A 144,179-nucleotide genomic window follows, 5' to 3' on the forward strand; every position below is an offset into this window, starting at 1 on the left:
AGCAGAGAAGCCCAAACTAATACCTGCTGGAATAATTTGGCCCCTTGGTGACCTTTGATTTAGCCCCCCCATGCCATATATGAGAAGAAGAAAAAAGGGTTAAAAAATGCAATTTGGAAAAACCTTTGAAAAAAATAAGGACCAGCTTTATTTTATTAAAAATGTTACTTTTTACAAATCCCAGCTTGTCAGGAAGCTGGGATCAGAGCCCAGGGTCAGCCATGGTACGGCACCCCTGGAGCAGAGAGGGCCTTGCTCAAGGGCCCAACAGTGGCATCCTCAAACCCTCAACCTTATGATCAGTAACCCAGAGCCTTAACCACTGAATCACCACTTCTCCTGATATTAGAGGTCACTGAATAGCTGCATCAGGCATTGAACTCCATTATACAATAAATTGGATTGTTCCTGATTTTACAACAATTTCACTGAGCGAGAACCGTGTTAGTTGTAAACTAAATTAGTTTAAAATATTTTTTTATGTTTTTACTCTCAAATATTACATAATTAATAAAAGGAACCATGGCAACTTTAATTTGAACATAATGTTAGGTATAATGCAGCATTCGTTCATAGGAAAAAGTTTAGGCATCTCTGTAATAAAACCTGTGATTCTTTTCTATAAGCCTCTTTGGATAATCAGCCTCCTGCTCAATACTGCAAATATACTTTTTAATAAAATGTAATCTTAATTAATGTTCATTATTAATATAATCATAAATATAATATAATTAATAATTATATAATATAAAATATTTTTGATATTACAAAATTAAACCTATTGCTGTAAACTTTAAACACAATTATTTTACATTTATATAAATAAAAATGACAGTAACTATAGCAGTATTTGTAACAATTTTCCCAAAATCATCATCAATATAATCAGTATCATGCATATGAATAAATAAATCAATAAATGCACAAAGGAACTCTGGAATATAATTTGAGAACTGATATATTAAAATATTTTGCATAAATACAAATACACATACACATAAAATGCTTACAAACATATTTCATCACTTAAAGTAAACAATATCATCTAATGTATATATTCTACATATTTCTGATATGCAGATTTTACGGTTGTCTAATATCAATGCAATGACCTGGGTTGTCCTTATTTTTACTGCATCATCGTTTGTCCTTATTTTTAGTGCATCAGTTCAAGATGGACCTCTTCGAAGCTCAGGTTGCTGTGCTTCAAACCTGCCTGGAGCTGCAACCACTTCTCAAGTTACAGCGCAACACCGGTGATGCCACCAGGACCTCGTAGCTCAGAAAAAAAACTTCAAGGACTTAATGTCCAGCAACGAATACAGCAATTGTATAAAGGTATGTGAGCATCTCTACCTGTGTGTTTTAGGTTGCCAACTATTTTTCACAAACAGAATGAGAACAATTTCTTGACGTAGGTTAACACTGCATTTGTGATTCTTTCAGAACTGTAAATAAATTAAGTAATTCAATTTGTTTAACTTTTTGTGTCCATCATCTTAAACATTTTTGTGAGTTAAGCAGATTCTTATAGACAATACTTTTCATTTATGGTATTCTGTGAGTGGAAAAAAGGGGGTATTCTATTTCAGAGTTATTTGTGCTAAATTGCATTGAGTTGTTAAAAGCACAAAATCCAGTCCTGGATGATCATAGTCCAAAATATGTTGCTATTTTCCACAAATAAAACATCTACCTGACCTGGTATTAACTTGTGAGTTTATTGAAGTGTTTTTAAAAATAACCAACATGCACTGCACCCTGTCCCTTGAGAATTTAAGCTAATGACCATTTAAAAAGCAAACCAAAGTGCTTTAATTGAGTGCACAGTCAAGGAATTGTTTGCACGTTCTTTGAAATCCCAAACCGTTTCTTTGCCTAATGCTCCAGAACCTTTGAGCTGGTAAGATGAGACATTGATTGAGGATTGAAGAGTGTCTGTTTGGCACTGCCACTAAATAATTTAGTTTTACCACTCACTTGCCTTTGTACCTGGATCTTTGTATTACTGCATTATTAGTTAAAAAAATGTGACATAAGAAACATTAACACTAATTTTAGGAAGTTTAGGGAGTTACTGAGTATTATTTTGCTGTGCATTATTGCGTTTTTGTCTGGGGAGTTCGTATAGTAAATAGTCACTGAATCCTTTTTGCAATTGTGCTCACAAGTCCTTACTCAGGATATACTGTCCGAGTGTGTCTCTGTCATGTGGTTGGGGGATTTTAACATGTATCATTTAATCTGTCTAATCCAGAGCAAGGGATTTAATTGCACTTGTGTGACTGTGATCCTCTCACAGACGTTCTAATTAGCCTCCACCATCCTGCTACATCCCCATGCTGATACTGGGCCACTTTCCATCCCTTGGAGAGGGAGCTAGCTGTCAGAATATGGGAGAAAGATATTTATAGCAAAATGGGGCCTCACTTTACCCTTTTTGGAGAGAGAATTATTAAGGATCTGTGCTACACTGTCCCAGTTTCACAGTGTTAGCTCTGCAGGCAAAACTAGACAGACTTGCCAGAGATGCATAGTCAACGTGACGGAGAAAAGGATTTCGGCACTGTGTGCCCCTCACCGTTTTATGTGATTATACTCTGCACGGTTGACTTTGATGATGGAGGACATTGTGAAGGTTCTACTCCTAGTCTGCTAATGCTTGCATAGAGGATGTGTTAAGTGCATTCAGGAGTCTGAGAGAAGTGCACTGGATATTTTTTTATGGCTATAACCATCGATTGTTGAGCTCAGGGAAAATGAAGAGATTCTTGCAAAATAGGAAAGGGAGGTCCTCCTTACGCCAAAACCAGAAGTCTGGCTCACGGTATCCACCTAAAGATTTCTGTAAGTTTATATTAGTGTTCTAAATTGCTAGTTATCATACTGGTTAATGAGATTGTGCATAGTTACCAATATATGAGGCGTGTTGATTTACATGTGTAAACACATGTAATTACAATACATTAGATTTACATGTAAGCCTGTATTATTCTGTTAGGACATAGAGCATACATAAAGTACTTCAGAGCAGAATTAGAGATCCCTTAGTATGAACCTAACTAATAAAGTGTTAGATTTGGTTTTATTTGTATATATACTTATACTTACTTTTTTTTTTTTTTTTTACAAATATCATTTTTTCTAGCACAAATATCTCTCTTACATCCATTTTAAAGTATGCACTATAGGGTAGAGGGTTTTGTACATTTCATAGTATGTAGCTGGGCAAAAAGATCTGTGTAATAGTATTTCTTCTAAGCGCAGGCGAATTTATATACCTCAGCTGTGTATGCTCAATGAGGTCAATGACAGTAGAAGGTTTGAGGAGTCAGCTGAGACTGACTAAGCCTTTATACTCTTATAACTCAATTTCACTGCTGTACCTAAAAACATGGGTATTGTCATTTACAGAGAAATTTGGCTTGCTTGCATGGCTGCATGTCAAATTGTCAATTATCCTGAAGATTGCCTAGTGATTTGAGAACAGGTTTGGGATTAAATAACTCTTTGGCATAGCTTCAGTCATGGAGTGAAACAGTCTTGAACACAGGTGATAATGTGTTAAAAAAAATTAAGCTGCTCTGCTTTCTCCTCTACAGTTCTTACCATGCCAACATCTAACCAGGGCTGGCCAGAGGAGTTTGGCTTCCAGCTTGGGGGGACTGGGCCCAGCTATATCCTTACAGTGGAGGAGGGTAGCAGTGCTCACCTTTCTGGCCTGCAGCCTGGAGACCAGGTGTTGGAGATTGAAGGGCAGGATGTGTCCAGTCTGGGAGCTCAGGCTGTCATTGCTCTGGCACAAGCACAAAAGAACATTCCACCCAGCATTGGTGTGGTTTCCAGAATACAGCAGGTATGAGAAATAACTACATTTTGGAGAACCATGCTGGAAGCTGTGCTTTCCTAGTTAAGTTCCTTTTAAATTCCATCTCCACCTTTTGCTTACCATGATTGAGTTTCCAGCCATGATCTCAAAATCTTTACTAGTCTTTACTTGGGAATGTCTATAACATTTAGTTAATATCATAGTCTGCACTGGTAAACCTCCACTTCCCCACTACATAATGATGCTGTCCTACATTTCTATTATTTATTGCACAATGAGCCTGTACTGTATTGGGAATGTGTTACTTGTTCTTTGTGACATATTTTTTATTTATCCTACAGTATTCATTCATGTGGCTAGATTGACTTGACCTTTGTCAATGTTCCATTTTATCTTTTTACCTACCTTTTTGAAATTGTTCATTTAAGTAATCAGCAGATTACCTATTTAAAATTTTGCTCTGCAGATGGACATTACCCCAGGCCCTGATGGGCGTTTTGGCTTTACGATTGTGGGAGACTGCCCCCTGCTGGTGGAGGACTGCTCTCCCTGCTCCCCTGCTGGACGCAGCGGTCTGAGGGCTGGTGATTATGTCATGGAAGTGAATGGCATCCCTGTGAAGCATCATGAGATGGCTGCTGCCTTAATAAAGGCATCACAGGGTCGTACACTGCGCCTTGGGGTGCTCTGCATGGGCAGCCGACAGAAGCGTAGCAGCAGCATAGATGAGTGGCAGAAAGGCAATGATGACATGCGTCTGGACCGAAAACATAAAGCCTTAGAGTTCAATAAAAGGGTGAGGTCACATAAAGGATTGTCCTGTTGCTTCAGCAGTGCACAGAAATATACATATGTACACTTTTTATTTTCTATGATTCAAAATACTTATGATGATTATGTTTTTGTGGAATTATGCCTCAGATTGATGAGGTTTTGGAGAATGAGCCTGAGGTGAAAGAGAAGCTGTTTGCTGTGCTGAAACAGTTTGCTGCTGAGAGGAAGGTGGACTGGCTGGCAACTGTTCTTCCTGACATCCTGACCACTGAGGAGCAGCAACAACTCATTTCGAATGTCAGGTAAGCATTAGACCTCTAGACAGTTTTTGCTGTGTTCTAGTTTTTAACCTCTATTTCAGTGCTTCTCTGACCTGAAACACTTTCAGCATGTCTGCACTGTCAGGTGGCCACTAGAGGGACTCACTGTTTACTCTTCAGCTTGAAGTTCAGGCTAATGTTCATTTAAACAGGATTTAACAGTTAACTTTCTGATTGTGCCTTGCAGAATCTGGTAACAAATCGCAGGAGAATCTACAGTGTGCACAAAGTCTTAGGGGTAGATTAGTAAGGACTATTCAGTTGGGCTACATAAAGCCTTTGATCGTTTAGATTTCACCTGCAAATGTTGTACTCAAGAATATCCACTGTCTATACTTTGCTGTTACTGTAGGTGACACTGTAGAGAAATTCTTCAATGAGCAATCAAGTGTTGAATATTTCAAGGCATGATATGGCATGTGCATCATCATAGCTGATCCAATGCTGACACAGCTCTGTGTCCCAACACAATCTGTCTGCTTGGCAAGCACAGAAATATAAACTGGTTCTTCACAACAAATTTAGATTTTAGCTCGGAATGCCAGGCTGAATCAGAGAACAAACTGTAAAGCAAAGCCTTTTGATTAAATTGCTCATATGGGAACAGATCGCTACAAAACATCTGTTACTCTATTTGTAATATATGTTGTTTATTTGGTTTAATTATGCACTGTGTTGGAGGTGAGTGAAATTCTAATAAGATTATTTTTCTGTGCAATAACCGTTTAAGACTGGAGTAACAGTTAATAAAATAGTTTCAAGAAAAGTTCTGTTAACGTATTTGGCAAGTGTGTAACAGTCTTTGGAGAGAAGGGCAGTTAATGTGTATATCAGCACCTTAACAGTTCAGGGCCTACTTACATCTGTCTTGATGCCAAAAACATTACATTTGATGATTACTGTGTTTTAAAAGCTGTTGCCGTCAACATCAGCATGAATCTGGAACAATTTAAACAAGTGCTTACAACCCTGATATACATACGTACTATGGCAGGACTATTGTACTATTCACTGCGCTTCACTTTTTCTACATTTTGTTATGTTCCAGCCTTATTCCAAAATTTATTAAATTCATTATTTTCCTCAGAATTCTACAAACAATACCCAATAATGACAAAGTGAAAGAAGTTTTTTAAATGTTTCGAAATTTATAAAAAAAAAAAACCTGAAAAAAATCACATGTACATAAGTATTCACAGTCTTTGCCATGACACTGAAACTTAAATTTCATGGCTTGTTTTGTGCTCTGACTTGCACGGCTGGGACCTTATAAAGGTAGGTGTGTGCCTTTTACCACAGGTGGACTCCAATTAAATTTTGTGGAAACATCTCAAGGATGATCAGTGGAAACAGGATGCATCTGAGCTCAATTTTGAGTGTCATGGCAAAGACTGTGAATACTTATGTACATATTATTTTTTTATGTTTTTTCTTTATAAATTTGCAAAGATTTCACACACACTGCTATCACTTTGCCATTATAGGGTATTGTTTGTAGAATTTCAAGGAAAATAATGAATTGAATTCATTTTGGAATAAGGCTGTAACATAACAAAATGTGGAAAAAGTGAAGTGTGTGAGAGACCTCTAATGAGAGGTGTGACGAAAGAGATTATAAGAGGTGCTGGATGTGACTATGTAGATTCAGCTGATTGATGCATCATATAACATATTTTTTATGTTTCTGCACTGTTTTTACCTTAGCAAGAAAATTACTGTTGCTATTCCTTCTAAACTGTTATTTGTTCTCCATCAAAGCCCCAACAGCAGGTTGTGACTATAGAAGAAATGTTTCTATAGCATATAACCTTAAACAGAAGCCAGAGAAATATGCATACAACTATCAAGGACGCTTTGGTGTAATCGCAAACAGACTATGTACATTAAGATTTTTATTCCAATTTCTAACCTACGAAGCAATATCTGGGTTAACACTATGAGTATAGCACAGTTTGTGATGGCCTACTAAGATGCTACCCAGCATTCATTGCTATTATTCATTTTAGATGGTGACTGTTTGCCTCGGTTGCCATGGTGGCCAGCCATAGAGACATGGTGTTTCCGTAGAGGCAGCATATTAAAATATGTTAATCTGTAAGCCCGCAGACATTCAATTCTATCTTTTCTTATTATTTAGAATTATGCCTTTTAGCAGAGTATTATGAAGTGGGTGTATTCTTTTGATAGATTCTTGATGATTTCTGATAATACAAAGACTATTTAAGTAGCAATAGTGCCTTGTTTTTGTTTTCATTTGATTCCCAGTTAATAACAGCTTTGAAATGGAAGATATGTTGTTTGGTATGAGCATCTTTTATTTATAACAAAGTGTTCAGATTATTAAAGTTGAATTTGAATGTTGCTGCTATACCGATAACCTAAAAATATCCAATGCGTAAGCAAGTATTTAACCCTTTTCATACTAAGTATTAATAAATTCAGTACTTATAAAGCATATAAATCGATTAACACTTTGCATTGCTTTGAATGTAGTATTGTACTTTTTTAAATTATATAAAGCAGTCTAAAGCTTCCAGAAGGTTCATGTTAGTCTTAGAAGTCTTATTATGTGCTGTCGGAGTTTTGTACTAAATCAGTTGGACTATCAGGCTTGAGATACCTATAAATTAATAATGTACATATGTGCTTTTGCAAGCTGTTTTTACAGTTTAAATAACAAATTTAATTTAAGCAAGTGCTGTCTTTTGTATGGGATGGGATGTAGTAGGCAAACCTGCTCCTAATGGCCTAGTGATAAAATTTGCAAAGATGTTCTGCATACTGAATTTAAAAAGCAAATATAAGATAAACATATCATAGTTACTGAATCACAACATTATGCCAACTAAATATATTGTTTCAACTTTTATGTTTTCCTGAAATGCCACATTAACGCCTACTAATATTAATTAATATACTACTAGTTATAAATTAATACCTAAGAATGCACAGTACTGCATATGCACTGATTGTACTGGTCTTGTTACATTCTTAATTGTCTCCCCTATTAGCTGACTATGCTTATCTCACTAGACCCCGCTTATGTAAACTATTCTCAGCTCTGCATACGTAATGTGCACCTGGAGGCAACTGGGGATTGTCATAGCAGCCTTCAGAATATTAAAATTTTTCCCTGAAGTCTTTTGAGCACAGTTTATGGTACTTTTTACCCTAAAATGCATCATTTGTAATGTATTTTAAATGCAAATGTTATGTCTTAGTTTCAAGCTGTTTGGTGACAGATGCATTTCTCTTATTGACAGTGGATACATTTCTGCACTTCAAAGTCACCAATCAAGTATATGGTTGGCCTAAAATATTAGTTTTTTTTAAAGTTTGCTATTTATTGGTAAAATAAATTCCTTTATATTATATTACACTTCTTCCCCCTATTAGGTAAAATGTTCCTTATAACCTTTAGCAAAGGTAAAGTAGACTATATTGTATAAGTAGACTATATTCTGGGCAAAAGTCATTTACATAAAGTTTCTTTTAGAATACAGTATTGTAATTAAATTGTACTGTATTAAAAATGAATATTAGAATAACACCATGTGGCCGTAATGGAAAGAAAGTTCAGTTATAATTTCACTCCAGCATGTAATAAATGATTCTTAGAGAAGTAGCTTGAACACTCATTGTACACAATAAAAATGTTCCATGACATAATATTGCTTGCCTTTGAATGTCTCATCATCTACAGTACATAATATGATCAAAAGTCTCAGAGAATCTGGTGAAATATTTGTGCACATGGGACAAGAGCAAAAATCAGTTTTGGATCTCTGTAATCATTAAAAACATATATGAATTGTAATAGAAATCATCTCCAGAAATCCATAATCATAGTTTAGTTTAAGGTTACCATGCACAGAAGAACTCATATGTGAACATCGTCTAGGAATGCCAGTGTTTATTGGGCCAAAACTCATTTAAAATGGACTGAGGCAAATTGGGAAAATGTTCTATGGTCAGACAAATTAAATTTTTTTGTATTAATTTTGGAAACCATGGCTTCCATTATTTCCAGACTAAAGAGGAGAGGGACTATCTGGCTTATTTTTATTACTCAATTCAAAACCTGTGTACAGCTATCAAATAACAAATTACCTATATTTTTCTTAAAATAGTATATTTCCTCAGTTTAAAGATTTGCTATGTTCTCTTCTGAATAAAATATGGGTTTATAAGATTTTTACATTATTGCATTCTGTTTTTCTCTTTTGTAATTGTTTTTGGAAAAGTTTAGATTTTACCACTGTCTTATCGCTCCTATTGAAGTGTATATTCAGACAGCACTCTAAGAGGTTTGATCTAAAATGGACCATAATTTTCTTTTTATTATTATTTTAGTTTTATTGATTTCTTATTCAAATTTAAACAGAGCCGATCAGCATATTTTTTTACAGACTTACTCACTTGAGTGCACATGGTTATTAAAGCAAACATGGAAATAACCTTAAACTTAGAAATATTTCTACTTAAATTGTTATCTATAGTATAATTTGTTATGTCAGTTAGAAAAACTAATTGCAAAAAAGAAGCATTTTGGTACTGGTTTCATACTATTGGACATAACTGTATAATACTGTATATCTGTATTCAGTACAAATAGAGTGCATCATCAATATTATACTAATATTATTATACTATTTAATAATAGCATACTAATATAAGTGAGTGTATGTGTGGAGAGAGTAACAGGAAAACAGAACAAGAGAGGGAGCTGGGGAGAGGGAGAGAAAGAGAGAGATACTCCCACACCTTTCAATTTGCTATAGGCTGCCTGCTGTAGTGGGAGCTTGTCAGTAGGAAACCAGACTTCTCATTTAAGAGGCTCAGACATCATCTGCAGCATAGAAGTACAGTACAGACAATCTGTACTGCTGAATGGATTTTAAACAGGAACATTTCTTTTTTTGATCAAAAGGAAAGGAATCTGTTGTACGCTTTTGCTTAAGCTTAACTGGCATCTTTGGCTGGAGCACACAGCTATCTGAACTGGTCTGAAAAGCTGAACTTAATGGCTCTTAACAGCTGATTTTCACCTTCCCATTTTTTCTGCCTTGCTGTTGCTATGTTTGCTAGGATCTTCATCCCCAAGAAGCACAGGCAGCGGTTTGATGAAGCTGTCTCCCAGAGTCTTCTCAATCGTGTGTGCCGCAGTAAGAGTGTGAGCGAGCCTGGCCAGAACCGACTGCGCCGCAGTCGCAGCCAGGAGCACCATGAGCGGCAACATGCCTCCAAAAGGGCCAGCTCTGTTCCCAGAGACACCGGAGAGAACCATGAACGTGGCCACAAGAAGAGCACAGCTGGCATCCCCAGCATCCCTTCAACTGGAGCAAATCAGAGGTATATATAAATACATAACATACTATAAACTGTTTTCCAAATCTTTACATTTTATTGCTGAATTTCTTTGTACTGCAGTTTATCAATGTATAATAACACACACAGACTTCCTTTGTACATACACAGAAAATATATATAATTAATGAAAAATGGTTCTGTATATAACATATACACGATGCATTAGACCAGGTACTACGTGCGACACAGAGCTGAACAGGCTGTGCTGTGCTTTTGCAGTGCTCCTTCTAAAGGAAAGTGTGTTCTAACTGAGTATAAGGATGGTCAAAATAAAAGACAAGCCAGTATGAGGATGTCTTTTCATTAAAAAATAACAACATTGTTGACACTTCACAGTCAGTGGAATGTTGGACTTGCGTCATGTGTAGGAGTGTTTGTGTGGGTGGGTGGTAACAGCATCATTGGCATATGCTTATTTCAGGATTTCACATCCATTGCTTGATGAAGTAGATTGAAGCTTAAAGTGATAATGTGAATATATTCAATTAATATGAGTATGAATCTCTGTTTACACACGACACAGTCGCACACGCACCCACCTACGCGCACGCACAAATTCCATATTCCATGTTGTTTACACCTCTGATGCACCATTCTATTGTACTACAGCTCTATATACATATTAATATCATAAAACAGCAAATGCTCCATTACAGAATGAAAAAAAAGATACACATACACTAAAAAAAGCATACACTATGCATCATATAACATGACCACAAATGTCCCTTAGGTGTCCTCTGTGGTAATGTAGAACATTTTATATTGAGAGAGGTTATAAGAGAGGTTATGTAAATAACTCGCCTACAAGTTGTTGACTTTTATTTATTTTAGTGTCATTGCGGATTCTTCTCCCATTTATTACACAGTAATCCCCCTCTTTACCGCGGTTCAAATCTCGTGCCCCCGGTCTCTCGCAGATAGCACGATAGACCAAAAAAACTTATAGGGAATAGTTTTTATGGTGTTTTATGTTGAAATAATGAAATTTATTAATAAAAATATAATTATTAATTATAAAATGAAGTAAAATGTTAGTACAGTACAGAAAGTAAAGAATGTGTGATCTGTATCTCTCAGCCACGTTTTTGACATCATAGGAGACTTCAACCGATAAACAAGCAGAGAAACTACACGAATGACTATGCTAATACAGAACTGTATACTGTACTCACTATAAATGTGATACAGTGTACTGTATTTAGAGAAATTTACACAAAATGTATCTCTCTATATTCTTGCAAATGTTTTCTGTGTGTGTTTAAAGTGTGTGGGAGGATGATTTACGGCTTAAACAATTAAAAAAAAAGCATTTTTGGGGGTGGCGTACGTTTTTGGAACGTAACCATCGCGATAAACAGGGGATTACTATATCTTGCGATTCTCTAATTAAACTAATAGGATGTTACATAGATTAAAACCAGGCAACACCATTAAACCTTTCCTTAGGAGTTAATTTCATGTTGACTAAAATCACCTTTATAGTCAATTCATAAGGAGTCAAATGTTTTTCAAAAGCCATTAAATGGTGTTATTTTGACACAAAACACAAAAGAATAAAAAACCCCTAATATTGTTACCACAATGTTATAAATTTTAATAGTTCTATAGATTAGATCCCCTGCTGTTATCATGGTTACATTTGTTATGGATAATCTGCTGTTATTTTGTGTTAGTTTTTTTAATTATGTAATAGTGTGCTCTTAAGCAGGTGTCAGTAATGGCCTCTATTGCCTATTTTAATAAACAGACCTTTATTTAGCTGGATGAGTTGGCCTTGTATAAATGGTATGGCATTTTACTGCCTATTCGCCTCCATCTTTGCCCAACATCTTCAGTATTTTTTCAAGGGGTTGCCACAGCAACCAACAGCATGCTCTTCAGTGTTCAAATGTCAAATGTTCTTAGTGAGATGCAGACAAATCAGAGCACTCTTCTGTACTGAAACATCAAATGATCTCGGTGTATGTTCTCTATGCAGGTTTAGTGCAGTGCTGTCTACACTTCTGTTTATTTTATTGCTTACTGTGTTGGCAGAAGCCAAAAATAGAATCTGGATTAGATATGTTTGATTCTGTAGGTGTGAGAATTAAATATCCATTGCTCATCTTAAAAAATTTTTTTTTTATAGATTTTAGTGTAAAATCAGCATGTATTTTAGCAATAATAAAAAATCATATTGAATGATGGTATTTATGAGGTGTATATTTTTCACAGATGTATATCATGTAGTATATCAAATGTAATATAATAGGCACCTGACCTTTTTAGACTTTTTTGTTTAAATTAGCCTGAAATTTGCATACAAGTTTGCCTAAATACAAAGAAAATTTCCAATATGATTGTTTTTTTTTTGTTTTTTTTATCAATTTATTATATCAACAGATATTATATTTACATAACAAGTGCAGTATCTGAGAGTGTATAAGTTTACTACTGATGTTTTTTTCCCTGTAGGACTATCCGTGTGTACAGAGGAAAGAAGAGCTTCGGGTTCACACTCAGAGGCCATGCTCCTGTGTGGATTGACTCTGTTATTCCAGGTAGACTATGTACTACAATTGACCTATTTCTTAGAGGAGAGCTATTATCAAAAAATATCAAAAATATCAAAAGTCATGAGAACGATATAAGTAGACTTTTCGTTAATAGAATTGTTAAGTGGTGTACTCATGAAGTCAGTTAATGTTTTGTGGCAATGTTGTGATTTGAGTCGGGTAGGTCTACACTGTGTATGAAAGTGTGGATGTGTGAGGGGCTGTAGAGTGGGAGGTGAATGTGTGAGTGTCTGCATGACGATAATCGCCCACTTCAGGCCTGGTTAGAACCTAGTTAGCACTGACTCAGCTGAGCCACGTGGGGCTGCTTATGGAAATATTGTAGGCGTCTAGTATCGTGATAGCAAACTCTCCTAGACTCAATACTGAGTTTATGCCTAAGTAGATATTTCACTTTGTCCCCTCCAATTGTATTTTAATTGAAAGGGAAATCTTTTTTTTGTTGTTTTTGCTATATAGTGAAAGCTTATTTCATTTGAGAAAAGATAAATGTATGACAATATAAAATAATTTCATCGTTCATTAAAAATAAAATAAACAACTTAAAACATGGCACCCTTTGTTAAAATGATCAGAAAATATGGGGCTGAGAAATTTCCTGTTGTGTACTTTGTTGTACAATTAATAGCGTTGATGACTACTATTGGTTTGAGCCCAGGATTTTGCCCATAAAGACTGCAGTTGTTGCTAAAAAGGATAAACCACTATAAGAACAGAGAGCTGTCTATGGGTGAAGAGCAAGCAACTTTTAAGATGGTAAAGGGGGATCAATCAGAGCCATTGGACAATATCTGGACATAGCAAATACAACAATATGGAATATCCTGAAAAAGAAAAAAAACTGCACTCACAATTAGACATTGAACAGGTCGCTTCAGTGTCAGCTAATGACCGAAATGTTGAAGAGCTGTAAAGAAAAACCCAAAACCTACAATCAGTAACGTCACCAAAAACCTCCAAAGTCATGGATGAGGTTATGACAATCCATCATTAGAAGAAGTATGTAGAGGCCATATCAAAAGATGTAAACCACTCATTGGCAGTAAAAATTAGAAAGCTGGGTAGAAATTCAGAAGAAAATACCCAGATGAAACAGGAGATGTGATAGAAATTCCAAAGTGTAGAGAAAGAATGAATCTGTTTATAATCCAAAACATACAAGCTCTTTGGTCAAACCCATGGAGGTATTGCCATGGCTTGGGCTTGCAGGTCTGCTTTTTGTACAAGCTAAATAATTATCCTTTTTTTGGCATAACGTAATGCTAGCAGCAGAAGAAACTCGAAGTCTACAATTTAATTCAATTCAGATTTATTTGTATAGCACTTTTAACAATGGACATGAAGAAGAAATATTTGTGATGAAGTATGGAAAACATTTTGTCTACAAGTTTACAGAGAAACACATCCAGTCTAATTTGAAGGAACTTGGAAGAAAGCATTGACCCAAACACACTGCCAACACACTGCCAACACAACAAATGTCTTTGAAAGTTTTTAGACTGACCAAGGCAATTTATTACCAGACCATATTATTGAAATGAAGACTTAAATTCTAAACGTTTGTCTAATAATCATCTTTTCATCTCAAACACAAATATCTTTAGTGTTTATATCAAAAACAATAGAATCGGATTTTCTCTTCCAATGCTGTCAGAGGGGACTGCAGCAGATGCGCTGAAACAGGAGTGTTAAATAATTGATGTAACTGAATAATTTGTATTATTCAGAGCATGCTGCTCTATTGCAAGAAACACATTTATTCTTTTATAAAATAAAAAAAAGTCAATGGCACTTAAAGCAAAAATACAGGGGGTTATTTGGATAAATATACTTTTAACATTACACAACAACAATATCAGGAATCTATGCATTATTAATGAATTGTATCTTTATCCACTCCAGATAGCCCTGCTGAGGAGTGTGGACTTAAACCAGGAGATCGCATTTTGTTTCTTAATGGGCTGGATATGAGGTAATTTCCAGATGACTTTTTAGAAGACAAAAAGTGAGATAATATAAAAAATATATATTCAGCTGTAGTATTTAACTGTATATGTATATGATTAGTATCTTGTCCTGTGAGCAAATCTTCTAAGGATAGGTGTAAACACAGTTTGGAACCATATTATTGGATCTCTGAGCTGAAAATAATTACTTTTGTTTGATGTGAGATGTAAAATATATATATATATATATATATATATATATATATATATATATATATATATATATATATATATATATATAGGTTTGTACTCTTTGGTTTAAGATAAGCATTCAATAAATCAAAGAATACTGAGCTTTTGTAATAGGAATGTACACATGCTGCTAAATAAGCTAATACTGTTAAACTAATAGTAATAATAATAACTTGAATTTACATTTTCTGAAGAAAATTTGCATGCTTCTTAATACTGGACCTGCTTCAGTTTTACTGCAAAGTGCACAAAGTGATTTTCCTCATTGAGAGAATGTCTCTATGTTGCCTTGCCTACGTTACCATAGGTTTTTTTTTTTACTTTTTTATTTTATTTTGCTGGTTAATGAGCCTGTGAAATCATGTGATGTTAATATATTATATAATATATTACCCAAAATGCAACTCTCCCAACTATGCTGAGTGTTTTAGTATCACGTCTGTTACCATAGTTTGTGTTTCTATTTATCTGATTGGATAATCATCAAGCCTTATCCTTATTTTTTTGTTTTCTTTTTGCTTTTTATGTTGTTAATGTTTTATGATTGAGAAATGTAGATAATCAGGTGATCATCAGTGATTATTAATAATTATTAATATTATTAATTATAATTTATACTTATACTAGAATAATACCTCCCAGAATACCTGCTTTCAAATAATAATAGATTTATAAAGCAAATAAAGCCAAGCATTCATGTTTTGAATTTTGTCTTGTAGGAATTGCTCACATGAAAAGGTGGTATCAATGCTGCAGGGCAGCGGTGCCAATCCCACCCTGGTGGTGGAAGAGGGGCCGGTACTATACTCCCCATCAGACTCTGAAACTGAGGAGACTCCCTCAGTTCCCTGCTCTCAGTCACCTGCACTCAGCTCTCTGCAGTGGGTAGCAGAGATACTGCCTCCTAGCATCCGCGTGCATGGCCGCACTTTCAGCCAGCAGCTTGAGCACCTTCTCACCACTCAAGAGAGATATACTATCTGCAAGGCTCTCGAGACCTTCTTTCAGCACAGGTTACAGTCTCTTGCATCTTGATATGTGCTGTCATACACCAAATGGAATATGGCATGGATTTTGACAGCTTTTCCTATTAATAAACTTTTCTACTTGTATTAATATGTTTATATATGTAGGAAACTTCACAGACTGTAAACTAAAGTCTATATAACCAGTTTTATATGGGTTGGTATATTCTGCGTTATGGAGAAAGTTTTTGCATCTTAGTTAATTTGTAGACTCAGATATGAGGAAATATGATTTCCAAGCTTGCATCCGGTCTTCTGACAAATATATTTATGCATTATATTATAATTCCACAACACATTTTAACAACTTTTAAAGTCTATTATAGACAACTAATTAACACTCACTGAGAGTAACATGCTTTTCAGCACATATGTCAAAGCCTGGAACATTCCTTCAGTCTCAGAGTGGTGAAATAAATGTGCAAAGCATTTAAAAATAGCTCCAGCTCATGGCACAAATAGACGCATACAGAACATTCTGCGTGGGTTCTCTTGGATTTTCTATAGGACTTGCTGTTACACATGGACAGCATAGAGGGAGTGCTGCTTTACTGTCACTTAAATGCCTCGCATGTCTCTCTGAAATTCAGGAATGTGGACACACTCATCGTAGATGTTTTTCCTGTGCTGGACACTCCTGCCAAGCAGCTGATTTGGCACTTTATCTATCAACTATTGACATGTGAGGAGCAGGAGCGCTGTAAAAGCAAGATCTCTCGTTTCCTGGGCTTCAAAGGAACAGGTGTGCACTGAAGACCTTTGTGTGTCTGTGTAGACTTGGCTGAGGAATAGGCATGCATATTATTCCTTACATGAAGAGTAGACCTTATATTTTGGGAATGTTTTATTTCTTGCTTAGTGATACTGTATATTTAATTTCCATGTGTGTGTATGTGTGTTGGCAGAGCCTGAATTGGGCACAGAAAATCACAGACGGAGCAGCTCCATGAGGGTCACTGGAACATCCCATCGGAACAGTGTCAGAGAAAGAAGCTCAGATGATTGCATCATTGGCACTCACCTAGGAATGGGTATGTTTTACATACATCAGTTTGGAGGCTTTAGTAAATGTAGATCGTAAATGTAGATCTGGCTCATTTTAGCAATGGTGTCTCCATCTCCATTTTTACATCATGCTGTAGAATCATTCCTTCTCTTATGGAGCCTTAAACAACTAGCCACTAACGTTTATGGTTCAATAAGACTGCTGCTATGTGTTGATTTTGCAAGCAGCTTTTTTGCCTATTTAAAACACCTCACCACTATGGTGAATCACAAACAACTGCTGTTTGTGCCTGTGTTTTCTTTGGGAGGCTGTCAGCTTGCTTTGGGGTACTGTGTGCTGGAAAGTGATCTTTCTCCTCAGGGACTTTCACTGAGCCTGCAACACCAGGAGAAAGACAATGTGGCGATGGGACCTCCTTTCCAGAGTCCCCAGATTTGAACCATGTGGGTACCTTTCAGCACTTGCCAAGTACCTCTTGCATTTTCAATTGCTTTTACTCATGCCATTGTCATCTAACCACATAAAAACCTGTAGATATCAGGAGTGTACACAGAGCTGGAGAGTGCGTACACGGTGAAGAACAACAAGCTTCTGCAGAGTAACTCAACATCGGGGAATGAGGGCATGAGCCATGGTGACAGCCATGCACTCACTCTCTCCTTCACAAATACTAAAAAAGGTACACTCATAATACCACCCACTGTCTCTGAAATTAAATGATTAAGTGCTGCTTCATGAGATGAAGTATGGTACAAACATAACTAATAAAATTTTCCTGGAAGAAAGGTAACTATAATTAAGTCCATAATATATATATATATATATATATATATATATATATATATATATATATATATATATATATATATATATATATGAATGAATGATTGATTGATTGGCTGCTAGATACATATGGAAATAATCTATAATTCATCATTTAAAAATAACTTGTTCCATACAGGGAACCGAAAGTCAGGCCTGTCTCTGACATGGAAGGAGCCCTGCACCAGTCCTCAGTATGACCTCTACCAGCAGACTGTCCCTTCTCCTGGAAGCATGGACTCTAACCCCTATGTCAGCCTTGACAGCCCTCCTACCTCCCCTCAGCACTCAGATGAGGCTCCGAGCCCTCAGCTTCGTAGAAGAAAGCTTTTCACCTTCTCCAGACCCCCACGCAGCCGAGACACGGACAAATTCCTGGATGCCCTGAGTGAACAGCTTGGCCACAGAGTCAACATTGTGGATAACTTTATGGGAGGAGAGAATGACTATGAAGAGGTTTGTGTGCTTAACGAAAGTAAATAGTTCATATATACAGACATATGACTAGTGTGTTCATCTTTTGACAGATGAGTTTCCAGGAAGAACAGGATAATGTATTGTCTCGCCAAGCAAGCAGCGCAAGCAGTGAGGATCACAGCAGTGAGGATTCGAGCTCGTTAACCTATTCATCTGAATCGGAGCAGATCCCACCCCCTCCTCGTAGCCCACCACCTCCACCCCCACCCATTCAGTTTACTGACACACCCTCTCCCGTCTGCCTCACCCCACAACACTTGCCTCAACCACCTCCTGCCTTCCAAAACCACCCCATCATACCTCCTCCACCACCCCCACCCCGGTTCATCCTCGCCAACCGTCCATCTCTTAACCAAGTGCTGCCTACATGCAAGGAGACAAGGTTCCATCACACACAGCCCAGAAAGGTCTTTTCTCAGCCCTCTGCTCATGCCAGCCAACATCACCAACCAAAAGCCCACCCTATCCTGCATTCCTCCCCCCACACATTACCACAACCTCCTCAACCGTCCCAAAAGCCTCCTCACACATCCACTCAGCCTCTTCAAACCTCCCCACAGCCTCCTCACACATCTTCTCAGTCAACCCACAAATCCTCACATCCCCCATTGAGGCACCGCACCCAGTCCATGTTCCAGAGCCAGCAAAGCTCAGCCATGCAGCCCAAAGCAAAGAGAGATTCACCACAGTCTAGCCAGAAGATATATGAAAGTACCATCTCAAAGATAACACCACCACCCCCACCTCCTCTTCCCCCACCATGTGAGCCCCCACCTCTGCCAAAACCAAGCCCTCAGTCTTCAGATACCAACCACATGAGTGTGAAGAGGCTTCGCTGGGAGCAGGTGGAGAATTCTGAGGGCACTATCTGGGGACAGGTTAGTTAGATATACAAAAAGCACCATGCAATTTAAGCATGATGGTCTTATAATTAACCTTTCTTCTTGTTTTCCAGCTTGGAGAAGACCCTGACTATGGTAAATTGAGTGATATGGTAAAATACCTCAATCTGGAGCTGCACTTTGGCACACAGACAGGTTCTAGTAAGTTTAAAAAGTGTCACATGTATTTAAGTCAAAGTACCATTGTTAAGAAACATCACCCATGCATTTTTATGATTTCATCTTGTGATATAACATTTGCCTCGATACTTAATTTACATATATTATATTTATTGTTTATGTTTGTGCTTTTTCAGCTCATCACCATTTCTTATGGATCACTTATAGTCTTGTCCATTCACAGTGTCCTCCCTTCCTTCACTGGCATCTCGGCATCTTTCTTTTTTCTTACAATGTCCCATTTATTGTTTCCACTGCTGGCTCCAGGAGAACTGATCCTTACAATGTAATTAAATATGTCAGTTTCTCTTCCAGAACCCACCTTTCTACCTGAGAGCTTTAAAAAGAAAGATGTGGTTGAGATTCTCTCTCATAAAAAGGCCTACAATGCTTGTGAGTATAAGTTGAATTGCATTACAGAGATTTATTTAGAATGCAGACTGACCTTTTAAAAAAAAAAGAAAAAACAATAAAAAGTTTTATAACAATATAATAATATAAAATACGTGTGAGTGTATTGATAGAAATGTTAAGTAAAGTATGTCAAAGAATACCTAGTGTCAGTGTGCTGTCATGGGCTTCTATGTTTATTAGGTTTACATTGTCAACTATAAAACACTGAACTGTCAAAATTATTAGAGGACGACAACAGAAATTCTAGCTAGATGCCATCAGGTGCCACTTTATTAGGAACATCTGTATATACGCTCATTCAAGCCGTCATCTAATCAACTAATACTATGAGAGCAGTGCAGTGTTTGAAATCATGCAGATACAAGTCAAGCACTTCAGTTGATGGTCATGTTTAACATCAGAATAAGGTAATCTGTGATTTTTCCATTTGACTGTTTGATTTACAAAAACAAAAAAAAATCCAATGTGTAAAAGTTCTGTGAGTCAAAATACATTTTTGATGAGAGTGGTCAGAAGAGAATGTCCAGACTGGTTTGAACTGAAACATAGACTACACTAACCCAAATAGCCACTCTCTGAAACTGTGGCATGCAGAAGAGTATCACAGATACTCAGAACACACTGAACTCGCAGATGTAAGGGCTACAATAGGAAAAGACCAGAATGAAATATCTGAAAATAGGAAAAATCCTTGCCTGGTCTAATAAATTCCAGATAATCTTTTGCTACCACATGGAAATGGTAGCATCATAACATGCTATCATCAAAATGATCGCATACGACCAGAGTTGTCAGAGTAGCAGTTGTTTTTCTTGGGTACAAATTGAGCTCCTTTAATTCCAATTTGACATTGTTTGAATGCTATAGCTTATATGCTGACTATATACATCTTTTTATACTCACATTTTACCCTTCTTCTAACAGCTTTGTCAAACATTATAACACACCATCTCACACAGCACAAGTTGTCTCTGACTTCATGAACACAATAGTAAGTTTAGAGTAGTTCAGTAGTCTTCCCCAGTAACCACATTTAAATTCAGTAGAACATATTTGGGATGTGGTAGGCAGGAGATTCACAGCGTGAATGTGCTGCATGCAAACTGCAGCAATTATGTGACGTAACAGAATCTAACATAAAAATATCCAGCACCTTGTGGAAACCATGCAGGTTTCAAACTGCTCTAAGAGATTCCTAATAAGTATTAGTATGGTGTTCTTAATAAAGTGTGTGGTGAGTGTAAGAGGTGAAGTGTGCTTACTCTGCCCTCGGTTGCTCTCCTCAGCTATCCTCATAGCCCATCTGAAGTTGTCTCCAGCAGAGTTACGACAGGTCCTCATGACGATGAGCACTGAACGTCTGGAGCCTTCTCACATTAAGCAGCTATTGCTATATGCCCCAGATGATGATGAGGTTAAACAGTTCCAGCAGTATGACCAGGATCCTGCCAGGCTTAGTGAACCTGACAAGTTTGTCCTTCAGGTGGACATTTCTTTTACTGCAATTTTTTCTTTCTGGAAAACAATTACAGCAAGTTCCATTAAAATATATAAGGTATTGTTTAGGTATGCTTATGGCTTTGTGTGGGTCTTGCAGATGTTATTAGTGCCTGAGTATAAAACCAGATTGCGGAGTCTCCTGTTTAAAACCACCCTGCAGGAGAAAACGGAAGAAATGCGAATTGGTTATGAATGTATCTATAAAGCCTCCCTAGAGCTAAAAAACAGCAAGAAACTGGCAAAGATCTTGGAGGTAAAATGCTTTTGTAGATAAAAAAAAAACATTCATACACAAATCAGGTAATAAAACATACATTTCTTTCTTCTAATTATTTTGATGTTTCGTTTTAGTTTGTCTTAGCAATGGGAAACTATCTTAATAATGGCCAACCCAAGACAAATAAACCCACAGGCTTTAAAATCAACTTCCTTACCGAGGTAGAGTAAATATTAATTCATAAATTGTTTCAAAGATGTTTTATTATTTTTTTTGTTGTTGTTATTTAATTATAAATTTGTGAGAGTCCTGAAACATTCTTTCCACAGCTCAGCACAACAAAAACCGTTGATGGAAAGTCAACCTTCCTCCATATTCTAGCCAAATCACTATGCCAACACTTTCCTGAACTCCTAAACTTTGCGAGAGAGCTTTTAACAGTGCCACTAGCTGCCAAAGGTAAAATCAGCTAATTGACCATATATTAGTGTATTTATAGCATATATTAACATATAACATGATAAGTCATGTTTGCCTGAATATTTTTTCTCTGTGCACCCAGTGAATCAGAGAACCATTACAGCAGACCTCAGTGATCTCCACTCTACCATCCAGGACATCAGAACTGCCTGTCTAAAAATCCCAGCCACAGCAGAAGATCGATTTGCAGCAGTCATGAGCGTATCCTTTGCTAATGCACAACAAAAATATGGACATCAGGCAATTAAATATCATTGACATTGGAGTTTAAAATCTCTAGTACTGGTCCTTGGCTTAATGCACTACTAGTGTTTTGAAAATGTTGCTGCTTGAGAAAGATTTTCAGTGAAATACTAAATGTTCTAAACTTGATAAATCTATTGGGTCAGTGGGTGCTGATAAATTTACTTATCTATAGAAACTTATTTAAAATGGTTAAAGACAATATGCTGATATTTAACAAAAGAAACCAGTTTAATTGTTGATTGGTGATTTTTTTCTGTAAGGTGACATTTAATTAACATTTGTGAAAGGAGTCTCAGGTGTCAGCACTTTGTAACATTCATTAATAAATTCAACATTGTTAATAAATTACAGTGCTGTAATAGAAATATAACATTGGTAATTGTACTTATGCTTCAAAATAGGCTGATTGATCGATGATTTCCAATGTTTTATTCCTTACCCATTAACTCCTTCATCATGCTCATTTATCAAGATTAGTCTTAATAGTAACATATCTCATTTAACATTTAATATTAAGGGAAAATGTACCTGCAGGGATGCAGATGAGAAAGAATAAGTGTACACTGGTTTCTTAACTTTGGCATTAGAGCTTTTTAGAAAACTCGCATCCTGCTGTGCAGTCCCTGGACTCCCACCAGCAGAAAGCAATGGATGAGTTTGCCAAGGTCACCACTTACTTTGGAGAAGACAGCAAGTCCACGACCACAGAAGCATTTTTTGGCATCTTTGCAGAATTCATCTCTAAGTTTGAAGTGAGCAATTCATGGGAATGATGAAAGTGTTCTGCATCGTAAAATAATATGCAGTCATGAAATAAGTAATAAAAGTAATGCCTTTTCAGTCTAAAAGAAGTAAAGTGATTTTGATGTTATGTTCTCTGTTGCAGAGAGCACTGAATGAGACGCGGGCCACAGAAAACCCCAGGAGCCCTCGCATTGCTTCACCCTTAGCCTGGTGAGAATACGCTTTAGAATTGCTGCTCTCATAAACGAAGGCAATCCATGTGCCAAAAACTCGACAAAACAACAGGAGAAGCCAAATTTAATCTAAGATAAAGTTTATGACCTACATCTTAAGAATGTAACTTCATCATAAAGAATATATATTTTATACAACATTAAAGATTATCAAGGATATGGATATAATTTCCTTATTTTTAAAAGATTTTCCAGTTAAAAGAGAATATACTGTAACAAGAATATGAGCACTTTACAAGTCTTTCCCCTGCACAGTTGATGATACTACATTCAGCTATACCTTTATCATTCTTTCACGGATGTATACTGACCAAAAACTAGCAGACAGATTATAACGATGGCTGGGTGTTAATAATGTTAGTCAGCAGCATATCAACATTGTAAACAGATGATTAATTTTTGCTCAGCATTGATGTTGTCGCTGTCCTTCGCTGAAAAGAAATCCAGCCACACTAATAATGGCCACCGATTTTGTCTGATCTGTTTGAACAGTGGCAAAGCTGTGCATGACAATGTGTACAGTGTAACAGTACTGTACGCTGTCATCTATGAACTCTGTTGTTGTGACAAATAATATCTGAATGGAAATGTTTTTAGTCTCTAAAATGGCCCTGTGTTTTCATCTTGTTTGTTTTATGTTTACATGTAAATTATTATGCAGATTGGCTTTGCAGATTCTTTCTTGAAATAATGTTCGAAATGTTCTTTCTGCCTGATGTTTTGTGTTCCCAACAATCTATTAGTAGCCTCCTTATTAAATCCAAATGCATGGAAAACTAAGTGCTGGTCTTTATGGAAACTTCCATGTTTCTGTTTTGTGTGTCTTTTTTTCAAACCAGTGACAGTATTTTAAAAGGTTAATCTACAGTTTGCATGTAGCATTGTTGGGGTTTTTTGTTGGAAAATAATTTTTATGATTCTTAATGTAGGCCTAACCCTCGGTTTTATTTCAACCCGTATTTCACGTTAGGACTTAGGTGTGTTGGTGTGTAGGTTGTTTGTGAATAGGACAGTATTTCTCCTGTGCAGTTCTCTTTCAGCTAAACTTTCTCCTGGCCACATTGGGCTGCATTTTATTCTGCTGTCAGATTTCTATCTTGTGAATAAACACAACTGAAAAGCACTGATGGATGTCTGATTCATTCATGTACTGACCTGCTTTTCATCACACTGTACAAAAGCACATATGTTCAGCAGGGCTGCCAGAAAGATAATATAAATATATGGACTAATATATAAACAAAAATAGATAGCAATTATTTATACACACACAATTACAATACACACGGTTTAGTGTGTTATAGATTAACTTTGAATTGATTTAAAGCTATTTTAATTTTATTTAATTAGAATTCAACCCTAAGTAACCCTAATTTTAATTGAATTTTTGATTATTAATATTTGTATTTGTGCCAGTGTGATGCTCTGTCGCAGAACTGCCCTCTGCTGTTCTGCCATGGGTATTAGCACGATGGCAGTAGTTAGGGATTGGCGATATCGATAATTTTATTTTCAATACCGATAAATCCATGAAATATGTATAAAATGATTGAATAAAAATCTAATGTTACATTTTTTTCCAGTTGATTTATTTATACTTGTATACCGTGTAATATTCTGCTTCACACAAAATACTGTCATACCTTCATATCTAAAACAATCTGTATGGTATAAAATATAGCTCTCTGAAACAATTCTGGTAAAGAATCAAGCGAGAAGATGGGGGTCGTGTCTGTCTTACCTCCTCCGCTGTTCTCAGTCATGCTCTATAGAGTGTTTTGGATGTTTTGTCATATTTGTGGTATTGTCACAGTGGCGTATTGTTTTTTTTGGCATGTCACATGAAGCTTCATCATTGTTAACTCGAGTGAAATAACTCTAGAATATGCTTTTTTTTCTTTTTGCAGTCATGATCTCAGCCATGCACTCAAATCCCCTTTTAAACCTACACTGAGTGCTTGGAATGGGTGAGCAAACGCTGTCATGATAAGCGGAGGTACAGCGGAAGATATAGTTCCCTTTGACATTTCTCTTTAGTGTTTAGATCGTTTATTATTTAAGTATTATTAATATTTATATAATGTATGGCGTATAAATATTGTTAAAATATTCTAAACTCACTTGTTTAAAAACAACAACATAGGATTGATACTTCTATTTGAGAATCGATCCTTTTGATACAATGCCAGTATCAATGGATCATTTTATTGACTTGGTTCTTTAAATCAAAAAATTCTTTTTTTTTGTTTGTTTTTGTTTTTGTCATTTAGTTCATTATGTTCCTTTGATCAGAAATAAAATAAATAAAATGTAAATTTTTTAATAAGCAGATATTCCAACACGTCTACATACAGGAACTTTGACTATAGTTCCAATAATTAAAATATAATGCAGCTATTGATAAATTATGATAAACAAATTAAGTTGCTCATCTTCTCATATCTTCTGGTCCGATTTGCTCGTTCTTTTGTCACGTGACTCCTATAATTATTTTAACAATAATATAAAGATTCAGGGGGAAAAAAAAAACGATCTATTGCTTTGTGTAGCGTCTATGGGAGTCACGTGACAAAATAACTAAATATTTGGACCAAAGGACTCATGAACTTCTCAGTTCTGTTTCCTGTTGCGATGCTCATGCACGTCCAGTAGAAAATGAACGAATTAATATTTGAGACTAAGCGTTCTTCTGTCACAATAAAGACTAGTTCATGAACGAACAATCACTACATCACTCGTCTCTGGAAGCAATTTTTACACTTCAATTCATACAGAAATTCTCTCTTTTATGAAACAAACAAACAATAAAAAACAATAATAATAATGTGGTGCATTTTACTGCAGTTCAGTTAAATATCTAACCCGGTTTACTGTGTTCACTTATTCACTAATTGGTTAGCTAGAGATATTTGAGCTAAATGCTAGTTATTTGGGAGTTTAGTTGGTCACTTTATTTTAAGGGAAATGTACTATTACTTTTTTTTGTTTCTCAGAGAGGCATTATTTACATGGTTTGTGTAGCAAAAAATAAGGCAGAGCTGATAAGCGAAAGGGATAAATTGCTAAAATGTTTTCAGCAGCTTGAACTTTACCTGTTTTGTCTTAATAATAATTTGGTTTAATTAGGTAACGCTATTTAATGTTATATACAGGTAGTCGTCGACCTACGACCTATACAATTTACGACCATTCGACTTACGACCGTAATCACTAGCCGCGGCGCACAACAGTGCGTACCAGTTTCCTGCATCGTTTCACAGTACTTTACATATAGCCTACTCTACTTACGACCAAATGGTGTTACGACCGGTCTGTCGGTCCCAATCGTGGTCGTAATCGTGGCTCTCGCATGTCAACATGCGGACAGGTGATGGCTGTCTCTCATATTCCTTTTTTATTGCAGTTTTATTGACAGCAACAACTCAGAATATTTTTTTACACAGATGTGATGTGAATCCCAGGACACGTGTATTTCCTGATCAGGTCAGTGTGAATGGGATTGCACAATCCAAGCTGAGGCAGAGCTCTCTGCACTGCATTGTACCTTGCCGGGAATTACAGCCGAATTCAGCCGTTTTGACAATAAAAACAGAATGATAGAAAAAATGGCATTTATAACACACAACAGAGAGATAATGCTCTCCTGGAATTTCACTAATTCACAATTTTTCTTTTAATGGTATATGATAGGTGAGGCACTGCCTCATCACTGCCTCCCCTCTCTCCTGACTGCATGCCTCTGATATGTATATTGTTAAAACTTTATTCATGTACTGTTCTGAGCAAAAGAATATTTCATAAATGTCTAAAATGTATCCTACCAGCTGCAACTTTGTCATGAATAATTTTCATGTTCTGTAATCTTTCAGGCCCTGTTTTTTTACTGCTTAGCAACTGGCTTGAATTTCCTGTCATACAAACAGTGACACTAAAATCCCAGTTTATGTGAACTATGCCCTTTACATACACAGGTTCTGTTATCTCACCACTTTTTTATTATTTTTATTTATTTATTTCAAGGCACCTTCACATCAAGCACTTATTATTTTTCTTTCTTTTCTTTTTTTTTTTTCAAACTACCACCCCTTGTGAATTTTAAAACCTAAGCCAACCAAATTTGGCAAAAGTACACACCCTAAACTGAAATAGAAGTACTGATACTGACTCTGTTTAAGTCAAGAAGTATAGGCTTTGACATGTTCTTAACTAAAAAGTGGTCATTACTGCTACCTGTTTTCGTGCCACACTGGTAACTGGACCTCACATCATAATATATTAATGCAAAGGAATTTTAAATGTTATCTAATGAATGTATCCATCATATAGAACACAAGCAGAGAAAAGATGATGATGATCAGGGGATCAGGAATGTCTCTGTTTTTTAGTCATGTTTACATTTCAGTCTCCCTCTGTCTCATCTACGTTAACCTCATACTTCCTGTTGCCTTCTGCTCAGTGTTTAGCTTCGTAAATCAGCCTACGTCTGTGGTGCGTGATATAAATGATACACCAGTGGGAGGTTGAAAAAGCCACGCAATGACAAGAAATAGGTTGATGGGCTGAAAATGGCATGCAGTCAGAAGAAAAAACATTGATCATGTCACCAAATAGAAAAGTAAAGTCTGGTTTGAAAATGTAAGAAGTAGAAAGTACAGATTTTTGTGTAATAAGTGAAAGTAAAAAGTTTTTCGAAAAATAATTAGTGAAGTACAGTTCTGATACCAGAAAAAATCTACTTAAGTACATGAACAAAGTTCTCATTCTACTGCTCATTTCAATTATGCTAATGCATGCGTTTAAAGGTTTGTATTATTTAAGAGTCTTGCGTTACCGGAGAGGTGAACTGTGTTTTGATGTGGATTATCGTAGCAGACACCAGCACACGACCGAATGTCAGGCATGTTCTTTATTTATTTTTCTGTTGAACTGCCCCAATCCCCACAACACATGGCTGGTAATGGGCAGACAATTCTTATATCATGACAAACTGTAATGAAAACACTAACAAGTCTTTCCTTTCTTCCAAATAACCCCACCCTTAACTGAGCAGCTCAGTTTTCCTACTGCAGACAGAGCTTAAAATTCAGATTGGGAAATAAAAGCTGGAGTAAATAAACCAGCAGTTGCAATATTTAAATATTTATTTAAATATTGCAATATTTAGTTTACTGTCCTGAAATTATTTTAGTGCTACAGGTTTAAACACCACCAGTTCCCTCTTAAATAGGTTACAAAAATGGCACTCACTATAAACAACTATGTGAACCCTTCTCAGTCAGTCAGTTTCAGAGTAAATATTACTGATTATTAAATTATTCGAAAATTATGTACAATGATAATTAAATGGAGAGGAGGAAAACATCGTGGCAAGATGCAAAGGAACAGGCTCTTGAGCGGGAAGAGGAAACCATTATTCACCGCTGCCCGAGCCAAAGGTTACATTCTCCCACTACCGTCCTTTAGAGCTACACAAAACCAGTCAACATCCTCATTGAGGTCAATTTTATGTATTGAAAGTGTTCAGGTTTGTTAAATTCTGAATTCTGAAATCATGTTTGTGTTATTAGGAACTGTGTGGCCAACCAGTCATTAACTTTAAGAGAAAGTAAAGAAAAAGACACTTGCAACAAAGAATATCTACAAAGGAAGACGTCACTGAAGCACATAATTAAAAAACATAAAAGAAGTTGGTATTGTGCTTTATTAATTCATTTTAAAGCAGTAATAGCAAGCATTTTCCCCCCAGATTTCTTATTTCAAAAGTTTGTTCTTTGCACACCATTTGCATATATACACACCTGTTTATTTTTAAACATTAGAATGGGTAAGGCAGCAAGGTAAAGGCAAGGCCCATTAACACACAAAATTAAGATCATCCTTAGTGTATGTCAATTTAAGAGTGGGACAGTTTTGGGTCACTTGTTATCATTCAAGATATTATGAGCTTTTTAACACAGTAAAACATTCATATATCACACAGTGTTCTTGTCCAACAAGTCACAGACTGTCAGAATTCTTTTTTTATTTGTTGTACTTCTGCCATTTACCAAATATTTAAACCAACACATTACCTGCTAAATGTTTCAATCATTATTTCATACACAGGTAACTAATTCTTACACACATTATTTGCTGCTTCTGTCATGAGGAACTAATCACATTAATGCCCCAGGTTTAGGAAAACATTAACGTTTGAAAACAGAATACTAACCCGGTGGCATGTGTAAATTTTTATACTGTAGGTAATAGATTACATTTATAATAAATTGCAGAAAATTTAGCTAAATGTGAGCGGCATAATAAGACTTTCAAATGAAAAACAGTACAACTGAGTTTGACCTAAGCCTTTTGGAATGTGTTGATGAAAACAGATATAGAACAGTTTCATACATAAAATCAGGATTCGAGTATATTAGCTGACTGGAAACCTGCAGTCACAAGGTACTCTCTAAAGCCACAGTATACGGTTTCTGATGATATTCCAAGCTTAATATGGTTTGTTCTCTCACGCTTTTTTAATCTAAGGCCACTTAAGAAACTCCATCTAGTACCTTCACCTATTTCTCAGTTTCTTGCAATTAAATGAACGTTTGAGTGATCGATTTAATCTGCTTGGTGCCATGCAATGTCCCCATGCCAATATTCCTCCAGGAGCTACTGATAGTTCAAATCTTTGGTGAAATGCAACCAAGCTGATGAGAACTTGGTGAAAGGGAAGAAGCAGCAGCATTTCAGAGAGTCCATGGGGTGTGAGGAACAGGTAGCAGGTTTATGGCAGCCATATCCTCACCTTTACAGGACGGTGCTCTCTGAGTCCAAGTCCGAGTCCTTTAGTTGTGTGACAGGCTGCTGATCTGGTGCAATGTCAGGAACAAGGACTTGACCCAGCCCTTTGAATGACATCCCTGGATCTGAACAAATACAGTAAAGTTACTGTCTACCCAATCATTACAATTTCTTACAGTACAGTTTCATGGATTACCTTTAACAAAGCAGGACAACAACAAAGCAGGGAAATAACCATGCTTGTTTATGTTCTGTCTGTCCAAACATTTAAGTAAAATTTGTAAAGGTAAAGGTACAGAAAATTACTTGCTTTAAACCACTAATATGTAAGTCTGAAGACAAGTTACTTTTCAGTTTAATAATAATTCTAATGAATAAATGATTAGGTTGTAACTATATAACTATAAATAAATGTAACTATGAGTCAATTGTTTTTTTGTTTTATAGTGATGCTTAATGACAACTTTGAAAAAGTTTTAAATCTGCCTGAACACAACATAATTAATTGACAATGTTGCAATCAATGGTGACTAACCCATCATTTTGTAGGCTGCACTCCAGAGGTCATTAGTTTCACTTGGGTCACTTGACACACTCTGAGGCTGTGGTGGAGGTGGAACAGTGGGTCTGTTGCGCGGTTTAGGCACTGGCCGAGGCCGAGGCAGAGAACCGGACTGAAACGGGTAGGAAACATTTGTGCTTGCATTTTCAATGGGGACCACTGAAGGTGGAGGAGTTTTAGGAGGACTGGGAGTACTGGGCGGAGATGTTTCCTCTACTGGCTCTCCAACTGCTGTAGGCTGTGGAGGAGGAGTGACATGGCTGGGTGGCTCTGGAGGGGGGTGGCTGGGGGCCTGTAGGGGAGGCTGGTTGCTTGAATAGCGCCGAGGTATTGTGCTAGACTGAATTCCTAATTGAGTAGGGCTAAGACTGCTTGGTGAGTGAGTGGAGAGTGGTCTCGGAGAGGGAGAGAGCGATTGAGGAGTCCCACATGAAGACTGTGGAGTTGACTGGTTGCCTGGCTGAACTGAATGTGGATTGGTTGGTTTAGGAGGAGCAGGAGCAGGCTTTTTAATAGCTATTTAAAACAGATAAAAAAAAATCTGAGCAGAATTGGACCAATGATAATTTATGGCACATTGAATTAAACAGTTGTGGGTTTACCTCTGCGTGCCATGAGAGGGCTGTGTCCTGATCCTGTTGTTGGAGATGCCACACTCAGTTGTGAAGTTCCAAAACCATTTTTCTGAGGTGTGGATGCTGCATCACTTGACTTTACACTGCCAAAAACACATGTAAATGTATGCTTTCATGAAATAGAAGGAATTACTGTTTTTCATGCCATAAATTCTTCACAAATGATTCATACTGTGACTGATGAAAAGCAGAAAATTAAAGGATAAATATCATGATTCAGGTAATCATCTAGATGGGTGCATAAAATATCTATATACATTGTGCTTTTAAAGACATGAAAAGCAAATAATAAAAACATCTTCCATGATTAGATGGATTTCATAACAAAGTGAAAGGTGGTAGTGTAGAGAGAGGGGATGAAACCCACCCGGTACCCGAATAGAAGTCTGAAATTATATTTATGCCGGGATATTACAGTAAAAATCATGACTTTTTGTTTACTAGCAAAATATTTCAATATTAAGACTAGAGACAAAAAAATACCAAAGTGCACAGGGTCAGTTTTGAGTTTAGATATTGGTTAATAAGCCAGAAGCCATAATCAGTGTTCTGTGCATAACATGATGAAAATGATGTAAAAACTGTTCTGCCTACTCAATTAGTATGAACACAAATCGATTGGTAAAGGGAGCATGGTCGTTTTTACACAATATTAAGCAAGGTGGCTCACTGGTCCTATAGAGCAATACTATACCTCTTACCTGAGCTCCTCAGTTTGCTGTGCTAGAAGCTGCTGTGCTGCTGCTAGGGCTGCCATTCCCAGTGCCAAGCTAGGCTGGCAGGCCTCCATACCCAGGCCCTCTGGTGCAGGCTGCTGTACCAGGAGCTCAGCTACTGGCTGGCTTCCTGCAATACTGACAGCCTCCACCGGGGGCAGAGGGGGCTGGAAGGCAGGGGAAGCGTGCTGCTTTCTAGTTAGTGTACTGCCTCTACGGGGATTGTGATCCATTAATTTGTTAGCAGAGCTAAAGGAAATAAAGACAGTAAAGACTCCACAAGTGCAGAAATGATCCCAAGTGAGCAACACCACACAGAATAGAACAGGAAAGAAAGTATTAGCATCTAAAGATAAACCCGTATTACCCCCAGTGAAGCAGAAAGCTACAAAATGTGCTTTTCAGAAAACTTCAGTATCAGTAGTGCATGTAGTTTTACTAATTAACAAAGAATACAGTTGAACAAGTAAACCTTTACAAAGCATCAGAGGATCAATTAGAGGATTATGTAGAGTAAAACAGTGGAAAGTTTATAGTTGGTGAGTGTACCTGTCTCGTTTAGCCAAGTCATTATCAGGTCCCAACATACTATTGGGTCTTTTCCTCTCCATTGTGCCCGAGTCATAGTCACATATGGTCAGATGGTTGACATGATTCGTCATTGGTGTTGGCATCGAAAACATGCCTGATACATTGAACTCCACATCTAAAAAGATAACATGTATATACCTCAGTCTTTGTTTAATCATTTTTTGTGTTGGGGTGAAAAATGTTTTTGGCTTCACCTTCAGGGAAAAACCAGTCTGCATGTTGAATGATGGGCTCGATAATAGTAACGACATGGACAGAGGTTGCAGCTGCCATCTCTGCTAGACTCCTATAAATAAAGGCATAATGCTTTAGGGCCTTCAGAGTTCAGAACATGTACATTCTTCTAAAATCAGAATAAAATTCTCACCCTTCTGTTTTTTGCCATAACAGATTTGGTCCCAAGACAATTGCTATGTTGCTGGGGGTCATCTTGTTAATTTCACTTTCCTGAGCAAGCTTGGCAAGGAACTTCACCAGATATCTATTGAAATAGAATCTTACTCAGTGATCAGTCAAATGTTACAGCTGGGTGACACTTACATTTAAATAGTTTTGAGAAAACTTACCTAAAGTTAGCTTTATTGTTCTTTGGTAACTGATCACAGGTCACCCATAAAGCTTGTAACCTTTTGTCCGGGTCAGAAATACTAGACAGATTTGAATACAATGTCAAAAATTAAAAGAAGGAAAGATGCCACAACTAAATGCAATTGTTTTTATCTGTTGTTACTAAAGAAAAACAGTAATCAGTTTTTTCTTATTTAGTGCATGAACTGGCTTACTTGGATGCCTGAATCCATTCATCATAGAGTTCATAAGTCATAAGAGGTTCTGGCAGTTCCCTTAGGTAAGACTTTAAAGCCCCTAATTAGACAATATTAAAAGAAAGTCCCATAAATGAACAATAATGATATTTTCACTATTAAAGGAGAAAAGCCTGCTATTGTACCAGCAACTGCATGTGGATCAGAGTAGAACTCCTCCAGTTGAGATGTGGAGCAATCCAGCGCTGCCTTAAGCTTCTTCAGTTTGGAGGCTCCTGCAGTTATCCGGAAAAGACCCTGTTCAGAGAGCAAAATGAGAGCCATGAAGCGAACACACAAAAGTTTACATCATATTTAGGTTTGTAATTAATTTAAAGCTTAGATCTCTTGGTATCTTTTTTCAATTTGTTACCTTCCAATTAATTGTAATATTCTAATTTACAAGTAAAAAGTGTGTTGTTTTGAGTTATTTATTTTCCTCTGATTGTTGCCATACCTCTTCCTTCATGCCCGTTTCCAGCAGCATCATAACACAGGCCTCTATGGGCAGCGCTATCTCTCTGCTACTCCGCTTCAGGTGCTCATCTAAGCCTGTTCCAAATGCTGGCTTCTCTGTCCATGAGTCTGGTGAAACATACAGTAAGGGTGAGGCCACACAGACCACTTTTTTAATTAATTTTTGGTTTTTTATTGGCTGGATTTTTTCAGGAATTAACTGTAACCAGTTAAGATTAAACCATCTTAACCTGCCCCCATTCTTTATTGATGATTGCTAAAGGAGGTAGGTGAGAAGCAAGGTGTGTGACTCATAGTTCACATGCTGGGTGGTTGAGTGCGCCAGCCTCCCACCACAGATGAAGCTCAGCATAACAATTCTGACACACGTTCTCACACAAAGCTGGGATTTAAATAGAGCATATAAAGATAAATAACAGCTTAAACGGAACATCATATTATTGCAAATGATTGCACTTATTGTTTCTTCAAAAGAACTGGAGTAGGTGTAAAGATTTCCCTAATTAATTCCTCAAAGTGTAGTTTATTGTAACAAACTCTATTTTATTGTACTCTGTATTGTACTGAAACATTGAAATAAACAAAACTTGAAAAAGTTGTCAGTGGTGCAGACACACCTTGCTGTGACTTAATAGTTGGCAAGACACTTTCCAGCACGGAGAGAGATTTTCTGTGGTAATCCGCTTGAGCCTCTAATAACTGAAAACAGTCAACAAATTGAGTTAAAAGATGGAATAAAAATCAAATTACCTTCATACAGTAATTATTATATAATCTGACTCCAAACCTCTAAATTCACTTACAGTTACATAGTAGCAAGCATATTCCCCCTCTTTTGAGAAAAAATTGTACAGGTCAGCAGAAAGTTGATCCTAAAAGTGAGACAAGAAGAACCTATATAACTCGAAGTATTAAGTATTTACTTAAATACAAAAAGGAATATGCTAAATAGAATTAACCACTTTACAATCACAATCACAATCACAATCACAATCACACACACACTTGCATTAATGCTTTACACACACTAGATTTGGAAGATATATTCTATGGATGATAAATTTTTTTTGCATGGCTGGGGGTTTGATAGTTAGCTAAACAAAGAGGAAGTAATTCTAAATTTGGAAAGTACTAGTGAAGAGATATTGTGCTTTTGTACAAAATTTGTTTTAGCACAAACATTTCAAAACCAGTCTACACACCTTGCAGAGCTCCATTTTGTTCATTGCTTCATCCATCTCTTCCTTAAGTGAGTCTGCCTTGGCTGTCAGTGCTTGTGTGTTTGTTCCGGAGATTATGGATTTGGTTGCCTGCAACCATCTGAGTGTGAGACAATGGGGGTTCTTATTGTCTATCAGCTGACTGGCAATCCTTGTCACAGTGATGTGAATGGAAAATAACCTCAAACTCAAAACTTAAAATATACAAATAATGACCTTGTTCGTGCAGAATCGTAGTCTAGCACCAGCTTGGCAAGCTGCCTTCTCTGTTTGAGTATGTTGGGGATGTCCACCTGAGAGAATGTGAGAATGAGAATGAATATAATCAAAGCCACACAGGCATTGTTTTAAAAATAGCCACTTACTGTATAGTCTGAGAACATTGGGGCCTATAAACTAGGAGAGACTTGTGATCTTACCTCAGCTAACTGATTCAGTGGGTCTAGAATGTCCTTCTCAATCTGAATCTCATGCTGCATCAACTCAGACGCCAGTCTGTTCTCCGCCTCACCACACAACTCCATCATTTTCCTAACAGAGAGTAGCCAAATATGCTGAAAGGCACTTTATAGTCATTAGGACGTACCAAATGCTGCATTAAACCCTGCACTGGGCAGCATTTAAAAATAATTATTATATTACTTTTACATAAGTTTAAGAATATAGAAAGATAAAAAGTCTAAGTGCTGTGCTGAAGAGTTTTTAAAGCACTCTTATTACAAAAAGGCTTCAAATGTACAGGATGTAAAAATTAAGTAGCTTAAAACACACTTCACATTTACCCAATAAGAGACTCCTCTCCTAGTTGGCTCCCACCATCTAGCATGGCCTGCGACAATGCTGTCAGTGGGAGCTTTTTCTGCAAGACACAGAAACAAAATTCAACAACTCAAGTGGTGCTGGGGAGTGTAAAGCGTAAAGGACTCTTTCATGTCTCTTTTCCACATCTGTGCATACCTGCCCCTGCAGACATGTAACTAGTCTCTTGTGTGTGTTGTGGGAAACAGCCCGCACCAGTTCCATGCGACGTTCGATCTGTGGAAAGCAATATAAAACATCAATAGCAAACCACAGCTTAGTGCACAAACCTGAATCAGGCTGCATAGCAGCAACAAGATCCACCTCTGCAAAATACCACAGACAACTGTGAAATACAATGCTGAGGCTTTTGACACACTGTGTGTGCAGAAAACAGTGCGCTCAATACTGTGATATGAAGCATGGTATTAGTCAACTTGTGTATTGTATGTAAAGCAGAAAAAAAAATTCAAAAGTACAAAAAGTACAAAAACAAAAAAAAGGACAAAATGCCTGCAGGCAAACGTAAGCAAATCACTTTTACTGAGAGCAGAGAGAAAAATGCTTGTAAATCATCTAATCATTGTAGCTGGGTTTTAGGTTGATTTACCCAAGGGAAATTCATAAAGATATACGTTTTACAAATGTGACACACAGGAACAGGTACATCTGAGGATTTGGCTGTCTGTTCAGAAATATTTCCACTGAGGCTTCAAATAATTGCCAGCTATGCATGCCTCATTACTTGAGTTAATCACTACAGCTGACAAAGACTGGATTAAAGATGGGAAATCCTGAGATGTAGGTCTATTTAGTCACAGAAAATATTCCCTACCTAAAATAAAATCCCACAATATTTGTTCTAATAAACATATGTCTGCGCTTTGTATATACATGTAAATTTGTAATGATTAATCCAATACCCAGATGCTCAAAAATAAACAAAGAAACCAATTAAAATAAAGTGTTGACAGCAAAACAGCAGCAGTTTTCTAAAATAAACCATTTCAATCATTTCAGTCTTCCTAGCAGATATAACTGCCGTTTCATGCCATTCAACACTCCCCCATGTCATTCCAGGACCACACAGCTGAGTCCACCACTCGTTCCCTGTGCATGGGCGTCTCCTGCAGATGGACAGAGAGGATACCCTCCACCTGGCATGGGAACAAGGGGAATCCACTGACTTCGTCCTATTCTTTCGGTGCTGGGAAAGATCCTGTTTGGATTAGCTAGTGCAAAGGTCTTTTATAAATGTTTCCCTGTTTCCATCCCACGCAAAACACCGGCAGACCAACAGTAGACTAAACAAGCTCAAACAGCGGTCTGCACCATTTGCAATGGAATCAGTTTAGTATCTTGTTTTACAACTGCTCAACATAACACCACACTGGCCAAAGCCCACTACCAAGAGGACAAAAAAAGTGCATGGATGAGCACATTCAGTGATAACACTGTATTAACATGTAGACGTCATTTTAAAAATACCAGGTCATTAATCACCTTCTGTACATTGCTCAAACCAGCTGTCTACAATGCAAAGGCATTTAAGAAACCTGGAGGGGAATCTCTGGCATGGGGTGTGTGTAAAAGCTCTAAGTCAACTGAGCTATACTTTAGTCTACACAGCTGGGTGTGGGGTGATGAAGCAAAAGATTCCAAAGTACTATAAAGAAACATGCAGCATTAACAGCTGTTCAAACTGTTCAAAACATAAAAAATCCTAACAATAATTTTAATTCTCAGTGTGATGAAATCTATCTTTCATCAAATTAAAATGACTAATGCACTTTCAAAATCCATTTTCTAAACAGTGATCTCATCTGTGCTTCATTGTTTTTCCACAATGCTTAGCTACAGGAATTCAAAGGGTGGGGCTACATTTTCTAGGACATCCCAGGTAATGCACCTGACGTTCTGTTTACTCATTCAAAGTCATCTTCTTTAATATCATGATAAAAATGTGTTTGCATTTGCATTTGTATTTACCTAGCAGCAGTGACTGCTACCTGTCTCTACAGAGTGACCCGCAGCTTTTCCGTCATTTCACTAATGATTCAGACCCACTGATGACTCGTTCCATTACTCATCCCAAAAGAAAAACACAACTAAAGAAACAGACCTGTTTCACAGGGTAAAGGCAGTGTGCTGAAAGTGGTGAATGACAAGAACTCGTTTGTACTTCAGTAAGGTATACTTTACTTGACATTCTCACTGTTTTTGTTCTGTGTGTGTGTGTGTGTGCGTGTGTGTATGTATATATGGGTGGGTGGGTGTCTTGGGGGTGGGGGTGGGGGTGGGGGTTAGATATCCTAAAGGCAGCCTGACAAACCTAACCTGACTAGCATTCATAGACAACTGATCTGGCCTTTTCCAAACACACAGATGACAGTCAATGCATACAGCACTAGTGTATAAAGGAAATAGTCACCTGTAACAGGTCATCGCTGAGGACCTCTGTTTTTTCAGCTCTGAAAGAAAAAAAACAGTGGGATTTAAAACACACAAAAGTCCCATATATAAACTTTTGGTAGTTTTCCAGTGCAATATATTTGAGGTTAAAGATGAGATGTAATCACATGAAATGTTTGGTAAATCAATAATGAGCTGAATGTGTAAAACATTTTATACAACACAATAATAAGGTACATTCATACACAGAATCAGACAAACTAACAGGAGACATTTAAGTAAAATAACAGTCTACATCCAACAGATCCTAAGAGAGCAGTTGTGTGCTCTGCACTTTCCCAGAGAATTTCAGCATTCCACCATTGGCCTTGTGAAGCTGTTCTGTACAGATGCTAAGCTACTATTATTAGCAAACTAAAAGAGGTTTTTGGCCATGGTGCAGATTAGTGCCTTCCATATACAGAGTGGATAAACACCCGTTCCAGTTCACACACAACTTAAACACCTTCCTAGTACGAGGCACTATTATTACAAAACTACTAAGAAAGCTTTTAACTTTCCTTTTTAAGTTTATCAATCAGACATTGCATTAGCAGCATTAAAGGTTACAGTGTTGATGCAGTTGTACACTATTCAATGAGCTGCAAAGTCTAAATGCATTTACAACATTTATCACAACCCTTATTCAGCATGACTTACAGAAGTGCTTTTACAGACTAAAAACACATCCCTGTGCTAGTTCACTAGAATACTAATCCTGTTAGCGAGGTTATGGATCATCTTGAATCAAATCATAGAGTATTGTATTTTGATTTGTAAATACAGTACACGGGGCTTTTGTAGGTTTTAGAAAGTCATATTTAAGACTTTAAAATATTTTTAAGACCATTAAGAATTAAATGTAAGGCCTATATCATGACATCAAAAACACGCGCACAAATATGTTGTTAGCAACTGGCCTTAACTAAGCCCTAATTAGTTTTATTTTTCCAAGCCAAGTATCGCTAAACTTGCACGCCTGAATAGCTGAAAAATAAAATCCGTTTTAGGTCTGTGGTACAATTGAAGGAAGGTTCGCAGCAGTAAAAGAAAGCTGTTTGGCTGTTGAATGTTGGTCTCATTTGTCATACAGCGAATGGCAAATATTATATTTTTATTTTAGCAAAAGAAAAAACACCACCACCACGAAAACAAACAAACACACAAAAAAAACGTTCTAAAGTGATGCAGGAGCACGTCAATGAGCATTAGAGGTAGCGTTACATGAACATCGGAAAATTAAGACCTGTTTAGAATGATTTGAGACCTACAATAGCAAATTTAAGGCCTACGTTTTTTTTTCTCTCTAAATATTACTTTTTAAGACTTTGTGGAAACCCTGAGTACAATACGTACAAACCAAAATACAATGTACTCTATGATTTGACTCAAGAACCCAATATTGGATTTGCTTTAAATTAGTCAATCTGATTTAATTCAGCAGTTTATTTAAGGGAAAAAATCAGCACTATAAATTTGATATGGAAAAAGTTAAAACAGCACAGCTTGCACATAATCCTGTAATACTTGTAAAGGAAGGGAGGATCATCTAAAAAGGCACATTTGGCACAGACTAGCAAGAGATCTACTTGTTTTCAACTTCTTGTCCCATTCTCATGATCTCAATTTTTAGATAGATCGTGAGAATGGGACGAGAACATAACAAAAAGGATTAATGTGACTGTATTTGCATTTATAGTGTTTTTTCCCCCAAATACAATTACCCATAAATGAATTCATTCATTTTCAGGAGCTCCTTTGTCCTAATCGGAGGAGGACCCAGAGTATGTCCTTGGAACACTAAGGACAAGGCACTCAGACTCAGGTCTCACCCATTATCCATATGGTCTTTCATAATTACTTTTGTATCATGTCAACAAGCAGAAATGTAATATCAGCAATTTTGGCCATGGCATGAATGTTATTGCCAGACAAGCTGATTTGAGCATTTCTACAACTGCTGATCTGCCTGGATTTTCACACATAAAAGTCTATAATAATAATTACAAATAAATAAATAAAAATAATAATAAAATCGCTACTTGCTTAAATGGCCTTTCCAGTCAAAATCCAATATTACACATTTGTAGAAAAACCGATTATGGGCATGAATGTAGAAATCTGCAGATTTCTACAAATGAACCAGGATATCAAAAGGAATTACTTCTTGTGGAATCCATGCTACAAACAGCTGAGACTCTTTTAAGAGCAACGGGAATCCCTATCCAGTGTTAGCATAGTGTTCCTAATAAACTGCTCAGGATGGAGATGTTCACTAAATATGTCATAATGTTATATATATTTGTCATAATGTGATATAGAAGGAAACAATGTCCATTACTAACATTAATCTACCCATTTCTGGAATAATAAGGTCTAGTACAAACCACATTACTATTAATGCCTGGTGCGTCGTCAGTAAGAATGTATTTGTGTGAAGTGTGTAACCTCCTGCAACTATACCCTTGACTCTCTGTACCATGCTTCACATAAAGTTGCAGTCTCTCATGCTGGTAAAAGTGCACTGTAATAACCTTGGGACAGTGGTAGACAGCTGCTTTCAATTAGCACAGAGAAGCTAAGAAATGGACTGAGAAAGCCTGAAACCAAATCCAGACAGAATTCAAAAGACATTTTGGAATCATGCCTGGGCCAAGCTGTTGTCCCATGTCCAGTGAGAACCTCAAATCTCTAATGTATGACAAGCTCAAAAACACAGTGCCATAAGATCAATTCAAACAAACAAGAGGGAAAACTACATTTTAAAACCCTACTGGTCTTTTTTCTGACTTTGAAGTTACTATTCTCTAACTGCATCCTGTCTGCAAAATATATCCTTACAACCAAAAATGAAACTGTATGCATCATGAAAATGTCAATAAAGCAAATCAGTGCTGATACACAGAGGTAAATCTGAGCGCTTGTGAATATGTGCGAGTTTCAGTGTAACAGGAAATTAGTTCAAAACTAAAAGCGAGATTACGACAGAAGAAACGCGTAGATAAACACGAATGTATCTGCTTGGAGGCTATAGGTTGGTCTCGATTGGACTCTCTAGCAGTGCAACAAGCTTAAATACAAAGCCAGATGGAGCCTGAAGATGATGATGATTCCTGGTGTTTCCTTTAAAGTATAAACATTAACATCAGTACATGCTAAGACAGCAGTAACTGACAATTATTTAGTATCATTATTAGTAACATCTTACAAACTTTGCCAGCATGTGAATCCTGAAATAAGAAACTAATACTCAAACTGCAGCACTTTCTTCAAATAAATGGTTCACTCAGGACAAAAGAATACTTAAAGATCTAATCACATCATCTACTAAACTAATGAGCACTCGACAGCAAACCCAGCCAGTTCCTCATGCTAGGAAAAACCCCTGCAGAGAGCTGAATAACAGTTTTGCCTCTCAGCTAACAGGCTGAGCTAATGGTGTTTGAAGTACTGCTATGCCTTGGGCTTAGTCGAATAACAGAGCATATAGGTGAGAGATGATCTCTAATTTCTTTTAATCATGTGGCCTGAGAGCAGATGGTCTGATTTATATGGCCTATTGCTAATAGACCGATGAAACCGGATGGTCCAGTGTAAAACATTAATGATTTCAGCCTTAGAAACGGTATGGATTTTGTGTGAATAGGAGGAACACCTTCCTTATTGCATGAAAGTCACTGATAGCCTCACTGTAGGGCAATCATTATCTGACAAGTAGTTATCCTTTAGTTGTAAAGGAACAGCAAATAGCTGGAGTCCTCAGGCAATACAACTTCCTATAGTAAGCACTCAATTAAACTAAAAGTAAACAAAAGCATCATTATAACACTAAACAGATCTTTATAAAATGATCAAACCTAATCTTGAGCTTAAAGTGTTTAAATATTTATACTATAAAATTTCAAACAAGGTCAATAGATCATTACGTACTTTACTGTAAATGATCATTACAAAGGTTAACATCTCAGTGCTTGCAAGAGAGCAGATTCCTTGATTCAATTCTTAGATATAAAAACATCCCCAGAATGACTTCCTGTTTAAAAACGGAATAAAGAGAGATTTCCTTTGAGGAGCTGCACGGCGAACACAGTGTACTGCCTCCTCACAATCACAGGAACCATGGGATCAGCTGAGGCGTGTGTTCTGCCCTCTCGCCCTCCCCACAGCCCCGAACACTTCAATACACTAGTCTGCTTTCTGCATCACTGACTACTGATTTACTCTTAACAAAATACACAGTTTGCTGAATGACTATTCCAGGTGTAAATATCTATCATTTGGCATAATAGGGGCAACATTTAAAGCCAAATACATGGGTTCTTTATGTATGAGCACTGTTAAAGATACAGCCTCTACGTTTAATACTGTTATGGTCCATCGCAATTCAAAATAGAATTCTAAATAAATACTCATATGTTCAACTGCAGCCCATCACAAGTGCTGTGAAATCTTCAGGAAGCAAATAAATGTGTTGGAAAACTCATTTTGTACCTTGCACAAGATGTCGGAGGATCCGTTTCAGGATTTCATCTAAGCAAGTTGGGAAGAAGGGTGTGTTGGAAATCCGATTTCCCCATAGAGAGTTTGGGGTGAAGTTATGACTAGTCTGGGTTTATTTTCTGAAGCACGGTCCATTTGAGTGATGAGTTCATTAGTGGGATAAAAACATGTCCGTGTCACAACAAGACACCACTGTGCTGCAGCAATACAGGCCTCGAGAGACTGATCAGATTGCAACATTCAAACAGAATAAAAAAATGAGCACACAAACGCTAAAGGTCAGAACTCGCTGAAGAATCTGCTTTGAGAAACAGTACAACTCTTGAACAAAAGCTCCCAATCATTAAGAACTTGAATATTGCTATGGACGATTCTGTCATACAGTCTTATGAAGCTTGATTAACTGCTGATGAACTGCATGGGTATGATAGTGTGTGTGTCAAAGGGGCACACACTATGTATATGATCATAAAACATTGAGGGACAACTCAGACTTCAAGGTCAAAATATTACAATATTATGTAGGAATTGGAGCAGGAAAATGCACGGTCAGCCTGAGAAAGCTCCATGCTGTGTTTTTCTTTTCTTTTGTGCTTGCTGTTTAGTGTGTAAACGTGAGCACATCCAAAACTCAGGCATGGATCCCTATTTAAAAATAGCACAGTGGCATCTAGTAGGGTGTGTAATAGAACAAAACACATATATGCTATGTTCTCGGACGAGCTTGCGAAGTTTTTTACGTGACGAGTAGCTGTTTACAGATCAGCAACTGTTGGACCAAATTACAAACCCTATTCATGACCAAGGGCAGAAATAGCAACACCAGAAAAAGCTGTCTGGCTGCCTTGTGGGATTTTGTTTTTACTCCACCGAGTTAGCAGACTAGAAAAAGAAATTAAACTGTGACTGTCACAAGCGCTCTAGGAACCCACCTCGGATCTATTCGCTGCCATTCAGAGCTTCTGGGCTTCTCAGCAGAGGAGTGTGGAAATGATGATCAAGCACATACCAGACATAAATTACACTGGACTCCAGAGGGAAACCATGGGGTGGTGGACAACATGCACTGAGCTTGTGAATGAACAGATTTAGATCTGGATAGATCTATTTGGTTTCTGTTATTTGTCCGATTCATCGTTTTATTTTGGTTCTACTGGGTTAAAAGTTTCATTCAACACAAGCAAGTTATAATGATTATGGTGAAATGATGCAAGAGATAAAAGACCATATAGACCTAGCAGGCGAGGGTTATAGTAATATATATTATATATAGACAGATAGAAAGAGTGTTAGGCTACGATGCGCGTGTAGTCTGGGAAAGACTGTCAGAAAGTGCAGATGTTGTGGCCTCTCTTCTCTAAACAGAGCTAAATGGGGCTATTGCTGTTGTATAATGTTGAAAAATTCGCCCAGGCGAAGCGACTGAGCTGAAATAAAGCGTTGAGAAGGTGAAGTTAGCGTGCTGAGGGAAAATAAGGGTGAAGAACCAGCCCTAGTCTCGCTCCTGTCCTGGCAACAAACATCAACACAAAACTGCTCAACAATTCATAGCTACTTGCCTGCCAACTGTCTGGTTGGCGAGTTGTTTCATCCGATTAAACTGCTTCTTCATGATTGTATCGTAGTCGGCAAAAGTCCAAATTTCGCCACAGAGGAAGCTTCGAGATGCTTCTTCATTAGCCGAAGATCCTCTGAATCATCCCTGAAGTCGATGGGAATTTGACCGGCAGATGATTAGCTAGCTGAATAGCTGTCGAGCTAGCTGGATACGCTAGCAGCACAGCACGAGATATAAAAAAGAAATGTCGATGAGAAGATAAATAAAAACGAGAAAACAGCCAGGTCTCGTAAAGAGCAGCAAAAAAAATGTCACTCCACAAAATCCTCACAGCCAACAGCGAGACGTGAAGTCCATTCGGTGCCAGGAGGTGAAATTAAAGAGAAAGTTGACACATGCAGTAGAGGATCTGGAGGAGTCTCCCAGCACTGTGAGGATGAGGATGAAGATGAGTTCAATCCTTCCTAAGACACACCTATGGAGTCATCAGACAGCCAGAATTCACCGCAGTGTTTAGACTTACACAGATTTCCATATGAAACTGTTCAGATTTGAATTCATTACCATTTATTTTGCGTTTCATTTGTTTCTGTGATCAAACCCGATTAAAGCTCAAAGACCAAAAATCCTTCACCATGTGTATTAGATGGTGCATCATCTTTAAAGGATGAAAGAAAGAAATTGTGTGATTATTATAAATGATAGACAATGAAGCAAAAGAGACAAAATTGTGCCATGGAGACTTGCTGGTATTAAAATTTTATTTTGTGTACAATGCATTAAGGTTATACATCTAATCTTTGGCTGTATAGAAGAAATTTATCCTTTAGATAAATTCGGTTAGATTCACAGTGTGTACATTTATAAGTTGGGTTGATCAGAAACGTGAATACATTTGTGTACATTTAATTATTTCATTTTGTCCCAATTCTTGTCACAGCAACAATAACAGCTTGAACATTTTTTTTTTTTTTTTTTTTTTGCACAGCTGAAATAATAATAATAATAATAATAATAATAATAATAATAATAGAGTGGATAATAGTGTTGCACAGTGGTGGAATAGTAGAGACACAGTGTTTTATCACAAGTTTGTTTATTGTCTGTGTATTTAGAGATACTTTCCATGTTGTGTTGGTTTTTCTCTAGGTTATTGGGTTTCCTCCAACTATCCAAAATGCAAGTAGGTAAATTATTGACCGCACTAAATTTCCCCTAATTGTGAATGCTGCCCTGCTATGACTGCCATTCCAATATGGGGTAAATCATATACTTTGCCACTAGTGTTACTGAGATACAGCTGTTGCTGAAGATGGATAAATATTAATTTTAATACCAACACTAATAATAACTACTATAATGATAATTTACTTGCTGCTATATTTATCTTTACAGTCAGTAGGTTAGATAATGTTGTTTTAATTGTTTTACTTGTAATCCAACACTAATCGGTTGTCCTGGCTAGTTAGTGTGTATTTGTTGTATATTTATGATATTCCCTATCGTGTATTTGCACTTTGCTGTTGTACTGCTGTGCACTGCATAAGAACCCTGAATAAAACATTTCATTAATGTGCAGCAGAGGTGCTCAAATTAGGGACAGTCAGCCCAAAGTTGACCTGTGGTGAAATTTCCCAAATATAAGAAGAGGGGGGAAAAAGGGAGAAAATATGCTATTTGTAAAAACTTTAGAAAAATAAGGACTTCATGTCCTTAATTAGAGCTTACTCAATAGCTGTATTAGGCATTGAACTCTATTGTGCAATAAACTGGATTGTTTCTCATTGTAATAAAAGCTTTACTGAACTAGATTTTTTTTATAAAACCGCATAAGATAAGCAGTTACAGATATGCAGAGAAAACCTATATGTTTACTATATATTTTTTATTTCGAAATATTTTGAAATCATAAATTAGATGAACCATGGAAGCTTGAATTTTATATGTAATGTTTTATATAATGCAACATTAATTTTCGTTCCACAACCATAAATCAAATTCGTTTTTTGACCCTTCCTAGGTAAAAATGTTGTGCCCCTCTGGTTCACAGTAAGAGCAGCAAAGAAGAGTGACGAAATAAAATAAAACATCAGCTTAACTTGTCATGACTTAATATCGCCAGAAGGTGGCGGTGTGCAGCTTTCTCTTTATGTAGACAAAACACAAATGACGATGAAGGCGTAGGCGTGGTGCATTGTGGGAGCAATCGCTTGAGGATAAGGAAAGATTAGCAGCAAACGCTAAGAATATATCGTGCGTTTTTATCACCTGTGTATCAGTTTATAATCGGATCGTGTTTGTTCGAATAATTAAGGAAATGATCATATTACCTTTGAAACGAATGAAGTAAAAAAATAGTCTCAAGTCTGTATGTTTCAGGATGAGCATGAATTGTACAGTATGTGTGTAATGCTGTGTGGGTTTGACACACACACAAACAACAACAACAACAGACAGACAGCTATAATTCTGACATATTTGTGATTTAAGAAGTGCCCATGGCGTCCAAAGCGCCTTTCACTGACTCTGACACTGCTGATGAAGCTGTCAGATCAACATGCGACGATGCGTCCATATGCAAAAGGTACAGATAATAAAACGCTTTATCACCAGAGCTGGGCGATATGACACTAATCACCGTATGACGATTCAAGATTTAGCACGATATTTATCACAAGAAATACGGCTAGCGAAAGAGTCTTATTCCTGTAGGGGGCGGTGTTGTTTAGTTATTTTTAAAATGGCTGTAACATTTGTTTTATTTGCATTTCTTTTGATTTAAAACATATTTATAAAAAATAATCTTTTTATTACTTTGTACATGTATGATATTTATTTCTTGTCAGTTTGTAGTTAAATTATGTACAGCTAATAATTATTTTAAGTTATGATATCTGGGAAATTCGTATTGTGAAAATATATCACAATAACAGTAATATGTTCATATTGACCAGCTCTAATCACAAGTCTGAGCAGATGTACATGGCTGTAAGAGCTCTATTGAAGTGATCAGTCGAGGTGTAATGGGTGATGGGTGTAACTGCTGGATTGCAGGTCCTCAAGATGTTTTATATATGAGTATGAAATCTTGCAGCTGAATTTAATGTATGTTAAGAGTTAATTTGTGGTGCCGGAAATAGCAAAGAAGAGGGAATTACATTGCTCTGACTGAAACTATAAATCTGGGTTTTATTATTGAAGTAAGACATTACTGTCATATATAATAAATATATACAGTGGGGTTAAAACTGAATTTGTGTTGTTAAAAAAATGTTAAATATTTGATATAAACTTAATTTTTTTTTTTTTGGAGCAGCAAGTAAAATTTAGTTTTTGGGAACGTTTGAGTTCTTGATGTTTTTGTATCAGCATTATGTTAAGGATACGAGAGAAAGAAAGAAAGAAAGAAAGAAAGAAAGAAAGAAAGAAAGAAAGAAAGAAAAGGAAGGTGTTGGACCCAGTACTGAGATAAAACTGTTATCTGTTATCTTAACAGTAGAAGTTAAGATCATGTTGTTACAAGGCTGTGTAGTATCATCATTTATTTTACTGACTGACAGCCTACTTGTTTTTTTGCCCTAAATGTAATGGATTCGTTCATTTTGATTCAGACTGATTTTTATACTGAAATGTGATATTGATTTGTTTTCATACTAAGGTTTGCAACAAGCAAAGGATACTGGAACGACCCGTACATTCAGAATTTTGTGCGTCAGACGGGTGAACGCAAGGCCCCTGAGATTAACCGAGGTAAGAGCTTCTTTTATAACATACGTACATTACACACATGGCAGATGTCTGGTAGAAATGCTATGCGACAGACAACTCCATTTTTGCATATATTATAGTTATTTTTTCTATTTTGATTTTGCTTGTAGGGTATTATGCCCGTGTCCATGGAGTGAATCACTTGCTTGATGCATTTCTTGAAAAGACTCATTGTGACTGCCAGGTGGTGAGTCTTGGAGCTGGACTGGACACCACTTTCTGGAGACTGAAGGTTTGCTTAAAATAAAATCGTGTTTGTCTGTCAATTTTGTATTTCTTTTAGTGTTTTTATATGCCCATATACTCTTTCTGACCTTTCTTAACCTTCAATATATTTTAATCAGCTGCCAAAATGTTAAATAAAAGTTTTTTTTACTGGTAGGGTGAGAATACTTTGCCGAAAAAGTACTTTGAAGTTGACTTTCCGATGATTGTCGCCAGGAAGGTACACCATATCAAGTAAGGTGTAGAATGTATTCCTTTTATTATTATTTATGCAGTTTGTCTCCGCCTGCTGGTAGTTAATGGTAATGATTATCGTTATTGCATGACATATAAGGTAAAAGCCTGTAGAGGGAAACAAAGGCTATAAAAATATGAAATTGGGAAAATAATTTTTTTTTTTTTTTTTAATTTTTTTTTTTACAGCTTAGTAAAAAAGCATTTCATAGTTTTATTTACAGCACATCTATTTAATTAATTATTTATGAAATAAAAAAACACCTTTTTTAAATCTCTCAGTATTTTCAGTAGTTTCATTGTAGCTGCAGACACACCATCTCACTGTCTTTACTATATTTACTTTGAGACAAATTTGATATGCACCTTCACAGGTGGCCTGTCAGGCAGATTCACTTATCGAGATTTATAATCTCTTTCAGAAGTGATTTCATAAGTTTCTTTCTTTCTTCCGTAAGTGAATTGCTTTTAAATGCTCTAGCACTATTACTGTTACTGAAATTGTGTTCACATTTAATGCTTAAAGGGATAAATTAAATGCAGATAAATGCATTAGCTTTAATGCAAACAACCAGCAGTTTCCTCTTCTGCATTAAGCCAGGTTAGAACTACAGAGCTTTTTAAACTATAAGACAAAAACATTCCTCAATTAATCCAGAGAAAATATGTTTAATCTTTACAGAAACTAATTTGTACAAAAAACACAAACCAACTTTATTTTAAAAAATGACATTAGAATTAATACATTTTTTAAATTATTGTTTTACTCGGATAGGATATAACAGAATTGTGATGTTAAAAAAACACATGATTTCTGCAGGACAAAACCTCAGCTGTCGAAGCCCTTGATGGAGACCCATTCAGCTGATTCACTCCTATTAGGTAATGAGAAAAACATGAGTGATACTGTTGCCATATGTAGTTTTCCAGAGCAGTTCTTATGCTTACACATGATTTGTTGACAGATGGTCACAACCTGGACTCAGACAGATACTGTATCATTAGTGCTGATCTCAGAGACCTCCCAAGTTTGGAGGAAAAACTCCGAAAATTTCACATCAATACAAAGTAAGTCGTGTGTTTCTCATCTAGTTTTTGAAGTTTTTGAGTAATAGATATAAAAGACCACATATGAAATATAACAAAAAAATAAAATCATCTATAGTATTTTACTTTACTTACACACACTATATATAGTGGATAGAAAAAAGTCTACACACCCTTATGAAATTGCGGGATCTTAAAATACACAGTAAAGACGGAAATAACTACAACATACAAAAAAACACCTTGATTGAATAAGTTTGCACACCCACACATAATAGGGGCTCAAACTGTCCTCTGAGTTAAACAGTCACATTTAAAATGAGGCCTGTAGGTAAATGGCATTCACCTGCCATCAATTAAAATGATTCAGATTAAAAGCAGATAAATGTCAACTGCTGCTATAGTATTTGCCTGAATGTTTGGGATTGCATTCTACTAAAAGAAACAAGGAGAAATTGCAAAGCTTAAATTCTGAAAGTTACCAATCAGGAGAGGGATATAAAACAATAGTCCAGTAACAATAAGTTACTGGACATACTATATAACACTGTCAAAAAAAATGTGGTACCTCAGGATAACCTTTTAAAGTTGATGAGAGGATGAGGAGAAAACCTTCTGGCAGGTACTGGCCTCTCCTTGCATGTGACTACCGTCTCCTGTATCCTACACCAGTCTGGGTTGTAGGTTATTTCAAAGAAGAATATTTAAGCCTGTCCATATTACGCCAAAAGATTCATTCACTTAAACCAAAACGTAGGAAAATGTGTCATGGTCGGATGAGACAAAGATAGAAATCTTTGGCCATAATTCTCTATGTTTGGTGCGAAGCCAATACAATGAGTCATCCAGGGAATACCATACTGACAGTGAAGTATTTTAGGGTGGTCTTCAGGATTTTTGCATTTCAAAAGGACAATGACCCAGTATGAAATGATATTCTGGACAATATTCAAAAGGAATTGCAAAATGTATTTACGATTGCATTTCCCAAATGTGGACGCTTACATTGTGACATAATCCAAGCGCAATTGCAACCCTCGCATTACTGCTGCCGACTGCCAAAGTTCAAATGGAAAAGCAAAGTCCATTTGCAACTGTATTTCCCGTGTCTTACGAGTTATGACCATGTTATATTTAAATAGCAATAATAATTACCATGTTCGCTTTTTCACTTTCTCGGCGTCACGTGTGTGGCCTGTCAAAACTCAAATGGAAACGCAATTCCTTTTGCATTTGAAATGTAAACAGTAATGCAAGGTTTGCAATTGTACTTGGATTTTGTCACAATGTATGTGTCCACATATGGGAAACGCAATACAATGTGCAGTTTATTTTTAATATTGTCTGGAATATCATTCCATAACGCAAACCACACATCAAATTCAACAAAGAAATGGCTTCAGAAAAGGATAATCAAAGTCCTGGACTGGGCAAGCGAGAGACCAGACCTCAAACCCATTAAAAATCTGTGGAATGACAAAAAAAACAGCTGTACGAAGGAATTTATAGGATTTAAATTTACAAAGAAAATTGGGATCAAATTCCAATTTCCAAATTCCTAAGTCTAAATGTGTAAAGTTCAGGAGACTTATTCACAAATACGTGATGCCATAATAAAGGGCACATTGTGTTTCTACAAAGTATTAGTTGGGAGGCGTCTTCAGACTTATGAAGGGTGTTGTATTTTTTATTTATACTTTTTTTAATGTTGTTTAATGTAAACTTAATAACTTAATTATTAAATATTCCTTATTATATCTTTTTTTGTTTTCTCAGGTTTGTTTTGTATTTAATTGTAAATTTAATCACAGTAAATATGTAATCTTAAAAAAAGCTGCAATAAAGGAGTGTAGACATTCTGTATTCACTGTATACAGTGTGATAGTAAATCTGTTCAGTTGCATAAAGGCTGTGGGATGTTGGGTGAACGCGCACATACTTTGTGAGTCAGGTTTTAAAATGTTACGTTCATTGACGTAACAGGAACATAAACAACACCCAAAAAAAAACAGTGGGCTTGTCCAGCCACATTGGCTTGATATAATTTTCACATTTATTGTTTAGTTAAATATCCCAGTGCTGTTGACCTTCACAGCAACAGCACACCAGGGATTTATTAAAATATCCACATGTGCGTCAAAAAAGCTCATCTTCTCGGATGTGCGATGCTGAATCTTGGAAATGCTTACAAACATAGACTGTCCACGGCATCAGTGGCCTCGATTTCAAGGACTCTTGTCTCAGACGCTATTCTTTAACTTCCTCTGAGTAACCCCGCAACCCCCCCATTAACGGTACATGGCACTTGGCATCACTTCACTCCAAATTATTCTTGTCTTGTGTATAAAATCAGTTTTACTTTTCTCTAACAGACACGCTATGTGGCCAAAAGTATTTGGACACCCGCCCTTGACAACCCTTTGTGATCCTTTCCCAAACTGTTCCCACAAAGTGGAAAACACATGTATTTGTTTGCTGTGGCATTACAGTGTCTCTTCAGTTGAACTGGGATGTATAAACCTGTTCCAGCCTGATGATACCCCTGTACACAAAGTGAGGTTCATCAAGATGTGATTCAATAGAATGAATTATATGAAATTGAGTGTTCTGCACTGATCCCTGACCTCAATCCTACCCTTATCTTTGGGATCAACTGGAACACTGACTGGACTCACCCAACATTAGTGCCTGATCTCCTTAATGCTTTTGTGGTTACAAATCACCAAAATTCAGCATTTTGTGAAAGCCTTCCTGGTTGACTGGAGTTTATTTAATAGAAAAGAGTGATACATTTTGGCCTATTAGTATATATTTTCTTCTATTTAAATTTGAAATACAGTAATCCCCCATTTATCGCTGTGGTTACGTTCCAAAACCGCCTGCGATAAATGCAGTACTGTATTGTAATAACATTTTACTTCATTTTATAATTAATAATTATATTTTTATTCAGAAATGTCATTATTTTAACATAAATTCCCTATAATTTTTTAGGTCTATTGTACTATCCGCGAGAAACCGGGAAAATCAGCTAAATAAATAAGTTATGTGGCAAATGCAATTCCACGATAACCAGGGGCACGAGATTTGAACCGCGGTAAAGTGGGAATTACTGTATACATTTCTATTTAAGTATAATTAATACTCTTAAGTTCCAAATTTTTTGCCCCCTGTTAAAGTGACTATAAAGTGACTACTATACTATCATGTATACCATTTGCGGTCAGAACATATTGATGTCTTGATGTACCCTGTGGCAGTGCTATAGGAGAAATGCAGCTGCTTACTCCACCCTGCTTGTCATTGTTTAGTTTTATGTCTTCACTTTCTTTCCAATTAGATTGCCAACACTCTTTGTTTCTGAATGTGTGCTGGTATACATGACCCCAGAGCAGTCCTCCAAGCTGGTGCACTGGGTTTCACACACTTTCCACACTGCCATGTTCATCAACTACGAACAGGTAAGATACAGGTATAATCAGTGACAATCAGTTTGTGATTTAGGTTGATGTCCCCAGCAAAGAGCACCCGAGAGCCTGAGCAATAATTTAAAACAAATATTAATCATAGAAGTAGTAATGTAGGGTCGATGTACGTTGCATTCATTTGTCTGCAGTCTGTGAATATGTTGTTCTAGTTTATGTCAAATTTATCATTTAGGATTGTTAAATTAGAAATATTGTGCAGACAGGCATTGATCATATTACCTATTGTGGGATTTTTGAATACTATACTTTGTGTAACACTCAGTGGTGGGCCGTCAGGGCCAACAAAGCCTTCTCTGCTGGTCTAAACATTATCAGAATCACTGACCTACATTTACAATCCAAATTCTAATATTTGTTCCATGAAATTTATATTAATTTATTTCCAACAGTTTATTTTCTTCATTTCGTAGTGTTTCTCTTGGCTGCACTGCTTTTAATACTTGTATATGGATGTTAGATTTTTTGTCCAATCAGATTTCAGTCTCTATGTGCTGCCATGTCAATCTAATCTGCCCAGGGCCTTCAAAGTCAGTTCTGCTGGCCTTTTTACCATAGAGAATAATATCAATGAGTCTGTTTCTTTAACCAATCAGATTTCATATTCGCCTCACAGGGCAGCTCGCTGGCCCAGAATAGAGTCAGCATTTTTCCATCCTCTGATTGGTTGGTCAGAGGGAAACTTACAGCCAAGTTCAACTGGCAAAACACATCTGTAGATCTCTAAACACATAAATACATCTGAGACTTTTTTTATGCATACAGAGAGAATTTTATTTGATCGGAAATACTTAAAAATACATTTTAAAGAAAAGTTAAAGAAGAAAAGTGTTACCTGGGTTTTTTAATTTGGTAAAATGGTAATCACCCTCCATATGCGAAATGCTTCTCTCCCTGTAATGCCACACGCTGTTCTTTTGCGTTTTTGTATAGTATTGATGGTTTCTATAATGGCGACGTGATGGAGGTATTAAGAGGCCGATTAAGTCGGGTAAGTGCTCACTGAAGGCCCAGGTACCAAATGCACGGCCCGCCACTGGTAACACTTAATGCAATTAATAAATGTCATTTTGTCTTTTCTCTGCGTGCTCAGAAACAAGCTGCTTTCTCCTTTTTTTCTTTTCTTTCAATATTGAAAAAAGTAATGAAGGCATGGCAAATTTCTTATTATTATTACAAATAAAAAACTGTATATGAATGAATGCAATGTACATGGACCAGAAAGTAATAAGCAATATAAAAGAAGTAGCATCAAAGTGAGTGAGGCTGTTATACAGTTAACTAGGACATTTCTTTCATTTGTGATCCTCTTTTTTTTTCAGGTGAACATGGCTGACCGCTTTGGGCAGATCATGATTGAGAATCTGCAGAGACGACAATGTAATCTGGCTGGAGTGGTTGTGTGCCAGTCCTTGGATTCTCAGGTAAAAACAAACAAAAATCAATATTTACAATAAAACATATAAACCAGACATTTGCATTTAGATTTACATTTATGGCATTTAGCTGGTGCCCTTATCTAGACACCCTTATCTCTTCAATTATTTCAGTTATCCAAATGAGCAGTTGAGGTTTAGGGGCCTTGCTCCAGGGCCAAGCAGTGCAGTGACATCTTGGTGGGATATAAACTCATTATGTTCAGATTGAAACATCCAACATCTTAATCACTGAGCTACCACCTCCCAAAGTTGTTTTCACTGTGGACGCTGGTGGTATTGAATAACAATATATTGTCAAAACTATTTGTTTTACTGAAGAAAAAAAATTTCCTTAAAACATTTAAGCAACGTCATTTAGACAATCACAGGATGTTTTTTGAAGAGCTGTTTGCTCCACACATGTGGGTCATACATGTTTTTGTTTGTGACTAATTCTGTGTTTAAGAATGGGAACGCTTGCCACCTTGCTGTAATTAATAAAATACATTGTTTTATGTCCGTTTGAACACTAAGCTCAAATTTAAAGCTCATGGTTCTTAAATCTTCATGTGAGAGCGTTTCATTATATATTACTTGTGTATCGTGTAATGCCCAACACTGTCAGGGTCAGATGTGTTTTAGAGCCACAGCTGTTGCTGTTGACAGAGTCTCACATGAGCAGTTTCAACATGCAGGAGTTCAAATGCAGTTTAAGACTGTACTGATAATTTAGTTCCAATATGTAAATGTATATGCTCAAATCTTTTGTATTTTTTTGGTTCTATCCGAATACTGAATTAGAAAGGGTTTTTTTTCTTTTTCTTGTTTCTTTGAAAGTCAGACAAATAGATGGTTTGTTCATGAAATCTCTTTTAGAAGGAACGCTTCCTGTCTACAGGATGGGAGAGTGTGAACGCACTGGACATGATGGCAGTCTATAGCCTGCTTCCTCAGGAAGACATAAGCAGGTACAGGATGTGAAAAAAAGGCAGCTTGTGTATTGTACCTATGGGATATCATGACTAACCCTAGTGCATTGTGTGTGACAGAATCTGGGTTTGAATTGTTACATTCACTAGAAACAATGTGCTTGGCACCATAAAGAGATTGGGCTTGCCGTTTGATTTCTCAGAATGTCTTATGAGAATGTTTACATTCGCAGGATTGAGCGACTGGAGTTTTTAGATGAAAAAGAGCTACTCCAGCAGCTCCTACAGCACTACAGTATCTGTTGGGCAGTGAAGGACACGCTCAATCTTGGTGAGCTTAACTATTTCTGCATTCCTTATCACATCAGAGTAGATATTTTGAGTGTTAAAAATGTTCAGAAATAATAGGCAGTGGTTTTTTTTTCTCCCTTTCTTAGGCATTTCTGAAATTGGGTTTTAAGTTTAACTGCAACCTGGTTGGGAGGACTAGAAGTCTCTGTGCCAAGGTCAACATGAATCGGAGGAAGTCATTTCTGCGTATTTTTCCTTTATGACGTCAATAAAAAAGATGAGACCACAAAATTGTCTTATTCTACCTTTGTTTACTTTTAATATCTCCCCTGTGAGGAGATATGGTGCATATTTCAGTTTAAAATTAAAAAGAATAATAATTAAAGCGGCAATGATGACTATTACTATAATAATAACAATAATACATTTTGTTGTTATTATTATTATTATTATTATCATTATTATTATTATTGGAACAGCACATCCTGAAACCCCAGTCTGTTTTTGAAATCTTTGTTTGGGAGAGACCTTGCTGATGCAGTATTACTACCTTGTGTCTAGTTGCTATGCTCAGTCTTGTCCTGTGACATGAAACTGTATTTCACAACCTCACCTTAGTAGCAGAGTTTGTCTGTTCCTCACCCAGTTTTCATATATTTTTATTTAGCAGCTCGATTCATAAAATCATACAGATATAAGTCAAGAGCATCACCTAATGTTCACATTGACATTTAGAATGGGGATCTCAGTAACTTCAAGTGTGGAATAGTTATTTACTATTATATAAATAAATATGTAATGATACAAAAAAAACCTTGCTGTGTGCAGGGGGTCTGCAAGCTGAAACGTGGATGATAGCGATCAGAGGAGACTGGGCAGATTGGTTTGTGCTTACAGGCAGCTTATAGTAACTTATATAATCATTCTTTACAACTGGAGTTGGCAGAAAAGCATTTCAGAATACACAGCACAGCAAAATCTACAACAGCAGAAGACAACAAAAGGTGCATCAGTTAAGAACAGGAATCTGAAGCTGTCATGGGCACAGACTCATCAGAACTGGACAGCTGAAGACTGGAAAATGAGCAGGTGATATTTTTTCTAAACTTGCAGTTTAGATGAGCCTATAAGACTGAGATTCTAGTTTTGGCTCACTGTTACTCACTGTTCACTACTCACTAATCCTCAGAAATGTCTAATGTACTCTGCATATTAGTTATTGTACTAGTGCATGTGGAGAGTACCTGGATTCTGGCAAATTGTCATGAGCTATGAGGCACTAATTTGCTTGAAGAGTAATAGCATTAGCAATAAAATGATATGGCATGCCATTAAATTACACCTCATGCACTATAGTAATCTAAAGTTTACGTCTTACTATTGTAATATTTATATTTTGTATATTTGTCTAAATCGCAATTGTACCGCTGAATTGTTAAATCCTGTCTGCACATTTTGGCAGAATTTTTTGAACAAATAGGGATTCACAGTGGACACTGGACCCTGACATCATGAGAGTTTTTCTTGTGTTTGAGGTTATTTCAAGAGAAACATTAACCCAATGTGACATTGTACACCACAGAGGTCAGTGCACTGTATCTTTCCCCCCCAAAAAAAATAATTTAATTTCAAAAGTGTTTATCATTTTCTTCAAATGATCATCTGTCTGATTGACGGGTGCCAAATATTGCATCTACTAGTTGACTTGGACAGCATATGCGTCACGTATACGCTGTTGTATACACATTTTATGGCCTACAGATAAGATGGTTATAGATAAGCAGTCCATAATCTTATACCCATCACCCCTGACTCTTTACTGCCCTGCACAAGTGGGTGGTTTCTGTGTATATTGAAGGGGTGAAAGAAAGTAGGAGGGGGGCTGCATGGTCCTCCCTCACCCCTTTTCCCTCCCTCACATGTACCTTTATCAGTGTGAGATTGGCAGACACGTGGACAGTGAGTTGGTGACCAAAGAGAAGCATGACTGAGTCCAAGTGTGAGCTTTTTACTGTGGCAAGTGCAGAGACAGGCCAGTGTCAGAAAGAGCAGGCTGCCCCCATGGGTTTCTTCGAGCGCTATGTACAGCCCTGCCTGGCTGAGCTCATCGGCTCTGCTCTCTTCATATTTGTAGGGTGCGTGTCAGTCATCGGTAATGTGGAAATCACCGGTAGTATTCAGCCTGCTCTGGCACATGGACTGGCCCTTGCTATTGCTGTTTCACTGTTTGGAGAAATCAGGTCAGTACTTTAGAGCTCAGTATACAATTTAGTAGTTTATTCAATTCTAGCTATTATTATTTTATGAATAATAATATTTAGAACAATGCTATTTTGTTACCCCTATCTTTTAATAGATTTGAAAATAAAGGATTAGTTTTGTATGCCTAATAAAATGTAAAAATGCCAAAACTACTTACTGTAAAACATTGAAAGCTTGTATTTCAACTCATCTACTGTTTGCATTACAATATGATTGTGATTGAGTTGTGATTTTCTTAGTGGGGGTCACTTTAATCCAGCTGTGACGGTGTGTGTGTACCTTGTGGGAGGAATGGAGCTGATTCTTCTTGTTCCATATGTACTTGTGCAAATATTCGGTGGAATGATTGGGGCAGGTCTTGCCAAAGTAAGACTACTTTGCATTGTTCAATTATACTGTTGTGATATTTTGTCTAATAGTGTTTTTTTTTATTTTAACACCAATGTGCCATGCCTCATATTAATTAATTAATAACTATTCCTATAATAATCATTCTATTTAATATTATATTTCTTCCATAGTCATAGACTTCCATAGTAAAAATACTAAATAGTATTATAATGCTTAAATTAGCCAGCTATTGAATGTTTTATGTCTTTTTTCATCAATGCATGTTTTAATGGAAATTATTTTGTTTGCTCTAGGCCATCTCCCCAGCTGATAAATTCAGTAATGCATCAGGGGCTGCGTTCACCGCTGTCAGTAGTAACGCTGATGTAGGAGCTGCTACTGTGGCTGAAATAGTGATGACTCTCTTCTGACCATGGTGGTCAGCATGGGGGCTGTGAATGGAAGGACACGTTGCCAGTTTGCTCCCTTCCTCATCGGCTTAACAGTGACAGCGAACATCCTGGCTGGGTAAAATTTTATATGCACTAGGGGGGTTATACTGAACATATACTGCCTTGTTATTCCAGCAGTGTCCTAGTCTTACTCATGAAGTGCTTGCCTACTGGGGGTATTAGTGTTCTTTCTCTTTCTGTAGATAGATAGATTAGATAGATTAGATAGATTAGATAGATTAGATAGATAGATAGATAGATAGATAGATAGATAGATCAATGGATGGATAGATAGATGGATAGATGGATAGATGGATAGATGGATAGATGGATAGATGGATAGATGGATGGATGGATGTCAACCGATTCAAATATTAATCGTGATTAATTGCATGAATGTCATGAGATAACTCGTGATTAATACCAAATTTTATTTGTAATAAAAATACTTTAAATGGATGCTTTATGCAAATATATATGTTTATTATTAGTGAAACCATATTCAACATAGAGCATGAAGAAAAAAATGTTTTTATAAAATGATGGCGTTGTAAATTACATCAGGAAACCAAATGGACGTTTTGCTATGTTTCCACATGGACGGTTTTAATTGCCAGATGTATGCATCATGGTGGATTTTCATGCTTGATTTGAGACTTGGAGCATCAGTAAAGCAAAGGTTTAGTGATTTAAAATTGTCCAACAAAAATGCACGCTGCATTAATTGCACATTAATAATGTATTTTTTTAAACAGAGGTATGGTCTCAGGAGCATGTATGAATCCAGCTCGAGCTTTCGGACCAGCTGTGGTGGCAAATCATTGGGCCTACCACTGGGTATATTGGATTGGACCTATGACTGGTGCTTTGCTCACTGTCTGCATTGTCAGGTATTGAACACCTGAAACCAATTCATTTTCAGATAGTATATAATTTTCTCAATAATTTGTCCAAATTGTATAGAATCTGAACAATGTTTTTCACATTTCTGTCTGTTCTTTGTTGTAGGTTGTTGATGGGAGACAAGAAGACACGCATTATATTTAAGTGATTTGACAAAGTGACCGTTTGATGATACTGTCAAAAAACTCTGTTTAATTTGACCTTGTTTGTCTAATTTGTTTCTTTTTCTTCATTATTTTTCAAACAAGCTGACTGTAACAGACTAACAACTGCATATAAACTGTATAAAGCTGTATTGTATTTCTTCCAATCTGCTGTACAAAACAAATCTTCTACCTGTTTAACATTGTATCTTCCTATATGGTGCAGTATCATGTATAAAATAAAATGTTTTTCATATGTTTGATAATAATTTAGATAAAGTCGTTCCTTGTGCATGGGTTTGAACAAAATCTGAAAAACCTTGCCTTTGAAAAGTGCAAATTACTGCAAAAATGCTGACCGTGTGTTTTATGCTTTAAAATCAGGTGAGAGCTTTAATTTGTGTGAGATCAAATTTCAACAACCCTTATATTTCAGATCAAAGATCAGCATTTTAAATGGAATATTGCAGTATCTTAACTGAGTGAAGTGATAAAGTTAACACAATGTTGGACAGTCAGCCAATCTGATAAGCAAATATAAAGCACAGTTTATGGTGAAAGATGTAGCCTAGATAAACAGTTTTTTACACAATATATGATACAACAAACTCAATATGCCACTTGCAGCAATACAGTCGCTTCAGGAACATAAAGAAAGTAAATATCCACAGGTGTATTACTACTGGAATAATTGTGAGCTGTAGTCCTACCGAAAAGGCCAATAATCGCATGTGTTTAGTTTTTTTAAACAGTATAAATTCCCAGTAATTAGTTATTCCAAATAACAGATCAAATTAAAAGTAAGATAAATGTTATTGCTTATTTTGCTTCAGCATGCAAAAATGCAAGACATTAAACCAAGTAAAAAAATACCTTTTAGCAATCTCTGTTGCACATTTGTCTTGCACAATGAACTGTGTTCATATGTTTGTAGCACAAGGAAATATATTAATTATGTTTTGAATACAGAAAGTGGATAGGATCAAATATTTTTTTAAGATAGCTAGATGACCATAATATTAAATATCTAATATTTAATATTATATCATATAATAGTAATACAAATCTTTTCTTCAGTTCCATAGCTGTTTTTGCTGTTTGTAGAAGAGTAAACAGTAATAGTAATGACTGAAGAGAGGGGATCCAATATTATACTGTTATACTACACAGTACTCGGCTCCAGAATAAATGCAACCTTATGTTTACAAAATGCCTTTAATCTATCAGTTTATTCTTGCAATGAACATATGAAGGACCCAATCCTGTTATTATCCATTTTCATGAATTCATTAACAAAGAAAACTAATATATAGTATATTTAACAAAAGAGAAAATTTGTCACAGTTGTTGGCACCCCTGAAGATCATTATGAAAAAATATGACGGAAGCATATTCCTACTGTCCAAATTATTTTTTAAGTTAATCTAAGATGACACAGGGAATATATTCCCTTAGTCATTCATCAACAAAGAGAAGATTACAAAATAGAATTGATGCAAGTGTTATGACCTTCATAAACCAAACAATGGCTATAAAACAGATTCCAAATTCACATAAAAAGAAGTTTTGACATGGTCATCCCAGTTCCTTGCCCTCTTAACACCTGAGGGCACATCAGAAATAAATGCCCACAAGGGGACTTGGGGACCCTGAAATATGTAATTCAGTATCATGATTCCTTACATTGTATTCTCCAGTACTGAAGCTTCAGTGGTGAGGTGTTGTTATGCAAAGTATAAAATTCATGAGTGTTAGTAATTGTGGCAAGTTGTCAGAATAAACTTTTTTTTTAATAAAAAAAACAAATTTTCATATTTTGGTGAAACAAAGCTAATTAACTTAAAATTTTAGCTGATTTGTTTTCTTAAACCACTGTTTAACATAGGTGCCAGTCATTCCAGAATATACTATATATCCTTCCACGTAGGTAAGAAAGATTTATTAATCAAATAAAAAAGCGCAATAAAGGCTAATGCAAATAGAATTTTGAATGAGCTATAGAATTAGGGCAGATTCAGGTTGTTTGACTTTTCCTGCAAATGTGGCGTAATTGTGCATATTGTTATATGCAGTCTGGACTCTTGTAATGAGGGTCAAAGTAATTAGATGACTATTGTGTCAGCCAAGTGATAGTAAAGCGGAGATATTTATAAAAGCCAGCACTGAGGTTAGCAGTCTGTTACTCCTTGGTTACTCCTTTAGTGAGCATTTAAACTGCAAGAGATTGTATATACCTGAAGATGGAAGAAGAAAAAATGGAGCTTAGAGATATAAACAGATCCTCAGAAGACAAGTTCACAAAGGCAGCAAAACCAAGCAGCTTTTTTGAGAGAATAATCCAGCCATGCATTGCTGAGCTTGTGGGAACTATGTTTTTTGTCTTCATTGGCTGTGTGTCAGTGATTGAGAATGTTGAGGCAGCTGGTCGTCTGCAGCCCGCTCTGGTGCATGGGCTGGCGGTGGCTGTACTGGTGGCGTGTATGGCAGAGATCAGGTAGCATTTTTTTGATGTACTGTTTTCTTTTCTGTCTTTGCATTAGTTGTATAACTTGTGTATTTGTTAGTTCCAAGTTCTAAAGTTCTAAAAAATGTTTTGGCTTCACAGTGGATCTCATTTCAACCCACCATTTACTTTGGCTATTTTCCTATGTGGAGGAATGCAGTTAGCAATGGTTATCCCATATCTTATCAGCCAGCTTGTTGGAGGTGTGCTTGGTGCTGCCATGTCAAAGGTAGATCCAGTTATATAAGCTTTCAAATGTACTGATGCAATTGCTTTGCAGTTAAAAACTATATCATACTAGCCAGTTGTGAAATAATTATATTTTAAATGATTATTCTATAATTTTATATTAATTATATCAAAATGATTGTGTTTTTCAGGTCATGACATCAAGGGAAAACTACATAAATGCCACTGGTGCAGCTTTTACTATTCTTAAATCAGATGAGCAGATAGGAGGTGCTGTCTTTGCTGAGATGGCAATGACCTGTCTGGTGACTATGGTGGTGCTGCTGGGGGCAGTTAATGGAAAAAGTAAGAGTCCCATGGTACCTTTTTTGGTGGGCTGCACTGTGATTGTCAACATTCTGGCAGGGTAAGACAAAAATGATTCTAACAAAATAACCTTGCTTGTTGTTTTATAACTGTTATGCACAGTATTAGCATCTATTCACATTTTTTATGCTGTTTGTCTGAATTAGAATGCATTGATTAACCAAATCTGTCTTGTAAATACATTTACAACAAAAAAGAACTAAGAAATGTTTCTAAGTGAATGCTTAATTGGTTTTATTACTCAGAGGTGATGTATCTGGCACCTGTTTGAACCCTGCAAGAGCTTTGGGACCTGCACTGTTAGCTGGTCACTGGGATTATCACTGGGTATACTGGGTTGGCCCTATTGGAGGAAGTTTAATAGCTGTAGCCCTTTTAAGGTGAGGCTAAGATTTGTATTTAATTGCAGAATGATAGTTACAGCATGTTTTTTAATTTAGTATATTATATTATATAAGTATATATGTACTTATAGATTCTAATTTATGTGAAAAATCTTTTTAAGGCTCCTGCTTGGTGATGAGAAGATTCGAGTCATTTTGAAATGATGTCACAGGATCTGAAAATCAAAAGAAGCAAGAAGAAAATGAAGCATGCAGACCTGTTTATTCAAGATTCACTTGTGTTGCTATAAGAGTATATAAATGTTTTTATACGTACAAGTTAAATAAGGTAATAATAAATAGAACCTATTCAAATAACTATATAGATATTATGGAGAAAAATTTGGTGTTAAGTCTTTCAGTAATGTAAGGATGTTACTGAAGAATTTTGTTATATGATAAATTGTATATTATAACATGAAATAAATACATTTTATAAAACAGCAAATTGTAAGATTTCTTTTACAAATTAAAATGAAATATTAAAATATATTTATATATATATATATATATATATATATATATATATATATATATATATATATATATATTTATATATATATATAAAATAAATTACATTATGTTATAATTAGGATTTCAGACATAGACAGGTAGTCGTCGACTTACGACCTATGCAACTTACGACCATTCGACTTTACGACCACAATCGCTAGCCGCGGCGTACGACGGTGCGTACCAGCTTCCGGCATCATTTTACAGTACTGTAAATATTGCCTACTCTACTTATGATTAAATCGTGTTACGACCGATTTGTCGGTCCCAATCGTGGTCGTAAGTCGACGACTACCTGTATATGAAAGCTATGTAATTGTTTTGAAGGTTTTGTTAGTTTTTGTTAGGGTCTGAAATCCTTTTGAATGCATTTAGTTGCAACATATTTTGCATGTGGCTCTCAATAATCAGTGCTCAAATTCTGTAATTGAATAAAACATTTATAATTAATTATTATTAAAGAAATATCACACCTGTTTGCCGTAGATTCAACAAAATATGGTAACACTTTTCTGTTCCTGACTAAACTTAATAGATTAAATAAATCATGCTGCACATGAAGACATTAGGAAACACACCCAAAATCCTAAATTTGGAAAAAAAACCAGAAATCTCTCGTATGTCTGCACATCACGGGCAACATCAACAGGCAATATATATATATGCACATGATCTCAGTGTAAACTCAGTGAGGTTCTCTTATAGCCTATAATCTTATGCTTATCAACTCACTCACAAGGTTAATGCGGGTGAAGTGATTCAAGTTTTATTTCTTGTACACAATCCCAGCATTCACTGAAGCCTAATAAAAGTTAGAACCCTATATAAGCTGTGTTTATAGCCTGAATGTTTTGAAAGTGTTGGCTATAACTATAACTACTTTAAAGAGTTTTTAAGAAAGTATTGTCAGTCTGCACTTATGTTTGACACCTGTAAAAGAGGGTAGCTGAATTAAATGCCCACCTTTAATTTCAATCATCTATGTGTGAAAACTCATATGCTGTATGTTAGAGCAATGTGCACATCTTTATTTAAAATCATACTAACCTGCTTAAAGAGTTTAGTTTATTTATTTCAAATAGTTTTGTGATAAAAACAAATCCTTTTCCTAGTTTAAATGTTCCTAGTAAAAATGAAAATCTTTACTATTCAGATATTAGAAATTCTGAAGTATTTCCTTTAGTACTACCGCCAATTTATCTCAATTCCCCCTACTTACCACTTTAATTATACTCAAATGGTCTACTGTGTAGATTTGAACTTCATTTCTACACATTAAACGTGATAAATGGCACACCACACATTTATGCACAACCCCTACATTAGCTTTATTATTCACATACTGTATGAGTTTTATTCCACAGCATAATGTGTGTAGATTGGTTAATTATTGTGTATACTCATATTTTAACAATATTTTTCAGACATGGTTAACGCAAGCTTGGCAAAGAAATTCTCAAGACATAGATGTGCCTCAGCAGTGACATCATTTGGGAAGTGATTTGCGATTACCATGGGTGTACATCCCGGGGGGGATGTCCCCCCCAAAAAAATATTTAAAAAATATCGCACTCTCTATTGAGAAAAATATATGTTTGTATACCTAAATAATTGTGTAAGTAGAAAAAAACCCGCAAAACTGCATTTAGAAACAGTTGAGTTCCCCCTCCACTTCCTCACAGTGGTTTGACCCACTGCCTGCGTTCCCAGTTCATCTCACCTGCACTACACACACGAGTCAGGTGTGTGTGTCTGCGGCTCAATTAATGTTCAACTCCATTACCTAGGGTATTTTATTCACTTTAAATAAAGCGATTCTCTTTAATGTAGTTGATGCTGAATCATTCATAAATTAGTTGCGGTAAAAATGTGGATGTAATTTTTCATGAATCGGCTCTATTAGAGATTAAAATATGACTTATCTAGTGAACGTTAGCTTGTTTACAATAGCTTGTAGCATAGTGCAGTGACACTAACACGCCAAAGCCGTTTCACATGCAGTGTTTTATTTGAGACGACTTGGCATAATGTTAATTTAACATTTACGGCCATAATTAGCATATTGTTTATCTGTGCATTTACTAAATGAGCACTGTGCTACGTCTGAACTGACCCCACTGTTTTTTTTTTTTTTTGTATAATCAATTTCTATTCTGTTATTTAGTGTCAACTAATTTTAAATAAAATTTTTAATTCCTTGTTTTGCTTTGTCATTGAAACTGCGAGAAACTTAACCAAATAACGATAATGACGCAGTCTCCATGCTACAATAATAATGATAAAAGCAAAGTGTTTCACTGTGGGGACACTGTGTCTTTATAAGTCCAATTTGACTGTATTATTTGTGTCCCCTTCAGAAATTGCTCATGAGAAATGTTATATTTATTGTCCCCCCCTACTGTTAAATGAAATTTACGCCCATGGCAGTGACATCATTTGGGAAGTGATTCGCGATTACCACAAGAATGTTGTGGGACAGGATCTGAAAAGTAATAATTTAAACTTCACAACAGTATTCTGGGGAAAGTGTTTATTTCTGTACAGCCCAAACTGTGGGGTGTCAGTGATGCAGTAGCATTTAGCTATACTTTATGTATATGCATGTCATCTTTTTTCTCCTGAATATTCTCACTCTTTATTTTAAAATGACAGAAACAAAAGTAACCAATAATAATAATAATAATAATAATAATAATAATAATAATATAATAATAATAATAATAATAATAATAACACCTCAGGGCACCAGAAAGGTCATCAATATATTGACAGCATCTCCAAGACCTGCCATGACCTTCTTCTCATGTTTTTTCACTGAATCACAATCTGACCTCATGTTTTATGTCAGTGAGAAAACTAGGTCTTGGTCTGGGGAAAGAACAGTAACATTCTGCAATAACATTTCTGCAATAACAGTGAATTATAATTTTAACCATATATAGCTGACGCATTACACAGTGAAATGAAACAACGTTCCTCCTGAACCCTGGTGCTACATACAATAACAGTCACAGAGAACAGTAAACACAGGGCTAAGGACACAGGACTAGTAACTGTCCTCACCACATGAAGTGCATGTGTGCAACCTAGTGCAAACAGTGCATGTTCAAAAAGTTCAGAGAGACTCATGTCAGATTGATGTGTTCTGACTATTTTAACTTGTTTATCCATTAGTTTTCTTTATATACATTTGTATTAGAACAGCCCCTCCCAAGATTCACTGATATGTGCCACTGAAACTCTTGCAAAAAGTTTGTGTGCTTTGACAGTCTGCCAGCAGTTTATTTATATCTTATGCATATAATATACATATTTTCACATATTTCATGGCTATTTCATGGATATTTCACAGCTTTTCACATATTTCAGAATACATTTGTATCATATTAAATTTGTCAGAACTTTTTTTATTTCATTTTAATTTTATTATTTTCACACCCAAAATAATATTTTTTCCTGCTTCTTATTAGGCTTTCTCTCTCAAACGTGCTGTGTGTGAGTGTGTGAGTGGTGGAAATAAAAGCACAGACCGCACCATTAAAGTTACTTAAAAATATAAATTGAAACTTAATTTAATGAATAGTACATAATATAGGGTAAACCACAGTTTGATTATTTATGTACCAGACAATGATAATGCTCTAAAAAGAAATGTTTAAGTTTCATTTGTTGTAATTAACGACCCATTCGGCAGTTATCATAACATCAATTAAAACCCAAAATCTCTTCACATTAGCCAGAAAGTTAAAACTGGCGTATGGAGGTCTCTTTCAATAGGGCAATGATCACAAATATAGATGTGAAGGCTAACCTGTCTAGTCTAAACAGTCAGACAGCAGAAAAGGTTAATGCTAGCTAATATATGAAATAAATGAAGTCAGACCAGACATAGCAGCTTGCTGTGTTTGAAACTGATTAGCGGCAGACTGCCCATGCTTGTAAGCATCAGAACTGGGCCATAGGGCAATGGGAGAAGATGGCTTGATCTGAGGAATCATGTCCACATCATGTAAATGCACTGTCCAAATGGTACAGAAATGGTTTAAAGAACATGACTAAAAGCTCTAGTTGTTGACTTAGTCTTGAATTTCCTTGATTTTAATGTGACTGAGCAATTGTTAGATCTCCTGGACAAACAAATTCCATCCATAGAGGACCCACCTCACAACTTATAGCATAAAAAAAGAGCTGTTGCAAAGGCCAGATACCACACCACACCTTCTAAAGTCTTCTGGAGCCCATGCCTTAAAAGGGCTGAACTGTTTTAGCAGCACAAGTTGTATCTACACAATATTGGGCAGGTGGTTTTAATGTTATGACTAATCATATTTACTCACATACTCTTCTAATGAATTAGCATTTTCTAATCACTATTATTTAATGGACATTTGTTTCTTTTATTTGTTTGTTTATTGTTGAGCTGCAGCCTAACAAACCCAATTACAACCACAATTGTTGCTTAAAAACATGACAATCTTGAATATTGAATTCTTCTATACAACAATTATTAAGTAATATGGTACTCTTTTCGGCATAGTAGCTCGTTTGACAAGCAATCTCTTCATTTTAGCAATATTAATATAAGGTAAATTAAATATTAAGTCATGTTTAATCTTAATATTAAAATAAATATGAAGTTAAAATGCAACGATTAATTGCCTGCTGTGTATGATAACAAATTGGACACTGTCAGCGCTACATTTGCATTGTTATACCGCTAGAGGGAGACAACGACTTTAAGCAAACGACTTTAACGCGGGCTTTAAGCGTGCTTTTAAACCTCAGGTTTGGACTCATAAATTTGTCCGTATTCTCATCCTGGAGGTAAGAGCTGCCTTTAGTTATTCTATTAACTTATCAAATGACAAGAAGGACCATTTAATTGAAATGAAATCGCATTTAATTTTACAGCGGTTATCTATATACATTATGAATATTAAAGATAAACAATGCGGTATACTGATGAACATTGGTCTCCCATTAGAATCTTGGAAAGACATGGCGAGACACATGTGATGATGATGATGATGATGATGATGATGATGAGTGGGTTTTTTTTCTTTTTTTAGAAAACCTCCTCATCTGAACTTCTCGGCCAGCACTGCGGAAAAAGCTGAGAGATACTTGTCGGTCGCTGCGTGTTCGATGGCTGAGAAGTTTTCCCCCAAATGACAAGCTAAAGTCACCAGTATGCAGTGGTTAAACAGCTGTGGAAAGAAGGGTCATTAAGTGTCAGTGTTAGTGGATAAGGAAATTCTGAGAATGAACTATCAGTATTAAATCTACAGGACGCTGTTGGAAAATTGTGTGCTTTATGTTTTAGTACTGCACAAACTAAACCCGAGCTGAACCTTGAAGTTGGTCGGATGTATTCGCAGCTGATAGGCGTGGTATCTGCTGAGGTAGCCCAGGCTGCTGGTGAACTCTGGAGTGCCTATGTGTGTCGTTCCTTCTGCTATGGCCATCACAATCTTCTTCCCGAGAGAACGTAGATGCTCAGAACCGTGACTGAGGTCCAGGTGACCGTAATATGTCTTGGTTTTGGGAAACGACGTAAACATTCTATACACAAGATGGGGAGAGAGAGAGAGAGAGAGAGAGAGAGAACGAGAGAGGGGGGGCGAGAGAAAGGGATAGAAAAAGAACGAGCGAGAGAGTGAGAGAGAGAGAAAGGGGAGAGGGGAAGAGTGATAGAGAGGAAGAGAGGGAGAAAGAAAGAGAGATAGAGGGGTAGAGAGAGTGAGAGAGAGTGTGAGAGAGAGAGAAAGAAGGGGAAGGGGAAGGGGAGAGGTGGGAGAGATTGAGAAAGATAGAGGGGGTGTGAGAGAGAGAGAGAGAGAGAGAGAGAGAGAGAGAGAGATAGAAAGAGAGAGAAAGGGGTAGAGAGAGGGAGAAAGAGGAGAGTGATAGAGAGGGCGAAAGAGAGAGAGAGAGAGAGAGAGGAGAGAGAGAGAGAGAGAGGGAGAGAGAGAGAGAGAGAGAGAGGAGAGAGAGAGAGAAAGAGAGAGAGAGAGAAGAGAGAGAGAGAGAGTGGGGAGAGAGGGAGAGAGAGTGATAGAGAGAGAGAGTGATAGAGAGAGAGAGAGAGGAGAGAGAGTGATAGAGAGAGAGAGAGAGAGAGAGAGAGAGAGTGGGGAGAGAGAGAGAGAGAGAGAGAGAGAGAGAGAGAGAAAGAGAGGGAGAGAGAGTGTTGGAGAGAGAGAGAGAGAGAGAGAGAGAGAGAGAGAGAGAGAGAGAGAGAGAGAGAGAGAGAGAGAGAGAGAGAGAGAGAGAGAGAGAGAGATGGTGCAATTAATGACAAGAAGAGAAGGAGCGGTAGGCTACTGAGTAGGCAAAAACCTGTGTGTGTGTGTGTGTGTGTGTGTGTGTGTGTGTGTGTGTGTGTGTGTGTGTCATACCTGAACAGTGCTTCACTTCCAATTTCTTCTGCCACTGGTATCATGTTGTGCCACAGATCTATAAGAATTTGTTTCTCGAGCTTTGACAGCATTGTGCTCAGTAAAGGCGTGTGTTCGAGCTCATTTAAAATACTACAGGAGAAAAAGTAAACAATGTTTAATAAGTTATATATTTCGTAAAAAGCAGCCTGTTATTTAACCATCGTGACAGCGTCCCAAAACTCTAAACTATACTCAGCAGCTCCATTTCAGCACAACGCACACGTACAAACCGTACAGTTCAGGCGGTAAACTCAAAGATCGTCACGTGACCGTGCGGCGTGTGCGTCATGACAAGGGGCGTGACCTGAACCGCAGCCAATGCGACTGATACAATTAAAGAGAATCTGTTAATTTAAGATGTTTGATTAAGATTTTCCGGGAAGAAATCCAAAGCAAATCTCGAGAAGCTGAAGAAGGAATGTAAAAGCAAGTGCATATAATAAAAACAGCAAAGAAGCAGTAAGGCTTTATAAAGTACAAACTGCTGCCCTCCGTCATGTACATTTTCATCTGTAAGACATGATGCAAAATGATCGCTTGATGTGGAAGTGTTAGATCAGAAAAAAACAAAATTGTGTAGGGCTGAGAGTAAAAAACTGTAGAGTCTAATAATACATCCAAACAGTATCACCAGCTGTCATCAATACCCTTGATTTATATATATATATATATATATATATATATATATATATATATATATATATATATATATATAGAAAGAAAGAAAGGTTATTTATATTGATTATTCCATCTTCATGCAAACACTACAATAAACACCACACACCAACAGTTTTATTTTTTATTTTAGCACTTGGAAAAAGTATAGTCATCAATTTATTGTGTGATATCACGTGAAAGAGACCTGATCAATATACACCCAAAATACAACTGGAGTTATTTCAGGCAATACTTGAGCAGATGTGCTTACAATACAGTGTGCTGTTTATATGAGTGGCATCTACCACATTAGAGTTCCTCTGGTGGTTCTTCTAATAGGGTCTGGAGCACCCTGCAAATAAAGGATTTTCTTTAAGTGCAATTAGGTCAAGTGCCAGTTAATCAAATAAAGAAAGCATTGTGGGTCATGCAGTGCATATTTCCAGATTTGTGAAGAACCTGTTTGTGCAATATCAGTATTAGCATATTTGATATATTCAATGAATCGTTTCTTTCTTCTTTTTTTTTTTTTTTAAGTTAAAGGTTTTGACGTATCACAATTTTACAGAATGGGAGGGGATCAACATGCCCACATGCACTGTAGGCCGATAACGTCTCTGCACTTTCCTATCAGAGGTTCAAGCAGGGACAGAGGGTGGAAACTGCAGTAATCACCCATAACGCTGCTCCTGCCCCCTCTACTGCCTCACACTGCACTCATACTGTAGCTCAACAACTCATGACTCAGCACCAAAAAGGGGTCCTAAAAATTGGATTGTTAACTTGTAGGATGTAAAAAACTTGTAGAATTGTAAAATATTAGCGTTTCTGTTTGTTCAAACAACCCCAATTCTTATATACAGTATGTCTAGGAAGATTTCCCTCTGAGTTTTCAATGCGTTTTATTAAACGAAGTGTAATGTTAAATAATTGATTTATTCAGTATTGTTCAGGTGTTCTCTGAATTTTTAAATGTGCTCCATATTGTCAGAATTGTGCTGTTCAGTTAATGCCTAGTAGCTAGCATGTTAACTGTGCTACTGTAAATTTATCAGGTTATTAACTCGAAGGTTATCAAGTGAAGTACATTTTTTTTATAGAATAGAAATTGTAACCTTCAAATATAACCACATTTTGGTAGACCTCAAAAGTTCTTATGACCAAAATGTGGCATGTTTCCTATTTTACTTTCCAGGGTTTGCCTGTGTGTTTATGAAATCATTCATGGCGTCCTGGTGTCAGTTTAGTGCCAATATCTGCTCAAAACTACAGCACCCAGCAGCCACTGCACTCCTCATGTTCATGGCAGACACCAAGTCACATGCTAGTCTGGGCATATTTATGCTGTAGTTTGTGTGTTTTATGTCACATAATCCTAGACTTTCTTCACATTTGTTTCACTTTTATTGGCATATATATATATATATATATATATATATATATATATATATATATATATATATATATATATATATATATATAATTTTAAGTCACTCCATCATGTGCACAATTCCATCCATTCATTTAATATCCTTTCTTGTAATCAACAGGTGGCAGTGGTGAGCCTTTTGGTCACAGCTTCACAACAAATATGCTATTATAAGCGTGCATGTTAAATAATGAATTAATCCCATAAATACATATCCCATACAATACATACTCTTGCTTGTGTTTCCTTTTTTGCTTTTTTGACCTATCAGATTTAATACACACACTAAATGCCCATAATTATAGTAAGATCATGTATTTATCACAGATGTAATCTTTTTCATTCACTACTAGTGTAGACAATATATTCTATACATGTTGTCTGGACAGCTTTTGACCTGATCAATTACATAGTATATCTGTATATTAATTACAATATTAACCTGGGATAAAGGGGCATATTTTAGTGCTTCCTTCTGAAAGGTGGGCAAGCAAACAAAAAGTTTCCCTATATTAACTTATGAAATGATTTCTATTTCTCTGATATTGTATACTTTTTCATTGGCACAGCCTCTCTTCATCTTTGAATTTGTCAGGGCTTTGTCCTGTCCTATAATAATCTTTTGGCAGACAATTAAACATGATTAATTATTCTTTTATTAATAGCTGTTATTAATGGGGGGGTATTTTCACTGCAATATTTGGGTAAATAACCACACACACACCACAAGACATAAAATATATTTTAACCAATCTTTAACAGTGATACCAAATCATTCTGGAGTTGATTGTAGTTTATGTAACAGGACAGCATATATGATGTTATAAATCATATCTGCTGTATTAAAGTGTCACCACACACATTAACAATACTTCCTGTTGGTTATGTCTTGTCCCCTGTTTTGTGGAAGAATGAAATATTATTTATTGTTGCTAAAGGATTTTGAGGAGTCTGTACTGTGTTAAGTAGAAAGCACTACTGAATTACACCTGTCACAAGAGACAGAGCTGCTTTTGTGTGGCTGACTGTTTCCAGCAGGAAGGATGTGGGTTAGCAAGCGCATGGTTATACAGCAAGTTATACAGCATAGTGGAGCTGTACTCTCAGGACAATCAATATTAAGGCAGAAGTCTCTCTCTTTCACTTAACAAAACACAATTTAATTGTTTCTTTATCTTTTCTTTTTTTTCTTAGCATTTATATTCATGTAATATTACTGTACCCTCTGCCAGAGTAAATGTAAAATAAACACTTTTATTCACAATGCCTACTCTTGTGATATAATACCACATTTATCATTTAGAGAAAGTCATTTCGACCTCAAAATCTAAATATTTCCTCCAATATGTTTTCTGTTGCTTAGATGGCTCTTTTTCATTAAATATACTGTATAAGCACTCTTAGGAAGGAAAGTATTTGTAAGTGGTTCTCTAAAGGCATGTTATAGAAATGTACCTTAGACAGACAACCAGAGCCACTAAGAGTTTTAAAATGCAAGGTTAAGAACAAAAGTACAAAATCAAGGTTAAGTGCTGTAAAGTACTGTATTCTGTATAGTTGAACTGAAAGTGAAGTTTATTCAAGATATGCAGAATGCAGTTTCCTCTCTTTGGTTGTACTGGTGCTTTACACATGCCAAAAACAGTTCAGTTAATGTGTGTTGGCTGTGCATTGTAATCAGACCACACAAAAGGGAAAGAGGCTTTTGGATTTCCTGCACGTAAGTTAAAAAAGTAAAGGACTAAAAGGCAGGAACAAGCATAGTAGCCTTCCTAATAAAAGAGAATACATTGTGTCATGGAGCAGGAGTTTTTTTAACCACTGATCTAAGGGCAATTTGTGTTTAGGAGGAGTTAAAATGCATTAATGCTGCAGTTCACTGCCGTTTACTTAACACATTTAATTTGTCAAATCAAGAGGCTTTATTGTCATTTCTACTATACACAGTGGTACAAAGTACACAAAAAAAAGGTTCCCCCAGAACCCTGCTGCTAAACTAAACAACATTAACAATATTTCCTTTTGGAAATGGAAAATACTTCCATTTGGCCTCCAATTAACTGTATAGGTCCTGCTTCTCCAAACATTCTGATTACTTAAATAATACATATTACAAGTCAGATGGTTCTGGGTGAGCTTCATTCTTAAGTATGTCATTTATACAATGCAGACAAGCTGCAGATTTCCTGGCTGCTCTGTTCAGATAATAGCATCAGCAGTACTCCTCACCTGCTGTGAATCTGTGACCCAGGGGAATACAAACAGCTTCTGTTTCTTCTTGTTTTCCTCTTTTACTGCTCTTCACTGATGAGTGAGCTGTGCTTTTAATTCACAAGAGATTTCATGCTCTTTGCAGTCTATACTCTGAGCTTGAGTGCTACATAAGTGGTGAAAACTATTTCATTTGCTTTCTAAAGCCATGAACTGATCAAGAGTAATATCTCTCCAAGTGACATGCTCAAGTCATCAGAAAGAGCAGGCTGTGTAAAAGCTGAGGAGAGCAGAGCCGGTTACTCTTCTGAAGCACTGCCAGCTTTATTTTCTTTTCCCTGGTTCTCAGTAATGGCTGTAGGGCTTCGAAGAAGGCCAACAGCCTGCTGTAGGTAACCTGGAGTTTGAATGCTGTTGGTCGACTTTTTGCAGAGAATGGGTTGCTCGTCAAAACTGCTCTTCAGCTCTCTTTACAGTTCTGCAGTAATTGCACATTTAAAAAAATTTTTGCCAGTAGACAGATACTTTGTTTACAACATCTAGAAAAATACTGCTTGTTAGGTAAACCTTACATGTCTTTGCTTTTTTGTTTGTTTTTTCTGTTATTTTCTAAAAAAAAAAAAAGGAATTCTCATTGTATATTAGTCTAATAAGCACAGGGAATAATAGGCACATTACTCACTCTTCAGGCAAGTACTGAAACATTGCAAGAACAAAAGCACACTTATTAGTTGGTCTAATGCTTACATGACTACACTCAATTTACCAAGAGTGAATAACTCCTGGCACAAAACTGCACTGGACAATGCCAGCTCTCTCTCTCTCTCTCCATGGCCTCACCCTGCTGCCTGATTCAAAATGGAAGATGTCCAGCACAAAGCTGGGAAAACCTGGGCTTTTCAGTAAAATACACACTGTGAGGTTTATAACTGGGATCTCCCAAATAGACCCAAACCACTAAAGCTGTGATAATGATGAAAATAAAATAATGTAGGGTGAAGCATAATGCCATCTTTATATGAACATACTTGCCAGCTTTCTTTGTAAGCACAGGCGCTCTGACTCACATAGACTGCTCACACCTCATATCATGCCAATACTTGTGCCAAAAATTAAAAACCAACGAAAATACTGCTCAAAGATGCTCAGCCCTTTGCGTGCAGATGCGTGCAGAAGTTCCTGCATGTTTATACAGCAAATGTTTCACTTAAACTTACAGGGCAGCATGATTGGGTTAACTTCTTATATATATTTACATAAGTTCAGATTTGATTACTTTTGTCAGACCAGTAAAAATCAACTGACCTGGATCTTGTTTCACTAATGAGGCATGGCCCAACATACACCATACCTCCATTATTCATCCTGTCTAGAGGTCAGAAGATAGACAGGAAGTACACGCAGCAGGGTCATGGGTTATGTCGTCTTTATTTAAGTGTACTCCATTAAATGTCTCATATAATTGGATTTATTGCTGTGAATAAAACACAGGCAGCTGTGTACTGAGTGCTGTTGTTTGAGAGATTTTGTGCATTCCATTATTTCATTTACAGCAAGACCTTTTACATGGCCATGTTTTTTTCAGTGTAAATATATCTGCAGTTGTATTTTAACGTAGTGCATGATGATCATGCTAAATGTAGTTGTAAAACGTTTTTCCATGAAATATCACTCTATACTGTAATAAACCTCATTATACATATACCAACTGCTTCACAGGCTAATGAGTATCTGAAGGTCCTAAAGCACTGTAATGTTTGAAAGCAGCATCCCATGAGTGCAGATGGAGACTTCACTGGAACCCTTTGACCCCTTACTCTCTTGAGTTTATGGACCATTGCTGAACTTCGATAAACACTTCCTCTACTTGCAGCTTTTTTATCTCTGGACTGCTCTGTGGGGAGTAAACGCCCTTTCATGCTATACCTTAGCCATTATCTTCACATCAGCATTCTGTGGTGTGCAGTCTGCATTACATCCTCTATAACAGACGTGAATATCAAGTTGCAATAAAATACAAACATTTACATGATTTGAGCAGCTACTTGTTGATTTAAGTCACATGTAATTCAAACCACTTGATATAATATTTGTATATTGATTTCAGGCTGATATATGTACCAGTTCAATATTTGGAGCAGTTATAATATTTGCTAAATAAAAATGCTTCATTACAGAAAGAAAGCAATATGTAAAATGTGTTTGAATACTGTGACAAAGAAACTGTATGGCAAAATCAATTAAAGTTACTGAAATCTTGACTGCCACGTTTGTTTATTTTATGCTTGCATTAGCGTAAATGAAGTACAGCAGTGTTGTTGAAGAATGAAAAAACTGTGCACACATTATGAAATCTTTAAATAGTTAGCCCACTTTGTCTGTGTCCAGTCTGATTATGTACCTCAGCTTGTTTCCATGCCCAATTTCTGTTTGCCTTGATCAGTGTCAGTGTTTAACCACAGCACTGCTGTAGGTTGCATATTTCTGGTTAGTGGATTGGTCCTCAGCCCAGAAGTGATTCTGAGGTGTTGGAAAAAAATCTCTGTTGATGCTGTCTAATACACTCATATCAATGGCCACACATTACCATGTCACTTACATCCTGGTGTCAATGCTGTGCTGAGAAATAATACACTATATAGACTAAAGTTTGTGGACACCTGACCATAAGATTCATATGTGCTTTTTTTTTTTTTTTTTTATTATTAAATGTGATTAATAAAATTTGTGTAGTAAAATACAGGCCAGTTAGCTCTCATGTTAAGGTATATTTATAAAATAGCCAACTAAAAGATGTACCTAGTACAATAGCAGCTATATCTTTACTGTGATCTATGAAGCTTCTTAACTTATCAACAATCAGTGAATGTTATGTGTGAAGAACTTTTTCTCCAACATTGTGTGACAGTCTGAGCTGTGAAACAGTATGTTGTGTCTACAGTCTTGTGATAGCTCCAGGATGGTGCTAGGAGTAGTATGTGGGTGACTCACTGTTCTGTTAGATCTGAAAGATTTGTGAGCCTTGGGACAACTCACAGCACCAGAAATGCAGTGTGCAAGCAAGACTTTTTTAATTATTTCATATCTTTTGTATTTATCTCTACATCATTTTATGACAATCAAGATTCTAGTGTAAGGGTTGTGGCATTCAGGAAGTATTTCTAAGAACACTCTTGAATACAATGCAATGTTAATTAAGGAAAAAGCAGGCTTTATGAGATTCCATCTGGGGTTCTTTAAGCTCTTTCACTGTTACTGATTAACAGACTTTAAGGAGCGCTTTAGGTGCACTCACTCCACAGACATTTAATCGTTTCCTTTCCCTCTTTAGCTTTATCTGTCCTAAGGGAACAGGCCAAGAGTAAAGAAAAGGTTCCACAGCAGACACATTTATCCACAGTGCACAGTTATCTTTTTTTGACTATGTTATATTTGGGGGTGGGGGTAGGGGTTGTGTCAGAAAAAAATATTTAAGAAAATGTACAGTCTTCATGTTCTTTTTATACTTACAGAGGAGACTTGATATGCTTTGTTAGAGAGGAGGGTAATGAGAGCTTTGCATTATCAAAGGTGAATTGTTGAATCATTTGCCCTTCTCTTTTCCTTCCTGTGCTCCACATACTGTTCCAGAGTTCCCCTTGGATCTAAATATATTGTTTAGAACAGAAAAATAACTTCCTGTCACGAGCACATTTTGAGTCACAGTGGAAGCTGATGTCATTAATCACTTTTAATGTGTACAAGCAGTAAGTGCGAATGTTTCAAAAGCAATACCTGTAAGCAGACCCTGTAAGAAGCATGAAGATTTGGAGAACCCCTAGTTTTTTACGGTTAGGTTAAATCCCAGGTCAGAGCATAATGCTTTTCATACCCTGAAACCCAATGTCATCTGTGCTCTCATCTCTCCAATTCACTGACAGCACACAGACCCATATTTCCCATGCCTGCCCTATGTATGGCTTGATTCATTGCAGGTTTACCGTTCCTTCTCTTTCCTCTTTTCAGCCAGTGTGCCCATGTTTAACCATAACATACAGAGATACTGTATTTCTGATTTGTTCTGCTTCACTGCCTGAATTGTGGCACCAGTATGTTAAATTTAAGCTGTCCACACCTTGTTGTTGAAAAACAGAATGATTAAGAGGCAAAAAGCAACTGCAATCTGTCATAGGAAAAGTCAACAGGTAATTGGATAAAATTTAGTGTGTCACAAAAATCAGGCCAACATCACACAAGTGTGTTGTTTATATAAAAAAAATGAACGATGTTATCTTACTTCTTGTTTTGAGTTATTTTAACATGCTATATTATTTTGTTACCCTGTGTCTCCAATCTTTCCACTATTTTCATGTAGCTGTTTACATCAAATTCAAATCACTGCTGCGTGCCCACAAAGCCAAAAGCACAACAGTCTTCTCCTACCTTGAGGCACTTCTCAGGCCCCACTCCATAACAAAAGGAAAACATTCATCAAGACTCTTCTCTGTCCTGTTATACAGGTCGTGCAATGAACTTCCACTTGTTACCTGAACTGTCTGAACTCACTGTATTCAAATAAACACAGAAGACCCACTTATTTGCCGCACATTTTTAAATCTGAGTAGCAGTATTTTATCTTCAACAATGCATGCATGCATTTTTCATATATTTTTTAGAAAGCAGGCCAGAAGGGTTTACAGGGCATCTGATTGAGATAAGAGGTGTGCATCTGTAGATCATACAGTACAAAACAAAAAGCTCGACATGCTGGGGTTTTGCATGCGGGTGCAAATTCACAGACTGTGATGACAGCTCTCGATTTTTTCCTGTGTTTCTAAATGCACAGACAAAAACAAAAAACAAAACTAAAACCAAACAAAATACTGAAAACATCCATCAGATTTAAATCTAAATTCAAATACAGTGACATATGAATTACACTTTTACAAAGGATACTTAATAGAAGTTCTCTAAGTAGCTTTATTTTATGCAAATGAAAACAATTGACTAGCACATCTTCAATTAAATTTTCTTCAAAATTTAGAATGGGGAATTAGGTATTCTCTGTACAGATTCACATTAATAACTATCTGTTAACCTAAACATAAATTCCAGAGAAAAAAATAGCTGATAGGAAAAGCAATACTAATTGGAGCACTGGAAATTCCCTGACGGAAATTTGTCCATCCTGTAGGAGCATTGCAGTTTACTCCCAGAGATGAGGATAAAGAGATGTGTCCATGTGCAGATGCCATCTATGGTATGTGTCCTACAAATTTCCTTACTGCTGATACTGTTAAGACTAAAGTATGTATTTAATTCTACTAAATGCTATCTCGAGGAAACAGATGTTGCAATTCTAGCTACAATGGATATAACAAGGAGTTCTATCTACAATGTGCTCTTTCTGCTCTGTGTGTGCATGCGAACACGTGTGTGTGTGCATGTGTGTGTGTGTGTGTGTGTGTGTGTGTGTGTGTGTGTGTGTGTGTGTGTGTGTGTGTGATCCTTTCTTTGTGCAAATTTACACCATCACCCTTCAATCTCCTTCCACTCATACATGCCATAAATGTTATTATTTTAACAGAATTTCTGTGAATACATAGGTCTGAAACTACACAGGTCTGAAACTGAATACTCAAATTCATTAAAATAGGTGCCATTTCTCTCTTCCATTGTCCTGGGAAATATTATCCAAAGCAAAGACCTGGTCAAGATCACTGGGTAATCCTCTTGAATTCTTGAGTGATTTATTGAGCTGAATCTGGAGTGGTGTGGTGCTCAACTGGACAGATATCAAAGGCCAAGTCTACAGTTCAATGCAGGGCTGAAATGTGTACTCACAGAGGAAAGGTGATACATTAAGTATGCTATCTGATTTTGACTGAACCCACCTGGTTACATTCTGTTCACAGACTTTATTCCTAATCCAGAACAAACAAAGGGCACTAGGCTAAGACGGTTTTCATTATACAACAGTTAGTTCCAATTCACTAATCTGATTGGAGTCATGTTCCAAGAGTGCATGTATTTACCATGCCCTCACTGGGATTTTTTTTATGATGTCTACAGTATGTGTATTACTCTGCTTGTCCATGATACATACTGTACAATCCTAAATCTAGCAACAGTTAACCATAACACGTACTTTAGCTGAATCAAATCAAATCTAATCTTCAACAGATATCGCAAGCAATTCTATAAATTTTAGCTTATTATATAGCAAGCAAGAATGATGACTATTTCACCTTGAGTGTGGCTTTATTGGAATTTATTTCCATTTGTAGTGCAAAGCAAAAAGAAACACATTTGTGTCTAAAATAACACTTTATACATTTCTGATGGTTAAAAGCAATATTGCATAAGCAATATCGGGGTTTTACTGAATATCAGCATGGATGTGATTAGCTACACGATTAATCCCAGCTGTGCCGATATTTCATATAACCACACTCTAACTTGTGCAACTTGTGAGGCTGGGGTGATTTTCAACTTATTTGTTGTGAGATAGCTTGTTACTAGTAAGTGGTTACCATGAAACAAGTTTGGAATGTTATCTAAGAGTCAAGAGAAAAAATGTACTCCTGCTGAAAATCCAGTTTAATTTTTTATTTGCTCTTTCAACTGCTTAAACTAATAGCGTTTTAGATCCTCGTATATTGAACAAAACACATTTCTCTTGGGACAGCTTTGAGAATTCAAGCACAGTTACAGGTTAATACAGTTAGATTGCAAGGCATTAATTTAGCATACGCAGAATATTTGTGCTCATGTTTGGAACAGCAACAACTTAAAAACTCCAGTTGTGAAGAAGACATCTGCTTGTCATCACACACACACACACATACAGTACAGACCAAAAGTTTGGACACACCTTCTCATTCAAAGAGTTTTCTTTATTTTCATGACTATGAAAATTGTAGATTCACACTGAAGGCATCAAAACTATGAATTAACACATGTGGAATTATATATGGAATTATATACATAACAAAAAAGTGTGAAACAACTGAAAAATGTCATATTCTAGGTTCTTCAAAGTAGCCACCTTTTGCTTTGATTACTGCTTTGCACACTCTTGGCATTCTCTTGATGAGCTTCAAGAGGTAGTCACCTGAAATGGTCTTCCAACAGTCTTGAAGGAGTTCCCCGAGAGATGCTTGGCACTTGTTGGCCTTTTGCCTTCACTCTGCGTTCCAGCTCACCCCTAAACCATCTCGATTGGGTTTAGGTCCGGTGACTGTGGAGGCCAGGTCATCTGCGCAGCACCCCATCACTCTCCTCCTTGGTCAAATAGCCCTTGATGCCTTCAGTGTGACTCTACAATTTTCATAGTCATGAAAATAAAGAAAACTCTTTGAATGAGAAGGTGTGTCCAAACTTTTGGTCTGTACTATATATATATATATTAACTGGTGTATATATATAGTATAGATAACAGACAATTAATTAGTTTCTTCAGTCCTTTGGTCGTTTGTCTGTTTGATTGTTCATTCTGGGTCTGAGTGGATCTTGATCCTATTTCATGAGCACAAAGGCAAAGTTTAAATACACTTTAGATGGGATAGCAGTTCAGTATGAACTCTGCTTAAGAATATTTATGCTTAACAGGATATTGGGAATGACAATTGTTTTAACAGTTAACTTAAAACTAATTGCTTTAGCAAATAGAAATGTCCATAATGCAGTGATTGTCAGTTTTCTCCATCTTTGCTGAGTTTCTTGTATGTCATGAAGTTATCTGGCCAGGAAGTGCCTCAGGTGAAGGACCTGCTCATTAGCTGATGAGCTGCATGAGGCGTGTCTTCAGAAGTCTATTCTAACAGTATAAAGGGATGGTCAACTATGATCCTAGAGGTATGATGTATTTCCTGTTTCTTTCCAGTTGCAGCAGAGGTGTTGAGCAAGAAATCAGTGCAAGCTTTTGCTCCAGAACGTCTGCTAAGTTCCTCTGGTGTACATGGCCCATTTGCTATAGTCGATTGTCCGCATCTCCGCTGGGCGGTGAGCTCCTTCTGAGTTGTTTACTTCCAGAAGAGTTTTGCGGTCGCGTGTTTGCGCTCGCGGAAGGCGCGTGTGAGTTGTGACGTGGGGACGTTTGATGTGGCTCCGCCTACACCGGTGTTTGTGGAGCGGGTTACTCAGAGTGAATCACGTCCAGTATGTGGAGCTCTGTGGACACGGGGACATTCTAACACCGCTTTTGTTTCCAAAACGCGTCCGTGATACAGTTTGTTCTGAAGATAGATAGCAGATCTGCGAAGCGTGCAGCTCTACAGGCGTTGATTTCACTGCAGCCTTCCACCCCGGTGAATGAGAAGACCCGAGAGCGGAAAAGTCAGAGAAAGTAAGTAATGCATCACTTTACAAAACACTCACATGACACATGCCACACATCGTACCAAAACGTCGCATCGTAGGAGTATGTTTCAGATGATAGATTTAATGTTACATTTGATGCAGTCTTTAATACGACTTGGGACCAGCAGACGTCGCCCAACATCTGCGTGCTGCTGATGAGAGACACTTTCCCTGCAATCCGCCTGCTGAATTTATTCATACGCCCAAAGCCAGTCAAGTTGCTTTCACTAATCAGCAACGTATGAGATACTGCTGTTATTCTGATGGTTTGGAACCATGAACATATTCATGGATTGTGGCATGCAGCTGAATAGGTACACCCAAGATATACTGCATGCATCTAGGTAGAACATCACTACTGAGGGTATAGAAGTAGTGTAGAAGAAACCACCCTTGTGTACACCTTGTGTACAGTGGACACACAAAAATCCACCCTGTCCTGTAAAAGTGCTAAAGTAACAGATCAGTAATAATGCAAATGTTATTGGTTAATAGGCCCTATTATAATCAATGAGGCATGATTTGAATTTGATTAGATTTTTATTATAATACTCATAGTGTGTAGTTACATTTATTTCATGTTAAATACATAATATTTCCTGTCTGTTTTTGCTAACTTTTTGGTAACTAGTGTTTTGGTGTTTTATAAGGGCTTCCTTCACACGCCCTGTTTTTCTCCTCAATCTGTTCACCTGACAATTTCCACTCACCATCCACCCCTGCAAATCTTTCAACAACTACCAAGCAGGGAGGGTGAAAGCCAGCATGTGCTTCCTCTGAGAAACCAGCCAACCTTACATTTCCAAACTGCTGCTTAAGCTGTGTGGTACACACTTGGAGGACAAACACTATCTGCTTTAATCTGCATGTATAAACTCACAATCGTGTGCACCAGTGAGCACTAGTGTAGCTGTGATTGACAGTGGACAGAAAGTGTGCCATCTCTACCACGCAGAAAGCACAGCCAATTTTGCTCTCTTGATTCCTAGACACAGATGGTTGTTGCATCATCAAGACAGAAACTCCCATTGATGGGCTGTAAATATGTTTTGGGAAGGTAGCATAGATTATTAGGGGTGTCTTATTTTCTGCCTAGAAGTGACACTGATGTGGTCATTAATGTCATCCTGGTATAAATGCTTTTGGTGCAGTAGCATTAAGGTTTTTAAACACTGCACACTTACAGGTTTTTGTATAATATACATTTACGTTTTGGTCCATTAGGTTAATAAATTTTTTCATCTGCGGTTATATTTTCAGTGTCAGACAGCACTGAGCTTCATTGCCATAGAAACAGTGCATAGAAGATTATATAGAATAACACATAAACCTGATTCAGAGCTGTACATTTTGCCTTTGTGAGTGATGGCACTGGCCAGATAACTTGAAGAGGTTTCCAGAGACGATTTAAGTCAGAGAGGTAGGGACAGGTGGAATGTTTCTTTTGGGTGCGTGCGGAAAGGGATTAAAGTCTATTGGAAAATTCTACTTGGAATATGTTTAAAAAATGCTACCCACGTGAAAATAACATCTTGTGGGCAGATGTGTAGAGGGCAGATTAGAATGCAGCTTCTAACAAAACAAACGCATTCTTAAAGCTGCATACGTTCACTCTGCTTTAATGCAAAGCACCTGGTCAAGAATTCGAAAGTTAATTACTATGTTGTCTGATTTTATCTTGCTCCCATGAGAGCAGTCGTTGTTTCACGTCTCCCAGACTAATATTATGTCCAAATAGGATGAATTTTTACTGGATGTTAGATTTCATGCAGCTGTATGTAATATTATGCCAGATTCAGGCTTTTAAAACACATGCCTCATGTGGGGATTGTGGGGATTTTTTAATACTGCATTTCTTTCTATGCTGAAATATACTGCACATCTAGAATATCTGACCTTAAATATGCTTTACCTTATTAACTTTATGTGCATTTTGGTATTAGTGATACATACACAGATTTATCATGTACATGGTCTACCTAGTATATGGTCTAATCTTATTTAGTTTGACTAAATATAATGTTACTGATAAAATAGCAAGAGTTTTATGGAAATGAGTGGTTTATTATGACATTTTTTAGGGTCTGGCTGTCTCTTCTACCATTCTCACAACACTGCCTCTATTTGTGGTCACAAAAAATATTGGGTTACTGCTACTGCTGCATCTTCCTTTTTTATTCTGGTAATGTTCTGAATAAAATCATAGCATTTGCATAGTCAGGTCTCTTTTTTATCCACATTGTGGATCAGTATTCATGGTTATATATTGACTTAGGGTCAGAATTACTACTGTAAATGTATGTCACGGTGCCAAGTCTTCTTCTTCTTCTTTCGGCTGCTCCCATTAGGGGTCGCCACAGCAGATCATCCGTCTCCATAACCCCCTGTCCTCTACATCTGCCTCTTTCAATCCAACTACCTGCATGTCTTCCCTCACCACATCCATAAACCTCCTCCTTGGTCTTCCTCTTTTCCTCCTTTCTGGTGGCTCCATCCTCAGCATTCTCCTACTGATATACCCCATGTCCCTCCTCTGTACATGTCCAAACCATCTCAATCTCGCCTCCCTCACCTTGTCTCCAAAATGTCCCTCTAATAACCTCGTTTCTAATCCTGTCCATCCTCGTCACTCCCAACGAAAACCTCAACATCTTCAGCTCTGCTACCTCCAGCTTTACCTCCTGTCTTTTACTCAATGCCACTGTCTCTAAACCATTCAACATCGCAGGTCTCACCACAGTCCTATAAACTTTCACTTTCACTCGTGTCATGGTGGCAAGTACAGTAGTAAAATATGGAACATATTCACAAATCACTGTATGTTGGAGAAGTACATCAGTCAAAAAGCTTTCTTGCAGGACTTCAAGCTATGCAGACTAGTTCAGACCCATCCCACACATTGGATAGCTGTAGGTGCAAATTGTACAAATCAGTAGGCATTGTAATGAATGCATTAAGAAAGCTCCTGAAAAGAGAAGAGAGTAGACTGTTTTGTGATTGCTCACTCCTTCATGTGGGTGTAGTCTGTGCTTATGGTTTATGCCAGGCCACGTAGTCACTCAATAGGTAGCTCTGCAACTGTGTTTCCATGGCATTGCTTTTTCAAGCAGTCTCTTTCATTATCTTACATGGCAGGATGTGTGACTGTTTTTGAAAGCTTTTAACAAAATAAAGGCTTGCTTAACATATATGCAATAAAAGGCTATACAAAAAAATGTTAAACAAGTTTTTACCATTTACCATTGTATCATGGACGAAGAGTAGAGTTATTAACACTAGTGGGAAAATCCATAATACGTAAATATGACAGAATGGTGGATTGAAAAGGACATTTGATTTGATGAAATAAAAATGAACATGTAAGATCTCTGCAGCAAGTCTGGTTCACTCAATGCCACATTTATATTTATGCTCTTTGTCTCTATGTTTGCTCTTTTCAAATGTCAGTTAACCTCATTTAATTTTTTTACCCCTACTCACTTTTTAACACATTTTCACACCCACACATAATCTCAACTACTGGATGTCAGCTTCTGTAATGCTGATTTTGCAGGGGCTGTGGTGAATGAGATTGTCCTGTGCTGTATGCCAGCTTTGTCTCCTTCAGCTCCAGAGTGAGAAGAGGGAGAATCAAGTCTTGACATGCTTCTAACAGTGGTGTAAATCAAATGCTTATTATTTGGAGAGCTTCTTTCGTGAAGCCGCTCTCCTTTTTCAGTCCCATGGGAAAAGAAACACGTTAATGCACACATACACCACATAGACACATAAACAGACATCATGTGGAGCATCAAATCCACCAGGAGAAGAATTTTATTATTGCTGTATCTTGATTAGCTCTTGATTATTTGATTACCTCTGCCATGCCATGTTTCTGACCTGGAGCACCATGTGACAGACAACCACATAAAAAGCACGTTCCTATGTGTGGAAAGCAAAACATCACAACTTGTATTGTGTATGTTATTTTTTATGTCGATTGCATATTTAGTAAAGCTGCAAGATATTTCTTGATCATCAGTTTACATTGTGTGTGTGTGTATATATATATATATGTATATATATATATATATATATATATATATATATATATATATATATATATATATATATATATATATATATATTAGAATAAGAACATCCTTAGGCCCATATCATCACTTGTTTTTCTGTTATTATAAATATCATTTCTCCAGGCAGCTCCTCAGACCCTCATCACAATCTCTTAAAATCCTTTTAAAGCTGATTCACAGCTTTATCTGAAACAACGTCCTGTGGATACAGCTGTGCTGGTGTTATTTGACAGGTTGATATTTCAAAAGGTTGCAGTGAGTTAGCAGTTCTGACATCAGGGGACATAAGAGCTGATATAAAAGCTGAGTGAACAAAAAGTTGTGCACATTCTTTTCTTATTTTATTGCTGCTTTGCCTACTGATTGGTAGTTTCTATAAAAAACACAGTAAACAAAGAGGCGTGTTTGCTGGTAAAGCCCAACCTTTGCTTCAGGTGAATTTATTAACCTTTTTCATTATCTTACATATACCTCCTTCAAAGGGCAATCATATCCCTTATATTTTGAAAGATAATTTTGAATGTGCAGACATTTTTTATTCGCATTTGAACAGGGGACAAAGGGGATTTTCTGGCCATCTTATTTACGTATGAAACATTAGGACTTACCTCCTTAATTAGCATACTCTTGTGGAATATTCGTTTTAATTTCCCTCTTTCATTAGCGCTGCATCTGTGCTCAATTAAAAATGTAATTTTATACAGTGTGAGCCAGCAGAGGAAGTCAGTTTCACAGCTTGAAGATGCTTCATAAAGAGCTTCATTGTGGAAGGGGCTCTTTCCCAGACAATAACGTGAAACACTCCACAGAACTTGAATAGCTACACAGACCCAGACTTAGCCCATCTGCAGTCCGAAAGACGGAAGAGCTGACTGTTCTCTTCTTATGTCAACCTGCTTCCTCTGCTAAATGTACCATGACATTTAGTGTAAATCATCTGTGACCAAGAATATTAATTCCCAACCACTGTACATTAAGAGCGGCTGGGATTTTGATGTGTTGTAAAAGATAAGCTGACAGCTGAGTGCATGCGTGTGTGTTTGTGAGTGTGTGTTGGTTCCCTGTGGTTTCCTTTGGTGTCACTGGGTGTCTGACCAGGTTGAATAGCTGCTAAAGATGGATGATTAGATGATCAACTGAATGTTGATCAAACTGAAAATCTATGAATAAAATTGATTGACAGTGCATTTTGGTTTTATTTGCCTGCTTGTGACATTTAGTCAATGAAATGAACTGGAAGCTATGTGTGTTTATAGATATTAATAGGGCATTTGACCAGCAATTCATTTCACTTTGGCAATGCAAGAGCTGTTTAGCTTTGTTTTTTATACATAAGATTATAAATGAGATAAGATATTTAGCATGAAATGAGTTGCAGTATGCTGCTCTGCTCAAGTGACTTGCATTCATTGCTTACCCAGAATTAGACACTGGTTTAAGGGTTTCACATTCTTTTAAGGTCCTCCAGCTGTGGGTAATTCCTGACTGTTCCTCCAATGCTAACATGCCATACTAATTCAGATCTACACTCACATACCTTCCATTTATTTTAATGTGCCATTTAGATTCGGTTAAACAAGTTTTTTTTTTATTATTATTATTTAAATGTGTTGGTGTTGGCTGTGAATTATTAACTGATACATTACTGACTAATAGTACCAGTGTTACCAGCTTTAGCATGCAGTTATTAGTTTATTATTCTGATCTGTTTGCTTTTTGAAGTTCATTGGAAGAGAACTACAGTATATTCACCTTATTTTGTCTTCTTGCTTTGAAAACTATATCCCTGAAAATCTCATATGAGTTTTCCACACTCCTTTTTACAGCACATTTCTTTACTCTAGATGTGTGCAGCTAAGGTTTCATTTCAGGCTGATGAAAGTACCCAATCCAGCCAGCTGACATTTTTAACAGTGAACAGTGCTGGGTGGCTAATATCCCACAATCAAGTACAGATAGCCCACACAGTGTGTCCTCTTTAACGCTGAGTGCTTCAGGCAGCCATTGTGCTGGAAAGTATTTAAATGGAGATCACATGTTGTTTAGGCATACGATTCAAACACTCCTCACAGCTTCCTCCAACTGCGAAGTGGCTGCTTTCCAGTCAAACAATGGGACACTTGTCAGCAAGTGAGGAGATGGACCTGGAGGTTAGCCATGACACCTCAATGCCTCTGGGTCTAGCAGTATTGATTTATTTTTCACTCTTCTTGTGTTACTGTATAGTTCTGTTAATACAGTTCATCTCCTCACAGACGTTTAAGCAGAAACATATTGCACCTGATCAGGTGATTATCGGGGTCTGTACTGCCATAATTCAATATCATCTCTGGCATTACAGTATTATGTCAGTGTGCTCATGTCTCATGCTGTCAAACATAACTGGTGTGATAAACGATTGCTATCAGCAGGCCATCTGAATCGAGCAGCTCAACAAGAGCCAAATGGACCAATCTGCTCAGTCCCATTGTAAACAGACTGGAAAAAAAGGAATGAAATTTGTTTAAAACTTTGTTGAAGTATGTGAGGCAGTTCCTAGCATGAATGTACAGCACTCTGCCAGGCTGTGTGCCCAGACTAACAAGCAGATGAAAATCAATTTCAGGACCCACTTTATTTGATGGAAGTTTTCCTTTTCTTACAAGAAGCTTAACATACAGCCAAATATGTTATTGTAAGTATCAGTAGTTGGTCAATGTAATATTTAAATTTTTACTCCTTTTGTGGTGATCATTTCTAAATGGTGATTGTCAGAATTAATGCAAGGACTTTACTTTTGTAATAGCGCAATGGTGAGCAGCAATGCGAAGAACATTGTAGCATCATGTTATTTTATGAACGAAGTTCTAAATAACGGGCATGCTAAGCACTATCAGTAAAAGTGCAGAATCCAATCATAAGATATCTAATTAATCTACAATATTTAGAAAAAGAGATGATATACAGATTGTCTATTCACAGCAATAGTTAGTGGTGCTTGAAAATGTACAATCTTGCAAATTCTTCTTGACAAATTTTTCAGGTGTGCTCTTTTTTAAGGATTTGCTCTAGCTGTGTTTGATCACATGTCCATTAAGGGCAATTATTTCTCCAATTGAAAATGAATGAGGCAGAAATTTTGTGTGTCACAGCTCAGCCATCAAGCGTACAACATGCACATATGGCATATCCACTTGTAGGGTGTATGAAGAGGGTCGCGATCAAATGCCACTCGAACCCTGGACCCGCTCGGAATTTTGCAACATTCTGGCCCCATTAAAAAATGAATGGGCAATCTGACACTACACTGTTCGTCCTGCATTTGGAATTGCATAATGGGACATGTTCTTATCCCACACTCAGGGGGAAAGGGGGCAGTGATGTGTGATGTATAAACAAAGTGATGACCACAAAGTGGTGACAAAAAATGGACTAAGGCGGACATGTGAGGTGCTCAGAAATAGGCGTATGATATGTCAAAACACTTTGCACAGTGGGGGGAGTTGAACCACAGCTGGATCAATGACGTCACGTGACGTCATATGCCACGCCCACCCCACAAACTTATTAGCTTACCAAAGTCGAAGCTTGGGTCATGTAATGACGTCACTTGCGGCCACTAGCCCCGCCCACCAAAAATACGAGGGCAATAAAAGCATGCGAGGTATCGAAACGCTCGTCTCCCGAAGCATGTTCGCGTCTCACACTAAAACAACGTACAACCGGTGTCTAGTTTTGCACCATCAAGCAACACTAACATTTTCTTCAGGAACTGTCACATTCTAGTTTATTACATCTTAAAAGTGTAGCGGTAGACAATATCTTAGTTAAAATACACTGGTGCAGAAAGTTTCACACAAAACATTATTAATTTTTGGTATGTGTTTTTTTTCCAATGTATCCTTTTGCCAGAATGTTGATAAGTTAAATGTGGACATTACTTTTGATTATGATTGCTCACGATTATTCCAGTTTTAGGCTGAGCACTAACTTACCAAAGTCAACTGGAAAGCAGAGGACTAAATAGAAATGGCAAAGTGATGTTTTTTTATATCTGATCCTTGCAAGTTTTATTTAATTTTCTGCTGACTAGTAAAAGGCGAGCTGGTGCCAAATGTAACCTCGGATTCCTTTTCTTGGATGACAGGAGTGGAACCCAATGTGTTCTTCTGCCATTGTAGCCCATTCACCAAAAGATTTAGTGTGTTGTACATTCTGAGATGCCTTTTTGCTTCTTGTGGTTCTGGTCATTTGAGTTACTGTAGACTTCCTATCAACTCAAACCACTGTGACCATGCTGCAGTGACCTCTTACCTTCTTCCCACAGCACTGCAGGTCACTAATTTCTTTTGTACAATTCAGTGTAAACTCTAAAGTCTATGCAAGAAAAATCCAGAAGATCGTGAAACTAAACATATTGAAGTCACATAAACACAGGTCAATTAGTGGGATAAATACAATATATTTTTTTATGTATCAATTCAGATTGATGATGAAGAGGAGCACATGCAGAGGTACACTCTGCCCACAGGAAGAAAGTGCCAACTGAGCTCATCTATCACTGTCCAGAAACTACAGACATCTGTTCCCACACTCCCTAAATTCCCATTTAAACACACAGACCCAACATCTCACCACAACATCTGGCCTTAGTAAAAACATTGGCCTGCATTACAACACAGTACAAAGCTCCTCCATCAGGAAGGAAGGTCACACATCATGACAGAAGGCAAGCTGATGTTATGGCGGAGGGATTATTAGGGGTATACACTAGTGCATATACAGATGCTTCAAAGGGAGCTGGGGTCCAAGATATGATTAACCTTTGACCATATACAGACCTTTCCAGAATTTTCAGGAATGAGGTTTTAGGAGCAGCACAACAGTGTGGTGTTAAATGTGAGAGGAAGTTTTGGTCTGCTTGTGAAAAAAACTTCTGAATGCTGTATAAACATTTTGGTCAGCATGTGGCTGTACTTTATGACTGAGAATTAAGTGGTGGAATATTATTACAGTTGTATAATTGTTCCATATTCATAAATATAAATATTTATGAGTATGAGGGTGAAGTAATATGAGTTGATGCCAAGTCTTCAAATGAGGAAGTTTATTTATTAGAAAAGAATTTTAACATATAAAATGATATGTATTTTGCATCACTGTGTTATATGTATTATTTGAGGGGTTGTTTGCTTTTTAGTTTTATTTATTTACAAATTTTTAAATGCCACTCCTTTTTAATCCTGTTTCTATTTTGTCTATTTTGATAGATCTAAATAATCTATTTAATGTTTATTAAATTGAATCACTGTCATGTCTTAATTTGAGCCACATGTCGAAAGTGTAAGGAGATGAATTGTGGTAATGGACCTGATTAGAAAATATATCAAATACCGTCTGAGTAGATTTCTGTGTTCATAATTGTGTGCCTACATATAAAGCCTGTACAGTGGCAGTTAATCATGTGCACAGACAGAATATTCTGTGTGCTGGGATTCAGAGATCCACCAGCAAGTGCACAGGCAAAACTGCTCAGTTTTTTTATATATTGTTTTGCTTTACAAAAGAAAAGTGCACTTTGAAAGTGTATACTGTTTGTTATTTATATCTACTATCAAGAAAAGGTCATTCAAAGGCACCATGTCTCTTTGTGGGGAAATGTGGTTTGCAGTAGGATGTGGAGAGATTGTTGCCAAGGGATGCTATTTCAAGATTTGTTTTTGTCTTAAAAAATAGCTTGGTTTCTTATTTCATTTGAAAATATGTCCTGAAAAATAAACATTTACATCAAACCAGAGCTGGTAAGAGGACATCTATTGCTGTCCTATCCTTGCATGTGGCTGGTGCCATGGTTGATTATCCAAAACCCTTGAAATAGCTTGTGGTGGACAGGAACACTGGCTGGTAAACCAGTTGGTGTTGAATAGCACATAGCTTGTTGGCTTTGGCTGAGTCACTTAGACTTTTGGTTCTCAGACCAAGTTTTTCAAATCAAGACAATAGTTCCAGTAACAATAGTACAAATTTCCCGTTTTCCTTTCCATTTTATATCTAGACTATTCATTTACATTTTAAAAGGGGGTCTCTGATTTGGACAATGCACATCTGTATGATTCTGTATGATGATAGATAGCACTATTATATTAAATTCTTATTGAATAAAGGGTTGACCTCCTCTGAACAGCTCCGGGAAAGACTGGAAGACCCATTTTCTAGAACACCCTTGATCTGTATGTTAATAACCATGTCTGCTGAGAGGAAAAATCTCCATCTGCCCATTTATCATGCTTTGTATGAAAGTGACTGTTTTTGAGTGTGTCTTTCATCACTGTACATACAAATACAATTTCTGGTCTATTGAGCAGGAGAGGAGAGACTGTGTGGCCATTACATAGTGTGTCTGGCATTTTATGAAATGCTCTTTTGTTAATTATGATGTTCGATGAATGTTATCAGGGTCCGTTGTGCTACGGTATGTTGACATGTCAGTGGGTTTTGTCAAAATAATGAAAATTTAGCATTCATACAATGCATACATTTTTTATTAGTTATTAGGTAAAATGACTCCAAGTACAAAAATAGTGTGAACCATTGCATTAATCTATCAGGGGCCCAAAACTAATAGGTTCCCTTTTGTTATTATTTAATGCAAATCAGTTGTGACTCTGTAAGAAGCAGAATATTTACAGTTATTTCCCATATATTAATTAAGCATACATTTGACATTGCTGAAAATATCTTGGGAGCTTATGTCCATGCAACAGGAAACCTGGTGATTTGTAATGTATTTATATGGAAGAATAAAGATATATCAGTACCCTCTTGTGGAGGTTAAGAGAGATGCATAGGTTTTAGGAACACTGAAACTTGTGTTCGTCAATGTGTTAGAAATACTGCATGCATTTGTGGCAGTATTCAATTGTCCAAACCTTTTGCACAAATTTGCTCTTAGTCAGTGAGGTGCAAATGAGTTTAACAGTAAATCACTCAAGCAAAGATGTTTTAGTCATTAGGATGAGAAGAAAAACCACAATTGTATGTGCTGTAAGGACAAGCTGTCATCCTACTACCAGATGGAAATAGTGATTAGTGTCTTACATAAATCACTGTTGTGCTATGTGTGTTGGTCATCTATTTTTGTGTGTACGGTAAATGTTGTGTGTTGTCGATTATTTTGTTTATTTGTTGCTCTCTATCTCCAGCTGGCAAACGAGGGGAGGTGAGTTGAGCATGGCTGAAGCTGATGAGGAGAGCAGCAGTCAGCAACGGAAGAAGCCACCATGGCATTATTTGGATGTCCCCAGCACACAGGGCTCCACGGAGGAGCCGATCAACTTTATACAGGTACTAAAAACAGAAAATAAAGGTTTTTTTAGATTCAAAGCAGTTTCTCTGTAGTTTACTGTTGTAATTCGCATTCTCTCTCTCTCTCTCTCTCTCTCTCTCTCTCTCTCTCTCTCTCTCTCTCTACACACACACACACACACACACACACACACACTTACAGAGTACATTGATTACATTGCATTATGGAACCTTGTACCTTTCACAGAAATATAAGGCAGCTAATTGTTAGCAATTAGTTAAATGCTGCTGCTTAGTGTGATTTAGAACAAATCTTTTCTCTGTTTTTAAATTCTGCATTTTTTAAAAGTTCAGGACAATTTTTTTCAGCTATATTAAGGGGGAATTAAATTCCCTGTAGAAAATAGGACTTTTGCCTGCTTGAATCTTGTTACTATGTTAATTAAACAAACTTCCAGTTGAGATTAACACATTTACAGAATCCAGTAGCAGTCACACACATACTATATGCTTAATTCTTTCAAACATTTAAATAATTAATGTATTTAGTGTATTGCAATTTGCGTAGGACATGTGATTTGTTCCCTCTTACAGCCATGGGCACGTAACAGTCTGTACCTTCGGAGTGCCAGCGTGCCCACAGAGAATATTCAGCTCAGATACCCAATAGTGGACCCCTACTCTCGGAGACCCTCGGTGCTGCGCAAACCCTCCCTTTCACAGACTATCAAGAGGTATGGGCATATACATACATACATACATTTGCACATCCCCCCACACACAGGTATGAATAATCATAGAAGAGGCATGTCGGGACATATACTGCACACTCTGTGCTTGTGTTTCCCGCAGATATAACGTTTATAAAATCATTTAGTTAAGCCTGCATTCGAGAACAATCATGTTTGCAAGAACAAACATGTTTGCAAGCACAACACAAGTTAAAGTTGTTTTTTATTAAAAAAAACATTTCCCAGTCCCATTTCGCTGAGCAATTACTACTGCAAATTGCATTATTATGATTGCCACTGGATTACACATTAATCCCCATCTGCTATATCATTTACTCTCTTTAATTCTTTTATTTTCTTTTATTTATTTTTTTTGCTGTAGACATTTCTGCTGAATGCTGAACTATCCTGACCTGAAAATGTTTTCACTCTGCTGACTTCACCTAATCTTTTAGACTTTGATTTCTAATTCCTTCCTAAAACTGTAACCTCTAACCTTTTCCTCTTTTTTCCCTCTTTTTCTGTTTCTAATCTTTCATTCTCCTGCTGGGTCATGTTTTCAGCCCTACAGAGAAGAGGGTACACTTTGAGCAGATGAGCACAGTGTTGGTTAATGGCCAATGCTTCTCTCGGCTGGAGGCCCCCAGGCGCCAGTCGCTACCCCATATTGTCCTCAGGTACTGTAGCGCTTTAAGTGACCTGCAGGAGGAGGGTAACACACCTTCCATTTACCACTAATAACCAGTTACCCCATTCATGTCCATCATATCTCAGTCACAGACAGCACATTCAAAGATATAAACCAGATCCCCATGTGTTCACGGGGTTGTATTTTTAGCTCTGCCATTTGGTATGCTTCATGGAAAATGTATTAATCTTTGTGAGAACCATGTGGCATGTAAATATTAAACAGCACAGAATACAGCTGTGAGAATCCAGAAAGCTTCACAGAGTTATGTCTTCTCTTTCTGTTTCTTACAGCTTGTGTATATCGCAAAATGGTGTCTGTGATCTATAAAGTTAAAGTTGAAGTGTGTGATTTTTTTGTCATTACAGTACTGCAGGTTACTACTTACTAATTTTATAGCTAATATTAGCGTTATTGTATTTAAAACACCTAATCTAAGGCATAATTGCATATTTGCTTATATGCCCAATATTTAAATCGGTGGATCATGATTATGATACAAATCAGAGGGTCAGTGAAACTTTTTTAACCTGGAACTTGTTTTTTAACTCCTGATCTAGATGACTTGGGAACAGACACAAAAAAAACAGATGTCCTCATAGTTTGCCTCTGCTTCAGTGGGCTTTGACAGGATTGTAGATTAATTATCTACTGGTCCCAAAGCATGTGGTCTGCCTACCTTCAAAGACACAAAAAGGGAAGGATAACCTGGATGAGATTTCCATCTACTTACTATGCTACATGCACATCTCTGGGAAATTACTCTAGGATAACTAAAGCTGTTTGAATGCTGATGGATGATCTGATTCATCATATCAGTGTAAACCTTTAAAGCATACTGTTCACTCTGATTTGTACTGAAAATGATCACTGTGTCTGAGTTACTTTATACATACACACACACACACACACACACACACACACACACACACACACAGTAGCATTTTAGAGGGTTTTTTGTCTTAGGCAGAGGTATGTCCCACCTGTCTATTATAAAAAATAAGCTGGTATTTCAGAGAGTGTTTACACAAGGCTAAGCAGAGAGGTAGTAGTTAACTGTCCAATCAGTTGGATCGACTCTTGAGAGAGCACTCAACTTTCAAGAACACTACACAAGGTCTGTCACTCTGCCAGAGCTGTGCAATTTTGTGACAGTCCTTGTGGTGTCCTTGAATCGACAACAGCCTCTGCCTGGTCATTATGTGTTTGTTATGACCTTAGGCATGACATGACTTGCATCTGCAAATAAAAACAGATAGGAAGCAGAAGCTCCAAGCTATTTTATTTTACTGCTCGCTGAACTGATTACTTACTGTTTTCGATGTACATTCTTGCCTTATTAATTCCTTTTTTCTTCTTTGCATTTAATTCCTCTTGCACATGGGCTCCACCTAGCTGACACAGAAAGCTTGTCTAACAGGGCTATTACCCTGAACACTTGACGCAACTGTACTCTAATAGATTTCAATTTAATAAATGTAGCTCTTTTATTTGCTGAATGATTTGATTCAAGCACCAAAACCATTTCTGTTACTTTGACTTCATTTTCGTTTGACTTCATTAGCACTGACCCTGTTCATTTCTATTTTTGAATGAATCGCATGCCTGCATAATTGAATCCTGGACAGATCTCTCTTCAGGCATTTTTTTGAAAGAAGAATGGGGTGCATGTGGGTTAGTACTCCACAGCTCTAAACCATATGTAGTAAACCATATTCTTCATCTGTGTCCTTGCAACAGTACCAGATCTAATGCATAATGGCTGTGTATTTTTAAATTTAAGAATGAAATATCCTTGCGGGGAGGACAACATTGAACTCAACTCCCCTCCCCTCCCCTCCCCTCTGCACTAAAAGGCCTTTCCAGCTGGGCTCTGTAATGACACATAGCCTGTTATCACTAAGTGTCCTTTACTCTAAACACTCCCAACATCCTCCTACACTTCCCAGTTTACACACACAATAAACAGAGAGAGAGAGAGAGAGAGAGAGAGAGAAAGGAAAACAGAGATAGAGAGAGACAGAAAGAGACTGGGATTCTTATTGAGAATCTGGTTAATCAGTATAAAGTTAATAACTTCATTCATGTATAGTTTTTGGAACAACACTTCTGTTTACAGTTCTGTTTATAATTCTGTTTATAGATCGTCGTTTACAAACATTATTTCACTTGAAACTCACAGAAAGATGTTTCTGATGTATTAAAGGCGAGTTCTTGACTTTTGAAGAGTGTTATGGTTTGTTTCATAACAGATGAATGTTATATGCAAGCGGACGCTTTTGATTATTCGTATGACAGGAAGCGAGAGACTTTTTAAGTATTCCGCTGTAGTCTTTATGCGTTTGGGTTGTTCTCACCATCCAGGGGTACAGCAGATTGGTTTGGGGTCAGTAAGGACATCGACACCACTCTGAAATGGCAGAGGAAAAGCCTGCGCCACTGCAACCAGCGCTACGGCAAGCTGAAGCCACAGGTGCTCCGCGAGATGGACCTGCCCAGTCAGGACAACATTTCCATTACAAGCACAGAGACTCCGCCACCTCTATATGTCCCTCCACATGCACATCATGGCATGCAGAAGGTTAGATTCTTCTCCTTATTTTCTACATTTCATTTGTTGCAATTTATTTAAACAACGCTTTTTTCATTCCATTTTATGCAATAGACTGGTCATGAAAAGCATTTCACTGCGTGTAATACTCTGTATAGTTATTTATGTGACAAATGAATATTTTTTATTTAAAATTATTGTAATTTGTACAGTTTTTTGGTACTAGTTGCATTGATATTAGAAGGGGCCATCTAAATAAGCAGCTCTGATACATTACCATGTGCTCAAATATTGTAAGTATCATTGTTTATAAATTATATTTAATTATTATATTTATAGAATAATAAGCTATACTGAGTTGTTTTATTGTTTTACTTACTTTACTTACTACTACTACCTACTAAATAGCTCTTAGGAATGAGTGTGTGTGTGTGTGTGTGTGTGTGTGTGTGTGTGTGTGTGTGTGTGTGTGTGTGTGTTTATGGGGTTCTAAGATAGACTGGTGTTGCATTCATATTGTATACCTGCTTCACTCCCAGTATTCCTGGAATAGGCATATGATTCCCCATGACTATGGTCAGGATGAAGCAGTTACTGAAGATAAATGAATGAAGATGTTTGGACATAAGTGTGTAAATTTTATATTAACATGAAGCTTATGAGCTATGACTTAAAGACAAAAACAGCTAAATAAGCTCTTCTATATGTAAATATTTTGGGTAAGCATATTATCATAATACAGGAAATATATACAAATGTGTAGCTTCATGAAACCGATGTCCTCTTCCCCTGCAGATTGTGGATCCATTGGCTCGAGGCCGAGCCTTTCGTAACATTGACGATGTGGATGGTTTCATTGGGACACAAACTCCTGGAGCTGTCTCCCTGTGCTCTCTTACCAGCTCCCGTTCTGGCTTCAACCGGTTGCCACGTAAACGCAAGAGAGAGTCTGTGGCCAAAATGGGCTTCAGAGCAGCTGCAGCTCTAATGAAGGTCAGACCTAGATCTTACCATGTGTCTCAGATATATAGCAAGTGGTAGACAGATCAACTGAAACTCTACTCGAGATGTCATTTTGTAGAAATGTGGGGCTTTGGGACTGAGTGACTGTAAATTATGATATGGCAAAATATGTACAAAATGTTTTGTGCCCTATTTATATATCTATATTTATATATTCCACAAATTTGCATGTGGAGCTCTCAAATTTGTGAATTTTTTTTTGACATTCTAAGAATAATAGATTTTTACATTGTTATACTTTTTTAATGTTAAATGTACTTTGATTTGGAACGTATTCCTGAACATTGTTAATAATTGTCTGATGGAATTATGTTAAATCTGCACTGGAATTTAGCTCACAGTTTAAGGTTTCCCTGCTTGAGAACTACTTTTCATCGCGTAGCTAATAGCCAGTAGAAAGGATACGACCTCACATCTGCAGCAACAGTTCTTAAGTAGTTTATGATGATGCTGGTGAAGATTATAAGGAAGAGGGGATAATAATGGTGGCGCTTTCAGGGTCGTTCCGCCAAGGATGGCGCAGCACGTCGAGTAAAGAGACGCAGTTTTGCTGTAAACAGCTTTATGGAAGATGACACAGGGGAATTCCTAGATGAATTGGATACCTCCTTTTTTACAAGGGTAAGAATGATAGCAGTAATTTTTTCAAAGGTCTACGGTGAGCTACTAATGTTCTTCCTCTGTCTAAGCTGTCGATCAACACTGCCCTCCACTGGCCATTTAATGCACAGCATGCCGCAAATAAAATTTTTATTAGTTCTGCTAAATGTAAGATATTATCTGATATTAAATGTAGTCACTTAATTAACATTCATTAATAGTGAATAATATCACATAATAGCCCACTGAGGGAAAATGTTAGTAAAGTCTATAAAAAATGTTCTTTTGATTAGAATTGTGTGATTGTGACATTTCCAAATTGTTGTCACTTTTTTCAGAGCAAGGTACTAACTGAAAGTGATAAAACTAAGAGCACTCTTTGGATGTGCTGCATAATATAAAAGCTAATTAGTATTTTTTTTTATTGAAGTTCTAAAAAAATTACATGTTCTCTTTTGTTATGCTAACACTGAAATAACTTGATGGCAGGTTGTGTGCTGTGTGCTAATGCTGTTTGTGTGTAGGATGGACTGGTACATGAGGAACTATCTACATATGCAGACGATGTGTTTGAGTCTCCCTCAGAGGCCTCCATTCGTGAGAATGATGCAAACAAAGTGCCCTGTGAGACAGATTTAACAGGCAGTGCCTTGGGGAAGCCTGAGTTAGAAAGGAGTCACCTAATGCTGTGAGTCCCTATCTCCCCCATACACACACACACACACACACACACACACATACACACACCCACACACACATACTCATCACTTGTCCTAACAGGCCAGCTCTTATTGAAAAATGTACTCATAGTGATTATTTTAGCCATCAGATTCAAACAAAATCCAAATACAACAGAAACAGAATCTAAACACTTAAAAATAAGTCTGACGTAAACTGTAGACTGACAGTGCTTTCCAATTAAGGACCACAAGTGAATAATCTCCTTATGTCTTTCTGTGTAGGCCACTTGAGAGGGGCTGGAGGAAAGGGAGAGATGGCTCTCTTGTCCAACCTAAAGTGCGCTTACGGCAGGAAGTTGTGAGTGTCAGTGGACAGAGACGGGGTCAGCGCATCACCGTACCTGTCACAAAGCTCTTTGCCCGTGAGAAGCGCCCTTATGGCCTGGGTATAGTGGGACGGCTGACCAACCGTACATACCGTAAGCGCATTGACAGCTATGTGAAGAGACAGATAGAAGATATGAACAACCACAGGCTGGTTCCTCCTTTAATATTTAAATAAATAAATAGTTTATTACATTTATATGTATTTAAATACTAACCAATATAATTACATTTTTTATTTTGTTCTGTAGGCCTTTCTTCACATATTGGATAACATTTGTCCACTTGCTCATCACTATCCTGTCAGTCTCCATTTATGGCATTGCACCTATTGGCTTCTCCCAACACGAAACTGTTGATTCTGTAAGTCGTATCTGCTTCTGATGTATTATATACAGTTTCTACAGTTACATTTACAATTTATGCAATGCTTTGATGTTCCAGGTTTTAAGAACTAAAGGCATTTATGAGAACGTCAAGTACGTGCAGCAAGAGAACTTCTGGGTTGGACCAACCTCAGTAGGTTGCGTTTACTGTCTTATCTTTACCTGATCCAGTTGTTGCTCTATTATGGGGAATGAAATAGTTAACTACAGTATCACATCTCGGCCGATAGGTGGCGCTGATACATTTGGGAGCAAAGTTCTCACCATGCATGCGCCAGGACCAGCAGGTGCACGACCTGATCCAGGAGAAAAGGGAGAAGGAGCGCAACTCAGCCTGCTGCGTCCGAAATGACCAATCAGGCTGCGTACAGACTTCTCAGAAAGAGTGTTCAGTCAGTGCCATTATTTAATGTGGTTTATGTCTCTGCTTAATGTTTTCAGGGTGGCCATTATGGCACAGAATTATTTTTTTTTTTTTCATTTTCACAATATACAATATAGTGCATCTAAATAGTGTAATATAAATGCCATTTATTACCTTAGTTCAATTGTATTGTATATATTTTTTATTTGTATTGTTTAACACATGATGGTAAAAGAAATTTGAAAAGAAAATCCACAATATTTCACAATGTTTTGTTATAGTTTACCAATAATGTATCTTTCAGAAATGATATCATAACACACATCTCTCACTTTCTCTGTCCTAGAGTACATTAGCTCTTTGGGTAAAGTGGCCTCAGCACCCAAGTGTTCCATATCTAGATGGCAAATTACGCGAGTATGGCTCTGTGTGCCACCAAGACCCAAGGTAATACATTACAAGCTTTATTAATTGAGTAGTAGCATGATTCAGGCATGTGACTGGTAGCTTTATATAATGACATCAGGACTTGTCTGGAGCCAGCCTCTGTCTCACCCCATGAGTGGCCTGATGACATCACCAAGTGGCCAGTAAGTATGACTGGAAATTATTACTACTATTGGAAATGATTTGTACATTTTACGAGTTTATAGCCATGCTAGCTGTACTGTTTTTTGTTTGCATTGTTCAGAATTGTATTGAATACAGACGCTGCCTATATTCTTTTAGATCTGCACCAGGTACAGCAGTGGAAACCACACAAACCTGCCACACATAGACTGTGTCATCACAGGTCGGCCATGCTGCATTGGAACCAAAGGAAGGTGGGGGAGCTACAGGAGTAGACAGTTTTTTATCATGATTACCTGATATATATGGTCATTATTTTTTTATTGAATATAACATCAGTGTGGTTTTTTTTAGGTGCGAAATCACATCCAGAGAGTACTGTGACTTTATGAAGGGTTATTTTCATGAAGAGGCCACACTTTGTTCCCAGGTACATTTCTACATCTCTATTCCTAACTATTCCTTAAGCAACAACCTAATGTTGTACTTGTTTTGTAAACATATAGCTCCAGCAGAGGGGGTTCAGAGCTGCAGTTGTGTTGATCTGTTTGTGAAATTGAATCATAGTCAGTCCACCACTAGGTGGAGGTTAATCTAACAGGTATTTTCAGTTTCCTTAATAATGCTTTTCATTAGGTGCACTGCATGGATGATGTGTGTGGCCTGCTGCCTTTTCTTAACCCAGAGGTCCCAGATCAGTTCTATCGTCTGTGGCTGTCTCTCTTCCTGCATGCTGGGTAAGTGGGACGTCTTTTACAAAAATGACAACACATTGTTTTGCAAGTTCATCAACTTTTCATTTGTAATTTAACTCATGCTCGAGCAAACTTTATTTTGTTTTTGCTCAGGATTCTACACTGCTTGGTGTCTGTGTGCTTCCAAATGATCATCCTGAGGGATTTGGAAAAGCTAGCAGGGTGGCTTCGAATATCCATCATCTACATCCTCAGTGGCATTACAGGCAATCTGGCCAGTGCCATATTTCTTCCTTACAGAGCCGAGGTGAGGTCATTCTTATAAACCCCTTAACATCTGTAGAAAGCTGAGTTGTGTAATGTGATTAAGGACACAATGATCTAACATCTTCTTGATTTTTATCAGGTTGGCCCAGCTGGCTCTCAGTTCGGCATCCTCGCCTGTCTGTTCGTTGAGCTGTTCCAGAGCTGGCAGATCTTGGCACGGCCATGGCGAGCCTTCATCAAGCTGCTGTGTGTGGTTCTCTTCCTTTTCGCCGTTGGTTTGCTGCCTTGGATTGATAACTTCGCCCACATTTGTGGCTTCATCTCAGGCTTCTTCCTCTCCTTTGCATTCCTGCCTTATATCAGCTTCGGCCGAATGGACATGTGTCGCAAGCGCTGCCAGATATTGGTCTCGCTCGCACTCTTTCTGGGAATCTTCTCCAGCTTTGTGGTGCTTTTCTATGTGTATCCTGTCAAGTGTGAATGGTGCGAGTTGCTTACCTGCATCCCAATGACAGATAAATTTTGTGAGAAATATGACCTCAACGCTCACCTCCACTGAGGGTTTATAGAGAGGTGTGATAATCCAGAAGGACTAATATGGAGAGTTGTGAAAAGTTCTAACAGACATTGTTTGCTCTGTAAGAGTCTGTATTAATCTGTACTTTTTACATTACTTTTTACTCAATGAAGGGTATTCATTTTATAGGCTCAGAGAAGAATTCCTCCCTGGGGAGGAGAGGTGATCTAAATGCCTCTAGTGCCTTGTTGACAGAAACCAACTGCTGCCATATTTGTGTTCTATTAACTTCGACCACTTGAACCTATAATATGTACACTGCTACTTAAGTAGTGCATGTTTGGTAGTGTTTTAGCTACCTGCTCCCTTGTAATACACAGTACATTAAGAGTAAACTTGTTCTCTGTGTGTCATATTTATTTACAGTTCAAGAAGAAGAACATCTCGTTCAGAATTTAATTTTCTAAAAATGCTTAATTCATATCTGTTCATTTGTGTAATTACCGATTATACTGTCCATCTACATGGGTTTGTCAGAGTGTTCGTTATTGTGCTGATCTGAAGCAAGTCTTTGTACCGTGTGTGTGCATACAGGGGAGGTTTACATTTTGGGTTAGCCATTTTGTCTGCCACAGGCTGAAGGTTGAGCTCCAGTCTACAGCGAATGCATCAGTGCATTAATTGAGTTCCATCTTCACGGCTCACCGTCTCTCCCGTACCTCCTTCGATAAAAAGCTCCTCTCAATTGTGTGCTATGTTAATTTCAACCCCCACTCCCCATTTACTACTGTAGCACAACACATCACAACGGAGCCTGTGTTAGTTTAGCCGAAATGGTAATTAAGAGGTAGCAAATGAATATGTGTGCGTTGGGCTCCAGGCTGCTGAAGTCGCTTGAGTGCTCTTCTGCTGATGATTACAGGTCTGGAAACAATGCTTCTGTGATGCTGAAGGCTCAAATCTCTCTTCAGGAACAAGTTACCACATTTTCCATCATTTCTTGTCTCGCGCTCTTTTACTCTGTTCCCCCTCTCCCCTTCGTTCCCGCTACTGCTCCATCGTCTCCTGCCTTCTTTCCCAGTTAAAGACAATGAAACAGCTGAGAGAGGCAGCCTGTGCAATCACAGCTTTTTAGCAGCTCTATACATCAAACCCACCCCAGCACTACAGAGGAAATTAGCCTGTCTATTCCCCAGCCCCCATGCTCTCCATGTTCTGCCCTATAGAGATGGTAATTTTAGGGTAAGAGGTCCATATCGCAAATCATTGATCAGCATCAAATCAGTGTGTGGAGAGAGCGTCTCAAATCCCTACCACTTCAGGACTACACAACAGCTATTCGCTGATTAGCGGAAACACAGGGCTGACCTGCCTCTCTGTGTCTTTTTCAAAACACTGCCCTCCTCACAGACTCCCATTCTTCATTCTTTATACACGTCTTTGGACGTTTTTCACTGTGTCAATAAAGCAACGTATGTCAATGTGTTACAGTACGATTATTAAGCCACTTGATAAAATGTAGTTAATGAATATCAGAGACTGACTAAGAAAACCTAAACAATTTTATGTTAGTTAACAAATAATAGCTGTAAAGGCTTGGATTATCATGAACTGGTTATGAGTTTAACAGTTGACCTGCTTGGTCACGCACAGGGCATTTTTGTCTTCCACGCAATCATAGATTAACCAGAATTCCCCAGTCTTGGTCACTGAATTGTAGCATGCATATGCACTTCTGACCACATATTCCCTGTGTTACTGCCCTCTTTTGGGGAAGAGAAGACATTAAAAGCAGGCATGTTTAAATATACAATTTTGGCATAATGTTTTCCATAGATGTGCAGCTAAAACAAACTTATTTGGAGCTTTGAGATGTGGGATGATAGAGGCAGATCTACAATGTCAAAGAAGCTCCACCTGGATCCAAGTGTAGGTGGCAGGTCTTATTTAAACATTACAAACATGGAAGAAGTGCACGTTTTGGATGCTGAGGGCTAAAAGACTGATGGGGGAGGCAGCTGAAAGCTGACCCTGAAACTGGACCCAGGCAGCTGCACAGCAGGTGGTTAGTAGCAGGCTGTCTCCCCTTATTGTCCCTCAGAGTACTACATAGGACCCATCAAGCTGCCCCAGAGCTGTACCAGGCCCGGGGCTTGCAGGTAAATGAATGGGGGTGCACACGGTGGTGGTGGTCTATGTGTGTGTGTGTGTGTGTGTGTGTGTGTGTGTGTGTGTGTGTGTGTGTGTGTGTGTGTGTGGTGTTTGGGAAGGGGGCTGTCAACTGTGCACCTGATCTAGCCAGCACAGTCATGCCTCAGTGGAGAGACCCGAGCATCAATCCCAACAAGTGACCAAATACTGTGTCTGCCACCTGTGCACAGGCTGCATGAGGGGCAGAGCACATCATTAGGCATTAGTCAACGCACACTGCATGTTGGTGCCCTGATGGCAACACCAACGCTTACTATTAGTGGTGTTAATCTGACTTAATTTACAAAGGTTAATTAGGGCCACATTTGTATTTTCTCTTTTACAGTATTAAGATAAATTACTCAAACTCATCAGAAATGGCTGTGGGTTGTTGCACATAAAATTAGTTATTAATCAAGACCATCACCGACCAGCTCTAACCCTACAATTTTCAGCCACTGTTTTTTAAAAGTAGTGCATACTGTCATTTCTTTCCTGTGGGTGTTTGGAGAGCTAACGGCAACATTCTGGCTCACCTCTCTTTTAGCACACTACTCAGCTGTCAGCCCCAGGCCTCGGGCTGCTGGAAACTGTCTTTCCCAGCAGTAGTGATCTTTAGCCATCTCGTTGTCCCCCTGAACTCCCTGCTTTTGCTCCTTCATGGCTGGAAGTCTGCTAATTACATCCTTGAACGTTTGCTTATTACACATAAGATTAACAAGATCCTACATGATGCCACACAAGGCTTCTTATCAGAGATGAGAATGGCCCTAATGCAGTGGAGGACCCTGCCAGGGCTAGGGCATCTGTCTTGCTAATGGGTTACAAAGATTTGGGGGTTGTAAATCGTGCCACTTATTAAGGCATTAATATACTGTTGTGACATTGGTTGTTAAATTTGGTTAATTATATTTTAGTCTTTTGCATGAATAAGAAACACAGTGCACTCTTCATAGAATGTTCCTCTAGCAGAGCATGGTGGCTACAGTTTTCTAGCACATATTCTTGAGTGAGCACCTGTGATAAATGTAAGAGCTTGCCAGCCATGTAACAAATGCAAGCAAAAGTCTCCAGTCTGTACCTCTCAAATTCTGTATCAACAAACTGAATTGTTTTAATGGTGAAGTATAGATAACACTAGTTAGAATGGGAAAAATTTCAGGAAGGAAAAATGGAAGAAACTAGTTCCTTCTACTGAGAGGTTTGTATAATGATCATAACAAAATCTGTCACACTCAAAGAAAGTTTAACTACACTGTGGTTACAATCTGCTGTAAATACAATAGTGGGGTTTGCATTTCGTTTATTGGCAACATTTTAAACTTAAATATATTATTGTTACGTCTGATCTGTCTCATATAATAGGGAAATATATAAAAGTGTTAATTCTGTTAGTAAATAATAAGTTAAAGGTTCACGTTTACAACATTACCCTGACACTGCATTATGACTAGAATTTATTTTATTTTACAGCAATATTTCGCGTACTGAATTAAAATCATATTTTATGCAATATAACCTGAGCTAACTTAGCTACACATATTAGTAAAAAACTCATCACATGACAGGTTGGGTATTGTGAATAATATGAACCTCAACCCAACCATCACATATTCACCTTCATTTGGACATTAAAAATAAACCGGTGTGACATTAACAGTCATGTCTAAACATTTTAAATACATTTCTCTTAAGGAAATGGTCCATTCATGGTCTATGAACTTGATGACTTCTGGAGCTGACGTTTGAAAGTAAATACCAGTTTTACGGCTTTTCAGCTTTAGACACACAATAGCTCTATAATGAGCATGAAAAATAATCCACTTCTGGTGCTTTTCAACAACCGGAAAAGCCAGGCACTTATTAAAGACAGGACCTCCCTGACACTGTTCTACAGCATACATTGAATTGTCTTAGAGATGGACCATTGTTTCTGCACACAACGTACGTGTCTAATCAGTAAACAGGGCATGTGTAGACTTGCCCTGGATTGAAGTATGGCCTTGGTCTCAGGTTAGCCTGTGTTTCCTCAAGATTATAAAAGTGCACGTTGGTACACAAATTCTTTTTAGAGAAATTAAAATCATTATGTTCCAGGGGGTCGATCTGGATGAAAGCCACAAATCTTTACTTTCATTAACATGACTCTTGAGTGGTGATACACCACTAATTTGAGAGAACAGCGTGTACTATGTGTAACCGTGTTCTTTTTAAACAGTGGCAAAATATACGATGTTTTCTATCTGATTTGCATTTAGATTAAAAATTCTCATTAAGTAACATTCTGAAGAGCTTCATTATAGCTAATCAACAATGATAAAAAGGGATTGGAAGATACCTGAGGATTACCATTAAGATTTTAACAGTTATACGAACATTGCTACAGCAAATTCTTCCTAGATAAAGATGATTATTTAAATGTGTGTATGCAAGGTTCCCTTTGGTAGACTGGCATGTATTCCCACCTTAAGCTGCTTTTGAACCTGTCCAGAACAACAATATTACAAAATATATCTCTTTCAGCGAGATCTAATATATTTATAATTGGTGTATTATTTCTTTTAAGTATTTGCGTTTACCATTTATGAAAAGTTCTGCTATAAAATAGCCTTAATAATGAACTTGTGTCTTATCCACACTGATGGCTCGAAGCACAGCAAGGCCAAATATCACACAGAGAGATGGTAAGATTTCTCATTAGTTATAGATGTTTTAAAAAACATTTTTAGATTTTTTGGTATGGTTATGTCCAATTGTTATTCACATGTGACTTGGAATGAAAAGTCTATTAAAATTGCAGGTTTATTACTGTCTTAAACTGTGAGACAATTCTTAACACTTGTGATAGATAAATATTCCGATTTTGCCTGAGGTTTAGATATTAAATTTCAGTTTAAGTAAAACATTTGTAAAATATAAGTAAAAAAACATTTTTACTTTATAAAGAAACAAGTGCACAATAAAAATTAGCCAAGATATCTCTGTTTCCCATGGGTTTCTCTATTCGTTTCAACCTACCACCATCTCTGAGATATTTGTTAGCATATGAAATAAGTGATTTAAATGTCTGAGGTTTTCATACATGTACACTTCTTTTTTAATCCACTGTTAGGTAAAAGGCAAAATAAATAAGCTGTTTTTCCATATGTCCACTATGTATATATATTAAGCTTTCTACTGCAGATGGTGTCAAAGACTTTAGTACTATATTAACTCTAGTGTTATCAGTAGAGTTTCAGTTATGAGGTTCTTTCAATATAGAGATAAAAAGCAAAACGCTTCATCTTGCTGCAGCTCTAAAAATGTAATTGATGAGAACTATAGTCTGTAAAGCTGATTATTTTCCACAGTCATTGTTATGTTCACTAAATGTTTTGTGCCTTGGTCTTATGCTGACCATCCAGTGAGAACTGGTCTCTTGTTAGACGCCTGACGGTGGCATGATCTCACAAAGGCAGGCTCAGACATGCCTGTGGCGCACCCCTAGGACCTGGGCAGAGAGCACGTCTCCCTTTTAGCAGCTCTTACCCAATCATGACCAAGCACTTTCAATACCCTGCCAGTAAAATTACAGCTTCGCTGATTTTCATGAGAGTGCTGCTCTAAATGGGGCAATCATGTGTTTGTCTGCAAGGGCGCTCTATCAGCATGTAACCAAGTTCAAATACCTGTTCAACCTGACCTCCAGAGATTTCCACATCCCTGTCAGATGAATAAGAAAAACTTGTCAATTCATCAACAAACGATCACAGACACTCCTCAAAGGCAATACTAAAATAAAAAGCATATCATGTGGGCCTGGTAATATGGAGATATTTTTTGTTCGTCCTAGTTTTTGTTAATCAAGGGTGAGTTGACAGTGAGTTGCACACACAAAAGCATGCTCTAGAGCTTTCTTTTCAGAGGTGATGCATCAAAACATTAACAAGTGTCCTTTGCTTTTGAAAACCTAACACAAGTCTGGATTGTCAAATAAAACTAAAAGGCGTACTATCTGCCATACCACAGTATGGTAAAGCAGGCATGCATTGTCTGCACTTTAAAATGACACTTTTCCAGCCTGCCCAGACTCTTAACAACAGCTTTACAATGCCGCGGGAGCTTTGCCAGTAAATGAGGCTACCGGTGGACCAAACTCAGTCTTGGGAGGTAACTCAGCAGGCCTTCTTTGTCATGCTAAAAGAAGCTAAAGGAGGTCTGAGGAGCCAGGATACATATAAAAAGATCTAGGGGTAGTGGACAGGCTGGGAGGCCAAAAAAGTACAGGGCAGAGACAGACAGCACCTCCTGTGTCATCACATTATAATGTTCATTATTTGGAGCCAGGCAAAGATTGGAGGAATCTGTAATGTCCATTTTTATTTGTAAAGTCCATTATTGAATTGTAAAACACTGCCTCTGGGCATGAATGAGTGTGCAAATGTGTGTGTGTGCATGGTGTCCTGTGATGGACTGGCATCCCATCCAGGGTGTATTCCCTACTCGTGTACTGTGCTCCTTGTACAGGCACTGCCAAAGCAGTTGCTGAAAAGAAATGAATGAATGAATTGTAAAATCTTTTATGTCAAAGTACTAAAATGCATATATGTTTAATTAATTAACTTAATTGTATGGGCCCAAGCATTGCAAGGACTGTAACCTTGTGCTTTTTTATGTAATTCTCTTTAACTGGTAATTCTAATTTGTTATTTATACATTTACCAAATTGTACACTTACAGTGAATATTTCTTGATAATGAAATTATTGCTTTTTTGTCTAAAGTTAAATTTTTCTGCTTATAATGCATCGTGATTTTTACTAATTGCTGTTTACTTAGGCAAACCGTTAGGACTTATGTATAACGTACACAACCAGTACAATGCAATTTTACTACAAGCATTAAAAACAACTGCTGCCTATCACATGAATAAATTAATCAACTTAACCAACATAACACTGATCTGTCTGGCTTTTTGTCTCTGATCTCTCTTTTGGTCAGTCAGTTGAAATAAAGTGTGCAGTCTGGCCACTTGCAGCTAAGACCTGTCACAATTCCCACTGGGGCACAATTCTACAAACAGCAGACAGAGTTAAAATTCCCCAGACATCTACTGCACTGTATACACTATGCCAAATGGACAAAGACAATGATGTGAGTACATGCAGACAAGAGACAAGGCATTCACTTCAGAAACACAGGAGTCCACTCATCCATCAACTTCAGCAAATTAAATAAATGATTCTCTAATTCCTTTCCAAATACAGGTTCAGCTTCTTGAAGGCTTGCCATTTAGGTTTTCTTTAACATTCTTTCAGTTATTTTACAAACTATTGTTCATCATCCATCACACATCCCACTGACCTGTGGCTAAACTACTATGTGATATATTTGGCATGTGAACTATACATTGTATCATTTGTTCTTTGAAAAAGCCCAGACCTATTGAGGTTCTGCATAATTGGCACTACAAGGAGCGAGTGTAGCTCGGGACTGAGTGTAATCTGGCATAGAATCAGCACGGCTCATTAAGAGAAACAGAACTTTCTTCTTAGACAGGTCCAACTGGCTAGTGTGTGAATTCAAACAGGAGCTGCAAAAGGCTTGGGATGATCAGAAAGTGAAATGGGATGAGTTGTTTTTTAAGCTTTAACTGAAACAAACCCAGGGACAAACCCTCATGACAGAGCAACAAAATAACGTTAAAGATATTCAAGTACGTCCAAATGTCACAAACATTTTAAGGAAGACAATAAAGACAGCAATTGGATGGTCTCTTTAAAAATTATTTAAGAAAACATTTTTTTTTTACAGAAACACTGGCAGAATAGATTTTATGTATAAATGTTTGTATGTTGTATTTCTGTTTTGTGACTGATTAAGCACTGTATTTAAGTATTTAATCGGGAGCAACTTTAGATAATAAAAAAAGACAAAACAGGCGCAAACTCCTCTGTCTGTGTTGACACCTACATTATCATTGTATCCTGCCTGTCACCCACCAACCCATATTCTGTGATTAAGCACCTGTCCAAAGGACCATAGCCTCCAGAGACATCATAGCTGCTCAGGACAAACATGAAATAGGCCACAGCAAGGTCTGTGCCAGAGCCCTGGAGATATAGCAGCTCATACCTTTGCCCCACCACTGGCTTCCACAGGGAAAATTAAGAAGTCGTTTAGGTGAATAAAAAATTTGTAATTAAATACTGGAATTGTCTTACTCTTGATTAACAGACATGCTTAACAAATACGATTTATTATTTTTATACTTACAACATGAAAATTATGACCTATTAGCTGCAGATTTAAAGCAGACAGACAGACTGCAATCCTACTTTGTTTTCTTAATGTAACTTTTCAGTAAGATGAGACGCAACCGATTAAGGCACGTCCCTACATTATATATCCTTGAGTACACTTGTGAAGTGCTCTGTGTTGTCAAACACTATCGATTTAATTATAAACAGTAAAATGTTTAACACATGGCTACACACAAAGATTTTTTTTATATAGCACTTCCCAACTCTGTGCTGTTGTTCTCAGTAGAGAGCTATTACTCGCCTCAGGCCTCATGTGTCCAATTAGCAGGCTTCAGCTCGTCAGAGGTTTGCCCTATTGCTCTGCCATGCAACTGTACTGACTATACCATGTATTTAGATTTTTCTCTCTCTCTCTCTCTCTCTCTCTCTCTCTCTCTCTCTCTCTCTCTTTTTTCTCTCTCTCCCTGAGTGTGTATGTTTTCACAGGAGCATTTCTAAAAGCTAGAACACCATCAGAGCAAATATACACTTTTAGAGTGCCTTAAGAGACATTGCATGCTTTGCAGCTAACAAGTTCACAGATGCCATTATAAGCTTTAAATGAAATGTACTCCCTATGCATGCTAAGGTCAGTGGTGAAAATGTAGATTGTGGACAGGAAGCAGGAAGCAGGCTCATCAAGGGAAATATTGAAATGTTCCACACAGTAAAGCCTCAAGAGAAACCTGCTTGTTCATAGAGTCCAATGCAGTCGTGTTCACCTGATTCTGTATATGCAGTTCATAAACCTTCCTCCTGATTGAGGCACTGCGCATGTGTGCACAACTAATTCCCAAACTGCAAGAACAGGTGTGATCCCTATGGGCCCAATCAGTTTTAATGAAGCCCTGGTGGTGGTGTTTTCTCTCCCCCCATCTCTCAGGTATCAGCAGTATACCTCCACCTCCAATCTCTCTGATTCAGCCTTCTTACTGACTCCAATGTGAATTTTTTGTCTTAGGTGAATATTGGTTTAGATTGGAAATGTTCCAGTTAGCTAATTTTGAATGTCTCTGGTTAGTATTTGCATATATTTTAATAAGCTAGAATGTACTATGGAGTCTTATTGTATTTGACATTTTCAGGCAGATTCTTTAAGATTGATGTGCTCTTTTTAAGAATCACAGCATCTCCATACACAAGCTGACTTTTCTCCAAAACCGAGGCTTCCCAGATCCCCTGCGGACTCTGAGCCATGGGGTTTGACCAGGCTTACAAAAATGGGAGCCCTCCAGAGAGAGCCTCGTGTACTACTGATGAAAGGGATGACATCTTTCCATTCAACAAGCAAAACAACAAATCCTTCTCCCCGGAGTGAAATGGGAATGAGGAATTCACAGACCTCCTGGAAGAACATGGGCTGTACATTTCTAGCAAAGTGTCCAAACAAGTGTCCTGCTGCAGAGACACACATGGCAACCAAAACCATTGCATTTTTTCCTTCATTACCCATTCTTGTTAACATGAGGATGTCATAGATTGGGCATTTAATCAATTTTTCAGAACTAACAAAACCCCATCGTTATATATAAGGTGTGCAGTCAGGTCTTTTTGTTTCTAGGCTCATAAAGGCTTTGTCACCACCTTGTTCATAGACGTAGTACTCAGGTGAGTGATGAATAATGAAGGACAGAAGGGAGCTAGTCAAATGGATGCTGTGTCTCACATTTCCCCTGAGCAGAGTCATGTTTATGCAACCGTGTGCTAATTCTGCTGCCAGTTAGGGTGAGCGCTAAAGCTAATGAGCTTTCCCTCGGCCTGTGTAGGCGGTGGACAGACTGGAAGGCAGGTGACAGCGTCTGAGAAGGATCTGATTCAAGAGAGCCAAACTAACACGCCACTGCCTTTAACGAGAAGAGATGGAGCGCAGGCTTACAGAGAGGGTGTTGAATTGCCCTTCACAAGCACTAAATGCGAGGCAGCACACAAAGCCAAAGCATGGCTAATCAAATAAGAGGCAAGAGAAAAGAAAGTGGTGGAGAGGGAATGAGTTAAAGGGCTGTAGATGTGCACACAGCAGGATAAAGGTGTTCACACATAAATGGGCAGTCTACAAAACTGCACATTTTTTCATTGAAATGAAAGGTTTTTATATGTTGTTCATTTCGTTTTGAAATACAAAAACAAAAGAAGCTCATGATGGGTTATTTTCAAATGATCGTACAGCATTAAGTCATTTTCATTAGCTCTATGACTAACAAATTATTTGAACATTACTTAAATATGTACAATAATATTACTTTATAAAACTATACTTTTTAAATATTTAAATTTTTACTACAATTCTTTAGTCATAGAATCACTTTGAACTATCAGAAACTTTTGGTGGGTTAGAGTTTTCATCATAGTATTAAATAAATATCTTTTTCCCTGATAGCTATATCTGTGTAGATGTACATTTAATATATATATATATATATATATATATATATATATATATATATATATATATATATATATATATATATTTATTTTTACTTTATTTGACAATTTATAAATTAGTGTGTAATTTCTTACCTAACATTTGTCTGCAATAGTTTAGAGTACTTTAATGCCAGAAGAAAATAAGGTGTTTGTGACATAAATGCAATTGTTACAAGTACTATAGATGTTAAAATTAACAGAAAGGAATTGAAGTTCTGCTCGTCTGCCTGGCATGGGGCACAGTGTGTGGCCAAGCTCCAGGATGGTACTGCTTGTACTGCACACCACAACATGCTGGCCTCTGGTTTCTTTCTCTTCTCTCTCTCTCTCTCTCTCTCTCTCTCTCTCTCTCTCTCTCTCTCTCTCAAGCCACCCCCCACCTTCCTTTAGCCCCAGAGACCTGAGAGACCCCAGAGGAATGCTTTTGAGTAGCCAGCTTGCCAGCCAGTACCCTAGTCTGCAGTCCACTTTATGGCAAGCAGAGGAGATGAAAGAGGCGGGAAGGAGTGACATTTAGAAGAACTCTGTGCTCATTCTAAATTCCAATCACAGCTTAATCTTTTTCAGCACAGCAAAATACTCAGTGTTAAATTGACACTTTCAGTGTTCATTTAAATACAGATCAACATAAATGAACACTGAGAGTTAATTCACCACTATAGGGTAAATCAACTTACTGTGAAAGTCAAGCATATATCACAGTACCCTAAAAGTGACATTGTCTTACTGTTCAACTGAAAACGCCTCAACAAGTCAGCATGTAAGCTGTTTTATAGAAAATCCACCAATGTTATCAAAGTAAAACGAACAATACATAGAAGTAATCGTTTATAATAATAATAACATTGCTAAATTGATTGCACTTGATTGCATTATTAGTAAAAATGCTAATAATTTTTTCATAGTAAAAACCACAATACCTCCCACAAACAGCATACTTTAAATGTTCATTTTGCTGAGGAGAAATGGGTGAGCAGACGCTGTGTGCTGTCTGAGCGTGAGGAAGCATTTCAAAAGGTCCCTAACTGCATGTCTATTCGCTCAGACACTGCTATAGAGACTTTGTCACAGAGGCGTAAACAGCTGCCCAAATTTACGAGCTTGTATATGTATTTGTATTTGGACAGTTTCAGCACAATAGGTATAATTAGCATATTAAAAACGCATAAAACACAGGCTCTGCATTTTAAATGTTGTGCCAACAAAAGGGTGGGTTTGTGAAAGGCAAAGTCCTGCGTGAGCACAACCGTTTTACTGCAGTACGGCCAAAATGACAAAGATACTTGTGTGAATGAAGTTCTCAATAAGGGAAAAAAAAAATTTTTAATAATAAAAAAAATAAAAAAATAAAATAATAATAATAATAATAATAATAATAATAATAATAATAATAATAATAATAATGGTTGAATTTAGACAAACAAATTCACTGTGTTAATATTTTGTTAATAGCAGTTTTGAAAAAAACAATTATGATAAATGTAAATGTAAATCAATCCCCAAAGGGAATTTTCTTGGCCTTTAAATTAAGAAAAAGTAATAAGATATCAATAAACATATTTTTACAACTTACATTTGTCAAACTAAATTTAGCTAAAAATATTGTTTATATAATTAAACTATTTCGGATTATTAATAAATATTCTGTAATCTACTGATAGAATAAGAGTTGAAATAGGAATTGATATTTTTTTTTTTTTTTTAAACCAACTGTTTCTGTAATTGTGGCAATCTGAGTAAAATCTATGAAGTCTGATTTTGATAAGCCCCAAAACACTCTGATTATATTTGATAATAATTGATTTTAACAAGCCTTCTTTAAAGCCAAAACCAAGACTAATGGGTTAACATTAACAGCCTTGTCTAGTGAGAAAGTGTTATCAAAGTAATTCTTGCACTAAGTGCAGTGGTCTAACCCAAAAATATAAAAGAAATGTGACATAAATGTTTTATCTCTGACACACTTAATGTTATCCTCCCGTTCTAGCTCTTAAATGAAGTGTTTTCAAAATTACCTTTGCCCTCTAACCCTGTCCTGTGGGTGTCCCCCAATCCAGAGCAGAATAAAAGGGTTTGTGTGGTTTAGTCAAGCTTCAAATGAGATAAAGACAGTTTCAAAATGAAAACTCTTCTGCGAAGTCTGACTAAGTTAAATATGTAAATATACATGTATTAGTCTTTGCTTTGAAGGAACAGGAAAAATGTGTCTACAAATGTTGATCTGTACATATACCACTTTTGTGTCATTGTTGTCATGTAAGTCTTTGAGAATAAAATAATTCTATTTTTAAATAATTTATTCTCTCCCAGTTCCTTATTTAAAAAAAAAGAAATGCTGTTCTACACATCATTTTCCTCCAGTTACCTATAAAAAAAAAAAAGTTGTACTTTCTGAATCATAAAGCTGATTCTCAGTGAAGTGATTGTGAGCTGTAAAGCAAAGATGCCCTGTCTCTGTGTGAAATCTGGCTGGCATGCCTACATAACACCTGTAATCAGAGGCTGCCAGCCGCACCCAGGGGGAAATAAAGCAGCACTGGGCAGTCCTGCCGTGACAGCAGCCCTTGTTCCTGCTGACAGGTCCGCTTGCTGGGCCTGTGTAGAGACTGTGGCTCGTGTAAATACAGCACTGAAGCTTTGCCACAAGGGAGATAATGTTATCTGTACTGCCAAGAAGCTCTTTCAGCCCACCTCCACATAAAAACGTCTCCCCTGGGACACGCTCATCACCTCCTCCGCTTCCTTAGCCTCTCCACCCACACCATCATGAAGGCTCTAACTCATTTGCGCTACGTAACCTCCACTAAAACAGAGAGGACTGCACATCAGGCTAGTGTGCTTTATTCTCAGCCGTGTTCACAGCTCTACAAAGAGCCACACAGTGAGCCAGCAAACAGAAATATGAATACTGAGGAAATGCTTCACATGTTGTCTATTGCTTTGTTTAGCTTAACCATAGCTGAGCAGTAGCTGAAATTAGCATCCCTGCTTCTCCGTGAAGTACTAGGAATGTGAATTATCCCACAGATCCAGAGGGGTCCCTACAAAGTGACCTCCAGCAGAAGGAGGCAGCGCCAACATGATTGTATAATCCTTTCTTATTTATCCTTTTTCATTAAAAAGAGATTTTAAAATGTGTAAGTATTACTTTTTGCCCCAAATGCACTGGAATTTCACTAGTAATGTTTTCCAATGTGGGATTTGGAAGGCAGATACAAAAAGAATTAAAAACAAATTTGCTTCTATTCCTCTTTTTGTAATTACACTGCAACACAGTCAGATTCAAATCCAAAGCTCCTCTGAAACACTTGAAACACTGATCAGCCATTCAAACACTAAATCCACAGACAGGTGACACAAATAACATAACATAATGTGTAATATTTGTCAAGGGATGGAATATATACATCGATGAGGCATAACATTATGACCACCTGCGTAATATTGTGTTGGTCCCCTTTTGCTGCCAAAACAGTCGTGACCCATCAAGCATTAACAGCATTAACTTCTTTAGCAATTTGAGGCACAGGAGCTGTTGGATCGGACCACACGGGCCAGTCTCTGCTCGCCATGTGCATCAATGAGCCTGTTACCAGTTCACCACTGTTCCTTCCTTGGACCACTTTTGATACATACTGACCACTGCAGACTAGAAAAACCCCACAAAATCTGCAGTTTTACAGATGCTCTGACCAAGTCGTATAGCCATCACAATGTGGCCTTCATTTAACCATTAAATCATTTGACGGGAAAATGTTTACTTGTTGGCTAATAGATCCCACCCACTAACCGGATGCTATGATGAAGAGATAATCAGTGTTATTCACCTGTTAGAGGTCATGATGTTCTGCCTGATCAGTGTGTTCAACAGCAGTAAAACAGTCAGATCTCAAAGTTGATGTGAGCAGCAAAAATGGGAAACAAAAAGGACCTGAGCACCAAGTCCAAATTGTGATATCTAGACTGGATAAGAGCGTCTCCAAAACAGCGAGTCTATTGGGGTGTACCAGGAATACGGGTGGTTTGTATCTACGACAGGGTACATTGAAGGACAACCAGTGAACCAGCAATAGGGTAGTGAGCATGCAAAGCCCAGTGATGGAGAGCAAAGGCTAGCATGTTTAGTCTGATTCCAAAAGAAAGATCTAGTGTAGTTCAAGTTGTTGATAATTCACTCTGGCTATGATAGAAGTATGTCACAACACATTGCGTTGCAGCGTACCATTTATGTTTATGTATAGCAGCAGACCACTCAGAGTGAAGTGCGTGGGGTCAATGCCTCAAAGCAGTACGAGGGGGACCTACACAATATTACATAGGTGGTTTTAATGTCATCACTGATCAATGTATGAACAAGTTTTATATTACTCTTGGACTTTTCATAAATGTGATTTATGGATATGTTATCAGTGTCTGAACTTGTCCAACTCACTTAATGCACCCATAAAAGGTGAAGTTCAGCACAGCAGAAGTCTGGTGGAAAGAACAAACTGCATTACAGTTATTCATTTAGTGCAACTGAAAGTCATTTAAAGAAGGTTGGCTAGTCCAGACATGTTCAAAACCTATTTGCAATCACCTTGTCGATTAATAAAGTAAACTGTTCTGTCAGGTAAAACACAAGAACAGAGCAGGGAAACACAGAGCAGGGAAACAGGTATAGAATGATGACCTGTGTGTGGCATCATGTTCAGCTGGAGCGCCTGACTCAAGCTTTGTGATCAATATCCAAACAATTAAAATGTAATGAATTGCTTTTTTGTGAACAGCTCAGTTTCCTTAATTATTATAATATGATGTTTTTTAGTTTAAGGAGAGTACAGACTCCAGAATGCTGAAATATATCCATCAAAACACATAATAAAGACACTGGTGTCACCCACACGTAAAACTCATAATTTATTTATTTAAATGTCCCCTAAAAGATGGTTGGTTGGAAGAAACATGAGGAGGCCACTGGTAACTGAACCTACAACCTTCTAGTAAAATAGTAAATGGTGGATTTTACAACCTTACAAGAAGGGGTTTTAGAGAAACTATGCTTTGCTTAAGGATATAATATTATATTGTTGGTGATTATAGTAATGAAAAAATACATTTTAACAATTTTTTGTCAGTTTTGCAGTATATAAATATTTATATTGAGCACAGTGACATATTTGTCAAACCACATTAGACTGTTTGACATATAATTACACCACAAATTGCAAGAGATGTTTGATCCTTTTATTCAAGTACATGATATAATTAGATTCAAGTTGCATGTTAGGTAACTCGATACAAATACAAATCTAAAACAGTCCTTGCCATAACATGATATTGCTCCTAACAATTAATAAAAAAAAATCAGGACAACGGCATTTAAAACAGCTTATTTTAAAAAAAAGAAATGAAGTGTAAAAAAAAGAAGAAAAAGAAAAAGAGAAATTCTTTCATTGCATTTTCTCACATTTTATCAAATAAATTACAAGCTTGATATATAGAAATGAAACACTGCCTCAAAGTGCTGGTGCTGGATATTTGAAAATCTCTGAAAATATATCTGCAAAGCACTTTGGCTTGTTGCATTTCCTTCCCATCCTATATGTTTTTAAGATGCAAAAATATCCCATATTTATATGTATCATGACCATATCTAAAATATCAAGTCAACTAAAAATTAATATAGATTTTACTTGATTTGTCTACACAAAATTTGCCACTACTTTGATATGTTCCAGAGCATGTTATTAGCATGTTACTGAATCCAACCATGATTTAAAAGTCTTCAAAAAAAGAATAAGGATTATTATCAATGGTTTAGCATAGATTCTCAGGGAAAAAAATCCAAAGCAAGTAAAAAGAATAAGTATACAGTGTGTCTTGAACCATTCATTATGCTAATGTAGCAAAACAAAAGTCAGCAGGTCAGCAGACCAGCAATGACTGTGCATGTGTTCAAAGAAACACCTCTCCCCTTTCCCACATAGGCATCTCGGAGAAAAATCCTTCACACAGACCGTAGCCCTGATCCAGAGACAGAGGAATGGGCTGTGCCTCCTCCTTTACCTCCCAGAGTTGTGGCTGCTGAGGCAGGTCTGAAAACAGTGCCAATCCCTCATAATATTGCTGATGGCTCTGTATCTGCTGTTGCTGTTGCTGGCGCTGAATGTCTTCCATGCTACATCCCATCATGCTGCTCATTTCCAAGTAAGCACAAGCTTGCTCGTCCTCATTGCCGTACCATTTGGGTACAGTAGACACATGCTGGTTCTGAGAGGACAACTCCATCTCACAGCTAAGGGAATTCAGAGCGGTGTTGATGTCCAGGTCCTCAAACGTGCTGCCATTTCCACTGAGGACATCATCAAACACTGAGGCCAGGTCAAAATCTCCCCGGAGCACATCTGATGTCTTGATCTCGCTTGCCAATAGAGGAGACTGGGTCATTCTCCCTAGCTTGCCCCCTCGTTTGGGACAGGCCTGTTTGCGTTTGCTTCCTGCTACAGGTTCTTGGTAGTGATCCATTCTCGTTTGTGGGTTGCGCTGAGGACTGTAAGGGGAGCAAGAGTTCTGATGAATTCTGTTTTGTCTCTGGGTGCTGAAATTTGTGGCTGGCATTCGTCTTCGTTTGAAGACACCATTTACAAACATGTCTGCATATTGGGGATCAATTTGCCAAAAGCCTCCCTTTCCTGGTTCGTCCTTCTGCCTGGGGACCTTCATAAAACACTTGTTCAGGGACAGGTTGTGGCGAATTGAATTCTGGAAAAGATTGGGACGATTGAGATTTGTTAATTGAGGTGACATGTCCCAAATATTTATGAGTCCCTCTTTAAAACAAACATTTATATACAACTGGATTTACAATTGCTTTTAGACATCAAGGGCCCTACCTGAATATACTGTATTTTTTTTTGTAGTTACACTGTGCGTTACATTTCCGAACAATACGTTTTTTTTGTAATAGTGCCCTGCTTCCTACATGATGACCCCTGCAAGGTCTCATTGTACAGCAGGTCGAGGTGTCCTGTTTCCTTGGCCCACTGTGCGCAGTGGGTGGTGCTGGTGGAGATGAACACTGGGGGGAGGGGAGTGTTGTGTGTACAGGAGAGCAAGTGCTCCTAATGAGGCTCCCTTGTAATGCAGCACTGCATGTTTCTTATGATCAGATGTGCCGCACTGCCAGCATCTTGCCCCTAGGGGTCCGTCATTAAAGAAACAGGCCCCAAGATACACTATGGCTCTTGAGCTTAGTGGGTTCAGTTTCTAGCTATTGCCCCCAGCTAAGGCTTTACCTCACCTGAACATCTTAACAGATAGCACACTGAACACTGCACAGTCCAACTGACTTGGACAAGTGGCCTAAGAATTACTTAGTGTTCATGTAGTTGTTTTTTCTGTTTGCTTTTTTGTTCCTTACAGTCTACATTCAGAGTATTTTAAATGTAGTGTAGTTTTTAAATAACAGCCAATTTAAAACAATTTTCTGTGTAGATATTTACCAAAAAATGTAAGCACATAGGACTTTTATATAATACACATAACCACCAGATGGAGAAAAAATAGGAATAGAAAAATACGAAGAAGATAAATTGAATATAAATATTGAGAATATAAAATTAAGAAATAATAAAATGAAGCAACCAAAAAATATATACTATTTGTTTTAATACAATCTATCTATGTCTGCATTTATACTACAGAAGTGATATAAATAATAATAATAAAACAACCACACTGAAAAAGAAAGGATTTACCGCTGTCTCATACAATATGTATTCCATTAAATGTGATTACAGGTGTTCTGCCCTTGAACTATGAACCACCTGTTTGTAAGGACCTTCTAAACCTTTTACAAGGAACACAATATATATATGGGATTTACCTGCCAGCTAGGCTCGGCATGTCTGTAGTAGCAGAAGTTCTCGGTGATCCAGCTGTAGATGGCGGACAGGGTGATTTTGGTCTTCTTGCTGGCTTGCATGGCCATACAGATGAGCGTGGCGTATGAGTATGGAGGTTTAACATGCGGGTTGCTTTTATAATCGACCTCCTCGTGCACCTGAGCTACGTTGTGCCCAAACATCGTGGTGTAGGCGCTCGCTCCGGCCAGCTTGCTGCAGGAGGCGGCGGGATTACCGGGAGTGTGCGCGGTGCCCGAGGCAGCCGTGTCGCCCGCAGGAGGGCTGGAGGGAGACTCGGTGCCACTCGGCGGGTGCAGGAGCTGCTGCGGTCGCCAGCCGAACCCGGGCGCTCGGTCCGGAGCCGCGCTTACAATGGAGAAGTTCTGTAGCCAGTGCAGGCTCGTCAGACTGTCGTCAAAGCTCACAGCGCCGCCCGCGTCCTCCTCATCCTCCGGATGCAACAGCATCCATTTCTCCTTGAACTTCTTCGCGATCTCTGGACTCGTCAACACGGGCATCGTGACCGGTACACGATCGCCTTTCCTTTAAACACGTCTCGGATTGCAGATCAGGAGCCCTAGAACAAAAAAATAAATAAATAAACATTAATATTACACCTGTATGCTAAAAGCCTGAATTGCTTTTTTTAATGATCAGACTTTAAATTAATTAAAATTGAAGTATATCATGATGCACATTTATTTTACACACGACAAAAAAGGCAGGAAAACAGCCATCAGACTGATTTACCTCGGCACTCAAAAAAAGGTGAACTTGTTGAAGAGCACCTTGCCTGGATGGATGGATGGATAGATGGATAAAGGAGCGCTATAGTCCGTTAGATGGAGGCGGAGGAAGCGCAACAAGTGCATGCACTCTGAGGGAGAGAAGCAGCAAAGCCGGAGTGGTGAGGCTTGAAACTCAGTCACTCCATTCTTCTCCGAAAGAAATTAGATCCAGCTGGGGGCTAGCACGTCCAAAAGTGTCATGGTCCAACAATGCAGGAACCTGAGGCAGACTTTAAAACGGTCGCGTGCGCTCTTAACGGCCCTTTAAAAGCGCTCGCGCTCTGATTGGCTCACCGGGTCGCGGGTGTCGCGTATCGCAGTGTGGACAAAATACACCGAGGGGAGTGTCTTTACCAGAACACGGGCACAAAAACACAAAAGAGCCCTGGACACTTGTGTCAGAATACATTAATCTGACCATCAATAAGTTTTAATCAGTTCATGTGTAATTATTTTTACTGCTCGTGGAGGAATTGAAGAAGCAGAGTGATGGCACGTGATTTTAACATGACGCACAAACTGATAGCGATATTAAGATCTACGAGATGTTAATAAAAAGCAAAGGAGACAAATAAGCACTGTCACAGTTAACAATGGATTTTTCCTGGTCTTTTTTTGTGCTGTCACTATTTTTGTAATTGCACGCAGAAAACCCACTGGTGTTGCGCCTCCGTGCGTGTGCGCGTGTGTGAAGCGCTGTTTTTCGACGCTGTACAGACTTCTCACATTGCAGTCTATAAGATGAAGCCGTTGAAGTCACGCGCCAAAGCCTGGCGGAAAGGCGCTAAACGAGGAAGCGCGCGCAGGCCGCCCGCCACACTGCCCGCCTGCAGGCAGCCTTTTCCTCCTGATCGCATTACATCCTGCTCACAGCGCCGACCTCCACCTTACATTCTCTCCATAACTATAAAAACAATAACGACCACAAAAACGTTTAAAACTGAACGTATATAACTTCTGGACCTTTATCACACAAACACGTTATTTTGGTGCGCGTGGATCACGTTACTGATTATGGCGCGCCACCTTGTTGCTGGACCCCGTTACTGCATTCTCGATAGCATTTTCTAAGAATTCCAGGAATTAATTCAAACACGCAGTTGTGTCTTTGCTTTACGCACATAAGTACAAAATCTGTTCTTAAGGTTTTTCCCTAAATAATATCCAAAATGTCAACGCCACCATGCATACTCAACACCTCGTGTGTTCTCTGCAGTGGTGGAAATTGACAAAGTAATTCATACTTTTAAATACATTTTCTAAAAATTGTGCACTTTATAGCAACTTTATTTTTTATTTGGAAACTTGTTTCACTCAATTTTAATTCGTTTTTTTCTTCACTCCACTACATTTTAGAAATAAGTGCCGTTCTTACCTACTTTAAGTGAATAAGTACATTGTTTTCAACAAAAACCGGTCACGAGAGTCTCATTGTATGTCTGTAACAATAGAAATCTCTCTCATTATAGGGTACAATGTACAGAAGAATGGAACATTGTACTGCATAAATTATTAAAATATAGTCTTCACAGATCAGTTCTTTTACTTTTGACACCCAAAAGCTTGTACATTTTCTCCAATAAAAGAAGTAAAGGGAGTATTTGTAATACTTAAGCAGGATATTTGGACTTTTACTCAAAGAGATGTTTGTGGACTTCAGGAGAGCACAGAGCGACCAATCTCCACTGATTATTGATGGATCCTCAGTGGAGATCGTCAAGAGCACCAAATTCCTTGGTGTTCATCTGGCAGACAACCTCACATGGTCACTCAACACCAGCTCCATCACCAAGAAAGCCCAGCAGCGTCTCTACTTCCTGAAAAGGTTGAGATAAGCTCATCTCCCTCCCCCTATCCTGACCACGTTCTACAGAGGGACCATTGAGAGCATCTTGAGCAGCTGCATCACTGCCTGGTTTGGGAACTGCACCGTCTCGAATCGCAAGACCCTACAGAGGATAGTGAGGACAGCTGAGAAGATCATTGGAGTTTCTCTCCCCTCTGTTATGCACATTTACACCACACGCTGCATCCGCAAAGCAAATAGCATTGTGGACGACCACACACACCCGTCACACACACTCTTCACTCTCCTGCCATCAGGTAAACGGTTCCGAAGCATTCGGGCCGCCACATCAAGACTGGGCAACAGTTTTTCCCACAGTCCATCAGGCTCCTTAATACACAGAACTGAAAGGAAACTCTCACTCACACTCAATGTGTTACTGAACTGTATAACTGGACTTACCACTTAACACACATTACTCATCTTAGCCCATTCCACCATCATTTATTTATTATCATTTATACTGCACATTTGACTGTTTCTTATTACACTATACTGTTATTACACTATACACTTATTACACTATACTGTTATTATACTATACTCTTATTACACTATACTGTTATTATACTATACTGTTTACATGCTGTCTTTTGGACCTCTTGACTGCTGCTGTATTTTCCACTACACTGTGTGTTTATATTCACTCCCGGGTATAGTGTTTACAGTTCTCCTCGCACAGTACTGCATATTCTGAGTATACAGTAGGTTTACTAGTCGGCGCTATCTCAGGTTTTGTGTCTTGTGTTGTCTTGTGTTTTCTGTCTGCACTGTCTGTCTGTACTTTTTTTCGTCTGCACTGTTTGCACTTGATGCACTTTATGTAGCACCACGGTTCCGGAGGAACGTTGTTTCGGCTATACTGTGTACCACTGTGTATAATAGAAATGACAATAAAAGCCTCTTGACTTGACTTGATGCCTCAGATTGCTTGAATTACAGGACAGCAAGAAGTATTTGTGTACAGCACTTTATGATAAAATGATTTGACTACATACAAATATACAATATTCATTATACAGAGCATAGAAGCAGTGAATCACTAAAGAGCCACAAGTTTGACAAACTAGTCTGGCTTTTAGTCAGAGACTAAGCTTTGCCCTGGACCAAACACGTATTTTAGACTAAGACTAGGCTTAATATGTATCCTGAACCTTTCAGTGAAATACAAAAACCATTCATGTTAAGTCAAATACTAAAGCTCAACAAAGTGCTCAGAGTTTTCCATTCGAAACTCTTTAAACAAAAGCAGGGACTGACAGAGACTGTTTGGATGGATAACTTGTAGAAGGAGACATGACTTAGCAATCACTTAGCAATACATTTATAAACAAACCTATGGGAAAAATGAAATAAATGGATCTACAAGAAACTGATTGGACCGTACAAGATTGCACTATCACTGTAAAAAATAGTGTTCTATAAACAAAAATGTTGCTACAATTAAAAGTTTTGTCAGAGTAGTAGGATATTTGTTCATTAGTTTGGAAACATCAGTGTTACTTGCCAGCCTCCTTAGGGACTATGATTTGAGTACCTCTGCTTTAGTGATTGTTTGGAAGACACTAAAATACACAAGATTTAACTGAAAAAAACTAAACGTTGGAGAGATATGTAGTTCACGACAGAGAAACATCAGTCTGAGCCTTTCAAACGAGCAATGGCGTTTCTTAATAGCTTTTAAAAGACATTAGTGATTGTGCTATTCGTTGAGGGAGACTCTTGATTGAAGCTGAAAGGCGAATGCAGAGGCACACGGGAACGTAATGCTGCTAGGGGCTGAGGAGCTCGTCCTCGATGCACAGGCTGCTGGGGAGGCAGAGCAAAGGTTGGATGGAGCTGCTGGTGCTCTGACTCTTCAGACTCTCAATGGACCCTGATGACCCTAAAAAGAGAACTACAATAAGTTGTTGTGACAGGAATGTATTGACGCAGCTGTTATGAGCATAACGTTGTTCAATTTTTTAAGTAAAACAAACAAATGGGCTGTTAATGCAGCAAGATTGAAGGTAAAGCAACTGAAGTGTACGCTCAGCGGGCTACTCCTACATACCGTTATGAGCATTCCTCAACAGCAGTAGACCAGGACTCAGATGCTGATTGAGTTGAGAGTAAGTTCAGGTAGGATTAACACAGAGAAAGTTAGGAAACAGAGCAGCACAGAGGCACACAAGCATCAGGCTATAAAAGAAAGTCAAAGCCGAATTTTTTTCAAACATAAAGCATTTTATAAGTCATCCAGTTAGAAAATATGTCTGTCACATGATTAAACAAACTTGAATAAACAGACTAATAGTTGTCTTATAATATTAATATTGTATATTAATAATATTAATGTCTTCAACAGCTCTAGTTAAAAGCTTAAAAGTAACTGAATTTTAGAAACCAGGGGTTAAACAACAGATAGCCTTTGCACACTCGCTGAAAAAATACTGACACAGGAAGGAAGTGCAAGACAAGTTTGTAGCTTGTACAGAAGCAGTGCACTGAATTGTTGGGAGAATATTTAGCCGCTGATAACAGCCATGTGTGTGTACAAACTTAATGATGAATTAGACCTCACTTACCAGGCAGTGCTAGGTCTGCTGAAGGATCACTCTCAGTGCGACTCAGGCTGCTGCGTGCACTGTGGCAGTCCTGCAGAATTTCACTCACAGACACCCCCACAGACCTGGCCTCTGATCCTGTCACACACACACACGCACACACACACACACATGAAAACAAGGCTGTTACACATTACACTTTAATCATTTTCAATGTCAGTGCTGAAAAATTTTATCAATCTACTTCCTGTTCCATATAAATGTACCTGTGTTTGGGGATCCTAGATCTGATTCTACACCATCTGCTGTTGCCTGGTGTGATGGGGAAAAGGACAAGACAGCATTTAAGCACTGAACAGCTGCAATAATATTGCACCCGATTCCAAAGAAATTGGGATGCTGTGTAAAATGTAAATAAAATGATGCAATAGTGCCCTCAGGCTGCCCTGCATTTAAAACAGGCATAATTCTGTAATGAAAATCCCTACAGGGGTTTAGAAACCCCTCAGAAATCATTGTAAACACAGTCCGCCATGCCAATACACAAATGTAGGTTCAAGCTCTATCATGCAAAAAAAAGAAGGCATACACAAACAAGATCCAGAAACGCTGCTGATTTCTTTGGGCCAAAGCTCAGTTAAACTTGAGTGGAAAACTGTCCTGTGGTTGGACAAATTATAATGTGACTTTTATTTTTTAAAATCATGGACATCGCATCTCCCGAACACAAAAACCATAAACTCCATCAACTGGTCTCCTCTGTTTATTTAAAAGTACTTTTTTTTGTTGGAATATTTGTAGGAATATTTGATATGTTTTTTATGTTCTTCTGTGCATAAAATGTGGGTTTATAAAATTATTGCATTCTGTTTTTATTTACAGCTTGCCAAATGTTTGGGAATAGGGGATGTATACAGTTACTACAATGCCGTTTGTTACCATAATGTTTCCTTATTTTACTGAATGAGCCAAAAAAAAAAAAGAAAAAAAAAAAAGGCAATTTGGTCATGTGATTCATTTTTTAAAACTCATTTTATGAATTAGGTCAACAATCTAGGCTCTAAAATTATAATGGGTTGTTTCTATATAAAAAGAAGAGCCAACAAAGTCTAATGGAGAATACACACAAAATTCACAGGCTCAATGAATGGTTTCAAGTATGAATATAAATAATTTACTATGGCCTTCAAAATCACCTCTTCTAAACTTAGATCAAAAGACCAGTGGGAACTGTCTGCCACAATCTAAATATTATTGAGTACAGGTAGTCGTCGACTTACGACCTATGCAACTTACGACCATTACGACCACAATCGCTAGCCACGGCGTACGACAGTGCGTACCAGCTTCCGGCATAATTTCACACTACTGTACATATAGCCTACTCTACTTACGACCAAATTGTGTTACGACCCAATCGACTACCTGTAAATATCTATCCCATCAATCCCATTTAATCAGTTCCACAGATTCAAAGGCATGTCACAAAAAAAAAAAAAAAAAAAAATATATATATATATATATATATATATATATACACAGTACAGACCAAAAGTTTGGACACACCTGCTCATTCAAAGAGTTTTCTTTATTTTCATGACTATGAAAATTGTAGAGTCACACTGAAGGCATCAAAACTATGAATTAACACATGTGGAATTATATACAAAACAAAAAAGTGTGAAACAACTGAAAATGTCATATTGTAGGTTCTTCAAAGTAGCCATCTTTTGCTTAGATTACTGCTTTGCACACTCTTGGCATTCTCTTGATGCCTACTTTGAAGAACCTACAATATGACATATTTTCAGTTCACTTTTTGTTATGTATATAATTCCACATGTGTTAATTCATAGTTTTGATGCCTTCAGTGTGACTTCTACAATTTTCATAGTCATGAAAATAAAGAAAACTCTTGAATGAGGAGGTGTGTCCAAACTTTGGTCTGTACTGTATATATAATATATATAAACTTTTGGTCTGTACTGTATATATATATATATATATATATATATATATATATATATATATATATATATATATATATATATATATATTTTTTTTTTTTTTTTCCTTTTCTTTTTCAAATTTATCATCTATTTATAATTTTTTTGCAAAGCACTTTGAGATGCATTCCATGAATAAGAATGTTGTGATGATGTGAAATGAAAGACAGAAAAGAAAAATCATAACAGACAGACAGTAAACAGCATACATAGGTAAAGAATATAAGGTTTTTTTAATCAAATATGTGAAAGAGCAGTGATGCTGTATGTGGGCGAGATGTTGCAAGCAGACCTCGGTGAGAGCTGGACTGTAGGGCCGCAAAGAACGAGGCTGAACATCAGACAGATGCTCCTCATCCTCCTCCTCCTGGATAGGAGATGTGGGGGAGCGTGTAGACCTGCAGAAAATAACAACATATACAGGAGGCATGTACTCATAAAGAAGGAGGTCTGAAGCTACAGACAATTTCCTGATCACATGTCAGCATTGTGAATCATGTATGATCAAATCATATTAGTTTGTTCACATTTTACAGTGAGGGAAATAATTATTTGATTCCCTGCTGATTTTGTGGGTTTACCCCTTTACAAAGAAATCAAGTGTCTAGATTTTTTATGGTAGGAATATTTTAACACAGAGACAGAATATTTAAAAAAAATAGTTAAAAAAAGGTTAACAATTAATTTGTATTTGATCCTCTACCAAATTAGCAAGAATTTGGAATTCCTCACACCCAAATTAGCCCTCTACCTTTAAGAAAGTACTCCTAAAGGGACAATAAACAATAACATACAGCAAAGACAACATTCTGATGGTCTTGTAGCCCATTTGCAGGTCTGTACCTGACATCTTTTGACAGCTCTTTGTTCTTGCCCATGGTGGTGAAGAGATTTGAATGGAAGAGTTAGATTCTGTGACGTGTCTTTTATACACATAACGAGTTGATATTAGGAATACTTTCTTGTAGGGAGTGGACTAATTTGGGTGTGTGTGTAAATACTGAGTGTGTGTAGGTTACATGAAGATTTACATATGAACATATGAAAATCCATTTTTAAACAAAATACCAAAGCCTAGTTAATGTCTTGCCCTGGCACAGTGCATTGCTCTTGCTGAACAATTCCAGTGTCAAAATGTTTCATATATTGAATGATGTAAAATACAAAGAAAATCTAAATATTTGTGCAAATCTACTGCTCCAACATGCAAATACATCCTCTACAACTGTGTCTCCAAATTTGTAGTTACAGGGGAATTACCACACACAGTCTGGCTGGAAAAGTCAGATGTACAAAGTACTTTTGTCCCAATAATGTGTATGTGTGGCTTGGATCTGAATAGGGACAAGTCTGAGTTCAGAATAGGAATAATATTTATGAAACCTCTTTCTTTCGGCTTCTCCCGTTAGGGGTCGCCACAGCGGATCCTCCGCACGTTTGATTTGGCACATGTTTTACGCTGGATGCCCTTCCTAACGTAACCCTCCCCAATTTATCCGGGCTTGGGACCGGCACTGAGAGTGGCTGGGGATGGTTCCCTGACCGGGAATCGAACCCGGGTCGCAGCGGTGGGAGCGCTGTGTCTATGAAACCTCAATTAGCTTTAATCAGTTTAATATAAGGATATATTAAATTCTTAATGTATATTATTGTCTTTTCTAAGTTCCTGTTTATTTGTTGATTATTATGCAATAGTATGATGTACAGATGGGAACAGTCCCTGTAATAATGGGCAGTAAAGAAATCACTACAGTAAAAAAAGATTGCTATATTTAACAGTTGCATGATATGGAATTACCCATCTGGTGACTTGCTGAGTTTGGATTTCAAAGCTGCTGGATCTGCACTGAGCTCCACAGTGCTCTGCTGCTTTATGCTCAGGGTCAGTGGGTCACCCATTTCACCTGAGTACTGGACCTCTTCATACAGAGGGGCTGAGGGCAGAGCAGGAGACACAGGCTGCACGCCGTTCAGGGCCTCCAGCAGGGACACTGGCTCGTAGCCTGGAGGAATGTTCTCAGAGTTCTGTAGACCAATGTAAGAGGTTTAAATGTGAGCATGGTCAAAACGCTGTCAGATCACTTATTATGTTTAAATCATATCGCAAATATTAATCCACAAAGATTATTTCCTATTATGTAAACACAGTCCATTTGCCAAGTTCATGATTACAGAAGAAAGATAGGATAATTTGTTTTTTAAAATATAAACTATCCATAGTTTTATACCGAATTCTCTGTATTGTCTGAGCTCTGAGATAGCACCGGACTGAAGGGGACAGAGGAGAGCATTCCTGCAGGTTTCTTCCTCACTGCACGGATTTGTAGCAGTGCTCTAAAGGCTAGTTAAAAAAAAAAGGTCATGTAAGTACAAAAGAACAGAAACTGATGCATTACAAATAAGCAAACACAGCTGTTGCCCCCCCCACCCCTCCTCTTTAACAGGAGTACAAATGCTACCACATGTTACCAGAGGTTAGCAAATGTTACCAGCAACAATAGAGGTAAACATTTACAAATATTTTTGTAAAAGAAAAAAGGGCTTTGTTTCTTATTTGCTTGCCTGGATTGAGCACAGGGGCTTTTTACACTTTGTCTTTTTACACTATCACACTGACAAACTAACATTTTTGCAATCTACAATAGTTTAAAATTTAAGGATGAAAAAACCTATAAAAACAAAAATCTGAATAACTCATCAAATCAATGTGGACTAATCAATGTGTAATCTTTTCTAACAATTACTTGCATATACATTGACCTGTTGCCATTTGACAAAGACCATGTGTGTGTGAAAGAATAACTAAGATTGTCTTCAAGCCTCTTTAAACAGAGCACTGTGTGCCACAATATACTGTCCAGCAGATGTCAGTGTGTTTCAAAAGTCAGTTACACAAAAAGCACTGCAAACATGAACAGTAGCAATAATTTACAACCGCATTCAATTAATATAAAAACAGACAATACAGAACAACAGAAAAAGACACTGGAACAAACACTCTGCCTCTAGTTCTATATGAAATGTATTATCATGCTAAGAAAACATTACTGGACCTGGTTTAATAACCAGCCAATACAGCAGAAGTGTATGCATTGATTAATGAGATGCTCACGCAGTCGGCAGATTGGGCAGTTGTTGGCTTGGTAACGTAGCGTGTCAGCACACGCATTGCAGAGACAAAGGTGCCTGCAGGGGAGAATGAGTGTGTCGCGTAGGTCTGACAGGCACACCACACACTCGCTGCTGTTGTCACTGTTCTCATCCTCTACAGACTGAGAGGAAAATGAAAAAAAAAGCGCTGTCATATAACACAAAGATTTATTACACAGAAACCTCTGTAAAAACAGTTTGCTGTAAATTATTAGTGAAGGAATGTGGGTCAATACTTCCTTGACATTGCTTTATGTCATTGGTTTTATCACAGTAGCATGAATTACCTTTGTCTCTTGGTTGTTCTTATTCTCTATGCCATAAATCTCCTGGAGTAGGTAGCTGACACGATCAACCTGTATGTTGTCATCGGTGCAAGAAGAGATTATGTACACTGGGACAAGAGGTAAGCAGAAAGGTCATGTTTGCCCTAAAGTGTTTTGGCTGACAACAACTTTGGACAGTTTTTATAATGTAACCTGCTTCCATTGCTATTACCTCTATCTACTGCTAGTGCATTTAGTCAGAGGTATTGGTAGGAAGACACAATAATAGGGGTTAATGTGTCCCCCTACCACTACCTCTGACTAAATGCACTAGCAGTAGATAGAAGTAATACCTCTTCATAGTTAATAAATGTACACATTAAACTGGTGAAGAAAAAACATATTACCAAAGCAAAAAAAAGCATATAGTGAAGCAACACTTATAACTCTTTCACCACACTTACAATCTGCTTCTGTTTCAAAGGCTTCACTGAAAAACTGCCATCAACATGCTGTGCAAAAAGAAACAAATAAGACATTGTAATTTTATTATCGTATTAATATATCTTTATTCACAAATGTTTCCTAAAATATTTTGCTCAATTATTGTAAATATGCATTTTATATGTAAAATAACATGCATCTAACCAAATCACATTATTCCATTTAATATTCATACAAAATTCACTGCATACCCGTTCAAATGCTGCTAAAAGTACATGTGCGTGTCCAACGACATCTGTAACAGCCAAGAACATCAATCAAATGGACTAGTACAATTAATCATTGCATTTATTACATACAATTTAACAATAGTTAAGATTTTGTCCTATTAGCGCTATGTAGCCTACCATCTCCATCATCCACAACTGCATGAATCACCAGAGGGAAAACACCCCTGTCCAAATCGAAGTTCAGCTAAAAAAAAAGTTTGCACAACTTAAAATCATACAAAATCTATTCATTTCAAATAAATAAAGTTTCAGGGTTTATAATCGAAATAAAAGGAGAGTGTGAAAAATAAGTCGTGTAATATATGTGTAATATAGAATATGTGTGGAAAACTGTCTGAAGAATCAGCAGTAATAACTACGTTGGATGTTAGTTAGTCCTGCTGTCGGGGGAAATCTGGGCCTGGGGTCAATAAGGCACCCAGGAGGGTATAATAGTCCAAATTCTTTTATTCTGTTAATCAAACAAATAATACTATAAATGGCCAAAAATGTCAGCCTATGCTTCAATTGCAATTTATCCATTATGTTATTATTTTCCAAATTTGGTAAAATGATTTGTTTTACTGCATTTTTGAAGTTGGAGCTTCCACAACCACTCCCTTGTGGCTACTAACCCCTGTGGGGTAATTGTCTTTATATGTTGAAAGTCTTAAGCTATATATTAGTTTCATTTATGTTTGCTAAGATATTACTTAACCAAGTTAGACATGTAGGTAAGAAAAAAGAAAAATAGACTGTCTATAAAAACTATATAGCTAAACATATGTGGACACCTGACAATCACAGCCATATGTGTTCCTTCTACAGACTGTTGCTTTTAAAGCACACAATTGTATAGTATGTCTTTGCATGGCTTTAGCATTTCTAGGCTTTTTATTAAAGAGGTCCAAACATGCATGAAAATGCTTTCATGCACAAATCAAGGCCAATAAAAACATTGTCTGCAAGGCTAATGTGGAAGAACTGAATGCCTTTGGGATGAAACAGAGCACTGCCTGCTCACCCAACAGCAGTTTCTGACCTCACTAACGATCTTTTGACTGAATGAGCATAAATAACCCTGTCATGCTCCAAAATCTAACAGAAAGCCTTTCCAGAAGAGTGGAGGTTATTGTAACAGTAACAAGGGAGCAACTGCATCCTCTTCTTATTCTTCTTTCGGCTGCTCCCATTAGGGGTCGCCACAGCGAATCATCTCCATACCCCTCTGTCCTCTACATCTGCCTCTTTCAACCCAACTACCTGCACATCTTCCCTCACCACATCCATAAAACTTCTCATTGGTCTTCCTCTTTTCCTCCTTCCTGGTGGCTTCATCCTCAGCATTCTCCTACTGATATACCCCATGTCCCTCCTTTGCACATGTCCAAACCATCTCAATCTCGCCTCCCTCACCTTGTGAGGACATCCTACATGCGCTATCCCTCTAATAAACTAATTTCTAATCTTGTCCATCGTCGTCACTCCTAGTTATAACCTCAACATCTTCAGCTCTGCTACCTCCAGCTCCACCTCCTGTCTTTTACTCAATGCCACTGTCTCTAAACCATAAAAAAAAAAATCACAGGTCTCCCCACAGTCCTATAAACTTTCCCTTTCACTCTTGCGAATACTCTTCTATCACAAATCACTCCTGCCACTGTTCTCCACCCACTCCACCCTGCCTGCACTCTTTTCTTCACTCTTCTAACACACTCTCCATTACTTTGCACTGTTGACCCCAGGTACCTGAACTCCTCCACCTTCTCCACCTCTTCTCCCTGCAACCGCACCACTCCACTGCCCTCCCTCTCATTCACACACATGTACTCTGTCTTACTCTTACTGACTTTCATTCCCCTTCTCTCCAGCGCATACCTTCACCTCTCCAGGCTCTTCTCAACCTGCTCCCTTCTCTCACCACATATAACAATATTATCCGCAAACATCATAGTCCACGGAGACTCCTGTCTGACCTCGTCCGTCAACATGTCCATCACCACTGCAAACAGGAAAGGGCTCAGAGCCGATCCTTGATGCAGTCCAACCTCCACCTTGAACCAGTCTGTCGTTCCTACTGCACACTTCAGTCACACTGTCCTCATACATGTCCTGCACCACCCTCACATACTTCTCTGACACACCTGACTTCCTCATACAATACCACAACTGCTCTCTCGGCACACTGTCGTACGCTTTCTCTAAATCCGCAAACACACAATGCAACTCCTTCTGACCTTCTCTATACTTCTCCATTAACATTCTCAAAGTAAATAATGCGTCTGTGGTGCTCTTCCTCAGCATGAAACCATACTGTTGCTCACAGATGGTCACCTCTTCTCTCAGCCTGGCTTCCACTACTCTTTCCCATAACTTCATGGTGTGACTGATCAACTTTATTTCCCTGTAGTTACTGCAGTTCTGCACATCTCCCTTATTCTTAAACCAGAACACTCTGTCTCTTTGTCTTTCTATTTCCAGATGTCACACCAAGTGCCTTTCTAGCTGTCTCCCTAATCACTTCTGCAGTAGTTGCCCAATCATCCAGCACCTCTTCACCACCACCGAGCCCCTGTCTGACCTCTTCCCCGAATCTCACACTATAGTCTTTCTCCTTTAGTTTCCACCATCTTATTCTTCTTTCAGTCTTCACACTCCTCCTCCTCTTCTTCATCTCCGAAACCATCCTACAGACCACCATCCGATGCTGTCTAGCCACACTGTCCCCTGCCGACACCTTACAGTCTCCAATCTCCTTCAGGTTGCAATTGCATAATAATGCTTTTTGGAATGGTAACAAGTAAATATGGGTGTGATAGTCAGGTGTCCATGTACTTTTGTCCAAGTAGTATATAGAAGCAAGAATTAATATCAACACAGAATAAGTTATATTTGTATTTGTATGTTTTGCATGTGTTTCTTCACTGTGTCCTCTCTCCAGTAATACTGCTAATCTTCTAATAAAATATTGTACCTTTGCAGTACAAGTTTCATAATAAGGTTGTTTATTAAACATTTAAAATGCACAGCAATTAGCAAATGGCATGTTCAATATTTATGTTTCTCACCTCCTCTGGTTTCCATTTAGTAAAATCAATCGTGAAAGATGGCAGAGAAAACTGCTGGTTTATCCCTCGCTTATAGCAGACTGTCTCAGATGCCATAGCTGGTGTTTTTGGAGTATAGCTTTGAAAACAAATATCATTCATGAATATGTTGCACTTGCCAAGCCTAAAGCTACAGTGCAGTGCTATTCTACATTTAAATGTACAAGCAACCATCAGCCTGCATATGACCCATTAAAGATAAGCTAAGTGTTTTTTATGTTATGTATACGCTCAGACGAATTTGTGTGTGTGCTGCAGTTTCCATAGCATTGTAGAAGCTGACTAAAGGAGTGTTGTATTTCTTTGGGCTCACATAACAAAGGCAGAGACTACAGTATGTCATAATCGCATGACCTACATGCTTTGACCTGTAACAATCCCAAACAACTGCAGCATCTGGCTATAATCTTCAGCACATTAACAATGTAAAAACACATCATTTGTATTATTTACTGTAAATACTTACACTGCCACTCCATTAGAAAACTCTTCAAAAGCCTGACAGTATAGTGTTATGGCCACCCTGGCGTCGGTGTCAAAGTAAAACTCCACACCATACAAAACTCCTGCATTTGCAGCTTCCTCTGTAGTGTTTTCAGCTTCCGCTTTGTACCTGATAACGTAGTGCAAAGGCAACATCTAAATCATTCTTACTTTTGTGTTCAAATATTAGTCTCATGATGCTAAACGAAAGTACCTAACAAGCCGCAAAGAGTCTTTCCTGATGTTCACTAGACTTCTCAGGGTCTTCACAGGCTCGTGAGGTGCAGGGGTCACATAGGGAAACTAAGACAACGAAAAGGAAAAATAGCATCATATCATTTCCAGTACTCAAAGGGCACCTAAAATCGTTCAGTATTCTTACCTGTACTGGTCTGTTGCCTAAAAAATTCAAATCCATGTTTTCACCAAACAGATATCCTTCAGGATGGGGCGTGTCAAATTTCTGGCCTCCCATAAAAAAGTGGCTGGTGAAATAATTTCCTGTAATTTGGAATTGACATATTAATCATTAATAAGAACTTCAAGTGGTTCAAGACTGCTTGCTTCCAGAACAGTATGTTGAATTTCCTGTTTAACGCTCACTGCCTGGCTTAAGCAGGTAAATCCCAAAACCGGGCTGCATTCCAGCTGCAACTGATGGAACTGTGATAGCTGTATGCATTGCAAAGTCAGAGGAATTCACAGTGGGATCCAGAAATGGCCAGTTTTAGGACATACAGCCAGGGATCTGTGACTTCATGAAGAATGTGAAGGAGTTCTATAGTAACTCTATTACTGTTATGGTTTACAGTTAGAATTATTGGCATGGATTATAATGACAAACAATACTGTGCAAATGTTTTAGGGAGTTGTGAAAAAATGCTGTAAAGTGGAATGCTTTCAAAAATAAGTGTTTGTTTATTTTTATCAATTAACAAAATGGAAAGCAAAAAGAAATCCAAATCAAATCAATATGTGGTGAGATTCGTTTGACTTTCGGTTCTTAATTTTGCACACTTTGTGCACTTGCCCAAAGTCCGGGATTTTGTAGGATCAGTATCAGGTGTATGATTAACCCATTATAACCCATTATAGCAGGTGCTAATGATCTTCAATTACATATGTAGATTTAAATACCATGATGAACTGAAACATAAACAGCTGTGTAAGAGGCTTAAAACCGGGTGAGGAATAGCTAAACTCTACTATTAAAATAAAGTTGTAGAAGGCAGTTTCATGTAACAGGTCCTTCACCATGGCAAATTTGAGCTTAGCAACAAAACACAAGATAGTTATACTGCATCAGCAAAGTCTATCTCAGGCCAAGATCTCGAAGCAGACTGGGGTTTTAAGATGTGTTGTTCAAGCTACATCGAAGGAGCAAAGAAATGGAAAATGTTGACGACTGTAGATGCATCATGCTTACTTCACTTCAACATCGGAAGCAGTGTCATCGGCCAAGAAAACCAATGGGACCCAGGTACACTCATTTACAGTCTGGAGAAGTCTGGATAGAAGTGGTATTCAAGGAATCATTTTGGCCATAAAGACATACCTCTGACGTGGAAATAAGGCTAAAAGACTCAACAATGCACAAGTTTATAGGAGTACTGGAGTGCAGAAAATGGTAGCAGGTGTTCTTAACTGATGAGTCAAAATCTGAGATATTTGGCTGTAGCAGGAGGCAAGTTGTTTGCCAGAGGGCTGAAAAGTGGTACAATAATTAGTGTCTGCAGGCAACAATAAAGCATGGTGGAGGTTCCTTGCAAGTTTGGGCTGCCTTTCTGCAAATGGAGTTGGAGATTTGGTCAGGAATAATGGTGTCCTTAATGCTGAGAAATGCAGGCAGACATTTATCCATCATGCAATACAATCAGGGAGGCATCCAAATGGCCTATCAGCATAGAGAAGAACCAGGAGTCCTGGAAGTAATCGTTTTTGGCCCTTGAGTCCTGATCTCAATTTCATTGAACCTGTCTGGGATTACATGAAGAGACAGGGGGATTTAAGGCAGCCTACATCCACAGAAGATCTGTGGTTAGTTCTCCAGGATGTTTTGGACAACTTACTTGCCGAATTCCTTCAAAAACTGTGTGCAAGAAGCCTACTGTACCTAGAAGAATAAAAAAATGTTTCAAAGGCAAAGGGTGCACAGCAAATATTGAGTTGATTTAAATTTCTCCTCTGTTCATTTTGTTAAATGTTAAAAGAAACTATTTACATACTTTATTCATTCATTCATTTTTTGTTATTTTGTTTATATACATATATAAACAAAATATATATACATTTTTTTATATATTCCTTTTTTTCCCACCTGCCTTAAACTTCTGCACAGAACTCTATGTATTGCCTCTGTTGTATGGACTCAAATTTGAATATGTAATATGTAATGAGTATTGGTGAAAGAGATCCCTGTCTGCAAAAAGTTTGGGAATTCTTGGCATGTGACAGCATAAGGCAAATCTGATTGCTGAAATCACTTGGCAAAAGTAATGCCACCCCAACCCACCCCCCACACATACACACTCACAATCCTATGACCCGTACTAACTGTTAGTCAGGTCTGGGCCACAATTTGCATATCATTTGCATGTTATTAGATGTAATGTACGCTCTTACCGGATTTGGGAGGATATCTGTAAGCAGAATTGGCTTGAATATCGATATCTTCAACTCCAGCAATTCTCCGACTAAGTATTGAGCCCATGTTTAGGCAGTGATGTCCTGCTGAAAAGCCTGGAGCTATAAGAAAGCAGGGAGTAGAGCGGATTTTAGAAGCTGCTTCACGCTGATTTAGCTGCTGTGTTTTTTCCCACCGTTACATATGGATTCCCATCTTTCCTAAAAATATTAGAGTCATCGCTGATCCCAGATCAGTACAATCCTATACAAAAGAATATGCTGAACACACACTCACGGCGGTAGAGCTCAGACAAAATAAAGGTGGATTAAATAAATATGTATATATATAAAAATGCCTAATATAAACAACACTCCAACAGTGATCCAGACTCGAGACTGGAAACAACACGAGCAGCCCCGCGAGACGTGAGTTCATAGCGCTAAGCATCATGGGATATGTAGTGAATAAAGACACGAACGACTCTGCATCAACACATCAAAATTAATTACATTGATTCAACATATATAAACCCTGTTTCTAAACACAGGTAGCGAAAAATACTACAGTAATAACCATTAATATTACATTATGTGGATTATTTAGCTGTAACAGCATGGGGCCAGGTGTTAAATTCCCCGTAAACTACAGCAATTTACCCAGACATTGTTTCTACTGTCATAAAGCATATCATAATGATATGACATAGGACATACTGACATGTTTAATTGATATTAAAATTAAACGTTTAAAAAACTTGCCACTTGACAGGATACAAAGCAGCCCGAACGTCTAGACTTCAGACAATCCCATTGACCTTCAAGTCAAGTCAAGTTTATTTCTATTTGCAGCTTTACAGAATTTAACAGTTAAGGTGAGCGATGTGTATTTATCCCTGATGAGCAAACCGTGGCAGCTGTGGCAAGGAAAAACTCTCTTAGATGTTATGAAAAAGAAACCTTGAGAGGAACCAGACTCTAAAGGGGAACCCATCCTCATTTGGGTGATATCAAGAGTGTGATTATAAATCTTTAAACAATACAGAACACTGGAGAGTGAGAACTAACATGAGCACTGGAATGTAAGTTTATGAGTAATGTCCTGTTTACAGTCTTATACAGTCAGTTGAGATTACGAAACCAGGAGCTACTGAGCAGCTCATAAAATAGCTCAACATTTGCGATGCTGAGCAACTAAGCGATGATATTGAGCACTCCTTCAAAATATGTTCAATGCATGTACATGAAGAGACATCTCTGACAGAATTAAACATCATATACATGAGTGTGAAATAAACAAAACAACCCGTTTTTCATTAGAATATTGTTAAACGTAGATTATGTTAAATCCCTGTGCATGAGAAGGTATTACTGAATCTTTTTGCTACAGGTTATTTGTATGAGCACTCTCAGCTGTTATTGATCATTAAGATAATTTCTTACCAATTACCAACTCTGGTACAAATTATGTTATAAGTTAAATGTGGTACTGGCATAAGTCACAATCTGATAACTGAGCCTGTGTGTATGAATATTTACTGTATGTGCGGTCTGGAGTCTAAAACAGGACTCCTCGACCACCAGGCCACCAATACCGTGCCGCACAGAAAAAATAAAAACTATTTTATTTTATTTCATTTCCATTGTATTGACTTTTATGATCTGCAAGATTTTTATCTATTTATCTGTGCCCTAATGTAAAAAAAAATAATAATTTAATATGCACAGTACTGTGTAATAGTATTATGTGTGTGATCCCCTCACCCCATCCCCCAATTCCATGAAAAGAAATTGTGCAGGCTCTTTAGCAAGGCCCCAAATATGCTGATATGCTAAAGAAATATTTCACAGTGCTGTAATTTACATGTGACAGATAATACATCTATCTATCTATCTATCTGTCTGTCTGTCTGTCTGTCTGTCTGACCAGGTCCGTGCTGCAAAAAGAGGTTTGGGAAATCTGGTCTAATATACACACATGGGCCGGACTGCGCAAATGTGGTGAACACAGTCAGCTCTAAAACACTTCGCAGGTTTCATTTGTACTTTTATATCGCTTCACGCAATTCAATTGGTCCTGTAAGATTTGTTTACCATATTTGGCAAGGTAGCGGTAGAACTCGGACGGGAATTGGACAGGAGCAGCCGTCATTCACAAAATCCAGCTTTACATGATTTTACAAACAAAGAGCGGCCTGATGGGAAATTGAGTCCTCCACAAAACAATGTGGAACCCAAACAAAGCCGTGTACGCCCACTGTATATGTTACACACCTAACGTAAATGGTTATCCTCTTAACTCTGAGGTAATACATGAACCCACATGTGTGTGATGACTGCACTGATTTGGAGCGTCTTCGTTCCGACGACGGGGAAACGTAAAACATAAATGAGGTTCGCCTACAATTCCCAAATCCGACGCTCGTCTCTGATTGGATGCGTGGCGCTGTCAGTCAGAGGTAGGCTCCTACCCCTGCGCTCCAACAGTAAATATTTGTGTTTGCTCAGCCGGCTGTAATGGTGGACGACTGAGAAAGGGAAGGGGAGAAACACACTCGGATAAAATTGAATCCCAGGCACGAACACTACCGTCCGCGGCTCGGAAACACACTCCGGCGAACATGGATGAACTAAAACATCAAGTGATGATAAACCAGTTCGTCCTGACAGCTGGATGCGCCGCAGACCAGGCCAAGCAGCTTCTGCAAGCGGCACACTGGCAGTTTGAGGTGAGGCAGAAGGGGAACGCGAACGGCAGTGTTTATGATGCGTATGTCTATGTATGTGTACGTGTACGTGTGTGTGTGTGTGTGTGTGTGTGTGTGTGTGTTCGTTCCTGAGCGCTTCACACCGCCGCATCGCATCAACACACGTAAAACCGTACACACTGCCCCACACCGCCTTTACGACGCCGGGTTATCACAGTGTCTTTTTTTGTAAACAAACACTTATTTATGTTTTATTATTTTTATTGCGCTCGCTTTTATACGAGGGTATTTAAATCCGAGTGCGTATGTACACAACCAAAACCCAGAATAGACAATGTATTGTTGTGGCTGCGATTCCCGTTCTCATTTACTCCGGATTAAAAGCCTTTATAATCTCCTCGTGGCTCAGTGTTCCTGCTCACAGAGCCATTATGCAGTGGAGATGACCGACCCCTGATCTACACCCCTTCCAGATCTCACACACGACAACAAACATTTCAACTCCATCGTTCATTCATAATCTGGGGCTTTTTTTGTTCTCCAGTATTATTATTATTATTATTCTGGTTTGTCGATGACAAATAAAGACCACGGGGCTTTTAAAATAGTTTTGTAGTCAATGAAAAATAAAGACCATGTTGTATTTACTGAAATTGTACCAAAAATCCCATCATGAAGCAATGAAATGTGATTATAGAGCCATTACTGAGGTGTTTGTGTGTCTCTTTGATTACAGACAGCCCTCAGTGCCTTTTTCCAAGAGACTAATATCCCATACGGTCACCATCATCAAATGGTAAGTACAGAAATGTACAGATTTCTTGAGTCACACTCTTTATTCATTTATTATTATTTGGTTGTCTATTGCTGTAAATGTTCAGAATAGTACGTGTTGTGCTTGCGAGGTGTCCATGTGTTTGGTTTAAAGAGGAGCGAGAGGCATAGCGAGCTAACAATAACAATGTAGGCTGTGTGTGTGTGTGTGTGTGTGTCGGCCATGTTGCGGAGACACGGAGCTTCCAGAAATAAACACACTCAGCCACGCTCGGCTTTGCGCCGCAGGAGGAGCTGAACACACACACCTCTCTGTCCCCTGAGTGAAGTGAGACAATAGGGCAGAAATGGCTGGAGGAGTTAACAGATGTACGTGGCGTCCTAAAGAAGTCCACGTTAATAATCCAGTTAGATTATTGTACCGTGTTATTCAGGAGATTCGGTTTACGGTTTAACACCAAGAGGAACCGCACACAATGTTTACGTTTACTGAGGAGGGTCATGTTTCCGGTTGTACAGCCACTTCCCGCATCTGCGTGCGCGCTCTCTCTCTCTCTCTCTATATATTACACACCACTGCTATTGTTTAGAGACACTGTATCAGTCATCCGTATTCTCCAACCTCCCTCTCTCATACACACGTATACACACACACACAGAGAGAGAGAGAGAGAGAGTGTGTGTCGGG

General features: G+C 37.7%; 10 protein-coding genes across 17 annotated transcripts in view; 6 read left to right on the forward strand and 4 right to left on the reverse strand.

The window, feature by feature from the left end:
* Positions 1–2,315: 2,315 nt before the first annotated feature.
* grid2ipb (glutamate receptor, ionotropic, delta 2 (Grid2) interacting protein, b) lies at positions 2,316–24,398 on the forward strand. Of its 3 annotated transcripts, none has more exons than XM_046854817.1 (23): positions 2,316–2,847; positions 3,603–3,856; positions 4,296–4,625; positions 4,751–4,905; positions 10,012–10,275; positions 12,751–12,836; positions 14,754–14,823; positions 15,769–16,062; positions 16,665–16,816; positions 16,980–17,105; positions 17,441–17,523; positions 17,615–17,759; positions 18,042–18,358; positions 18,430–19,257; positions 19,335–19,422; positions 19,744–19,833; positions 21,141–21,337; positions 21,452–21,607; positions 21,706–21,792; positions 21,901–22,030; positions 22,134–22,252; positions 22,885–23,049; positions 23,184–24,398. In XM_046854817.1, exons 1-23 carry the CDS (start codon positions 2,760–2,762, stop codon positions 23,253–23,255), a joined length of 4,296 nt encoding a protein of 1,431 aa, XP_046710773.1. In that variant the 5' UTR covers positions 2,316–2,759; the 3' UTR covers positions 23,256–24,398. The 3 variants fall into 3 exon arrangements, 2 of the variants coding, with proteins under 2 accessions (XP_046710773.1, XP_046710774.1); XM_046854818.1 differs by having other exon boundaries at positions 19,756–19,833; XR_006926577.1 differs by lacking the exons at positions 21,452–21,607; positions 21,706–21,792; positions 21,901–22,030; ... (1 more) ...; positions 22,885–23,049; positions 23,184–24,398 and having other exon boundaries at positions 19,578–19,833; positions 21,141–21,279.
* A 4,559-nt stretch (positions 24,399–28,957) lies between these two features.
* On the reverse strand, positions 28,958–45,088 carry arhgap17a (Rho GTPase activating protein 17a). Of its 3 annotated transcripts, none has more exons than XM_046854131.1 (20): positions 44,373–45,088; positions 38,294–38,333; positions 36,022–36,099; positions 35,847–35,923; positions 35,484–35,595; positions 35,281–35,357; positions 35,047–35,164; positions 34,648–34,716; positions 34,462–34,543; positions 33,825–33,952; positions 33,514–33,625; positions 33,347–33,428; positions 33,131–33,211; positions 32,932–33,045; positions 32,759–32,850; positions 32,523–32,679; positions 31,959–32,186; positions 31,225–31,340; positions 30,596–31,138; positions 28,958–30,185 (listed from the first exon to the last, which is right to left on the reverse strand). In XM_046854131.1, the coding sequence occupies exons 1-20, from the start codon at positions 44,423–44,425 to the stop codon at positions 30,067–30,069; spliced, it is 2,478 nt and encodes an 825-aa protein (XP_046710087.1). In that variant the 5' UTR covers positions 44,426–45,088; the 3' UTR covers positions 28,958–30,066. The 3 variants fall into 3 exon arrangements, with proteins under 3 accessions (XP_046710087.1, XP_046710086.1, XP_046710088.1); XM_046854130.1 differs by having other exon boundaries at positions 31,959–32,222; positions 44,373–45,086; XM_046854132.1 differs by lacking the exon at positions 31,959–32,186 and having other exon boundaries at positions 44,373–45,066.
* Positions 45,089–46,539: 1,451 nt separating this feature from the next.
* Positions 46,540–56,059, forward strand: lcmt1 (leucine carboxyl methyltransferase 1). Its single transcript, XM_046854271.1, has 11 exons — positions 46,540–46,955; positions 48,030–48,121; positions 48,250–48,371; positions 48,522–48,598; positions 49,419–49,480; positions 49,564–49,666; positions 52,986–53,106; positions 54,453–54,554; positions 55,425–55,516; positions 55,711–55,808; positions 55,915–56,059. The coding sequence occupies exons 1-11, from the start codon at positions 46,870–46,872 to the stop codon at positions 55,935–55,937; spliced, it is 978 nt and encodes a 325-aa protein (XP_046710227.1). The 5' UTR covers positions 46,540–46,869; the 3' UTR covers positions 55,938–56,059.
* Positions 56,060–56,872: 813 nt separating this feature from the next.
* aqp8a.1 (aquaporin 8a, tandem duplicate 1) lies at positions 56,873–60,127 on the forward strand. The gene is given in 6 exon segments (XM_046854273.1): positions 56,873–58,008; positions 58,270–58,396; positions 58,675–58,786; positions 58,789–58,888; positions 59,568–59,702; positions 59,821–60,127. Coding segments are annotated over 6 exon segments (774 nt in total). The 5' UTR covers positions 56,873–57,751; the 3' UTR covers positions 59,864–60,127.
* A 1,948-nt stretch (positions 60,128–62,075) lies between these two features.
* Positions 62,076–63,745, forward strand: aqp8a.2 (aquaporin 8a, tandem duplicate 2). The gene is made up of 5 exons (XM_046854299.1): positions 62,076–62,352; positions 62,464–62,590; positions 62,742–62,956; positions 63,162–63,296; positions 63,422–63,745. The coding sequence occupies exons 1-5, from the start codon at positions 62,099–62,101 to the stop codon at positions 63,462–63,464; spliced, it is 774 nt and encodes a 257-aa protein (XP_046710255.1). The 5' UTR covers positions 62,076–62,098; the 3' UTR covers positions 63,465–63,745.
* Positions 63,746–68,689: 4,944 nt separating this feature from the next.
* On the reverse strand, positions 68,690–70,531 carry zgc:163057 (Hemoglobin subunit alpha-D-like). Its single transcript, XM_046854154.1, has 3 exons — positions 70,211–70,531; positions 69,164–69,374; positions 68,690–69,019 (listed from the first exon to the last, which is right to left on the reverse strand). Exons 1-3 carry the CDS (start codon positions 70,300–70,302, stop codon positions 68,891–68,893), a joined length of 432 nt encoding a protein of 143 aa, XP_046710110.1. The 5' UTR covers positions 70,303–70,531; the 3' UTR covers positions 68,690–68,890.
* An 11,736-nt stretch (positions 70,532–82,267) lies between these two features.
* On the forward strand, positions 82,268–104,097 carry rhbdf1b (rhomboid 5 homolog 1b (Drosophila)). Of its 2 annotated transcripts, XM_046854429.1 has the most exons (19): positions 82,268–82,875; positions 94,144–94,285; positions 94,841–94,980; positions 95,541–95,654; positions 98,030–98,246; positions 99,012–99,209; positions 99,738–99,860; positions 100,364–100,527; positions 100,802–101,053; positions 101,155–101,266; positions 101,348–101,422; positions 101,520–101,681; positions 102,000–102,100; positions 102,180–102,243; positions 102,383–102,477; positions 102,578–102,653; positions 102,860–102,960; positions 103,072–103,225; positions 103,325–104,097. In XM_046854429.1, the coding sequence occupies exons 2-19, from the start codon at positions 94,172–94,174 to the stop codon at positions 103,742–103,744; spliced, it is 2,682 nt and encodes an 893-aa protein (XP_046710385.1). In that variant the 5' UTR covers positions 82,268–82,875; positions 94,144–94,171; the 3' UTR covers positions 103,745–104,097. The 2 variants fall into 2 exon arrangements, with proteins under 2 accessions (XP_046710385.1, XP_046710386.1); XM_046854430.1 differs by lacking the exon at positions 95,541–95,654 and having other exon boundaries at positions 82,281–82,875.
* Positions 104,098–119,812: 15,715 nt separating this feature from the next.
* foxj1b (forkhead box J1b) lies at positions 119,813–124,210 on the reverse strand. Its single transcript, XM_046854191.1, has 3 exons — positions 123,233–124,210; positions 122,464–123,059; positions 119,813–121,340 (listed from the first exon to the last, which is right to left on the reverse strand). Exons 2-3 carry the CDS (start codon positions 122,998–123,000, stop codon positions 120,534–120,536), a joined length of 1,344 nt encoding a protein of 447 aa, XP_046710147.1. The 5' UTR covers positions 123,001–123,059; positions 123,233–124,210; the 3' UTR covers positions 119,813–120,533.
* Positions 124,211–126,070: 1,860 nt separating this feature from the next.
* mgrn1a (mahogunin, ring finger 1a) lies at positions 126,071–140,434 on the reverse strand. 3 transcript variants are annotated; one of them, XM_046853522.1, is made up of 17 exons: positions 140,308–140,434; positions 140,010–140,132; positions 137,770–137,888; positions 137,602–137,690; positions 137,371–137,517; positions 136,866–136,983; positions 133,936–134,002; positions 133,780–133,823; positions 133,549–133,596; positions 133,106–133,174; positions 132,781–132,940; positions 131,897–132,009; positions 131,467–131,693; positions 129,961–130,066; positions 127,929–127,974; positions 127,684–127,800; positions 126,071–127,001 (listed from the first exon to the last, which is right to left on the reverse strand). In XM_046853522.1, exons 2-17 carry the CDS (start codon positions 140,095–140,097, stop codon positions 126,889–126,891), a joined length of 1,671 nt encoding a protein of 556 aa, XP_046709478.1. In that variant the 5' UTR covers positions 140,098–140,132; positions 140,308–140,434; the 3' UTR covers positions 126,071–126,888. The 3 variants fall into 3 exon arrangements, with proteins under 3 accessions (XP_046709478.1, XP_046709476.1, XP_046709477.1); XM_046853520.1 differs by lacking the exon at positions 140,308–140,434 and adding an exon at positions 127,170–127,212; XM_046853521.1 differs by having other exon boundaries at positions 140,010–140,426.
* Positions 140,435–142,248: 1,814 nt separating this feature from the next.
* The window catches only part of ubald1a (UBA-like domain containing 1a), an 18,479-nt gene continuing 16,548 nt past the window's right edge, over positions 142,249–144,179 (forward strand). The window contains 2 exon segments of the mRNA XM_046853902.1: positions 142,249–142,738; positions 143,454–143,513. Of these exon segments, the coding sequence (XP_046709858.1) occupies positions 142,631–142,738; positions 143,454–143,513 (168 nt within the window). The 5' untranslated portion in view covers positions 142,249–142,630.

This window comes from Silurus meridionalis, chromosome 7 (genome assembly GCF_014805685.1).
Source record: "Silurus meridionalis isolate SWU-2019-XX chromosome 7, ASM1480568v1, whole genome shotgun sequence".
Taxonomy (NCBI): Eukaryota; Metazoa; Chordata; class Actinopteri; order Siluriformes; family Siluridae; genus Silurus; species Silurus meridionalis.

Bases quoted from the DNA above. Each gene is read 5' to 3' on its own strand.
- grid2ipb (XM_046854817.1), top strand. From the start codon at position 2,760: ATGAAGAGATTCTTGCAAAATAGGAAAGGGAGGTCCTCCTTACGCCAA. The intron at 16,063-16,664 runs GTTACAGTCTCT...TCTGAAATTCAG, and splicing joins GAGACCTTCTTTCAGCACAG to GAATGTGGACACACTCATCG. The intron at 21,338-21,451 runs GTGGACATTTCT...TGGGTCTTGCAG, and splicing joins CTGACAAGTTTGTCCTTCAG to ATGTTATTAGTGCCTGAGTA.
- arhgap17a (XM_046854130.1), bottom strand. From the start codon at position 44,425: ATGAAGAAGCAGTTTAATCGGATGAAACAACTCGCCAACCAGACAGTT. The intron at 35,165-35,280 runs GTCATTATTTGT...TCTCACACTCAG, and splicing joins TACGATTCTGCACGAACAAG to ATGGTTGCAGGCAACCAAAT. The intron at 33,429-33,513 runs GTACAATAGCAG...TTGTCTAATTAG, and splicing joins TGATCCACATGCAGTTGCTG to GGGCTTTAAAGTCTTACCTA.
- lcmt1 (XM_046854271.1), top strand. From the start codon at position 46,870: ATGGCGTCCAAAGCGCCTTTCACTGACTCTGACACTGCTGATGAAGCT. The intron at 48,122-48,249 runs GTAAGAGCTTCT...TTTTGCTTGTAG, and splicing joins GGCCCCTGAGATTAACCGAG to GGTATTATGCCCGTGTCCAT. The intron at 54,555-55,424 runs GTAAAAACAAAC...AATCTCTTTTAG, and splicing joins GCCAGTCCTTGGATTCTCAG to AAGGAACGCTTCCTGTCTAC.
- aqp8a.2 (XM_046854299.1), top strand. From the start codon at position 62,099: ATGGAAGAAGAAAAAATGGAGCTTAGAGATATAAACAGATCCTCAGAA. The intron at 62,591-62,741 runs GTAGATCCAGTT...TGTGTTTTTCAG, and splicing joins TTGGTGCTGCCATGTCAAAG to GTCATGACATCAAGGGAAAA. The intron at 62,957-63,161 runs GTAAGACAAAAA...TTTATTACTCAG, and splicing joins ATTGTCAACATTCTGGCAGG to AGGTGATGTATCTGGCACCT.
- zgc:163057 (XM_046854154.1), bottom strand. From the start codon at position 70,302: ATGCTGTCAAAGCTCGAGAAACAAATTCTTATAGATCTGTGGCACAAC. The intron at 69,375-70,210 runs GTATGACACACA...TCTTGTGTATAG, and splicing joins GGAAGTGAAGCACTGTTCAG to AATGTTTACGTCGTTTCCCA. The intron at 69,020-69,163 runs GTTCAGCTCGGG...TTCTTTCCACAG, and splicing joins TACATCCGACCAACTTCAAG to CTGTTTAACCACTGCATACT.
- rhbdf1b (XM_046854429.1), top strand. From the start codon at position 94,172: ATGGCTGAAGCTGATGAGGAGAGCAGCAGTCAGCAACGGAAGAAGCCA. The intron at 101,682-101,999 runs GTCAGTGCCATT...TCTCTGTCCTAG, and splicing joins CTTCTCAGAAAGAGTGTTCA to AGTACATTAGCTCTTTGGGT. The intron at 102,101-102,179 runs GTAATACATTAC...TAATGACATCAG, and splicing joins GTGTGCCACCAAGACCCAAG to GACTTGTCTGGAGCCAGCCT.
- foxj1b (XM_046854191.1), bottom strand. From the start codon at position 123,000: ATGCCCGTGTTGACGAGTCCAGAGATCGCGAAGAAGTTCAAGGAGAAA. The intron at 121,341-122,463 runs GTAAATCCCATA...AATCTTTTCCAG, and splicing joins ATGCCGAGCCTAGCTGGCAG to AATTCAATTCGCCACAACCT.
- mgrn1a (XM_046853522.1), bottom strand. From the start codon at position 140,097: ATGGGCTCAATACTTAGTCGGAGAATTGCTGGAGTTGAAGATATCGAT. The intron at 133,175-133,548 runs GTAAGTGTGGTG...GACAACATACAG, and splicing joins CTTTGAAACAGAAGCAGATT to GTTGATCGTGTCAGCTACCT. The intron at 132,941-133,105 runs GTAATTCATGCT...TTTTCCTCTCAG, and splicing joins AGAACAACCAAGAGACAAAG to TCTGTAGAGGATGAGAACAG.